At 39.2% G+C, this 144179-nt stretch overlaps 3 protein-coding genes across 7 annotated transcripts in view; 2 read left to right on the top strand and 1 right to left on the bottom strand.

Annotated features, from left to right (window-relative positions):
• APC4 (anaphase-promoting complex subunit 4) overlaps positions 1-1075 on the bottom strand; it is an 8155-nt gene extending 7080 nt beyond the window's left edge. Inside the window, exon 1 of the mRNA XM_067784558.1 lies at positions 801-1075. Coding sequence (XP_067640659.1) covers positions 801-912 — 112 coding nt within the window. The 5' untranslated portion in view covers positions 913-1075. The remainder of the gene's footprint in view (positions 1-800) is intronic.
• Positions 1076-4809: 3734 nt separating this feature from the next.
• On the top strand, positions 4810-5925 carry LOC137248928 (histone H3.3 type c-like). Its single transcript, XM_067779914.1, has 2 exons — positions 4810-4952; positions 5029-5925. The coding sequence occupies exon 2, from the start codon at positions 5066-5068 to the stop codon at positions 5819-5821; it is 756 nt and encodes a 251-aa protein (XP_067636015.1). The 5' UTR covers positions 4810-4952; positions 5029-5065; the 3' UTR covers positions 5822-5925.
• Positions 5926-17937: 12012 nt separating this feature from the next.
• LOC137250893 (CKLF-like MARVEL transmembrane domain-containing protein 4) lies at positions 17938-117444 on the top strand. Of its 5 annotated transcripts, none has more exons than XM_067784563.1 (4): positions 17938-18055; positions 23414-23619; positions 107940-108107; positions 116513-117444. In XM_067784563.1, the coding sequence occupies exons 2-4, from the start codon at positions 23482-23484 to the stop codon at positions 116711-116713; spliced, it is 507 nt and encodes a 168-aa protein (XP_067640664.1). In that variant the 5' UTR covers positions 17938-18055; positions 23414-23481; the 3' UTR covers positions 116714-117444. The 5 variants fall into 5 exon arrangements, with proteins under 5 accessions (XP_067640664.1, XP_067640661.1, XP_067640663.1 ...); XM_067784560.1 differs by having other exon boundaries at positions 17966-18156; positions 23208-23619; XM_067784562.1 differs by having other exon boundaries at positions 17966-18156.
• The last annotated feature ends 26735 nt before the right edge of the window (positions 117445-144179 follow it).

Consider the following 144179-nt stretch of genomic DNA (forward strand, 5'->3'; position numbering starts at 1 on the left):
ACCTACCCACTGGTGCAACGTATTCCACGGCCAAAATCGTAAGTAAATAACGGCAGTACCTAGATGCCGGAATGGTAAATATATCTTTCCGTTAGGGATTTGGGTAATATTTTACAGGACGGTGAGCCACCTAATTTGTAACAAAAATTATCAAAGGGGCTATCAAAAGAGCCGGTTTTACCTCCGTTTTAAGGTTCCGAAAGCGAAAAAGCAAACTTGATGTGTCGAAAGATATAAGCAAAGAATCGGTTAATTTTTAATATGGTTGTTGTACAAACAGACAATAGTGCAGAAAGGTGTTCTGCGCGGTTAAAATTTTGATCCCCAAATCGGTGTTGCACCCACCCAGGGCAATTTTTTAAAACGTGACCGAAATGACCAAAGCAGAAATGTGTTCTGCGCAGAACAACTATGAATCGATCCCCCTATTTCAGACTCCCTCTGGAGACTTTGTGGTTCTTTGTACATATCTTTTGACTGAAATAAAATTTTTAATTTCTAAAAACAAAGGTCGAAACGCGTCTTTTGATACCCCTTTGATATTTTTTATACAAGTTTTATGGTGCACCGTCTTGTAAAATGTTAGAGGGAATTAATATATGTACCAACTTTGTATGGGTTAAGTCAACAGCCCGTCGCTGGTTTTCTGAATCAATGTTACGCAGTGCTAGATATTACAATAGTGTTTTCTGAGATGTTCCCTCACTTGGCGGGGAGGTGTATATGACTTCAATAGTTGCTTGCTGTAACACCGTGTTTATGATAATCCAGTAGGAGCTACCTTTTCATTAAAAGCATACCTCGATCGGTACCATAGGCTATCAAATCCATCTTGTTACTCCATTCCATGAGCTCAACTGCGCCACCCACCATGCGGGAGCCCATTAGTTTCATTGAATTAGCTTGTGCCATGCTTACTGGAGTGTTAAATCACATTTAACCAACTATTTATACTTATTTACGATTATTTTATTTATATTAAGTTTTATCGCAATTTTGTTTTGTTTTTATTAATGCCCCAAAAAATACAAATTTGTATGTGCTGCCATATTTTTATATATATGTTTTTAAATAAGCAAATTTATGTTTACCCAGGGATGATTTTCAATAATGCTGCTCTAGTAAAATCTGTTTTCAGGCGGAAACTGTCTGAATATTAAGGACCAGTTAAGCCTCCTTAACCCTAACGCCAAAGTTGTAACCATACCCATATCCACAACATTCTACATTGTGATCGAAGGTAATAGTCTAGTTGAGGGTCGACTGCTAATACGCGTCCAAACATATCGAGAGATGTGTCAAACGACGCGTAATCAGTATTAATCATCCGAAGGCGGAAAATAAAATATTAACTCGTTCAAAATATATTAACGAAAAACCGAAAAATGACCCGCGGGTCCCGCGAACCGGGGGTGGGATCCAAAGTATTTTTGCGCAGAACACCTTTTTGCATATGCGGCCTTCGGCCGCGCTTATAACAATTACGCTGGGTGGGTCCAACACCGGTTTGGAGACCAAAACTATATCCGCGAAAAACACTTATGTCCGTATTATTGTTGTCGGGGTTAATACGCGTCTGTTGACACCTCACTCGATATTTTTGGTAGCGTATTAGCAGTCGACTCCTCAACTAGACTTTTACCCCATAAACAATAAGTCTCTTAGTATCCAAAAAAATATACATAATATACAAAAAGTTAATAAATTCACCAACTCAAATATTTTTAGGCATAAAACTTAAACTACTAAGTACAATTCACTATTACAATCACTTATTTCTATTGAATATGCAGTTGGAATGCCATATGATTCCGGTCAGCATATTTACTAACGTGACAACGGGACGAGTCTGGGAGCCACTCATTTATGGGAGGTTGGAAAGGACGCGTTTCCAATCCTCCAGTGGTCCCAGCTTAAGGCAAAAAATTTGGAACTTATAATTTTCAATTATATTTGTATTTTAAGCTGTCGAAATGTATTAGTCTCCGATCAACAAAGCTTTGGATGTTGAAAATTGGAAATAACATGTATCCAATCACCCTTCAACTTTGTTTAGTAAGGACGCTGTCGGAATGCATGAAGATTCCGATCAGCACAACTCAACATATAGTGGAGGTTGAAAAAGACGTGTTTTCAATCTCCCCTGCTCCAACTATTGTTTGGCCTTATTTTCGTTACACATCATATACATAATTTTATTGTTATATTAGCCGTGTTTTTTTTACAACCGTATACGTTTACGTTTGTGCGTAAAAAAACGCTTAAGATGGAGTCATTGGTGCCGTTTGTCGTATCGCTGTAGTCGTATCCCTAACGTAATCAGCTGTATATCCTTACGACGGTAAACCAAAACCCAATTGGTTGGCTACGATGCGATTACGACCTTACCGGCACCAATAATCGATTGCATTGATTCTCATAAGGTTGGTCGAATCAGCTGTTAAAAGGTTACCGATACGGTTACCGATAAAGCACCATTGTCTCCAGCTTTATCCTCGCTTAGATAATGCTTAGGAGACCCATCTAGTGGCAGTGGTTAAATAACTAGCTACAGAACAGGGTGTACCTAAAATCCGAGACACAAACATCTGGTGGCCATAGTTTATAACATATAGCTGAGTCAGTTGCGATGAATAGTGGACACGATTAGAATACATAGAATTAGTGTAGAGGGTGAAACATAGAAACATATTTCAGTTACATCTGAGTATAATGCGTATTGAAATTTAGTAGTACAAATTTTATGCGCAGCAATTTCAGATGTGTATTTAAAGTTTGACACTTAACAGTCCATATAAAGTTTAAGCGTAAACGTCTGTAGATGTAAAAAAAACACAGCTCTTAATGCTGTCGGAATGCGAGTGATTCCGATCAGCAACACTAAATATCGGCTGATAATACCGAATTCCAGCGAAATTAGATGTTGGAACTGTAAGGAGTTGCAGGTAGAGACTAATTTTCTTTCCTTTAGGGCCGGATGTATTGTATTTTGCTGCTTCCGATATTAGCATTCCCTTTTCGCGCTCCAGTATCGGATATATCATGTAAAAAATAAAAGGAGAAAGACTTTATCTTATTGGAAGGGTTTTACAATGCTCCAATAAACTATTTTTAAAAGTATTGAAGTTATTACTACTTTTTATATGATTAGGAAGTTCATTAAAATATTTCATGCCCTTGTAAAATATGTTTTGTTTGTCCACTTCTGTTTTGAAAAGAATAAATATAAGGCGCGATAACCTCCGAAGAGGTTTTAGACCGAGCTTCTCTTCTAATTTGCGTCGTATTCCTCTTGATTTTCCCTACAAATTGGCCGGACGGGACCTACACGTTTTGTGCCGACTCCGAACCGCATCTGCATGGCAGATGAGTTTTCACTGAGAGCTTTTCATGGCAGAAATACACTCGGAGCGTTTGCCAAACACTGCCGAGAGGCGACCCCGCTTAGAAAAACTTTCTTCTAATTGAAAAACCTTATTTCTAAAATTTTGATGTTGCTTTGCCCGGGGTGTGAACCCAGGGCATACGGTGTGGTAGGCGGAGCACGCTACCATCACACCACGGTGGCCGCCAAGTTTTGAAAAGAGGTAATCTAAAATTATTGTTTTCTTTGATTACGTATGAATGTTCATCATTTACATATATAAGCTTAATATACCGTGCTTCATATTAAATACAAATTTCATACTGTGGCAGAATATCAGCTGTTTTATGCTCAACCAATTTAGTGCTCGCGCCAAACGGTGACTCTAGCTAATGCGGGCACTTCACCCACCACTACATTCTACGTATCATGGATAGAAGCAATACCGAGCACCAGCGCCTACCACAGGGTGTTTAATTTCTACATATAGAAATTTAACATGCAAATGCAACAACAAATTGATGCATATGGATCACATTGGTTGTGTTTGTTTTTAACATCTATAGACGTTTACGCTTAAACTTTATATGGTCTGCTAAGCGTCAAACTTTAAATACACCTCTGAAATTGCTGAACATAAAATTAGTACTACTAAATTTCAATACGCATTATACTCAGATGTTACTGAAATATGTGTCTATGTTTCACCTCTTCACTAATTCTATGTATCATCTCTTAAAAGGGTGCGTGCCCACAATTCATCGCAACTGATTCAGCTATATGTTATACACTATGGCCATCAGAAGGTTATGTCTCCGGTTTTCGGTACACCCTGTGCTGTAGCTAGTTGTTTAACCACTGCCGCTAGATGGGTCTCCTAAGCATTATCTAAGCGAGGGTATGTGTTTTTTTATGCGCAAACGTAAACGTATACGCGTGTAAAAAACAACACGGCTATTGTTGTTGCATTTGAATGCTAAATCTCCATCCGTACCTCGATCACGCTTCATTGGAACGCGAGGAATGATTTGCATGTGGAGATCATGGCTCAGCTACATGGTTGCCTCATCTCTACAGCAACAACATACCTTTGTTCAGATTGTCAAAATCGGCGTGTTGTTAGACGAGAAACATAAAACTTAGTAGCTTTTGTGTGTAGTAAGAAAATGTTGTCAATGAGTTGGTTTCATTTCGAGTTTTCCATTTACTTCTGATAATCCCTACTCCAGTGAATTTAAAAAAAATAATCTGGATCACGCTTCATTGGAACGCGAGGCATGATTTGCATGTGGGGATCATGCCTCAGCTACATGGTTGGCTCATCTCTACAGCAACAACATACCTTTGTTCAGATTGTCAAAATCAGCGTGTTGTTAGACGAATGTAATGAAATGGAAACATAAATTTAGTAGCTTTTGTGTGTAGTAAGAAAATGGTATCAATGTGTTGGTTTCATTTTGAGTTTTCCATCTACTTCTGATAATCCCTACTCTAGTGTTTTTAAAAAAATAAAATCAGTTGATGAGATGAGCCAACCATATAGTTGAGCCATGGTGGGGATAATATGCAAATAACAAAAACAAATAGGGTAAAATAAACGCAAAAACAAATAAAAGTCCGTTAGATACCCATATTAAATTTAAAACTTTGTTTATTACAAATAGGGGAGATTTTACATTTTTAATAGCTCCATTAAATACGATGCGACCAACTAAAAAACCTCGAGCAAAAAAACTACAAAAACAAGTTCAATCAAAGCCAGTAGAAATAGAGCAGCCGCTACAACAAATACAGGATAAACAACCGCGAGGGAATTTAGGTGATACAGATACGAGTAGCTCAGCTGATCAGGAATTAGCCACAGATGATCATGGCTTTCACTCACCTCCACCCAATACTAGTGGCACTGATTATAATTTGGAGTTTACAGACACTGGCACAAGATATCTCGAACAAACATTAAAAGAAGATCAATGCTCAGCCACAGCTAATACAATTGCGCAAAAACAAAATGAAAAGAGAAATGATAACATGAAACCCAAGGAAGCAACAAACACAAAAATTCCGGTTCCTTCAAAGAGTGCATCAATACCAGTAGCAAACACAAATACCGCGAAAGCAATTGTAACAGCTGGAGCTAGTAAGAGAGTGATGCAAAAGCGGCAGGCCCAACGAGATCTTAAGTATTTTAAAAATTATAGAAAATTAGTAGCACGTGTGGATCATATGATACCTCGCGCAGCATTTGGTCGTCTAGTACGCGAAATAATGTTAGGTTTAGGTACAGATGTACAATATGTAACTGTAACTGCTTTGGAGGCTCTTCAAACGGCCACTGAGGCATATGTTCAAGGTCGTTTGGAAGATGCTAATCTGTTGGCCTTGCATGCACGTCGAAGAACTTTAATGGCGAAAGATATGGAGTTGATACATTTTCTAAGAACCAATCAAAGATAAGGTGATAAATAGATAAATTTATTGAACTATTTTTAATTGTATGTATTTTATAAAATGTTACTCTTAATTATTAATTAAAATTAAATAAAAAAAATAAAAATTAACTTGAAAATCTACTATGTATGTAGTTAAACATATAGCTTACGATTTCTCGAACATGTTCAGGAAGAGATTTCTCGCAAGTTTCGCCTTCTCGCGAGATTCTTGAATCTCGAATTACTCGTAAGGCTCGCGAGCCTCTCGACATTCAACTCAATCGATTCATTGGCTGTTTTATATAGAGCTTACGATTTCTTCTGGAGCACAAGCCAAAATGTCCGCAAAACCACAAGTAAAAAACCCCAAAATGTATAGAATATTGCCAATGCAGCGACTGGATTGAAAGTCGAGAAGATCGCGAGTATTACGAGATTCGAGAATCTCGCGAGCCTTACGAGAAATTCGGGATTCGAGAATCTCGCGAGAAGCCGTGTTCTTGATGTCTCGTTGAAAAATAAAATATTGCGAACAAAATTATATGTATAATAAATATGTTTTGAGTTAAAATCCAAGGGTATAAATACTGTCCAGGGATTAGGTAAGAATGTCGAGAAGTTCGCGAGATTTACGAGTACTTCGAGACACGCGAATCTCGCGAGAAGTCGAGTTCTCGATTTCTCGGGTCTCGAAAATCTCGCTTGTGTTCGAGAAGAAATCGTAAATATACTACTTGGAAATGGTAAATGTTCAATAAGAAATATTTTGTAATTTAAGTATCTGATTATCAAATATTAATACTGGTACGGCGGCCACCGCGGTGTGATGGTAGCGTGCTCCGCCTACCACACCGTATGTCCTGGGTTCACACCCCGTGCAAAGCAACATCAAAATTTTAGAAATAAGGTTTTTCAATTAGAAGAAAATTTTTCTAAGCGGGGTTGCTCCTCGGCAGTGTTTGGCAAGCGCTCCGGGTGTATTTCTGCCATGAAAAGCTCTCAGTGAAAACTCATCTGCCTTGTAGATGCCGTTCGGAGTCGGCATAAAACATGTGGGTCCCGTCCGGCCAATTTGTAGGCAAAATCAAGAGGAGCACGACGCAAATTGGAAGAGAAGCTCGGCCTTAGATCTCTTCGGAGGTTATCGCGCCTTACATTTATTATTTTTTTTATTTACTTGGTAATGAATACATCCTATTCAATTCCTGGATGCATGAAAAATATTTTAACACATTTTTCCACAATGCTTGTGCGACTCTTGGACCATAAAGGTTGATAGCCGCGACTTTCAAGCTTTTTCCCAGTGATCATTTAATTCTCGCTCAATATTATGTTTCCTAGAATTGTGCCGACTCTCAGGTTTAAGAAAATAAATTTCATGAAACATCTTAATTTGACAATCTTACGACCATCCCAGCGCGACCTATCGTGGTACTTAGAGTCTCTAAACACACTTTCAATCCATCCTAATGTGAAAGAAAGGGCATATACCTTTTTCACATTTCTCATAGGACCTTTTTGCTTATAAAGAGATGATGACCGGGAATTTACCGTTTTGTATGAAAAGTTAAAAAGTTTCGCAACGCAAATTAGAAGGGAGGCTCGGCCTAAATCTTCTGGGAGGTCATAGCGCCAAGTATTCATTTATTCTGAAAAATAACATGGCTAATATTTCAAAAAAAAAGGCAATATACAAGCTTGTAATATGGTGTAACGTCTTTCATATTTAACGATGAATAATGTTTTTTCTAACAAAAATTTAAAAATTTCTAAATAATTGAAAGTAATTGAAAAAAAAAGGTTTTGTGGAGTGTTATTGATGTTCTTGTTGTTGTAGCAGTGCTTCGCCCCATCCAATAGGTGCGACCAATCATAAATTGTCATCAATGCCCTCTAACGGGAGTCCGAGGAAACTTGCAGTTTCAACAGGGGTGGACCATAATGAAAGGGGTGTTAGAGGCGTTGGTTCCACATTACAATTAAAGAAATCGTTGGTGTCATGTGGGGACACATTGCAAGCGGGGCATACATTTTGTATGTTGGGGTTGATTCTAGATAGGTACGAGTTTAACCTGTTGCAGTATCCAGATCGAAGTTGAGCTAGAGTGACTCGCGTTTCCCTGGGGAGTGTGCGCTCCTCTTCCGCTAGTTTTGGGTACTGTTTTTTAAGTACTGGATTCACCGGGCAATTCCTGGCATAAAGGTTCGACGCTTGTTTGTGGAGTTCGCTGAGGACCTGCTTGTGTTTTTTGGCTTCATACGGCTGAGTTCTCAGGTGCCGCATTTCCTCATAATGCTTACGGAGATGACTCCTTGAGCCCCTGGGCGGTGTTGGCTCATCAACCAGATGCCTGTTGGGAGGCCAAGGTTTCTGGGTAACCCCATTTAATTTGTTGCTGGTTATTGATGTTGTTAGACGTTTGCCGGATATATATCCTGTCTGTTCTGGAACTAATAATATTTTATAAACGATTTGATCGGGGTCGGAAGTGCTTCAGCTGCTTAAGGTGTACTTAAATCAACAGCAACCCCGCGAGCGTGCAGGGCACGAAAATATAAGGTTAGGTTAGGTTGGGTGGTAGCTTCCCTGATAGAGGAAGCTCACTTGGACAACATGACGGTCCGTTGTGATACCACATATAATAAACTAAACTAACGGTGACGTAGATATAACTACTTAGAGAATCGTTGGGTAGCAACGATAAAGTTCCGAATGATCCCGATCTCAACCTTGGATAGCTCCTCGGGAGATCCAAGTGAGTCACGACCGAAATACTTTCGCCTAGTTCTGGCAAAAGCTGGGCAGTCAAGCATAAAGTGATTTGGTGATTCCACCTCATCATCCTCCATACAGCTGCAGCAGGATGGAGTTTCCAATATATTGAGACGTACCGCATGGATACCCATGGGACAGTGCCCTGTCAAAACCCCAATGACCATTGATAGGTGAGCCTTAGTGAACCCAATTATTTCAGCAGACCTCCTGCCATCCACTTTCGGCCAGAAAGATCTTGATATCCTACAAGACGTAGTGTCCGCCCAACGTTTGCTGAGCTGACTCGAGGCCCAGTTATGGAAGAGCAATCCACAGGTGGCTAGCGGAATCCCGAAATCCCTACAGCCATCTTCATCCGGTTCAGTTGTACCGATTCGGGCTAAGAGATCCGCTTGACAGTTACCCGGAATATCACTATGGCCCGGGACCCAGATAATCTTAATTGTAAAATAATTCGATGCAATCGCAAGTGTGGTCAGGCACTCCCAGACCACCCTCGATCGCACTGTAGTTGAGCTCAAGGCCTTTATAGCCGCTTGGCTATCAGAGTAGATGTTAAATTCCCTAACCGTAGTAGCGCTGGATAGCATTTCATCCACCGCATCCTTAATCGCAGCAACTTCCGCTTGGAATACACTGCAGTGATCAGCCAACTTAAACTTGCGGCTTACATTTAGCTCTTGACAAAAGACCCCCCCGCCAACCTTTCCGTCCAACTTCGACCCATCCGTGAACAAGTTAACCGGTCCCATGCCCCAGATAATTCCTCTTCTCCACTCCTCCCTCGGGGGAATGACTGGGGTGAAGGTTGTATAGGGAGCGGCCACCGGCATGCAATAGTCCGTCCTGTCCGGGATAAAGTCGAAACTAGTAAGAAGGCTAGAGTGTCCGAAATCAGAAAGCATATAACCCATATCACGAAGCCTGACCAACGACCGGGCCGCGGCTGCCTTTCCCGCAATATCTACTGGATGTATATTCAGCATGACATTCAGTGCCAAGGTAGGTGTTGTTCTCATAGCGCCACTGATACCGATAAGCGCCGTCCGTTGCACTGACACTAGCATTTTGGAGGTGCTCGCCGTGTCCAGTGCTTTCCACCAGACCAGCACCCCATATAGCAGAATCGGTTTGACCACCATCTCATAAAGCCAGTGTACTACTCCTGGCGAGAGCCCCCATCTCTTTCCGATAGCCCCCCTGCAGCAGTACAAGGCAACCGCGGCCTTCCTGGCCCTATCTTCCACATTGGGCCTCCAGGACAGCTTCTTGTCCAGAACAATTCCCAAATATTTAACCCTGTCAGTAAGTACCAACGGTACCCCTCCAATCGAAGGAGTTCTGAAGTCGGGTATCTTATATCTCCTTGTAAAAAGAACCAATTCTGTTTTTCCCGGGTTGACCGCCACTCCACATGATTCAGCCCACCTAGCCACAGTATCCAGGTATCCCTGCAGAACATCGCGCAGGGTGCCCAGAAATTTGCCCCTGACTAGGATAGCGAGGTCATCTGCATAGGCAACCACCCGACAGCCATTGGCTTCCAGCTCCACAAGAAGCTCGTTGACTACCACAACCCAGAGCAGAGGAGATAGGACACCTCCCTGTGGCGTGCCCCTGCACACCTTCCTCCTTATTATGGCTCCTCCCCACTCCGCTGCGACAATTCTGCCGCATAGAAGTTTGCTAATAAATTCAACCAGAGCCGCTTCGACTCCTAAGCCCACCAGAGCTCTTTCGATTGCCCCCGGTAGAACATTGTTAAAAGCCCCCTCGATGTCTAGAAAGGCACCCAGAGCATACTCTTTATGTTCTAGAGACCCCTCTATTTGCTTTACAATCGAATGGAGAGCCGTTTCCGTCGATCTGCCTTTGCAGTACGCATGCTGTGAAGCCGACAGTAACCCCCCAGGTATCCTTTCTCGTAGGTACAGGTCAATCAGCCGCTCAAACGTCTTAAGAAGAAACGACGAGAGACTGATTGGCCTGAAATCCTTAGGTGACACATGAGAGCCCCTGCCGGCCTTCGGAATGAAGATGACCCTAACCGTGTGCCACGACTTAGGGATATAGTTAAGCCTGAGGCAGTTAGTGTAGATGATGGCCAACCAGCGGCAGGAAATCCCTAAAGACCTTTGAAGTTGCGCAGGAATGATGCCATCCGGACCGGGTGACTTATAGGGCTTGAACGAATTTATAGCCCAGGATATTTGACTTTCCCGTAGTGGGATGGCAGGCATTTCTGCATGGCCAGCAACCGCCGACCACGCAAGCGAAGATCCCTGCGCAACTGGGACATCGGGAAAATGATTGTCCAGTAAAAGTCTCAGGGACTCCTCGCTACTCATCGACCAGTCCCCACCATCATCTCTCAGATACCCCCGAGGGACGGGATTCCTAGAGAGTATTTTTCTAAGCCTCGCGGATTCATTGCACCCCTCTACGTTTTCGCAGAAGCTTCGCCATGAATCTCGCTTGACTAACCTTATTTCATATTTATAAATCCCCAGACTCACCTTATAGAGCTCCCAGTCCGAGGGAGTTTACTCCTCCTGGCTCTATTAAAGAGCCGCCTACTGGACGCTCTTAGGTCGTCAAGGGAATCAGACCACCAGGGCGGCTTGCCCTTCCCCCTGTAAGTTTTCAGTGGGCAGGACTGTTGAAAGGCGCTATTGCCTGCCAAGGTGAAGTTTTCCACCAGACCGTCTATTTCAGATTCGGACAGGTCCGAACCAACGATAGGCGCCTCAGGCAATAGCTCTCCCAACTTCCTACAATATAAGTCCCAGTTGGTACTTTTAGGGTTCCTAAAAGATATTTTACCGGGACGTTCTTCATTCACCGAGAACTGAATATATCGGTGATCAGAGAAAGAGTGCTCGTTGAGAACCCTCCATCCAGATATCCGATCTTCCAGTTCTCTGATAACCAGGGTGAGGTCCAGGACCTCCTCCCTTACCGCAGTAATAAAAGTCGGGTCATTCCCCCTATTACATATACAAAGTCCCTCATCTACAATAAAAGTAAATAAAGACTCACCTCTGGTGTTCGTATCCGAGCTCCCCCATATGCTATGGTGTGCATTAGCATCGGCACCTATGATTACGCCAACCCCTCTCCGCCTTGCTTCAGCGGTGATTTCGCCCAGTATCACAGGCGGTGGTCCCGTTACGTCCCCATGGGGCATATACGCTGAGACCACCCACAATTCGTTACTGCCTCGCTCGAGGCAGACCGTGGTTACGTCAGCATTGCTGAAATTAGAGAGAATAAAAGCTTTAAATTCCTTTTTAATAAGCACATAGGATCTAGGCCTACCTGCCTCCCCATGCACCAAGGTGTTGAATTTTCCCGTCCTTAATCCAGAAATTTTTCCGCCGTTACTACTCAGCCACGGCTGCTGGACAAGGACAATATCCACTCCGCCTTTCTCAAGACAGAGCAACAAGTTTGCTGAAGCTGCCTTAGAATGCTGAAGATTGATTTGACGGATTTCCATCAACACCACTCTTCTTCTTCTGCACCCCATCCTTGGCGGCTTCGCCCTCGGAGACTAGGAGATCCTCCTCCTCCCCCAACAGACGACTTACACTGATGACGGATCCCGCCATCGATGATTCGCCCTCGGAGGCCAGGAGCTCCTCCTCGGCCCTATCAGCCAGACGACTAGCACTGATGACAGATCCCGCTATTGACGGGACGTCAACAGTGCTTTCGCTGTCCAAATTAGCGGAGTCAGCATCCACAACCATGGGTACTGGCTCCCCTGCGGACGCCTCCACCTCCCGAACAGTCTCTGTGGGAGAGGAACCATCTCCCCTGGAATCGGCGTGGTAGATTTTGAGAACCACACGCTCGAGGCCATAGGAGATAACCCCCCTCGTGTCAGAGAGAGGACCGGTGGACTCTGCGTTTAGCAGAATCAGCACTTGCCGACGTGGCCCAACAGCCTCCTCTACTCTGAGGACCCTCCAGTTATGCGTCGGAAGGTTCGGGTTGCAGTAACGCATTAATTCGAGTATTTTCTCCGGCTGAGATGGCCCGGCAGGCAACCACACCCGAGCCCTCGGTCGAAGGGGGAGATCCCTCCGTTCCACGGCCTCGAGTCTGGCCCCCCTCCAGACCTCCCCTACCAAAGAAATTATTTTCTTAAAGATACAGGCCGACCGCTCGTCAGCACAAGTAATCAGTCTAAAACCATGATACCACCCCGAGTATTCGAAGCATGGCCGCGTACCTGGGCTCTCCATAACAGCGGTCATATAGGCCGCTGATATGGCGCTGGCGACCCACGGCCACTCCTCTCGGGAGATGGCACCATCCTCCCTACTCCTATCCAGGACCCCGAGGGTGATGGAGCCTGCACGTTTAGCGATTTCGCTAAACGAAATTGCGTCCCCACCTCCTCGGGCCCTTTTTGTCGTTGAGGCATTCCGCTCATCCGACCTTTGCCGCTTCATAGCCCCCAAAACCCTGCTGCTCACCCGCATCGTTCGACACCGGTGTGTGGTCGTCGCAAGCTACGACGCTCCTGGCCCACTCCAGCGTCCGGGAATGCTTCTCAGACATCTGAGCTGCATCCCTTCCGCCGTAGCGCTCCAAGATCTTCTCAGCTAGGCGCCGATCACCCAGAGCTTTCCTACGCGGCGTCGATCGCCTACCTTTCCCGGCAGGCTTCGACCCCAGGGCTCCCGTTGGGAAAGCTCCTCGCGACAGGGCTTCCTTACTAGTACTGGGCTGGTCCGTCGCATTCGCCGGACCTCTGCCTTTCCCTGTCACAGCCCCAATGGGCCTGCATTGGGTGTCGGTTTCGACACCCCTCCACTACCCGAACTACCCGTACCTACGGGGTTTGAAACCAAACCCCTGCGCTGATCCGTCTGATCAGCCCTTTTGACCCGCCGGGAGCTTTCCCGGCTGGCGGCGACCTGCTTCGGAGCACTCTCCGCACCTGTCGCGTCCCTCGCACCATGACGACTTTCGCCGTCACTCCTACCCTCCTTTTTATTCGTCTTCGTGTCCATTCTAAGAAGTCCCCCCTCAAGGCCGCTATCCGGAGCCGATTGTGTAGTCGCCCTTCAACGGTCCCGTGGTTATCTATGCTGCGCAGGGAGGCCACGCGAGGGTTGACGCATTACCTTATGAGTAATGCGTTCAGAGCCAGACCGGACGCAAAGCGGGAAAATCTTCAACCGCACCTACACCACCAACTTAACGGCGACGGAGCCGGAACGTACCTTGAGGCCCGCCACGGTTTTAACGGGACGTGGGCAGGTGCAGCATTAGCCTACCAGCCATTTCGATAGGGTTTCACCCCGACCTACTAAGGTGGCAGAATACTGCACCTACCAGCCCAAAGTCATCAATTCCTATCCATAGTCAAAATCAAGTCCCTAACAATCCGGTTCGTCACCGTTGAGTACCGATCTTGACCCTTAACAGGGTCCTCCCTCCCCTGAGCTCGGCACAATGACTCAGGGGTGCGGGTTTTATCGAGTTGTCCTCTCTAGATCCGCCATTATCAGTAGAAGCAGGGGCACCTCGTGCAGGACGTGACAACCAATCACGTGTGACAATTCGTCACTATGGCCGGTCTAAGACTGATACCAGTCCCTGATCCAGAGCCTGGAACCACGTATGATATCCAAGCCAAGTATCTTAACCCCCAAAAAAAAAAAAAAAAAAAAAATATAAGGTGCTTAGCGGTTTTTCCTACAGCCCGCATTTTCTACATCTGCTGTTATTGCCACTGACGAGGCCTTATTTATAAACATGCGCCGCCAGAAGTGAGTGTCCCGTTAGTACGCCCATCATGACCGCAAAATATTCTCTCTTTAGAACAATTTTGTAAGTCTAATTTCGTTAGACTTGGACATGATGTTAGAAACCCTTTCACCTGGATTGTTCAAATAGAAATCATATTTCCAATTAATTTCTTCCAAGCGTATTCCGATGTCTACCGTAAATTCTTCGAGTGCTGCAACTTCGTCTGCCAACTCGTCTTCCTTTTCGTTACCTTTTATCCCCTTATGAGCGGGAATCCAAAATAGATGAAGTATATCCTTAATGACCGCCAGGCTATCAATATACGCCAAGTGGTTTCCTCCAGTATTTCTGCTGTTTTTGTCACGGCTACCTTTCCCCCTGGAACAAAACGCACACAATGATCTGACAGTAAACAGCTGAGCCTACGTTGTTTTTGTTGTTGTATTAACGATAAAGGCACTCCCCGAAGGCTTTGGGGAGTTTTATCGATTGATGGTCCTTTGCCGGATATAGATCCGGTACGTTCCGGTAACAAAGTACCATTAATGTACTAGCCTGCCCATCTCGGGAACGATTTATATGACCACATTAAATTTTCCCTCCCTCCATACCCCTCGTTCCATGAGGAGCTTTGGGGTCGCCACGTCTTCCGTTTATTTGAAACCATCGGTATACACGTGTTTTGTATGGGATTAAAGGGGTTGATAAGCGTAATACAAAGCTATGTATATAAATAGCTTCACAGATTCGTCAACTGAATTGTCAACCTCATTAATCCTGACGAGTGTCTGGCGAGCTCAAGTACCTCATGGAACAAGTGGTGGAGGTTGCGATAGTCTGGAAGGTTCAATGTGGCCATATTAATTCCTTCCCGACATGGTCGAACTAGTAAAGAAAGAAAGAAAAAATGAAAAAACCCGGTCATTTAAGTTATAGAAGAAATCAGGTTTAAGCAAAGACTACTTGCTGTATTCGATTTTACGTCAGAAGTATTTTCAACTCAATAAAAAGTGTTATAAGACTTATATCTGTAAGATGAAAAATAATATTATCCGCAATCCAAAATCGTTTTATGGTTTCGTAGACTCCAAACGCAACGTAATGGGGTTACCTTCAGTTATGAAATACAGAGAGTTTATATTCAACGATAATCAAGATAATGCAAATTTCTTTGCACAACTTTTCAAATCTAATTATTCCATAGATGGCTTTACTTCGTCACACAATTATCCCTATAAATTTCACTCTAACAACTTAACCACTACGCCAACTATCTCTCATGAAGATGTTTTATTTTACCTCAGGACCTTAAAGGAATCTTCCAAAAGCGGTCTTGATAGGATTCCCACATGCTTTAAAAAAAATTCGCAGCGTGGAAATAATCTTTTCTCATTCCTCTTCATAAGAGCGGGAGTAGGTCTCTCATTGAAAACTATCCGGGCATAGCTAAGATCTCCGCTATTCCAAAATTATTTGAAGCTATTGTTACCAGCCAGCTCACACTTCCGATCTCTACATCAATTGATAGTTGCCAACACGGATTTTGCAAGGGAAAATCCACAATTTTCAACTTGCTTGAATTCACAACTCATGTCTCAAAAGGGTTTCGGGAATACATGCACACGGACGTTGTATACACAGATTTTAGTAAAGCGCTTGACAAAGTATGTCACTCGCTACTTATTCATAAACTGAATATTCTGGGCTTTCAACCAGGTCTCACGCAATTGATATCGTCTTATCGTCTGGAGTTACTCAGGGCAGTCATCTTGCTCCAATTCTGTTCTTGTTGTTTATAAACGACATTTCTACAACAATCAAATTTTCGAAAATTTTGATGTACGCTGATGAAGTAAAATTTTTTTATCCTGTGTGTCAAGCGGAGAAAGGTCTCTTTTACAATCAGATCTGGACGCATTGCATCATCAACTATATGCCACTTTATCTTAAAAAATGCAAATATATATGCTTTTCTCGTAGATTACTTCACCCAGCTTCCTACCCTCTCAACAATTATAATCTTGAACAGGTATACAGTTGTATAGACCTTGGTGTTAATGTGGACAGTAAACTTAACTTCAACCTTCATATTACTGCAACTCTTAATAAGGCTAGAGGTGTTCTGGCGTTTTTAAATCGATGGTCTAAAGAATTTGGCGACCCGTACGTTACTAAAGGTCTTTATACAACATTAGTCTGGCCGATATTAGAATATGGTGCAATCATTTGGAACCCCAGCTACCAGGTTCATATTGATCGGCTAGAAATTGTCCAAAAACAATTCTTACTTTTCTCCTCAAGAGATTTCCATTGGGATTCTACATATAATCTGCCACCTTATACTAATCGCCTGAAACTTATTAATGTTCCCACTCTTGCTAGTCGTAGGGAATGCTTGGAATGATTAAATTACTAAATGGTTCCGTCTCTAGCTCAGAAATCTGTTGAGCGAAGTAAACTTGAATGTCCCTTCCCGGCCTTCAAGACATTTTAAACCTCTCTACCTAAAACATTGTAGAACAAATCTTGAATTAAATGAACCCTTCCGCTGTTTGTGTCAGAGTTACAACTCCCACTCTACCACATTTGATGTTTCGGACTCGCTTTTTTGAATTAAAAAATCTGTTCTTTCCTCTCTAAATAGTAACTAACTGTATTCACTAACATATTGATTCAATTTCTACTAATTCTATCCATTATATGTATGTATATTAATTACTAAAACGTCATTTATTTTACTTAGCTGTTGAGGTTACCTCTGTAGCTGAGCAGTTTTAGATTTCGACGGTTAACAAACCACTGCCGTACAACGACTCGGCATGAACAGGATTAGCCTGGTTTCCTTTGATCACTTGAGGGCAGTGCGCGTCACAACGTCCATTAAAAAAAAAAAAGATGCTTGTTAGCGTACTGGATCTAGTATATCCGGCAAAAGATCATCAACTTCGATAACAATCCCCCAAAATTTTTGGGGAGCGTCTTTATCGCTGCAACAACTACAAACACGTGTGCCACATATTTTGCAATTTTAACACCCATGTGCCACTTCTATTGAGGCTCCAAGACCTTCTTCGAAGCGACTGTGTAGTCTGTTCGCCCTATATTTAAGGACGCTATATTGCTATGGTCATACGGCCTGCACCCAAGCCAGCCTAACTAACCAATGATCCCCAACTCAACTGATAAATAATTTTGTCCCTTTTTCTTCTAAAAACTGGGTCGCCCTCGGCAGTACTTTAGCAAATATTTCTGCCACTAAAAGCTTTTCAGCGAAAAAGTATCTAACCTGTAGATGCCGTCGGAGTCTACATAAAATATTCAGATTATTCGGGGGTATATCTAACTAAAATCTGAATGAAGCCGAGCTAAGCTAGGTAATTTAGGTTCTGCTAAGTCATATATACAGAGATATGTGCCGTTACCGTAACTGGGTGTAATAACATCAATAGTAAACTAGGTGCAGTATTTCTCCTTACATCCCTCCCCGCCCAAACCGCTAGCAACAACCAGAGCGAAAAAGTTGTCTATCTCCCATTTATTTAGTGAGCGGGTTGTCCAAACTCATAGGTACAACCAAATAAGCCAATCAGTTGTAGTAACGCACTCAAACGGCTAAAATCGGTACGGAACGGTGAACTCAAATAGTTAACAGTATAAAATCTGTAATTTGGTAGAAGTGGAGAAAGAAGGAAATCGTGTTAAAAATTTAAGATCACTGTTAGTGAACAAATAAGAAATGCTTCCAACTTAGATCACAAACAAATTTAAAGAGAGAGAAGAGATAAAGACAATAAATTAAAAAATATATATATATTCATGTACGTATAAACATATGTACATATATAAGAGTTAACATGTAATGAGTGCATACTTACATTAGGGTGGTCAAAAATATATATTTAACAGTTTGCATCTTACGAAACGGACTCAAAAGTTTTGTTTTATTTATAAATAAATAAAAAAATATGTAATGATCTAATATTAATACAGAGATGGTCTCAATATCAAGCTCACAGAATCTTTATAGAAGGCTTCAAAGCGACTTTTGGGTAAGGTTCTGAGACGTATGATGAAGACAATGTTGATCAGCATGACTATAGTAAGTAGCTGGGTGAGCAGTTCATAACCCCAATCCAGGAAAGGGAATAAGGCATAACAGTCGCCGGCGTGATGGCTGTTACGCGCCTTTAGAACAATGTCAATGAACATTTCTAGTCTAGAAAGCAACTGATTGCCATCCAAACCTTACGAACAAGTTATTTGGGCCATTTCAAAAAAATGTAAACACTTTCAACAAAATTAGCAAATTCTTTTTAGAAATTTATTTCAGATTACCGAATAATTTGTTCGGAGAAACCGACGCATACGTGGAATATCACCCTATCTCGGGTGCAAGTTAGGAAACGCCTTCAGAATTTGTTTCAAAAACGTACTTTATTGAAACCAAATTTGACAAGGAATGACGGAAAATCGATCCAATAAGCTTTATCTCGGAATTTGTTCAGAAATGCTCTATCTCAGTTTGAAGAACGGCCAGAATTATTTTACAAAGTTTGCTGAAGAAGAGCGTTTTCGAAACTGCAGTCGAGATAGGTTGATATTTCACTCAGCAGCATAAAAAGTACACGATATACCAAAAAATGTTTCTTGATTTTCCGTTAATTTTGGATTAAAAAGAAACAATTTGGAATTATCTTTTAATTTGGTTGAATAAAAAAAAAATATATATATATAACTTCAAAATTTTTAATTTTCGATTTAGCTGTCTTCAGATCCAGTTGTGTGTTAAGAAAAAAAAGGTTTTGCTCCCTAAGATTTTTAGAAAGGATTCAAAACTCCAAGTAGGCAAATTCTCTTGAGCTTAACCAAATAGAGTCGGAACTAAAAATAAGACATACTTTATCTAAACGATGTTGGTTATGTTGAACTGGCCGGTCAATAAAGACCTCACTAAGACTGAGTGGTTTCATAGTGTTACCAGAATGTTTTGTACGACTAAACGAAGAGCCCCAATCAGGTGCCAGAGCTTATGGTATAGAATAACTCCGCCATTTTGGCAAATGCTAAAAGTTTTCTAGGACCTAGCTTAAAATCTGCTTCGAGATATGACAACCTTCTTGACCTTGACCTGGCGAGCGCAGGACACGAACACAGTAGTACGTGCTCAGTCGTTTCTTCCTGCAGATCGCACTAAAGAGGCCTAACTTATAAGAATGTGACCATAGAAAGCAGTGTCCAGTTGATATGTCCATCGTGAGCCATAAGTTTTCTCTCTTCAGAGATATGAGCCACTTTGTCCGTTTTATGTCTTGATGGATGATATGATATGATATCATTCAGCGAGTGCTGCACTTTTCTTTTTTTTTGAAGAAAATGTATACCAAAGAAGGAATGTGTTTTTTTTTTTTGAGTTGAGGTGTCCAGTTAGTATGCCCATTGTGAGCCATAAGTTTTATCTCTTCAGAGATATTAGCCACTTTGTCAGTTGTTGTTGTTGTTGTTGTTACAACTTTGTCAGTCTTATGTCTTGATGGATCATATGGATGGAACTCCAGTCGCCTTTCGATTTCTCCCAAACGGAATAGGACATATACCGTCCATTCAGCGAGTGCTGCACTCTTCTTTTTACCTTTATATTAAGTCGCTTTCATGTTTGTCACCTCATTTCCATACGAATTTTCAAGGAAAAGTCTTTTTCGGTAACTTCCCGTTAAGCTAGACACTTGATACTTAGAACATAGATCACATCTGAGAGACGTTACAATTCAAGTGAAAAAAATCCGCTAGGTGGCGCACGGATCGAGATATATAGAAAATTAATTTTAAAATGGAAATTTTGCGATCGACTTCTAACTAACTTCTCGGTAATCCAGAGACTTGAAACTTAGCACATAGTTTGCGAGTCGATGGCACTACAATTCGTAGAAAACAAAATGCCCCCAGGTGGCAGACGAATCGAAATAAACGAAAATCCCTGAAACCCCCTGAAAAAAACGCAGTGAATCTTGCAATCAATTTTTGAGTAACTTCTCGGTGAGCCAGAGACTTGAAATTTGGGCCGTGGGTCAAAACACGATGACAATGCAATATTTTATCAAAAAAATTCCGCTAGATGGCGCATGGATCGAGATATTAGGACAATTAATTTTAATTTGGGAATCTTTCAATCTATTTTTAACTAACTTCTCGGTTACCTAGAGACTTGTAACTTAGCACATGGTTCGAGACCCGGTGAAATACAATTAAAAAAAAACAAAGTTCCGCTAGGTGGCGTGCTAATTGAGATAACTACAAATCAGTGAAAAACGAGGGGAATCTTGCGATCGATTTTTGAGTAACTTGCCGGTGAGCCAGAGACTTGAAGTTTGGGCCGTGGGTCAAGACACGGTGACAATGCAATATTTTATCAAAAAAATTCCGCTAGGTGGCGCATGGATCGAGATATTAGGACAATTAATTTTAATTTGGGAATCTTTAAATCCATGTTTAACTAACTTCCCGGTTACCTAGAGACTTGTAACTTAGCACATAGTTCGAGACCCGGTGACAATACAATTTGTAGAAAACAAAGTTCCGCTAGGTGGCGTGCTAATTGAGATAACTTCAAATCCCTGAAAAACAAGGGATATCTTGCGATCGATTTTTGAGTAACTTGACGGTGAGCTAGACACTTGAAACTGGGGCCGTGGGTCAGAACCATGTGACCAATTCGCTAGGTGGCACGCGGATCGAGATAGTGAGAAAACAAATTTTAATTTGGGAATCTTTCAATCTATTTTTAACTAACTTCCTGGTTACCTAGAGACTTGAAACTTGGCACTTAGTTAGAGGCCTCGTGACAATATAACTTATAGAAAACAAAGTTCCGCTAGGTGGCGCACTAGTCAAGATAACTGCAAATCCTTTAAAAACGGGGGGAATCTTGCAATCGATTTTTGAGTAACTTCCCGGTAAGCTGGAGATATGAAACTTGGGCCGTAAGTCAGAACCCGGTGACAATGCAATATTTTATAAAAAAAATTCCGCTAGGTGGCGCATGGATCGAGATATTGAGAAAACTAGTTTTAAATTGGGAATCTTGCAATCGATTTTTAGCTTACTTCCTGGATATCTAGTGACTTGAAACCTGAAATTCAACTATATTTCAACTCGATGACAGTGCAATATTTGAGCAAAAAATTTGAGCTACTTAACGCACAAGTCGAACTAAGATTAGGCCATATCTTCATGGCTAACCTCCTGACCTCAATGCACGTCCTTGCATACTTTTAGGCGTACGCGACTTTCACCATGATTATTTTAGACTTTCGGGCGTATGCGAATTTCACCACGATTTTCAGCTGTGCAAATTAAGTAGCTGACAAACGAGGTGGAATTATCTTGTTATGATGCGAGGTGGAATTCTGAGTTTTGTTGCGAAAATTCCACTAATTCTCTAAAATCTTGCTATTTTGAACAAATAAATAAATATAAGAATTTTCACTTAGGAATTACTTAAATTACTAATCAAAGTTGCAATTGCCTTTTCCTAAAAAATTGAAAATAAAAAGATGATAACAAATTTTAAGGACTACCTTTATATAATGGACCAAAAAATAGAAGGCAATTTTTCCTTTAATACATAGTCTTGTTGAATTTTGACTAAAAAACTTTAACAATATCTCTTGTAAAAGAATATTGGGATTTAAAATTATAAAGGTAGAGTGCGTTTAAATTTTAAATAATCAATTAGTTAGTCCCAAGTACATGGTTTGCCTTAAATTGAAATATTGCGCTCCACCTTTTAGTTTTGAGTCCTCAAGTTCTTTCACAAGAGCTATTGTTAAAGTTTTTTAGTCAAAATTCAACAAGACTATGTCTGTTTTTTTTTTTATTTATTTATGTCTGTTTTAAAGGAAAAATTGCCTTCTATTTTTTGGTCCATTTATATAAAGGTAGTCCTTTAAATTTTTTATCATCTTTTTATTTATTTTTTTTTAATGTATACCGAAGAAGGCATGTTTTTTTTTTTTGAGTTGAGGTGTACAGTTAATATGCACATCTTGAGCCATAAGTTTTTCTCTCTTCAGAGATATGAGCCACTTTGTCAGTCTTACATATATATGTCTTGATGGATCATATGCAACTCCAGTCGCCTTTCGATTTCTCCCAAACGTATTAGGACATCTACCGTCCATTCAGCGAGTGCTGCGCTCTTTTTTTTGAAAAAATGTACATCAAAGAAGGAGTGTGTTTTTTTTTTGAGTTGATGAGTTGATACCTGACGCTGTCTTTTTTCAAGGGGTCGCCCTCGGCAGTGATTTGACAAGCACTTCGAGTGTATTTCGCGGTGAAAACTCATCTGCCTTACAGATGTCGTTCGGAGTCGGGATAAAACAGGTAGATCCTATCCCGCCAATTTGTAGGAAAAATTTATAGGGGCGCGACGCAACTTGGAAGAGAAGCTCGGCCAAAGATCTCTTCGGAGGTTATCGCGCCTTAAATTCACTTATTTATATGCATTTAGTAACTAGTTTTAAAAAGATATTTTGAGTGTAATTAAAAAAAAAATATGGGCCACCCTAGTATGCGTGCTATTATTTTCACCTTTGCTTGAAGTTCTTGAGAGTTGATTTTTGTGGCTATAAGTTGTTCGTGCTTTTATTTAAGTGAATATGATTCAGTTAAAAAGTGGCGTGTGTGAATATTTTATATTTTCTTGGATCAACAAGTTTTTCATTCTTAAACAAAATTCACTCTCTCTCCCTCTGTATTTCTCGTTTACTACAAACTGAATTTCATTGAGTAATACCAACTCGCAGTTGAGTAAAAAAACAATACAAACCGTTAGTTACAACGCAGTGCTGTTACTTTCAATACGTTTTTTCAGTGACACGCGCATTTCGTTCGATATAAAAAATAGAAGTGAAAAAAAAACCAAATTTCAAAGCATTTGAGGTGCACAAGTGCGAAAGTTTTTTGTAGTTGCCAGTCGGTGAACCTGAATCTGGCATAGTTATAAAAAAAAAATAAACAAAAAATTATTTGCATTTAATAAGAGATATTTGCCTTTCCGTTATTACATTATTTTTCTACCTAAAATCTATAGACTGCTAACACAGAATATTGTAAAAGTAAAAACAAAACATATATTAATATTGAAAATGGTGGAAACAGTAGTTACCGTTGAACGTAACACAACCTCCCAAACCACAGCGCCTGGCGGTGGTGGCCTAAGCGCCTTGAAAATCAATATTGGTTATTTTCAAACAGTGCCCGGCATTTTGAAACTCGTCCAATTTGTAAGTAATAACTTGAATACGTACATACTAACTACTCACATACATATATAGTAACTACCATTATTTTGTTTATTTATTTAACGGTTCAATATGTCAAGTTGTGTATTTATATTAGAAAGTGGCTTGAAGGAGTTGCTAAGCGCAATTCATAGTTTCCGCAACCCAATTTTCAACCTCACCCACGCAAGGCGAATCCTGTAACAAATATGCAAGTACAATACACATATATAGTAGGCGACGCTTTGGGGACCTCAAGTTGCTCATGTAACTCGTTCAATGGGGTCACATTAATCGTTCCCGAGATGGTAAGGCTAATACCTGAATGGTGCTTGTTACCGTACCGGATCTATATCCGGCAAAGGAACATTAACATCGATAACACTCCCCAAAATCTTTGGGGAGAGTTTTCATCGCTACAACAGCAACAACAACAACTCTTATGGTTGCAGTCAGTGACTCAATTAGTTTGTACAACGCAGATGTATTAGGTTTACCTGGTACATATTTTTGAAATTTGCGGGACATTTGAGCAATGAAAGTAGCTCTACACTTTTGAAGGTGATACCTTTCGAACAAATAGTTTTCTGACAGAATTAGCCTTTATTTATAACAAAAACTTTTAACTCATACACCAATCAATACTGTTGTGGTGGTAGCATGCTCTGTCAACCACACCGAAGGTCTGGGTTCAAATCCCAGACAAAGCAACATTAAAAATTTGGAAACAGCTTTTGTAAACGGGGGTCGTCCCTCGACAGTGATGTGGCAAACATTCTGAGTGTACTTCTTCTATGTAAATCTTAACAGTGAAAAGTCTGCCTAACAGATGTCATTTTTCTTAATCCTTTTATTCACTCCACTCGCCGTATTTTTCGCTTCATCTGTCTTTATCTTTATCTCACTCTATATCTTTCTCAGTCTCCTCCTTCCCTCTATTCTCTTCTCTCCAGTTCTTCTCATTCTTCTTCATCCCATATTGCCAGTCCCAGAGGGTGGTATGTATTTTGTTCCAGTCCCATCCCGAGTCCCAGTCCCACTCCGAGTCTCAGCCCCAGTCCTAGTCCTAATCCCAGTCCCAGTCCGCCTCTGGTCTACTTCCCGGAAAAAAATATCGTAAATACTAATATAGGCAAATTTATCCTGTTCCACCCTAGTCACCAATAGGTATGAAAACTACCCTGTACTAAAGCACTCATCAACAACTTCAATTTGATACTCATAATGTAAAAATATATCCTAGTGTTACCCTGATCCACGTTTTGGCCTATATATCGAGACCCTAGTCACAAATAGGTATGAAAACTACCCTGTACTAAAGCACTCATCAACAGCTTCAATTTGATACTCATAATGTAAAAACATATTCTAGTGTTACCCTGATCCACGTTTTGGCCTATATATCGAGACTAGTCACAAATAGGTATGAAAATTACCTGTACTAAAGCACTCGTCAACAGCTTTCATTTGTTATCCATTATCTATAAACACATTCTAGGGGTACCCGGGTCCCCGTTTTCGCCTATATATCGAGACCCTAGTCACCCAGGGATACGAAAAATACCCCGTGTGAAAGTACTCATAAACAGCCCATATACCCATATTGTACAAACACATCCCAGCATTACCCAGGTCCACGTTTTGATCTCAAGACCCTAGCCAGAACGGATAAAAAGTATTCTATGTCCGTCTCCTGGTTCTAAGCGACCTCCACCAATCTTCAGCCAAATCGGTTCATCCGTTCCTGAGTTATACTGTAACTAACACCACTTTCTTTTATTTATATACATAGATCACATTAGAAACTTCAAAAATAACAGTATTTCTCCACTATTTAATGGATTGTATTATACATATAAACCTTCCTCTTCAATCGCTCTATCTATTAAAATCCGTTGCGTAGTTTTAAAGGTTTAAGGATTCAAAGAGAAATAGGGACCGAAAAGAAGACTTTGTTTTATACTATGTAGTGATATAACAAGTACGATACTAATAAGCTATTCCCCTTATCTTTATCGTTTGACCTTTTCATTGTTTATTTATTGAGTTCGTAAATTAAAAAACAATAATTTAGAAATCATATTGGTTCTCTAAAGTATCCTGTTCTGTTCTCATGTTGCGTAGCAGATAATAATTTAATTAATTTTGATTTTGTGGAATTCTCGGAAGTATATTGTAAATTTAGTGAAAAATAACGGACGTCTCAGCAAATAGGAGATTGGCGATCTTGTGTCGCAAATAAAAGAATATGTTTTTATGCTGGTCCGGTGAGAACTGAACTGACCGCTTTGCATTTACTTTGCATTAAGTCACGTCATGATTTTCAGCGAATGGGGACGATGAAAAGCAAAAGCAATAAGTAAAGACAAAGCGCTCTCACCATCGTTTATTAAATTGTAACGGAGTGAATATTAAATGAGAAGTTAAACTAGTTCTTACAGTGGCCAAAGAAAATGAATTATAATTATAAAAAAATAAATTTTTTGTTGTGATGCTGGAAGCACCACAGAGACATTTAGAAACGCTAATATGTGTACTATTTAGAGTTCCATCAAACGCCATCTTCGGTTTGCCGGTTTACCTTAGTATTTCATTAGACAACTAGAAGACCCGGCAGACGTTGTGCTGCCCTAAATTTAGCCTATCTACATACATTTTAATAAGCTTTTTCTGTCTGACTCTGCCCTCCCCCTTTTCACTTTTTCCCAATCCTTTTATTCACTCCTCCCTCCGTCTTTTTCGCTCCATCTATCTTCATCTTCGTCTCATTCTATCTTTTTCCCAATCTCCTTCTCTCTTTTCTCTTCTCTCAATTCCTTCTCATTCTTCTGCATCCCTTATTCCCTGTCCTAGAGGGTCGTATGTATTTTATTCCAGTCCCAGTCCCAGTCCACTCCGAGTCTAAGTCCCAGTCCTTGTCCTAATGCCAGTCCCAGTCCGTCTCTGGATAACATATTACTCTGTACTAAAGCACTATCAACAGCTTTCATTTGATATCTATATTGTATAAACTCTGTCTAGGCATTCACTGGCCCACGTTTTGGTCTATATCTCGAGACAATAGTCACCCAGTGGTATGAAAATTACCCTATACTAAAGCACTCATCAACAGCTTTCATTTGTTATCCATATTCTATAAACACATTCTAGGGGTACTCGGTCCACGTTTCGGCCTATATCTCGAGACCCTGTACGTCGATCGCAACCAAACCTATGTAGTAACCACCGCGTGAGGTTTACGCAACTTGTGTGGAAGTTTGAACAAAATCGACAGACGCATCTCTTCAAACACCGGCGACCAACTAAAACACATTTTAGCCTTTCTTTTTATATATATAGATTTTTATTTTTTACACTTCACTATAATATTAAAACAAAATGCAGATTTTCGTTGCTTTTGAATTTCGGCTTAAAAACTGCACATGGAACAACTAAAGACTCTCCTGAATTAAAAAAAATGTCATAGTACCTCTAAATCGTGGGCCCCCTCACAAAGTGAGTGCCGGTGCGTATACGTAACATTTTATCATTACGTATAAACAAATAAAAAAATTTGCAATACAATAATATTGCGACTATAAACTGAGATATAACCTATCCTATCTCTCAAGTTAGATCAAACTACACACGGGGTGCAAAACAAAGTCACAATCGGTTCAGAAGTTTAGGAGTCCATTTGTGCCAAACATAAGATTACAAATTATATGGGGCGTTTAAAAATCATATGCGGTTCAACTTAATGTTAATATTAGCACGCATATTTTACAAAATTGTTGTGCATTCTTACGAACCTTTTTTTTTTAAATGCCCTAATATGTACATATGTATATGTGTACTATGTATCTGCAATATATTAGTATTTAGTATCTTATATATTATCTGTGAGCAAACAGATGTGTCCTTGTTTATTCATAAAATATTAACAATATCCAATATAAGTCACCATAAAAATCTATACAAACACATGTAAGCTCTTTTGTGAAGTCATTCTAAGCACCGTGGGCTAGTATCGGAAAAATGAGCTAACTTTGCCTTATTTTCCTTCTCTTTCTTCTGAAGATCCGCCTTGAAATCAAGCGGAAAATTCACTGAAAAACCATTTCAATTCAATCAATTATAATGTGGAACCTACGCCCCTAACACCAATCTCCCTATGGTCCGCTCCTGTTGAAAAAGCCAGTTTCCTTGGACTCCCGTTAGAGGACTTTGATGACAATTTGTGAGTGGTCGTGGCCATTGAATGGGGCGAATCACTGTTAAACACATCAACAACAACAACAACATTGGAATGGTATTTGCAACAAAAAATTTTCTACTCACATAAACATTTATCTGCGTTAGCCCTAGGGCACGCTTACACAGCCGAAAAATTGCACTCAGCTGATGAAATCGGCCGGGCTGGTACTAAAATTGCAAACGATTATCGTCCGGCAGCTGAAAAGATTTTAGTTTAAATTTTATGCTGTCATTTTCAAAAAAAAAACTTTTATAGTTTGAATTCTAAATCGAATTTGGTTTGGTCAACTGCGTACCTATGTAGTCCAGAAAAATTTAAAGTTTACATTAAAATTTTTAACCGTGTAATGCTACTTAGTCGCAGCAAAGGCAACGGTTTTTGACTTATATCGCCGCAGCTATTTGCTGTAACGGGAACTGTGATGGAAGAAGATTGAAAACTGGGATTTACGTTATAGTACTGAGTATCTATCACTCTTCATTCAGGAATAATATTCACTATCACTGTGAAACGATAACTACCAATCACGTTTATTTATAAGCATTGATTCCTTCATAGAGAAAGTTCTTTGCGGGTCCACATATTTAAAGGTGGCGTAACTGCGAATACGCTATACGAGGAGGTTTGCTTTGATGGCAGCAAGTATCTCGTCTTGTTCGGAATCACAGATGATCAAAATGTTTTTGACTCTTAATGCAGTCCACGCGGAATGCAGTAAAAGGCTTAGGCATACGGAAAGCTGAAGGCCTATCTTCAAAGCTTTTCTAGGGCATAATAGTAATGCAGAATGCAAATAAAACGAAATAGCCCATATTTTCTTTGGATTTGACGTTACTTCACAGCTTACAGTTTCCAAGACGTGCAGCTGAGGGTATTGAAATGCAACTCGATGGCTTATCTATTCAAATGACGTCTTTAACTTCTCACAAGAAAATTCCTCGATTTCTTTACGTTAGGGGCTATAAACTTCTTTTAGTTAATCAAGCTGATACGACTAGATTTGACGGAGTCGATAAATGATTTACCCGATGGTATCGCAGCATAGCGGATTCATATTCCAAAAAAGAATATCCAATTGTTTAGTATTATTCTAAACCTACTGGTAAAGTTTTGGCATTAATACTAAAGCAACAACAACCAAGTGGACAAAATGCATCATATAGAGAAAAGAGTCTTTCTAAGTAGCGGAGCAGTTTTAGATTTCACGCTTAACAAACCGCTGACTTTTAACGACTCGACACCAATTGCAAAAATACAACATTAAATTGAAGAGAGCGATCTCTAGAGAGATCTAAATAACTCTACGATTATTATTTTGGCCCTGCTTTTGTACATATGGGCCTCGAGTCAGCTAAAAAACACTGATCGGAAACTACCTCTTGCAGGCTAGTGAGATCCTTTTGGCCGGAAGTGGATAAAGAGCGGTCTGCTGAAATAACGGGTTCACCAAATCTCATCTTTCAGTGGTGATTGGAGTTTTGACAGGTTAATATCCACTGAGATTACATGCGGTGCGTGTCAACATACTGTAAAAGCACCTCTTCCTGCTGCTGCATGGAGCATGACGAATCATCAAGACACTTCATGCTATATTTTCCAGATTTTGATAGAACTTAGCGAAAGTGTTTCGGTATCGGGTTACTTGGATCTCCCTCCGAAGGACTTATTCAGGGTCGGTATTACGTCACCGTTATCTTGTGTAGTTTCACAACAGAGCTTCATGTTGTTCAAGTGAGCTTCCCTAGCCACTACCACTCAACATAATGAAAGAAATGAATAAAATTTTTCCCAAATTATTAAATAATGAAATAAATTTGGAAGGTCTTATGCAAAAAAAAAAAAAAAACGCCGTTTTAAAAGGTCTACAATAAAAATGTACACTGACAATTTAATAAATATCGATTCTTCAGGTCTGACTAACAAATTTGTATGTAAACGTGTGTAATTTCCTCGTTGATTGGAATCCTTCACATCAACAGTCGGCCAATTTACGTTGTTGAATAATTTATTTGAAGTGAAACAGTAAGTAGTATCTGATTACGTAAGAAAAAAAATTAGGTCAAAAGTGTCTATACTAAATTGTTTGTGTCGATACTTAGCAGTTTTTTCAACGTTTAAGGAGTTCTGATTCCTTGGAAAGGGTCCTTTAAAGCTCTGGTAGAAGTTCTGTATTCTCTTTGCATAAATATGTTAGAAAATAAAATAACTTTTAGAAAATCGGTATGATGTACTTGCATATATTCACAATTCCTTAAACCAACAGAAATGAGTCAAGGTGAAAGTTGAAAACCTTTTAACTTGATACTTAATCGTACGAATGCATTAGCTACAATTTTTATACTCAGTTGAGCAGAGCTCATAGAGTTATATTAAGTTTGATTGGATAACGGTTGGTTGTACATATATAAAGGAATCGAGATAGATATAGACTTCCATATATCAAAATAATCAGGATCGAAAAAAAAATTGATTGAGCCATGTCCGTCCTTCCGTCCGTCCGTTAACACGATAACTTGAGTAAATTTTGAGGTATCTTGATGAAATTTGGTATGTAGGTTTCTGAGCACTCATCTCAGATCGCTATTTAAAATGAACGATATCGGACTATAACCACGCCCACTTTAAAATTTCGAAAAACCGAAAAAGTGCGATAATTCATTACAAAAGACAGCTAAAGCGACGAAACTTGGTAGGTGAGTTGAACTTATGACGCAGAATAGAAAATTAGTAAAATTTTGGACAATGGGCGTGGCACCGCTCACTTTTAAAAGAAGGTAATTTAAAACTTTTGCAAGCTGTAATTTGGCAGTCGTTAAAGATATCATGATGAAATTTGGCAGAAACGTTACTCCTATTACTATATGTACGCTTAATAAAAATTAGCAAAATCGGAGAAGGACCACGCCCACTTTAAAAAAAAATTTTTTTTAAAGTCAAATTTTAACAAAAAATTTAATATCTTTACAGTATATAAGTAAATTATGTCAACATTCAACTCCAGTAATGATATGGTGCAACAAAATACAAAAATAACAGAAAATTTTAAAATGGGCGTGGCTCCGCCCTTTTTCATTTAATTTGCCTAGGATACTTTTAACGCCATAAGTCGAACAAAAATTAACCAATCCTTTTGAAATTTGGTAGGGGCATAGATTTTATGACATTAACTGTTTTCTGTGAAAACGGGCGAAATCGGTTGATGCCACGCCCAGTTTTTATACACAGTCGTCCGTCTGTCCTTCCGCATGGCCTTTAACACGATAACTTGAGCAAAAATCGACATATCTTTAATGAACTTAGTTCACGTGCTTAATTGAACTCACTTTATCTTGGTATGAAAAATGAACGAAATCCGACTATGACCACGCCCACTTGTTCGATATCGAAAATTACGAAAAATGAAAAAATGCCATAATTCTATACCAAATACAAAAAAAGGGATGAAACATGCTAAGGTAATTGGATTGTTTTATTGACGCGAAATATAACTTAAGAAAAAACTTTATAAAATGGTTGTGACACCTACCATATTAAGTAGAAGAAAATGAAAAAGTTCTGCAGGGCGAAATAAAAAACCCTTAAAATCTTGGCAGGTATTACATATATAAATATATTAGCGGTATCCAACAGATGATGTTCTGGGTCACCCTGGCCCACATTTTGGTCGATATCTGGAAAACGCCTTCACACCACTCCCTTTTAAAACTCTCATTAATACCTTTAATTTGATACCCATATCGTACAAACTCATTCTAGAGTCACCCCTGGTCCACCTTTATGGCGACATTTCGAAACGGCGTCCACCTATAGAACGAAGGCCCACTCCCTTTTAAAAATACTCATAACACCTTTCATTTGATACCCATATCGTACAAACATATTCTAAAGTCACCCCTGGTCCACCCTTATGGCGATATCTCGAAAAGGCGAACACCTATAGAACGAAGGCCCACTCCCTTTTAAAATACTCATTAACTCCTTTCGTTTGATACCCATATTGCACGAACGAATTCTAGAGTCACCCCTGGCCCACCTTTATGGCGATATCTCGAAACGGCGTCCACCTATGGAACTAAGGATTACTCGCTTTTAAAATACTCATTAATACCTTTCTTTTGATACCCATATTGTACAAACAAATTCTAGGGTCACCCCTGCTCAACCTTATGGCGATATCTCGAAACGGCGTCCACCTATGGAACTAAGGATTGCTCCATTTTAGAATACTCATTAACGCATTTCTTTTGATACCCATATTGTACAAACAAATTCTAGGGTCACCCCTGGTCCACCTTTATGGCGATATCTCGAAAATGCGACCATCTATACAACAACCACCACTCCCTTTTAAAACCCTCATTAATACTTTTAATTTGATACCCATATAGTACAAACATATTCTAGAGTCACCCCTGGTCCACCTTTATGGCGATATTTCGAAACGGCATCCACCTATAGAACTAAGGCCCATTCCCTTTTAAAATACTCATTAACACCATTCGTTTGATGCCCATATTGTACAAACAAATTCTAGGGTCACCCCTGGTCCACCTTTGTGGCGATATCTCGAAACGGCGTCCACCTATGGAACTAAGGATTACTCCCTTTTAAAATACTCATTAACACCTTTCATTTGATACCCATATCGTACAAACGCATTCTAGAGTCAACCCTGATCCACCTTTATGGCTATATCCCTAAATGGCGTCCACCTATAGAACTAAGGCCCAATCCCTCATAAAATACTCTTTAATGCCTTTCATTTGATACACATTCCAGGGTCTCTCGGTTCATTTTCCTACATGGTTATTTTCCCTTATGTTGTCACCATAGCTCTCAACTGAGTATGTAATGTTCGGTTACACCCGAACTTAACCTTCCTTACTTGTTTACCTTGATTGTGTACTGAAGAAACGTTAAAAATTTGATGAGATACACTTTTTAAACACTTTTTTAATATTTGTTGACAAAGTAAATACGTATGTATGTATATTAGACGGGGTCGATTTATTAACCGATATCGCGCCATTGATTTTTCGATAGGATTTGGGTTCAGGAAAAAAAAGTTCCACTACGCATACCCAAAAAAGTAAATTTCGAGCCTGCGAAAAAAAAATGGCGAAAGGGTAAATTTTTCGCCCAAAACACTCCCCAAAACCCAAAAAATATATAAAAAAAAAACTGTCAATAAACTGCACACCTTTATGCATGCAGATTGTTTGATATTAATGTTGTTGGTTAAAGTATAAAGGTTAATTAACTCTCGAGTTCAACACTCTGTGAAATATTCGGATTGCTAAGCAATCTTGCTGTATAACCAATAGTGATACAATTTAGTTTAATATATTTTAGCGTAAGTTGTACACAGAGATACGTTAGTACATAACTATAACATACATACGTTAATGCATATCAATATATGTACAGCTGCGGTCAAAATCTTAGTAGTAAACATACTCAAAAAGGAATGGGAATTGAAAAGTACCTGTAATCGCTTTCATAAAAAAGTCCCATTTCTCCCTCTTATAGCCCAAATAAATAACAAATCAAATCGTAGGACAATTTCAACTTTTATCTTATTTTAATCAGATAAAGAAATATATAGAAAAACTGCAGCGCATTTTGCGCGGTCAAAAACTTAGCAGTGTAACAAATTGCAAGTTAAATTTTGACATAACTTTTATATAATGATGGCGTTATTTCTTTTTTATATTGGGCGTTGACTAATATTTTAAATTGTATTTAGTTGCATGAAACTTTTTATAGCTTCTCATAGCTACGTATTCGAGGTTGCCTTGCGTTGGGCTACTTCCTCCTTCGCATCAACCCAAAAATTTTCAATGGGGTTTATATCTGGTGACTGTGGCGGCCATTCCATGACGTTGACCTAGCTTTCCTCATACCATCTTTTTGCTACTTTGCTCGTATATTTCGGGTTGCTGTCTTGCTGGAACGACCAAACAAGTGGCCTTTCGCCTCTGGCATATGACAGTATGATGCACTTGATTATATCAACTAGTCATAACCACGTTTTATGGTTTTTGTTGTATACTTCGGAAGGTATTCAGTATTAGGTGGCGTCTTACATATTGGCGTGATCCCTTTCCACCATACATGACAATCCTCGACCCCTCTGTTCTTTGACAAATCGAAGTCTTTTTATAAGCTTTTATTTAGTTTCACTTGGCTGTTGTCTGTAATCAAATCTTGCAAGTTAAATTTGCTACACTTCTCGGTGTCCGATTGAGCTGAAATTTTGCACGCATGTATAACTCCGATGACTATGCAATATTACTTTGCGAGAATTCGATAAATGAATCGATAACAGAGTTATCGGTAAAGATTTGTGCTCACCTTGGCATAAAAGCCTAAATCCTCAAGAACGCAGGTAACTTCGCTTTGTTTGTGTAATCAAGGAACGTAGGAACAGAGACAATATTAAGAATAGAGATGTTGCAGGAAAGAAAAATCGTGTGAAGCAAGCTTCACAAAATTCTAGTAGGTCACATTCACCACTTACCACAGCAGAATTTGCTAAACTACCACTGTCTGTATTTGTTATTTAACAATTATTTGTACACTTTTTATTCAGCTAATGTGTTCAGAATTTTAACTTTTACTCTCTAAAACTCCAATCAGTGTATTTGTGTGCTTATACTATGTTAAAAATTGTGTTAAAGTTTTTGGTGTGGTGGAAGTGACCTACTAGAATTTTGTTACGCTCCGTTGCTTTCCACCGAAGTTTGCGCTTGCAACATCTCTATTCTTAATATTGTCTCTGTATTTTTGGCGATGGAATTTTAGCTAAGGGAAAGATGGAATTTTATTTTAAAACAGAGCAGAGATCTGCAATTAGTAGTTGTAAACTGAACGCGACATAGGCAATAAATAAAATATGATTTTAAGTTAGTTAACACTGTTTGACACAATTTTATATGTGCTATCTGTCAAAAATGCTTCAACTAACTTAGTCACATTTTATTTCGATTATGATCATAATATAAATAAAATTAAAGAAAAAAAACTTTTTTAAAAATAAGCTTTTATTATTCGTTAATAAAATTAACTGAAAAGTAAAAAATAAATTGACTGCAAAGAAATATAATACTTTATAAGTTCATTGTAACCTCTAACGACAATTAGGCTTATTCGTCTGCGACAAAAAAATTCCATATTGTACATAATTATATATTTTTAACATTAAAACTTTACACCTAAATTATTAAATCTTACAGTATATATCACAGTCCTAATTGTTCTAATGAAAGCGTGTTAAATTTTGATGGTATAATTCAGAACATTTAGGACCTCCTTTTCTTGCTATCACAATGTAACACGCTTTTATTAGAACAATTAGGACTGTGATATAAACTGTAAGATTTAACGAGACCTCACAAAGACTGAATGTGTCCATAGTGCTTCAAAATCTACGTTTTTTAACGCAATGAAAAAAGAGGTTAAAAATTGAGTTTTGAGTAATGCTATTATTAGATGAGTTCTAATGAGCACATTTCGATGAGCGATACCGATAAATATTTAATAAGCAAATGCAATAACAACGTTGTGACATTGTTATTTATTTGGATCAATTCCGGACCCAAAGGCTGGCTCTATTGATTTCGTTTTTTGTGGTAGATTTTTGACAGTTAACCCTTTTTACTTGGTAGCACTTTTAGACATATTCAAGAGGGTATCCGATATTTTCTAACTTTTTCCACTCGACTCTTGATAAATTTTTACTTTAAGTCCGAAAGCATACTTTTAATGCTATAAAAAATATTATTACATCCATTTTAACGATGCTTGAAAAACGATATATATTTCCTAATATAAAAACTAAAGAACCAGAACAAAATATGCAATTGAAATTGTATATAACTCCCGACAGAAGCGAAATTTTTTAATATCAGGCTTGGACGATATTATAAGGTTCATTATTGGACTCACAATTTGTTTTGAATTTCAAATTGAAATCTTAGGGGGAGATTCAGAATAAAATGTTTTTGAAAAACAGCCTCCCTATATAGGTCCGCATGAGATGAGTGCTGCCAACCTTCTTAGAACTGATGCGAAGATCGCTTCAATGAGATTTGATCGTGATACAGAGCTCATTGGAACGCCGTTATTAATAAAATACGAGATTTTTCACTTTCCCCAAACTGAAATTGACTTCTGATTTTTTAGGTAAAAAAATTATCCGCAATGTTTATGAACAAAAACACATGAATTTTACTTAGGTTATCTGCCAAATTAAAGTTGAAAATGTGTGGTTTCTTTTCCTTTTAAGCATTGCAGATGAAGCGAGAAGCATACTTTAAGCCTTAAAGTTTAAGGGCAACAACATGGTTAACGGGCAGAACTTACTATGTGAATACTATTTCACAGCTCAAAAAGTGTATTAGGAGGAAATATACAGCATTGTGGATAAAACAAGTTGCAAATAGAATGGATCACCTGATTTTTAATTGACTATCGCCGTCTCATTCTGTATCTCTTTCTATCAACCGCTGAAGATAGCTGGCCCTATGCGCCGCCATATTGAACACCCTGTCAGAACGCTGCCAAAATGCTAAAAAGTGGCCATTTTGTACATCCTGTCAGGCAGTTGACGGATAAGATATCACACTTGTTTTATCCACAATGATATACAGTTTGTCAAGGCCAAATAATGGCAAATGAACTTCTTCCGTACATGGAATGTCAAAAAAGCCAATTTGTAAAAAAATGTATCTCGCAACTTTTGCTTCATTTTAGGGACTTTCTTTTACAACATTTTTTCACACAGTCTAATATAAAAACATACATACATATATATCCATGCATGAGTAATATGTATTCACATACATTTATTTTGATGAACGAAAAAAAGATTCAAAATTAGAAATCAGTCAAAAGAAAAATTGCATTAAAATTATGTGAGCACTTCTTTACGCAATTGTGAAAATATTCATTTACAAAGTTACTAATACAAAATATTTCTAGTAAATATTTGTTTGCATTTTGACCTTTTTATTTTAGCCATTTTCTTTTCAAGGAAGCATTTCTGTGAAACTCTCGAAAAATGCATATGATTTGGTTCATTGGCTCCAAATGGTTAGGACATGAATTGGTCTGCGACTACTTAAGCCATCAGTCCGGTTCAAATTTGTAACACTGCGATAAGAAATCGATAACTTTTCGATATCAAATCGATAACATTTTGTTAACAAATCGATAACTGTTCGATTAAAAATTTACAACCTTTTGATAACACATCGATCGCTATTAGATAAGTTATCGCAAATTTTTGGATGATAAATCGATAACTTTTCGATCACATATCGATAACTTTTTGACATTGTATCGATAACTTTGGGATAAATAGTGGAGGACTTTTCGCTGACATAACGATGACTTTTGGATCGATTATCATAATACAACTAAAATGTTTTGATAACAACCCGGTTACTCATCGATAAAAAAAGTCGGTAACTCAGTGCTAACCTTTTTTATCTATAGAAAATTTATAATATTTCGATAGTAAATCGATTACTCTTCCTCGTCGAATTTCTTCGAAGCCTCAAATTTGTAGGCCCCTTTTTGCGATCACAGGAAAATAACATAGTGGCAGAAAACGACAGACTACCGGCCAAGCCCGCTTAGTATCTAGCATACTGTGAGAAAGACTAAAGTCTAAAGTCCACTGATGCGACTTTATCAGTACAGCTTTAGAACTGAAAATCTATTATCGGCCAGATTTTTTTTACTTCAAAGCAGCTTTTGACGCCGCGAGAAGCAGTTGCTTATATGCTGTCTTGTCGGGGTTTAATTTTCCTGCCTTCCCAATTAAAATAGAGCAATACCGTCAGCTCTAAAAAATATAGTGAAATACTTCCCGAGCACTTCATCATCAAAGAGTCTTCGCACTAGGCGACTTGCTATCATTTCTTTCCTTTACCTGCTAGTGGATAAAATAGTAATATAAAGCAAGAAATCTAAACCATGATGGTACCTTCTATTATAAGATTGTGCTAACTATATGACAAGCCGAAGTATTTGCTGTCATGAAAATATGAATTTCCGCTTTTAACTCTTGACACTGATGAATATAACTTCGAAACAGTAAGGACTTTGCCTCTTTGGGAACCAGCATTAACGAGCGAAAATAGTTTCAGCCTAGAAATCCAGAGGAGAAAAACTCTTGCCACTTTGGATTGAGTAGGCAGTTGGAAAGAATAAACCACGAACAAATACACCGCTCTGTAAGGGAGACTTATCATATCATTTATACCTCATTCTGTTCAGTTCTGGTGCATGATTCGGGATCATGGACATTGTGGAGAGAACATGGTGTGACCATTAGACTATAGACTGCTCACAAGTGCAACTTTACAAGCAACGATCAAAATCATCTAGGCGGTTAAATGCAATGATAAGAACAACGAGCTAGTATCCGAGTGTATTGGACTCATATGCTTCCACTGAAAGCTCGTTTCATTTCGAAAATTCAGATCAGTCTTTCCTGATCCTGGAAAAGCTATTGGTGTTGGTTAAAACAGTATAGAAATTCCTTATTTTGATCTTAATATTGATTGAACAGATTGATATAAAAGCACGTTCTACTAGACAGCTGTCGCTAAAATCTGACATTTAAACATTGACAGATATGTCAGCTTATTGAAGTTGAAAACATTTCGAACATAAGCTATTATGCATACCACAGCATTTTGGATCAACCAAGAAAACGTTGCAATGACGATTTATTTCATTTTTATTTATTAGATTTCAGAATTGGATGCGATGCACACAGATTTTGTAGGTAGCGTATTACGTTCAATGACAAATCTTATGAGCAGTTGAGTGGGAGGATAAAAATGCATTCATTATACCAAATACAAACAATAATGCACACTAACATTGAGTAAATGAAATTCACGTTGTTGTTCACAAACTTAAGCTTTATTATGGCGAATGCTTTTGGGATGGTGTCATCTTACTTGAAATTTGATCACTGCATTTTAGTATGCGTTGGTTTAAAAATATACATATGTTAATGCATATAATAAATAAATGCTTATAAACAAAATCTAAGCTTGAAATTATGTAAATATGTATATAATTAGTAATTTCGTTCGTTAGGGTTTGATGATTTTTTTTTTGTTTGGCATAATAAACAAAAGTTATCAATTGCTCCCTGAAGATGGCGTATCTTATTTAAGAAAGACCGAAGTAGCTCCTACCCAGCCAAAAAAAAACTTATTTTCTATGTTTCTGGCAAGAACATGGATACTGCTGGTTAGGTGGTGAAAGCAGTATGCGCAAGTTCGCCGCCGCCGCGCCGATATTTTTGAGATTCGGCGGAGGCGTTGATCGTGGGCGTATATCTCTAATATATAAAATTCTTCTGTCACGGTTTTAGAGGCTTAACTCCTCCGAAACGGCTGAACCGATTGTCATGATATGGATATCAAATGAAAGCTGTTGATGAGTGCTATAGTACAGGATAATTTTCTTACAACTGGGAGGCCTCGAGATATAGCCCAAAACGTGGACTCGGATACACCTAGAATGTGTTTTTACATTATGGGTATCAAATTGAAGCTGTTGATGTGTGCTATAATACAGAGTAAGTTTTACACCGCTGAGTGACTAGGGTCTCGAGATATAGGCCAAAACATAGACCCGGATACCCCTAGAATGTGTGTGTATTATGGATATCAAATTAAAGCTGTTGCTGAGAGCTCTAAAGTTCATTGTGATATTCGATTTAGTCGCATCAACCTGGCAAAACTGATAAATATGCATGCGAAGCCGAAATAAAGACAAGAATTAATAATACCCACATACCTATTTACATACGTCCTATTCGATTTGCCTGAAATTTCGTATAAAAATTTGCCTATATTAGTATTTACAATGCTTTTTTCCGGGAAGTATACCAGAGACACACTGGGACTGGTATTAGGACTAGGACTGCGACTGAGACTGAGACTCGGAGTGGGACTGAGACTGAGACTCGGAATGGGACTGGAACAAAATTCATACCACCCTCTGGAACTGGCAATAACAGATGGAGAAGAAGGAGAAAAACTTGAGAGAAGAGAAAAGAGAGAAGGATACTGAGAAAGAGATAGAATGAGACGAAGATGGAGATGAAGCGAAAAAGACGGAGGGAGAAGTGAATAAAAAGATTAGGAAAAAGTGTAGAAGGGTAGGGCAGAGTTAGACGGAAAAATCTTATTAAAATATATGCATATAGGCCAAATTTAGGGCAGAACAACGTCTGCCGGGTCTGCTAGTATATATATGGGGTATTCCATCACATTTCGACCAATTTTGAACACGACCCCTTTAGAATTGGCTGAAAGTTTTTCTTCTTTTTCTAGCTTACGAAAGACGTTTTTCAGAATTTTTTAAAATTTTTTCATTCAACTCAAAAGAAGTTATGAATTTTTAAAAAAACACCGTTTTTGTTTTCAAAATGCTGTAACTTTTTCAAAAACTGACCGTTTGGAATCTTTTTTTTTTTAAAAATATGTTTTTAAATGTACTTTTCGGAAAAAATACAAAAGAATTTTCAAAGTTTTTTTTTTGTAATTTTTCAGTTTTTCGAGTTTTTTTTTTCTCATAAAAAACCAATCAATTCTGGGGATGACCCACTAATCCCGGAGTGGGCCGATAATATTTTTTTTTTTTATTTAATTGAAAAAAAAAACTTTAAAAATTTGTTTGTATTCTTTACAAAACGTACATTTAAAAACATATTTGTAAAAAAAAAGATCCCAAACGGTCAATTTTTGAAAAAGTTATAGCGTTTTGAAAAAAACACCGTTTTCCAACTCAAAATAAGTTATGAATTTTTTGAAAAAAAAAAAAACGGTGTTTTTTTCAAAAGGGTATAATTTTTCAAAAATTGACCGTTTGAGATGTTTTTTTTTTTTTTAAATATGTTTTTAAATGTACTTTTCGGAAAAAATACAAAAAAATTTTTAAAGTTTTTTTTGAAAAAGTTATAGCATTTTGAAAACAAAAACGGTGTTTTTTTTTTTAAATTCATAACTTTTTTTGAGTTGGATGAAAAAATTTGAAAAAATTTTAAAAAATTCTGAAAAACGTCTTTCGTAAGCTAGAAAAAGAAGAAAAAATGTCAGCCAATTCTAAAAGGGACGGGTTCAAAATTGGTCGAAATGGGATGGAATACCCCATATATATATAAATGTAAAATAAACAGCATCGTATATTCAACTTCAACATTTTCGGAATAGTTTGTGTTTAAAATATGCCTCAGTAGGATTAGAAAATGAATATATCTGAAATGAACTGTACAATTGAAACTCCTAGACACCTTTATTTGTTTAATTATTATAATGAATATATTGCAAACAAAAATCGTTCTACCTTAATGTTTATTTTTGTAAACGCAAGCAACTAAAGCACTGTGTGTCATAATTTGTTCTTAATGTGGCAATACAAACTAAATTTAAACATGAATGAGCTCATCCATTAGAAAATAAATTATTCATGTAAATACATCCATATGTATGTATATACAGATGTTTAGTATAGGCATGTATAAATGTAGTAAGTATAATATGTCTTAGATGATCACTACGATTAAAATAAAAAAATAAATGTAAGGCGCGATAACCTTCGAAGAGATTTTAGGCCGAACTTCTCTAACAATTTGCGTCGTGCTCCTCTTGATTTTCCCTACAAATTGGCCGGACGGGACCTACATATTGTATGCCGACTCCGAACGGCATCTGCAAGGGAGATGAGTTTTCACTGAGAGCTTTTCATGGCAGAAATACACTCGGAGCGCTAACCAAACACTGCCGAGGGGCGATCCCGCTTACAAAAAATTTCCTCTAATTGAACAACATTGTTTCTAAAATTTTGATGTTGCTTTGCCCGGGACGTGACCCAGAATCTTCGATGGGGTAAGCGGAGCACGCTACCATCACACCACGGCTGCATTAAAATACCTATACTTTAATAAAAAGGGCTAAGGTTGCACTAAATTGTAATCAAATCTTTGCCCTTAAAACTAAATTAAAAAGGGAATAAAAAATTTTTTTTTTAAAGTAGGGAAACTTAAACAAATCGAAGTAAAATACGCTGGTTAATTCAGTTTTTCGTGAAAAATATAATTAAAAAAAGGAAATTATTGATCCTTAAAGTGTATGCATTGTTAATAGAAATTTTTCGTTAATTTTTCTTCAAAAAATTCCCTTTAGTAAAGGCAACCTCTCTGCCGAATTTTGTTACGATAGGTTTAACGATTTTTGATTTATGATAAATAATATTTGTAAAATTGATTTTATCACAAGTGGGCGGTGCCACGCCCATTTTAAACAGTTTTTTCAAATTTTTACAAGAGTCTCAATATCAGTCCACACGTCAAATTTCAACATTCTACGTATATTATTTACTAAATAATCAGGTTTTTTGTGTTTTCCAAAATGTTATATATATAAAAAGTGGGCATGGTTATCATCCGATTTTGCTCATTTTCAATACCAATCTATTCTAAGTCCAGATAAGCTCATGTACCAAATTTTGTGAAGATATCTCAATATTTACTCATGTTATCGTGTTAACGGGCAGACGGAGGGACGGACGGACATGGCTCAATCAAATTTTTTTCGATACAGATGATTTTAATATATGGAAGCCTATATCTATCTCGATTTCTTCATACCTGTACAACCAACCGTTACCCAATCAAAGTTAATATACTCTGTGTGCAAAGCACTCTGAGTATAAAAATTATATTAACTAGTATTCATATTCAATTTGCCTTTACACTTCTTACAGTCTAAATAGAAACTGTCCCTTGTCTTACACCCACTGCTATGTTAGGTGTTGATTGTTTCGACTGGATATTGCATTTGTCATTCGAACAGGTTTTCCACAGAGCTGACAGATAAATACTTTTGTTGACTTTGTTATTGCTGCTACTTTGAGTAAAATTCGCCACGGCAGCGGAAGTAGCGTGGGTGTGAGGAAATTGACAGTCGGCAGCATACGGACAAGTGCAACTATAAGCAGTTGATGGTGTAAAAAATAGAAGATATGTTGATGCTGAGCACCTTCGGCCTAAATTAAATGTGAGATGACAATGCGAATCGTGGTGGTAGAGAAACAAATTTTAAAAATTTTAAGAGCCCTTGCTCTAAAGCTAATATTCTTTTTTACCTTCATATGCAGACATCTTCCCCCTTTTCATATAAAAAGTGATTTGAGAGAAAAATGAAGTTAGCAGCTTTAATCGCGGTGCCAACGATGTGTGTCTCTCTCTCTCTTCTCTCTTATTAGGGATAGTTTATCAATTATACTAGACCGACCATCTCAGGAACGATTTAATTTGGCCACGTTTAACGTCTAGGTTATCCAAGCCCATCCTTTTGGAAGGGACTTGAGGTCGACACTGCTAAATAAAAAAAAAAAATGGATTGAATAAGCCATCCCTTTACTCCAGGTGATATCGTGCCGTTAGCAAACTCGCCTGCCTTGCATAAATCGAAAGAGAAGCTAAGCCTAAATCTCATAGAAGATTTGTCGTGCGAAGTTATTTTTACTTTCGTATCGTCCGCCAATCCTGACGTGTTATTTCCTAAATCTTGTCGTAATTGGCGGCCGCTGTGCTGTGATGGTAGCGTGCTCCGCCTACCACGCCAAAGATCATGGACTTACGCCCCGGGCAAAGCAACATCAAAATTTAAGAAACAAGGTTTTTCAATTAGAAGAAAATTTTATTAAGAGGGGTCGCCCCTCGGCAGTGCTTGGTAAGCACTCCGAGTGTATTTCTATGATAGGCTCTCAGTGAAAACTCATCTGCCTTGCAGATGCCGTTCGAAGTCGGCATAAAACAAGTAGGTGCCCTCACGCCAATTTGTAGGAAAATTAAGAGGCACGGCGCAAATTGCAAGAGAAGCTCGGCCTAGATTCTCTTCGGAGGTTATCGCGCCTTACATTTATTTATTTATAGTCGTAATTTTATTGTTTGGTCTTAATACTTTGTGGGTTACCATACGTCGCCGAAGAATATACCTACATGACCTCTGAATTTCCTTGACTTTTATTTCTCTATTTCCCACAAACACACTTCCATGAGTTCGTTAAAAGTTGCCGTCGCGAATGTGTAAGCCCCACGTTGGGCGCAAATTTTTCGAAGGTTCAGAAAATTGGCCTAATAAGAGTCCATTTTCCATTTTTCAAGTATTGGAAATAAGATAATATTCAATACCATAAGATAGCCCTAAGAAAGCAGTAAGTGAACATCTTGGGACTTACAAAAGGGTGAATATACTGGTTCCGCTGGCAAAGCTGGTTCGTACATATATTCGGTACTTAAAACGGATTTTCCCTAAATCCCACTCTAACCCCTTATATTTAGAAAAGAACAAATAAAACGCAGACAAACAATCTATCTGAACCCAAAGACTGAAATCAGCTTTAAGAGCCAATTTTACGAAAGATATAAAAGTGGAAATATTTTTAAATTGATCGTTTATTTATTTTTATTTTGCGGAAACACTTTTTTGAATGTAGTTGAAGTTTGTCTTACTACCCCACATACCTAAAATAATATAATTTTTATGTAAATACAAAATTTTTGGCATCTACTTCTCTATTTAATTATTTGTGTCAGCTGAACGTCAAGCAGTCGCATGTGGGTGATCGCAAATTTTAGCATCCGATCAAATAGTGGCACAGACGGTGTAGATGTGTGCAAAAAATTGTGAGGAAGATCGCACAACTTAAGTTTGTTTATTTTTGTTAATATGCACGCCATAATCTATATATATAACAAGTAAGGAAGGTTAAGTTCGGGTGTAACCGAACATTACATACTCAGTTGAGAGCTATGGTGACAACATAAGGGAAAATAACCATGTAGGAAAATGAACCGAGGGAAACCCTGGAATGTGTTTGTATGACATGTGTATCAAATGAAAGGCATTAAAAAGTATTTTATGAGGGAGTGGGCCATAGTTCTATAGGTGGACGCCATTTAGGGATATAGCCATAAAGGTGGATCAGGGTTGACTCTAGAATGCGTTTGTACGATATGGGTATCAAATGAAAGGTATTAATGAGTATTTTAAAAGGGCGTGGACCTAAGTTCTATAGATGGACGCCTTTTCGAGATATCGCCGTAAAGATGGACCAGGGGTGACTCTAGAATGCGTTTGTACGATATGGGTATCAAACGAAAGGAGTTAATGAGTATTTTAAGAGGGAGTGGGCCTTAGTTCTATAGGTGGACGCCTTTTCGAGATATCGCCATAAAGATGGACCAGGTGTGACTCTAGAATGCGTTTGTACGATATGGGTATCAAATGAAAGGTGTTAATGAGTATTTTAAAAGGGAGTAATCCTTAGTTCCATAGGTGGTCGCCGTTTCGAGATATCGCCATAAAGGTGGGCCAGGGGTGACTCTAGAATTCGTTTGTGCAATATGGGTATCAAACGAAAGGAGTTAATGAGTATTTTAAGAGGGAGTGGGCCTTTCTGGATCAGGGGTGACTCTAGACTTTGTTTGTACGATATGGGTATCAAATGAAAGGTGTTAATGAGTATTTTTAAAAGGGAGTGGGCCTTCGTTCTATAGGTGTCGCCTTTTCGAAATATCGCTATAAAGGTGGACCAGGGGTGACTCTAGAATGAGTTTGTACGATATGGGTATCAAATTAAAGGTATTAATGAGAGTTTTAAAAGGGAGTGGTGGTAGTTGTATATGTGAAGGCGTTTTCCAGATATCGACCAAAATGTGGACCAGGGTGACCCAGAACATCATCTGTTGGATACCGCTAATTTATTTATATATGTAATACCTGCCAAGATTTTAAGGGTTTTTTATTTCGCCCTGCAGAACTTTTTCATTTTCTTCTACTTAATATGGTAGGTACCACAACCATTTTATAAAGTTTTTTCTAAAGTTATATTTCGCGTCAATAAAGCAATCCAATTACCTTACCATATTTCATCCCTTTTTTCGTATTTGGTATAGAATTATGGCATTTTTTTCATTTTTCGTAATTTTCGATATCGAAAAAGTGGGCGTGGTCATAGTCGGATTTCGTTCATTTTTCATGCCAAGATAAAGTGAGTTCAGATCAGTACGTGAACTGAGTTTAGTAAAGATATATCGATTTTTGCTCAAGTTATCGTGTTAACGGCCATGCGGAAGGACAGACGGACGACTATGTATAAAAACTGGGCGTGACATCGACCGATTTCGCCCATTTTCACAGAAAACAGTTAGCGCCATAAAATCTATGCACCTACCAAATTTCAAAAGGATTGGTTAATTTTTGTTCGAGTTATGGCGTTAAAAGTATCCTAGACAAATTAAATTAAAAAGGGCGGAGCCACGCCCATTTTTAAATTTTCTTTTATTTTTGTATTTTGTTGCACCATATCATTACTGGAGTTGAATCTTGACATAATTTACTTATATACTGTAAAGATATTAAATTTTTTGTTAAAATTTTACTTTAAAAAAAATTTTTTTTTAAAAATGGGCGTGGTCCTTCTCCGATTTTGCTAATTTTTATTAAGCGTACATATAGTAATAAGAGTAACGTTCCTGCCAAATTTCATCATGATATCTTCAACGACTGCTAAATTACAGCTTGCAAAAATTTTAAATTACCTTATTTTAAAAGTGGGCGGTGCCACGCCCATTGTCCAAGATTTTACTAATTTTCTATTTTTCGTCATAAGTTCAACTCATCTACCAAGTTTCGTCGCTTTATCGGTCTTTTGTAATGAATTATCGCACTTTTTCGGTTTTTCGAAATTTTCGATATCGAAAAAGTGGGCGTGGTTATAGTCCGATATCGTTCATTTTAAATAGCGATCTAAGATGAGTGCTCAGGAACCTACATACCAAATTTCATCAAGATACCTCAAAATTTACTCAAGTTATCGTGTTAACGGACGGACGGACGGACGGACGGACGGACGGACATGGCTCAATCAAATTTTTTTTCGATCCTGATTATTTTGATATATGGAAGTCTATATCTATCTCGATTCCTTTATATATGTACAACCATCCGTTATCCAATCAAACTTAATATACTCTGTGAGCTCTGCTCAACTGAGTATAAAAAGAAGTGTACATTTTGATTGTCACTCCATAACTCGAGAACAGATAGAAAGATTGCCATGAAATTTTTAGGAAAGATACAGGAAGGAGAGATGATGGTTAGTTGATTTTGAAATCCCAAATCATTTTAGCCATTCTTGAGTTATGATTTTTTTTTAGAAAAAATTCAATAGGTATATAAAATTCTTCTGCCACGGTGTTAGAGGCTTAACTCCTCCGAAACGGCTGAACCGATTCTCATCAAATTTTGTAAGCATATTGGGTAGGTCTGAGAATCGGCCAACGTCTACCTTTTTTTTCGCTACGAGCATAGGGTCTTGAGATCAAAACGTGGACCCGGGTACCCCTAGAATGTGTTTATACAATATGGATATCAAATTAAAGCTGTTAATGAGTGCTATAGTACAGGGTAATTTTCATACAACTGGGAGGCTAGGGTCTCGAGGTATAGCATAAAACGTGGACCCGGATACACCGAGAATGTGTTTTTACATTATGGGTATCAAATTGAAGCTGTTGATGTGCGCTATAATACAGAGTAAGTTTTACACCGCTGAGTGACTAGGGTCTCGAGATATAGGCCAAAACATGGACCCGGATACCCCTAGAATGTATGTGTATTATGGATATCAAATGAAAGCTATTGCTGAGAGCTCTAAAGTTCATTCTGATATTCGATTTAGTCGCATCAACCTGGCAAAACTGATAAATATGCATGCGAAGCCGAAATAAAGGCAAGAATTAATAATACCCACATAGCTATTCGATTTGCCTGACATTTCGTATATAAATTTGCCTATATTAATATTTACAATGCTTTTTTCCGGGAAGTATACCAGAGACGGACTGGGACTGGGATTAGGACTAGGACTGGGACTGAGACTGCGACTCGGAGTGGGAGTGGAACAAAATACATACCACCCTCTGGGACTGCCAATAAGAGATGAAGAAGAAGGAGAAAATCTTGAGAGAAGAGAAAAGAGAGAAGGAGACTGAGAAAGAGATAGAATGAGACGAAGATGGAGATGAAGCGAAAAAGACGGAGGGAGGAGCGAATAAAAAGATTGGGAAAAAGTGTAAAGGGGTAGGGCAGAGTTAGACGGAAAAAGCTTATTAAAATGTATGCAGATAGGCCAAATTTAGGGCAGAACAACGTCTGCCTGGTCTGCTAGTAATATACAAAAGATACTAAACGTTTTATTTTTACACTTTTATATTGCGATTATTATTTTTGCGCGCAATATTTTGACGTACGTATAAATTATAATTGTTTTTAATGAACATTTGTTAGTGTTATTAGGTCACATTATGAGTTTAATGGGTTAAATTTTGAGAGCAGAAGTGTGCAAAATATTTTAACAAAACAAATTTTTCTTAGCTTTTAGGGTTGCATTTATTTTTTTACTACTAATATTGGGTTTCGGAACTTTCAAGGCAAACGCATTTTACGGCATAGTTTTCGAGTACTTTCTGGGTGTTAGAGCTTTTGATAATGAATTTTTCAAGGTATTCAACATTTCTTACTTTTTTTCACAATACTAAACTGTGTAGCGGAGCTTAGCGGTCTATGGGATCGTAATTATTAGTTCATAAAATTAATTTTTTTTGTGAACTTGTTTAACTTATAGCTTGATTTTGGGCATGAAGCCTAGCGTGCTATGCACACAGAGTATATTAACTTTGGTAACAACGCGGTTGATCGTAAAGGTATAAACGAATCGAGATAAATATAGACTTCCACATATCGTCGCCCACTAACCAGAAGCATGAATGTGCAATTTTTCCGATTTTGTGTTATAGGCCTCCTTATATTACCCTTTAGATTCTCTAGGTTCTATTTAAATCTAGAGCTTCCTACGCACATGGAAACCCCAATAATTTGCAGTGCCATTTTCATGAATGTACAATTCAATCACACAAAGTTGAGCCAGAAAAATAAATTTGGCACATTGTATGACACATTCGTTGATATGGCTAAACAATTTTAACAATTTTTGAAAAAAAAAATAACAGCACATATTCGTATATTCGATCGTTCGGATATACGTACCTGGTATTCTTCAAAAAAAATTATACCGATGAAGAATTTTTAATAGGTTAATATCTTAAAAAAATAGTTCTTTAATTGAAGGCAAACCGGTTTATTCGTAGCCGTTGTCTCTTCCCGTATCAAAACTAAAATACTTGGAAAAATGGTGTGAAAAACTGGTCATTCTTTTTATAAAAATCTTGAGGCCAACCCCCATATTTCAGAAGATTCTGATTCTGATGAGAATAACGACTAGTTCTAAGTTTGCAATAATATCTTAAATAAAAACACATTCGATTATATGAAATTGAATTGCATGTATAGCTTTTTCATTTATATACATACTGTAACGAATTTACTGAAATTCCCCTTATTTGCAATCTTCTGCTAACGTTCGTATCGCTAAACTGTTGAATAAATAACTCCAATATTGAATAATGGAAAAATGGCCTTTATTAAAGTACTTCATAATAACACTTATACTTTGTAACTAGCTTGCTTAATAACCAAACTGACTGATAGCTTAAATGAAACTGATCTCTCGCCTCCACTGTTGTCGCCCTTTTATACTGTCCGACCTCCTCGTTGCATATTTCTAGGCTTTTCTAGTTCCAGAACTTACTAGTAAGTTATAAATTTCTCAGCTACAACTACAGATGTATAATTTTTATAGCTTCTCTCATACCCCATGCTGCTGTGTAGGCGACACTTCCACAATCACAATTGCATACCTTTAGGAGCATTTCAGATAAGATATCTGCATGTGCTTGTGCGTTGCTTCTCCGCCGCGTGCACGCGTATATGTACCCCTTAGTGCCGCCAACATTCGTAACAATACTTTCGATAAGTCAAAGCCGCGGATGTTTTCCCAAGTATTGTGATGCTCCGAATCCCAATCAGTCAACAGAATTGACCTAGCAGGTATTGGCTTGGCCCTAACATTATTTAAAAATCAACCTGCAGTGATTTTTTTTACGTGTTTTGAAGTTAACCATACCATAACCACTTGGACCAATTCTTATAGCGTATTTGGATTCAGCGCATCAAAATGTATAGAAAACATGAGTCGCATTACCTGATCCGACTACTTTTAATTTTTTTGTATAGCTGTGTTATCAAAAAATTAAATCAGTTTTTAAAATTTTTGTTGTGCCAGAAAAATGAATATGCTAAATCTCGGAAAATAGAAGGGATGCGAGCAGAGCAATTATCTCAGTTGAAAGAGCATAGTGTGAATATAATATATAGATACACTTTTACATTGGAAACTAATTCTTCTAATTTTGAGGGAGCAATAAACTTTGAAACTCGATTTCCCAACATTTTCATTTTGGCACATTCATGCTTCTGGCAAGCGGGCGACGATATCAAAATGCTCAGAATGAAAAAAGAAATTGATTTAGACATTCCCTTCCGTCCGTTCGCCCGTCTGTCCGTCCGTCTATCTGTGCACACGATAACTTGAGTAAATATTGAGATATCTTATTGAAATTTGGTAAATGGGGTTCTTCTACTCATCTCCGATCGCCCACTTTTTATATATATAACATTTTGGAAACCACAAAAATACTGATTATTGAGTAAATAATACAACTATAATATTGAAATTTGATGGTTGGACTGATACTGAGACTATAAATAAAAGTTTGAGACTTGTGAGAAAATCAATTTTACAAATATTATTAACCATAAATCAAAAACCCTTAAACCTATCATAACAAAATTCGACAGAGAGGTTGCCTTTACTATAAAGAATGCTTCGAAGAAAACGTAACAAAATTGGTTAAGAACCACGCCCACTTTTGATATAAAATTTTTTAAAAGGGTCGTGGATGGGTAAAATAAGCTATATCTTTGCAAAAATGAGCTTTATATCAATGGTGTCTCATTTCCCAAGTGAATTTATAACAGGAAATACCCAAAAATTAAAATTTTTGAAAATGGGCATGGCGCCGTCGCTTTTTTGATGAAGTAAATTTTTCTGTTTCGGGAGCATTGACTCCAAGAAAAATTAACGGATCGTAACAAGATTTGGTGCACATATTTTCCTTATAGCAAGCAATATTTTCAGTAAAAATGGATGGAATTGGCTAAAGACCACGCCGATTTTTATAAATAAAGGATGTTCAAAAGGGTCGTAGTCTAGAACAATAAGCTAGCACCTGGGCGACCAAGCTTTGCTCGGCAATCTGCGAGTATGCCGCATAACATACTTTGTTCTACATATCATCATTAATAAAACTCTACTTTTTTATAAGCTTTTATTTACTTTCACTTGGCTGTTGTCTGTAATCAAATCTTGCAAGTTAAATTTTATACACTTTCCGGTGTTCGATTGAGCTGAAATTTTGCACACATGTATATCTCCGATGACAATGCAATATTACTTTCGAGAATTCGATAAATTAATCGATAACAGAGTTATCGGCAAAGATTTGTATTTACAAGTGAATAAAAGCCTAAGTCCTCAAGAACGCAGGTAACTTCGCTTTGTTTGTGAATGCAACAAACGTAGAAGTTAGGCTGTTATTGCTAAATGTTGCATACTTTTTGTTGCATACTTTTCTGCGCACTTGATTTTGTTTTGCAGATTTTTGGCGATGGAACAGAGCAGAGATCTGCAATAAGTAGTTGTAAAATGAACGCAACATAGGCAAAGTCACAATAAAATATGATTTTAAGTTAGTTAACACTCGAATAGAAGACCTTGACTGTTCAAAGTTGACTTCGAATAAGCCTTGTAATGTTGATGCATTAAAAGAAATGGATAGGACGAGAAACGTTACAAATAACTAAGTAAAGGTTACATAAATAATTTAAAGAATATTTTACCCTGCTAAAAATTAAAAAAAATTCATATTTAAATAAAATTTAAGAAAAAGGCTTTTCTAAGAACAAGCTTCTATTACTTGTTAATAAAACGAACTCAAAAGTAAAAAATAAAATTTAAGAAAAAAAAATTTTTTTTAAAATAAGCTTTTCTTATTGGTTAATAAAATTAACTAAAAAGTAAAAAATAAATTTACTGTAAAGAAATATAATACTTTATAAGTTCATTGTAACCTTTTACGATAATTAGGCTTTGTCGACTGCGACAAAAAAATTCCATATTGTACATAATTATATATTTTTAATATTAAAACTTTACACCTAAATTATTAAATCTTACAGTTTATATCACAGTCCTTATTGTTCTAATAAAAGCATGTTACATTGTGATAGCAAGAAAAGGAGGTACTAAATATTCTTAATTATACCATCAAAATTTGTCACGAATGACAACTATCAGTTAGTTTAATTAAATGTCAACTTACTTCCCTAAGCGCTATCTGTTGGTAAGTAGTTAAATGGTTAGATGTCGTTTTCAAATTGAACATATGCCTCTAGTGTTCAACGGTAGCAAATTACCATGGTGAGATAACTTTTTGCTATGGTGAGAAATATTTCTAATAATAATCTGTGAGAAATTGCAATTATTCATTTCATATTTGCCAAAAATATGCATTTAAATATATTTTACTAGAATTTGCCGCGGTGCCTTGATTTTATTGGCGTGTGTGAAATTAAGAAAATTAAGTCGAATAAGGCAAGGTGCACACGAGGTTACGCGTCATAGACGCTGCAGGCGAAATTTGTACGCTTTGATGCCGAACACATGTATTTGAATGGAGAGCTGCATACAAGGCGCCAGCTGCATGAAAGCGACAAAGCATGAAAATTTCGTGTAGCTAAGCGTACAGCAATGTTGGTCGCTGAGCGTACGTACGCTTGAAAAAAAGGAAGAACAAGATGTTTGTTTACATTTTTTTATGCAAATTTGTGTAATTAGTTAAAAATGTTACTTTAGTTAATAAAAGTGCGTGAAAGGTACATTACCAAAGCGAAAAAGTGTATTAAACACCACAACAGCTTGGTTAGACATTGTTGAAGCGTTTAAAAGGTTAAAAAGTGTTGGAAACTAGAAATCACCCTTTTCTCTAGTCCGCGGTGGTTTAAAATTGCCTTTCATAATTTACAAAGGCACGGGGATGCAAACAACGTTTAATACCTATATTCCTTTGGATCGGGGACGGATATAGCTGAAGAAATTTAATTTTTTATTTTTTTCAATAATTGTTTGCTTTTTGTAGCGACGCTCCAAAGTAGCTTCGTGTGCAGATCTTGAGGTGTAGAGAAATTGTAGCTATATGAAATATCTTGTACGCGTCTATGACGCGTAGCCTCGTGTGCACCTTGCCTAATGTGTATGATTTTTTTACAAAGATTTTTAACTTTAATGTTCTCCTTTAAAGCTTTAATAGAATATGTGTAAGTAGAGTACTATATCGTCTAACTACCGCAACCCTAAATGGCAGCCCTACTCGAAAATATCCCTATTGTAATGCGGAGTGAAATACCTTCCGTTTGATACCCATATCGGCATATCTCATGCAATTTTTTTTTATTTAAAAACTGCAAATGGCAACCCTACTCTCAAAAATGTCCCTATTGTAAGGCGAAGTGAAATACCTTTCGTTTGGTACCCATATCGGCATTTCTCATGCGATTTTTTTTAATTTCAAATAGGTGGCAACCCTAAATGACACCCCTACTCAAAAATGTTCCTATTGTAATGGGGAGTGAAACACCTTTCGTGTGATACCTATATTGGCATATCTCACGCAATTTTTTTTTAATTTCGAATAGGTTGCAACCCTAAATGGCAACCCTACTCAAAATTGTCCCTATTGTAATGGGGGGTGAAATACCTTTCGTTTGATACCCATATCGGCATATCTCATGCAATTTTTTTTATTTAAAAACTGCAAATGGCAACCCTACTCTCAAAAATGTCCCTATTGTAAGGCGGAGTGAAATACCTTTCGTTTGGTACCCATATCGGCATATCTCATGCGATTTTTTTAAATTTCAAATAGGTGGCAACCCTAAATGACACCCCTACTCAAAAATGTCCCTATTGTAATGGGGAGTGAAACACCTTTCGTGTGATACCTATATTGGCATATCTCATGCAATTTTTTTTTAATTTCGAATAGGTGGCAACCCTAAATGGCAACCCTACTAAAAATGTCCCTATTGTAATGCGGAGTGAAATACCTTTCGTTTGATATCCATATCGGCATATCTAATGCAATTTTTTTTAATTTCGAAAAGGTGGCAACCCTAAATGGCGGAGTGAAATACCTTTCGTTTGCTACTCATATCGGCATATCGCATGCAATTTTTTTAATTTCGAATAGGTGGTAACCTTGTGAAACATTCTGAGTGGCAGCACCTAGGTAGAAAGTCTAAGAAGGTGATTCGTCATCTCTGTGCATATGGGCATATGCCAACCCTACTCAAAAATGTCCCTATTGTAATGCGAAGTGAAATACCTTTCGTTTGCTACTCATATCGGCATATCGCATGCAATTTTTTTAATTTCGAATAGGTGGTAACCTTGTGAAACATTCTGAGTGGCAGCACCTAGGTAGAAAGTCTAAGAAGGTGATTCGTCATCTCTGTGCCAAATTTCATTTAAATCGGTTGAGCCGTTCCCGAGATCGTCGGCTATACAAACATACAAGAATTGCTCGTTTAAAGTTATAAGATATCTTAGCGAAAAATAGTTTTATATCAATGATATTTCACTTAGTAAGTTTTATTGTAAAAAGAAATTGGGAGACATTTTTTTGTTTTAATGGGCAGTGCCACGCCCTTATCCTGATCAAGCATTACACAATATTTCTAGAGCCTCAAAATAAAATAAGTCCCTTGTAACAAAATTCGAAGAAGTAATTTATCTGAAATGAACGGTACAATTGAAACTCACGCTGAGTATATAATGTTCGGCTACACCCGAACTTAGACACCCTTACTTGAATTAAATAAAATTAACTAAGCTGCCTACAAAAAAAAAATAATAATTAGTCAGTAAAAGTCTTTGAGGAAAAAAATAAAATAAAAACAAGTAAGGAAGGCTAAGTTCGGGTGTAACCGAACATTACATACTCAGCTGAGAGCTTTGGAGACAAAATAAGGGAAAATCACCATTTAGCAAAATTAACCTAGGGTAACCCTGGAATGTGTTTGTATGACATGGGTTTCAAATGGAAGGTATTAAGGAGTATTTTAAAAGGGAATGGACCTTAGTGCTATAGGTGGACGCCTTTTCGACATATCGCCATAAAGGTGGACCAGGGGTGACTCTAGAATGTGTTTGTACGATATGGGTATCAAATGAAAGGTGTTAATGAGTATTTTAAAAGGGAGTGGCCCTTAGTTCTATAGGTGGACGCCTTTTCGAGATATCGCCATAAGGGTGGACAAGGGGTGACTCTAGAACGTGTTTGTACGATATGGGTATCAAATTAAAGGTATTAATGAGGGTTTTAAAAGGGAGTGGCCCTTAGTTGTATATGTGAAGGCGGTGTCGAGATATCGACCAAATTGTGGACCAGGGTGACCCAGAATATCATCTTTCGGGTACCGCTAATTTATTTATATATGTAATACCAGGAACAGTATTCCTGCCAAGATTCCAAGGGCATTTGATTTCGCCCTGCAGAACTTTTGTCATTTTCTTCTACTTAATATGGCAGGTGTCACACCCATTTTACAAAGTTTTTTCTAAAGTTATATTTTGCGTCAATAAACCAATCCAATTACCATGTTTCATCCCTTTTTTCTTATTTGGTATAGAATTATGGAATTTTTTTAATTTTTCGTAATATTCGAAATCGCAAAAGTGGGCGTGGTCATAGTCGGATTTCGGCCATTTTTTATACCAATACAAAGTGAGCTCAGATAAGTACGTGAACTAAGTTTAATTAAGATATATCGATTTTTGCTCAAGTTATCGTGTTAACGGCCGAGCGGAAGTACAGACGGTGGACTGTGTATAAAAACTGGGCGTGGCTTCAACCGATTTCTCCCATTTTCACAGAAAACAGTTAACGTCATAAAATCTATGCCCCTACCAAATTTCAAAAGGATTGGTAAATTTTTGTTCGATTTATGGCATTAAAAGTATCCTAGTCAAATTAAATGAAAAAGGGCGGAGCCACGCCCATTTTGAAATTTTATTTTAGTTTTGTATTTTGTTGCATCATCTCATTACTGGAGTTGAATGTTGATATAATTTACTTATATAATGTAAAGATATTACATTTTTTGTTAAAATTTGACTTTAAATAAAATTTGTTTTTTAAAGTGGGCGTGTTCGTAATCCAATTTTGCTAATTTTTCCTTAGCACATATATAGTAATGGGAGTAACGTTCCTGCCAAATTTCATCATGATATCTTAAACGACTGCCAAATTTCAGCTTGCAAAACTTTGAAATTACCTCCTTTTAAAAGTGGGCGGCGCCACGCCTATTGTCCAAAATTTTACTAATTTTCTATTCTGTGTCATAAGGTAAACCTACCTACTAAGCTTCATCGCTTTAGCCGTCTTTGGTAATGAATTATCGCACTTTTTCGGTTTTTCGAAATTTTCGATATCGAAAAATTGGGCGTGGTTATGGTCCGATTTCGTTCATTTTAAACAGCGATCTGAGATGGGTGCCCAGGAACCTACATACCAAATTTTATCAAGATACCTCAAAATTTACTCAAGTTATCGTGTTTACGGGCGGACGGACGGGCATGGCTAAATGAATTTCTTTTTTCGCCCAGATCATTTTGATATATAGAAGTCTATATCTATCTCGATTAGTTTATGCCATTACAGATTACCATTATGCGAACAAAGTTAATATACTCTATGAGCTCTGCTCAGCTGAGTATAACAAACAAATTTGTCATTTTGCATGTCAAATACATACTTATTTCTAAACGCATAAACAGTTTTTTGTGGGGGAGAAAGTTAATGCCAAGGGAATTTGTTGGAATGCAACCACCGATGCCATTTTAAAGAATTTCACTTCTTTTTGGTATCTTTTATTGCTTTGAAAAACGTATTATTTGAACGAACGTGTACATAATTTGCATTTTAATTGGTAGAGTCTCTTTATGGGTACCTACCCATATGTAAATATGTTTGTTTGGTCGAGGTTGCCACTTTTGTATGCAGTTACCGAAATTGGTAACCTTTGATTGCCAACATGGAAACATGGCAACTTTCCCGTTCAGAAAATGGGGCTCGATTTTAATATGGACTTTCCAGAAAATCATGGCAAGGCCAGTGACAGTTACTTAAAGCTTTCTACTGATGGCTCCTAGCAATGTTATCCATGTGTATAAAAAGCTGAGACCATATCAGTTTATTAGTCCTCTTTATATGTAAGGCGCAACAGCCTTCGAAGAGATTTTAGGCCGAAATTCTCTTCCAACTTGCGTTGTGCTCCGTTTAATTTTTCCTACAAATTGCGGGGACGGGACCTTCATATTTTATGCTGACTCCGAAAGGCATACGCAAGGTTGATGAGTTTTCACTGAGAAGCGTTTCACGCCAGAAATACACTCGGAGTGCTTCCTAAATCACTACCGAGGGACGATCCCGCATAGAAAAACTTTCTTTTAATTGAAAAAAGTTATTTCTAAAATTTTGATGTTTCTTTGCCTGGGGTGTGACCCCAAGATCTTCTCATATAAGGTTAGTAAAAAAGTTAAACTTTTGTCCTATGCTGCAAGTTTTTGCTGTTTTTCTTCATATCTTTTCATTTTCGATAGTAAAAGAAACTTAAGCCACTTCTGAAAAAAATGTTAAAATAACTCTTTTATAAAACCTAGGAAAGCAGCAAACGAGTTCTTAAGCAATTGCACTTTTTACGTTGTGATCATTCCTGGGCCCATCCCTTGAAGCTTGCTTGATAGGAGTTTTCAGTTTGGTCGTTAAAATAAATTTGTGGCAACACTACGGACTCATTCAGTCTATGTGAGGTCCTCATGGACCGGCCAGTTCAACATAACCTAACCTGGTGCAACAAAGGTTAGATTATGGGGTCGAAAACTATTGTAATACAGGGAATAGCTCCTTGCGGAGGGACAGTTTTCATTCACTTACTCCAGGAAGGTGTTCAACTAAATCCCGGCCGAAGAGACTGCCACTGCTGCGACTGCCGAAAAAAATGGTATACCTAAAATGGTCTCACTCTTATCTGCATGGCTTGTTTAAAGTGTGGCTTCACCAGGCAGATGTGTAGAGTAAATCCACTTTATACTCGTCATCGAAGAGATTTCTTCAAAATATTTGTGGCTTCTTGCTATTTTCGCGACTCACGGCCGGATTTAAGAGCACCTTCACTCCTTCAACATCTATTAATAGCCATGACCCTCGTGGCCCAGTTTTAACGACTAACACCAATGCTAGCCAGATAGCAATAGAAAATTGCTATTGTTGCTCGCATCAAAGGGCTACAATTTCCGAATATCGAACGCAAGCAATCCCGGCACCAGTCCCAGGCCCTACTTTTCCCCTTTATCCCGCACACGCATTTGTGTGAGACATGATCATAAGCCACTGGCCCCTAACATACGACGCACACGAAGTTATAAGACTGCGACATAGACTTCATGCCTTTGTTGACCTCCCTTACCTAGATGCTCTTGGTGTAGCCTCGCAGATCACTGACGGAAGTTTTTGTCGGCCATGTTGTCGAGCTTCGTAGCCTGCCAACACTCAACGAATCACCTGGGAACCGACTTGAAACGTCAAGGAATAACTATTCGGTCAGAGATGACGCCATCGACATCAAAAGCTCTCTGAGTGGATATCATTGCGTAACTCGCAGGTGAAAATTTAATAATCTGAGGCAACTCTCTTTTAAATTCTGCAGGTGGGCGCTATACTGCTTTATGCTGAAATTTTTACAATTTTGAAAAAATTTGCAAACGTCTGTATTCGAATCATTATATAAGGTTAAAATTTTCAACTCAAGCAGCTTTTAGAATAATCTACATAGAAAAAGAATATATTTTTTTCATGCAGATTTTTTTCATAGGGCAAATCTAGACAGATCTAGATACTTCGTCATTTTCTAATTAAAAAAATTGTTTTCTAAAGAATTTGCTGTTGTGTCTTTCTGGCCTTGAAGTCTTGCGAGCATGTTTTAAGGGAACTCAACTTTACCTGAAGTTTAAGCTTATTTAATAAAATTAAAGGAAAAAACTTTTTTAAAAATAAGCTTTTATTATTGGTTAATAAAATTAACTAAAAAGTAAACAATAAATTGACTCTAAAGAAATATAACACTTTATAAGTTCATTGTAAGCTTTAACGATAATAAGGCTTTTTCGTCTGCGAAAAAAGAATTCTATATTGTACATAATTATATATTTTTAATATTAAAACTTTACAACTAAATTATTAAACCTTACAGTTTATATCACAGTTCTAATTGTTCTAATAAAAAACGTGTTGAATTTTGATGGTAGAATTAAGAACATTTAGGATCTCCTTTTCTTGCTATCGCAATGTAACATGCTTTTATTAGAACAATTAGGACTGTGATATAAACTGTAAGGTTTAATAATTTAGGTGTAAAGTTTTAATGTTAAAAATATATAATTATGTACAATATAGAATTCTTTTGTCGCAGACGAAAAAGCCTAATTATCGTTAAAGCTTACAATGAACTTATAAAGTGTTATATTTCTTTAGAGTCAATTTATTGTTTACTTTTTAGTTAATTTTATTAACCAATAATAAAAGCTTATTTTTAAAAAAGTTTTTTTCTTTAATTTTATTTTTTACTTTTTAGTTCGTTTTATTAACAAGTAATAGAAGCTTGTCCTTAGAAAAGCCTTTTTCTTAAATTTAATTTAAATAGGAATTTTTTAAATTTTTAGTAGGGTAAAATATTGCTTAAATTAGTTACGTAATCTTTACTTAGTTATTTGTAACGTTTCTCATTCTATCCATTTCTTTTAATGCATCAACTTACTTTTTAGTTAATTTTATTAACCAATAATAAAAGCTAATTTTTTAAAAAGTTTTTTTTCTTTAATTTTATTTTTTTCTTTAATTTTATTATATCATAATCCGAATATATTGGGGCATATTCATAATCGAAATAAAATGTGGCTAAGTTAGTTGAAGCATTTTTGACAGAGAGCACATATAAAATTGTGTCAAACAGTGTTAAATAACTTAACTTTGCCTATGCCGCGTTCAGTTTACAACTATTTATTGCAGATCTCTTTCGCTTAGCTCAAATTCCATCGCCAAAAATCTGTAAAACAAAATCAAGTGCGCAGAAAAGTATGCAACACTTACCGATAACAGCCTAACGGCGTTAGCGTTCGTTGTATCACAGAATTTTTACACTTTGAAAATGACGGCTGTTGTTTGCAAGGTTGCATTCCTTTGAGTCTTCGTTTTCACCATCTGGATTAACAAAGTCATGAGCCTGGACATTCGTGCAATTTTAGTGATGTAAATTGCATGGCGCCAGCGCCAATGCGGTGCCAGCTCAATGGTAGCTCATTGACGAAATGACTCCAATCAAATTTTTGACGCTACTTAGTAGTGAGTGCGTAGTACATTTCACTTGCGCTATTGAGTGAAACGAATTTTGTGTGTCAGGCACGAGTTTGGTGTTATTGGCCCTACTGGCAATGATGACACTGAGCTGATGGCGGTAGCGCTGGTAGTTCAGCTTTTGAATCCGAGAAAGAATTGATGACCCGTGCAAATTATTATGGCTTTGGCCGTGTAAATTATTATGTTGTATTTGCACCAAATAAATGCTGCGGACATAACAACCAGAGTCATTTTTGAGTTGTATATTTTAAATTTAATGCACAATTAATATGGGTGTGTTTGAGCGGCCAAATAATAACAGTAGTATTGCTAAAGTGCTGCTAAGTTGATGGAATGTCGCTAATTTCCTAGCGATGATCAATAGATTGTCAATATTTCGTTCAACGGACACGCGAAATTGCCACATCTGCTCAAATTTTCCAAGTTTTTCCATTCTTGATTTAACTTAAGCTGTTATGCCAATATTTTTCAGCCAGCTTATTTCAAATAGGTCATTGTTCCAAAAGCAAAATAAATTACAGAAAAGATTACAGAGTTAAACAGCCTTAAAAATTCAGCTATGTTGGTTATACACAGAAATACAACAGAGGGTTGTGTCTCCGCTTTTCGCATGCGTTGAGATTCACCACGCGTGACACGCGTGATTCACCACGTCCAAATATCACAATCCATGAATAGGTACCGGCGGGTTTGTATGGGACTTAGGCTGTTATGCCAAAGTAAATACAAATCTATACCGATAACTGTGTTATCGATTAATTTATCGAATTCTAATAAAGTACTATTACATTGTCATCGGAGTTATACACGTGTGCAAAATTTCGGCTCAATCGGACACCGGGAAGTGTATCAAATTTAACTTGCAAGATTCCATTACAGACAACAAAAGTGAAACTAAATAAAAGCTTATAATAAAAAGTGAAACTATGCATTAAACGATCAAAGCAGCTTTGTAAACATTTGGTAATTTCTTCCCAGATTTTTGGGTCATTTTGTTTTTAAGCTTGTGGGAACCATGTCTATGGTACACAAACAAAAATACATATGCGACGAGAGGGCGACACTTTTTCGTGTGTCGCTCGACAAGGCGGAATAGATAGATAATATTTTTTTCCTAACTGTGGCTATTAATGTAGTCACTTAAACATACAAAAAGAAAAAAAACGGCCAAATAGCTGCTCACATTAGTTTGAATTGCATATAGTATGAGTTCGTCGACGTAATGCGGTGAAAGGGTTCATTCAATTTAGGAAGACCAATTACGACAAAGACGCATAACAAATAAACATAAAGTTTGCAATTACGAAGATTACAAAGAAATTTGAAAAAAATTATAATAAGTTGCATACAATGTAGTAGATACTGAAGAATAAAAGTCTAAATATTTTTATGGTAGCTATTCTTGTAACAGATGAAGAGAAAGTGTGAACTTTCAATTAGGTAAGAGTTTTGGGTTAGTTTGGGTAGATGAGTAGGACTTTACTTCGTTCAGAAATGGCTGGGTTTACAGTAGCCAGATCTGAATTGGACCAGTATGACATCATGTTGTGAAAGGCCAGCCCGCGTAGTAAAGAGATTTTGGGATTTATTCTTTGAAAAATTTCACTTGATCCACGCTCTCTATTGAAGCCTGTAAATAGGTACGAGTGAATAAAATAAAAATAAATAAATGTAAGGCGCGATAACCTCCGAAGAGATCTCAGGCCGAGCTTCTCTTCCATCTTGCGTCGTGCTCCTTTTGATTTTCCCTACAAATATCAGAACAGAATATAGAAATAGCAGAAAGACACCCGGAGCGCTTGCCAAACACTGCCGAGGGCGACCCCGCTTAGAAAAATTTTCTTCTAATTGTAAAACCTTATTTCTAAAATTTTGATGTTGCTTTGCTTGCCCGGGGTCTGAACCCAGGGCATACGGTGTGGTAGGCGGAGCACGCTACCATCACACCACGGTGCGAGTGAATAGACGTGGTAAAAATTAACTTAGGTTTATGGTGGTCTCGTCGTCTGTTGGTGTTCACCGGTAGCGTAAAATAGGAGGTTATCTCATCATCTCTTCTATTTTGGTATATCATAGCACACAGCAGATAAAACCCCTGATATGCTTTCGAGACGCCAATGAACATTTTTTGTTGTAACTGTATTTTAAACGGCCCAATCGATTCGTCCACGTCATCATACTAACGGAAGTTCTGAAAAAAGGGACCCGCCAGTTGTCTCGTGCGGAGAATGGGATCAGATGAATGGGTGACTGAAAAAACATTGTAAGCGCCAATCATAACTGTTCAGAAAAGCAAGGAAAAATCCTTTATAATAGAGTAGATGAAATAATTTTTATTGTATTTTTTTCCAGTTTATCATAAACTATGATATATGGTGGAAAATACTAAATACGCAGAATTGATATGAGCAATCTTCAAGCGATCACTGTAGAAATTGGTGTTTACAAGGTTTTTCGAGCCAAACATTCATATATACCATGTAGGGACGTCAGTATTTACTTAGCGATGCAAATTTCTGGTTCAGAACTGACCCTGAAGAAAAAAATTAGTACAAGTTCGATAGTTACCAGATTTTCTCAAGTTCGAAATAGACAATTTAAGGTATTTATATGTCTTGTTTAAGATATATTTCATAAATATTTTACCTACAAAAAACTGCTAAGAGCTTTAAGAAGCTTCGACTATAATACTACGTTTCCACCAAACCCAATCTCTGTGTTTACCAACTTGAAATTTTTGAATTGTCTATAAGACTATTGCTACTGAGGTTGCAACGCGTCTTTCCATAACTCGAACGTTTTTTTAGACATATTTTAGCAGCCGTACGAAAAAACGTAGTTTGAGTTTGGTGGAAACGTATTATTTGTATGCCTGTTTTCCCAACACTTTAAAGACATTCCCTTAAGTAAACTCCATAACACATAGGTAAGCGAATTGGCAGTAAAGGGGTTAAAAAAGTAGACAACTTATGGAAACGCCATATGAAAGCTTTTTAATATTGTATTTAAAGCTAAAATATTTAAAATTTTCTTCTGGATCAGAACTATCTCTAAAGGTACTTGATATTTCCAAAGCATATAATTGCGTTTAAAGCTAAAATATTTCAAATTTTCTTCTGGATCGGAACTATCTCTAAAGGTACTTGATATTTCCAAAGCAGATATTTATGGGGTGGTGATTAGGACTTACCGTAGAATGGGATAAAATCCTGATATATGCAACATGTAAAGTTTCGGTCTGGTTCCAAACTAATGAAATTGTATCAACAAAAGAACTACATGTAACTAGTTTGGAGAAATAGAAAAAGTACAAATAAACGGACTAGATTAATATAACGAGTTTTCACTAGTCGGGAACTATCGAAAAAGTGCCAATAAACCAGCAGTTTTAAAGTCGAATTTGTAACTACATAGTTCTAAACTAGAGAAAAGGCAATGCAGCGGGTACGATTTCCAACGCCTAGGTCATCGCCATGTTAAATTCGCCTATTGAAAATATGTAAAAGACATAGCATTAGAAGTGTACCAGCTTTGCACTAGACTTTCCCTTTTTTAAAGAAATTTTTTGTCGGCCAAATTCAGTGAATTTTTCCATAGACATATAGTGAGCGGCGGCCACCGTGGTGTGATGGTAGCGTGCTCCGCCTATCACACCGTATGCCCTGGGTTCAACTCCCGGGCAAACCAACATCAAAATTTTAGAAATAAGATTTTTCAATTAGAAGAAAATTTTTCTAAGCGGGGTCGCCCCTCGGCAGTGTCTGGCAAGCGCTCCGATTGTATTTCTGCCATGAAAAGCTCTCAGTGAAAACTCATCTGCCTTGCAGATGCCGTTCGGAGTCGGCATAAAACATGTAGGTCCCGTCCGGCCAATTTGTAGGGAAACATCAAGAGGAGCACGACGCAAATTGGAAGAGAAGCTCGGCCTTAGATCTCTTCGGAGGTTATCGCGCCTTACATTTATTTTTTTTTATATAGTGAGACAAAATATACTTTTCGTGTAGGTAAAGCTTAAATTGTAGGTCTGTAGGTCTCAATAAGTCCAAAATCTGGACTTAAAGGGAAAAAACACATTTTCGTTGATTCAATCAGATAACTTTAATTGTATGTATATCTTATGAACTTTGAACAGAATATTAGCAAATGTACTCAAATTTTGTCGCCTACATTTAGGTTTAAATAAGTAGACATATTAATGATTTATTTTGTTTAAATGTTCCAAAAGCTTTCGCATACTTATAAGCCAAATAGGAATCATGTCAGGGCTTTGACCTTGGCACAAGCAACATCAACATTTATACAAAGAACAATAAAAATAACATGTTTAGTTTTTTGTTATTTTTAATTGAAACTTTCACTTCTACTAGATTCTTTGAAGCGATTAAATTTTTTTCCACTTTTATTTACAGCATCGTTTGTTTAAGACAGCAGACACTTGTTTCGAAAGATGTGCTATCGCTCTCGGCGATTGGTTCACGACGTGTTTGTTTTTTATAATTTATGTGTTTTTATACTCAGCGTGCTTTGCACATAGAGTATATTAAATATGATTGGATAACGACTGGTTGTACAGGTATAAAGGAATCGAGATAGATATAGACTTCCATATATCAAAATCGTCAATGTCGAAAAAAAATTTGATTTAGCCATGTCCGTCCGTCTGTCCGTTAACACGATAACATGAATAAATATTGAGATATCTTTACCAAATTTTGTACACGAGCTTATCTGCACCCAGAATAGATTGGTATTGAAAATGAGCGAAATCGGATGATAACCATGCCCACTTTTTATATATATAACATTTTGGAAAACACAAAAAACCTGATTTAAAATGGGCGTGGCACCGTCCACTTGTGATAAAATCAAAATTCGGCAGAGAGGTTGCCTTTACTATAGGGAATGCTTTGAAGAAAAATTAACGAAATCGGTTAAGGACCACGCCCACTTTTATATCAAAATTTTTTAAAAGGGTCGTGGACGAATAAAATAAACCATATCCTTTGCAAAAAATAGCTCTATATCAATGTTATTTCATTTCCTAAGTGGATTTATAACAATAAATAGGAAAAACTTCAAATTAAAAAAAATGGGCGTGGGACCGCCTCTTTTATGACTAAGCAATTTTCTATGTTTCGGGAGCCATAACTCGAAGAAAAATTAACGGATCGTAATAAAGTTGGGTACACGAATTTTCTCTATAGTAGAAAACATTTCTAGTAAAAATTGGCGGGATCGGTTAAAGACCACGGCTCTTTAGATATAAAACAAGTTTAAAAGGGTCGTAGACTAGAATAATCAGATATAACTTTAGCAAAACATAGTTTTGAATCAATGATATTTCACTTATCAAGTTTTATTTTAAGAGGAAATGGGGAGACATTTTTTTTAAACGGGCGGTGCCACGTGTTATGCTGAAAAGTAATATATCTGAAATGAACAACACAATTCAAACTCACGCTGAGTATATAATGTTCGGTTACACCCGAACTTAGACACGTTTACTTGTTGTATTAGGTTCTTGGGAAGCAGCCAAAATTAGATGCGGCTTTAACCGTAAGAGACAGAAATACCAACAACGTTTTTTCACTTACTAGGTATTTATGTATAATTTTGGGCTTTTTCTATGTTTTCTTTCAGTGTTGCAAAGTAAATATAAAAACAAAATATTTGTATATATATGTAGGTAGAAAAAATAAAAACGAATCGTTACTAGTTGGAAATAAAATGAATGAAATAAAATAATTAAAAAAAATTTTAGTTAAACGGTTTTATTGAAAACAATACTTACATGAAGTAATTACAATATCAAAAGCTAGAAAATAATTAGGTACACTCAGGGAAAAAATCGTTCTAAAACGAACGAAACAAGTTCAAAATTAAGAACATTCGTTGACAAAAGTCTGCTAAGTACGTTTTTTCTTAACTCGTGACGGATGGGCTTGTTTTAAGAACAGTTTTTCCAAGCACACCGTTCGTATTTTATGACCACTTTGGTATTGATGTGTGAACCTTCAGTGCTCATTTCAAGCAATACTTGGGCTTGATTTAAGAATTTTCGTTCTCACGCTTCGAGAACGATTTGTGGTCGATTTAAAATTTTTCGGTCTCAATTCAAGAACGGTTTGTTCTTGATCTTTGTTGGAGGGGGTGGGGGATGGAGTGGGAAGGTGATTTTTCCAATTAGTACTCATTTATTTATTTTTATTAATAATAATTTTTTTGTAATTAATAAAAAATATTAATAACAAAAAAGCTATTATTAAAGACCAAAAGATGAAAAAACGCATAATATGCATTTTTTCATGTCTTTCTCTTATGGAGAAATTGTTCATTTTATTGATGCAATCTGAATATATACTTAAAACATTTCATAACAAGTTTGAGAATTAGCTGTACATATATGAGTGGAACTGAACGAAAAAAAAGAGTTAAAAAATAGAATATAAAAAAATTGTTTTAAAAAACTTCAGAGTTTGGCGGTGATCGAACTCGAGCCACACGATTACAACCGCAACATCGTAGCCGCTGAGCCATTACAACTGCTCAATAGATTGTGCCAAATGTTGTATTTAACATTTTAGTGCACACGAATTATACCGTTTCTTTTTTCTTGAACTTAATTTAAGAACATTGTTCTTAATTTAAGAACATTGTTCTCATTACTAGAACATTTGTTCATATTTTAAGACCAGCCGTTCTGTTTTCAAGAAAATGGTTGTCAGTTCAAGAACAAGGTTGTTGTTTTGAGAACAGGTCGTTCGTTTTTCAAGAACAAAAAAGTAAGAACATGAAAAGCTTGAAATGAGTCCGGTGGTGCTGGATTTTAGAACGGCGTTTTTCTCTGAGTGTAGGTCCTAGGTACTAGTCATCACACTCCTTCTCAATCTAGGGCGTTGATCAGAAATTAAATAAAAGAGTTGGGCGCGTGAAATTTCTAAAAATGTGAGGCGTAGCATAACCTGATTAAGGTTCAGTTGGTCTTACTTATGACTATAGAGAGAAATTTGAAGTGTCCAACGCTTTTATTTAATTGTCTGATCAACGCTTTTAGTATTGTAATTACTTCATGTAAGTATTGTTTACTTAAACCGTTTAACTAAAATTTTTTTAATTATTTTATTTTCAAGGTTTTAGTCCTTATTTAATTGCCTATTATTTCTCATTATATTTAGCTCACTTAGTGATTCATTTACACACCGACTCTTTCCTGACAATTTGTTACAATCTAAGTCCACAATACATAATCCTTCCAAAGACTTTACTCGACTCTGCGCCACGCATACTTGTCCCTCCTCCAACTCCAAAATATTTTGATGTCACTTCTGCCAGACTGTATGTAATATTTGTTCCAAATATGAGCCAAATCGGACATCATAGGTCGCTTTCTATTCATGTATGTGTTATGTGTTCCAAATGAGCCAAATCGGATCACAAATACGGTTTTTGCGAAAATCTCGTTCCTTGCGCCAGCTAACGGCGATTTTTTCATAGGTCGCTTTCTATTCTTGTATGTATTACGTGTTCCAAATACGAGCCAAATCGGACCACAAATACGATTTTTGTGAATATCTCGATTCTTGCGCCACCAAACGGCGATTTTTTTCATAGGTCGCTTTCTATTCTTGTATGTATTACGTGTTCCAAATATGAGCCAAATCGGACCACAAATACGATTTTTGTGAATATCTCAATCCTTGCGCCACCTAGCGGCGTTTTTTTTCATAGGTCGCTTTCTATTCTTGTGTGTATTATGTGGTCCAAATATGAGCCAAATCAGACCGCAAATACGATTTTTGTGAATATCTCGATCCTTGCGCCACCTAGCGGCGCTTTTTTTCTTATTATTGCATTGTCGTCGGGTTCTGAACTATATTCCAAGTTTCAAGCTTGTAGCTTATCGGGAAGTTGCTTAAATTTCAATTACAAAATTCGTGCCAGCCAGCCAACCAACCAACCAGCCAGCCTGTCAAGTCAAGCTAAATAAAACCGTTTAATAACAAGTAAGGAAGGCTAAGTTCGGGTGTAACCGAACATCACATACTCAGTTGAGAGCTATGGAGACAAAATAAGGGAAAATAACCATGTAGGAAAATGAACCTAGGGTAGCCCTGGAATGAGTTTGTATGACATGTGTATCAAATGGAAGGTATTAAAGAGTATTTTAAGAGGGCGTGGGTATCAAATGAAAGGTGTTAATGAGTATTTTAAAAGGGAGTGGGCCTTAGTTCTATAGGTGGACACCTTTTCGAGATATCGCCATAAAGGTTGACCAGGGGTGACTCTATAATGTGTTTGTACGATATGGGTATCAAATTAAAGGTATTAATGAGGGTTTTAAAAGGGAGTGGTGGTAGTTGTATATGTGAAGGCGTTTTCGAGATATCGCCCAAAATGTGGACCAGGGTGACCCAGAACATCATCTGTCGGGTACCGCTAATCTAATATATATTATAAATGGGAAAGTTTGGATGTTTGTATGTTTGTATGTTTGTCCAGACCTTTGTCTTTGTGACTCAATCACGCAAGAACGGCTCGACCGATTTGGATGAAATTTTTCACACATATAGCCAATAGTCTAGAAGGATCTAATAGCTATATTTTTTGAAAAGGAGGAGGTCCCCGCCCCCTAGGAACAGTTATAATTTAATTATTGTGTTTTTTCGTCTTTGTGACTGAATCACGCCAGAACGGCTACATGGATTTTGATGAAATTTGGGACACAGACAATAGTCTACTAGCGAAATTTTTTCCGAACATGGAAAGGGGGGTCGGGTTCCCACGACCCCTTCGAACAATTACTTTTTAATAATTTTTACACATTATAACTTTACGTACTCAATGGGTCAAATAAATAGAGGGCTTACAAAGTGAGCAGTGACACCCTCCGTTCCCCTCCCCCCTTTATCTCCCCCTCTGGTGTAAAATCTATAAATTGTTATAACTGAATATAAATTTCCTCCTAAATCAATAGTTTTTGGTATCTGGCACATACAGATCGAGATCTAAACAAACGAGCAGCGGTACTTCTCCTCCCGCCATCCGCCTTCCTCCAATTGTTTTTATTAGCACGCTTTTATTAGCTTTACCTGTATGTTTCTATGTAACTCTTCATTCACTCCAACGCACCTGCTGCCTTATTAAAATGTTTCTACAATTAGCTTCGCCTTATTTGTAATCCCGTTGGGGTCATATTGAGACCCTTCCGGGAACATTTTTGGATGGTTTTCGGGATCCCTCCGGGATCCCACCGGGGTCATTTCGGGACTTTTTCGGTACTATTTCGGGATCATTTCTGTATCGTTTTCGGGATCCGTCCGGCATCCCGTCGGGGTATTTTAGGGATCATTTGTGTACCTTTGAGAGATAAATTCTTTATGGTTTCCGGGATCATTACGGGACTTTTTCGGGGTCATTTTGGGTCCCTTCCGCCATAATTTCTAGATGGTTTTCGGGATCCGGGATTTCGGGACTTTTTAGGGATCATTAGGGGTCCCTTCTGGCATCATTTCTGGATGGTTTTCGGGATCCGTCCGGGATCATCTCGGGACTATTAGGGGATCAATTGAAGACCTTTCCGGCATCATTTCTGCATAGTTTCCGGGATCCGTCGGGGATCATTTCGGGACTATTAGGGGATTATTTGAAGACCTTTCCGGCATCATTTCGGGACTATTAAGGGGATTATTTGAAGACCTTTCCGGCATCATTTCGGGATAGTTTCCGGGATCCGTCCGGGATCCCATCGGGGTAATTTCGGGACTTTTTCTCGACTAATACGGGATCATTTGGGCCACCCTTTCGGCATCATTTCTGGATGGTTTTCGGGATCCGTCCGGGATCCCGTCAAGGTCATTTCGGGACTTTTTCTCGACTAATACGGGAATATTTGAGGACCCTTTCGGCATCATTTCTGGATGGTTTTCGGGATCCGTCCAGGATCATTTCGGGACTATTTGGGGATCATTTGAAGACCTTTCCGGCATCATTTCTGCATATTTTCCGGGATCCGTCGGGGATATCGACGGGGTCATTTCGGTACTATTTCGGGATCATTTCTGCATAGTTTCCGGAGTTCGACCGATTTCGGGACTTTTTCGGGATCATTTGGGGTCCCTTCCGGCATCATTTCTGGATGGTTTTCGGGATTCGTCCGGGACTCGTCGGGGTCATTTTAGGACTTTTTCGGGATCATTTGGGGTACCTTCCGGCATCATTTCTAGATGGTTTTCGGGATCCCGTCGGGGTCATTTCGGGACTTTTCGGGATCATTTGGGGTATTTTTCGGCATCATTTCTAGATGATTTTCGGGATCCGTCCGGGATCCCATCGGGGTGATTTCGGGATTTTTTCTCGACTAATTCGTGATCATTTGGAGACCCTTTCGGCATCATTTCTGTATGGTTTTCGGGATCCGTTCGGAATCTCAGCAGGATAATTTCGGGAGTATTTCGGGATCATTTGGACACCATTTAGGGGTCATTTCGTGACTTTTTCTGCAATATTACGGGATCATATGGGGACCCTCTCGGCATCAATTCTGGATGCGTTTCGGGACACACACATCCCTTTTTAAATTATGAGCTTTTATGGCCATGGATTTGCTGCAAATTATTCCAAATTAAAATTCGGTATGTTTTATCTATTTTTGAGTGTTTTAAATGAATCCTGTAAGGAACTATTATAACTATAATTGCACTTTTTGTAATATTTTAACCAACTAAATACCCGAAAAAGCAACACTATTTTCATTTAAAAAATTCTCTTTGGTTTTAGCTAATTGTATTTTCACTCCTTTGTTCTATGAGTAGTAATTATTTCACTCCTCTCATATCAGTTGATTTAATTTAAAAGCAAAATGTATTTTTTTTTTTAATTCGAAAAAACTGTATTGTACTATTCATGAAAGCGTGCCTTTCAGCTTATCTTCTGATTTAGTTCGTTTTTTTTTTTTTACTAAATTACAAAAATAAAATACATTAGACAACAATAATTTATAAACAGATAACTTGATAAGCAGGCTAACGTGAATAGCACATATATTTTATTTTCTCCTTGCGGACGGGGCCGCGGGTAAAGGCTAGTTTATTTATATATGTAATATCACGAACGGTATTCCTGCCAAGATTCAACGCCCATGATTTCGCCCTGCAGAACTTTTTCATTTACTTTTACTTAATATGGTAGGTGTCACACCCATTTTACAAATTCTTTTTCTAAAGTTATATTTTGCGTCAATAAACCAATCCAATTACCATGTTTCATCCTTTTTTTCGTATTTGGTATAGAATTATGGCATTTTTTTAATTTTTCGTAACTTTCGATATCGAAAAAGTGGGCGTGGTTATAGTCGGATTTCGTCCATTTTTTACACCAATACAAAGTGACTCAGGAAAGTACGAGAACTGAGTTTAGTAAAGATATATCGATTTTTGCTCAAGTATTAACCGCCGAGCGGAAGGACAGACGGACGACTGTGTATAAAACTGGGCGTGGCTTCAACCTATTTCTCCCTTTTTCACAGAAAACAGTTATCGTCCTAGAATCTAAGCCCCAACAAAATTTCACAAGGACTGGTAAATTTTTGTTCGACTTATGGCATTAAAAGTATCCTAGACAAATTAAATGAAAAAGGGCGGAGCCACGCCCATTTTGAAATTTTCTTTTATTTTTGTATTTTGTTTCACCATATCATTACTGGAGTTGAATGTTGACATAATTTACTTTTATACTGTAAAGATGTTGAATTTTTTGTTAAAATTTGACTTTAAAAAAAAATTTTTTTAAAGTGGGCTTGGTCGTTCTCCGATTTTGCAATTCTCACCATTTTTATACTCAGTTGAGCAGAGCTCACAGAGTATATTAACTTTGATTGGATAACGGTTGGTTGTACAGGTATAAAGGAATGGAGATAGATATAGACTTCCATATATCAAAATCATTAGGATCGAAAAAAAAATTTGATTGAGCCATGTCCGTCAGTCTGTCCGTCCGTCCGTCTGTCCGTTAACACGATAACTTGAGTAAATTTTGAGGTATCTTGATGAAATTTGGTATATAGGTTCCTGGGCACTCATCTCAGATCGCTATTTAAAATCAACGAAATCGGACTATAACCACGCACACTTTTTCGATATCGAAAATTTCGAAAAACCGACAAATGCGATAATTCATCACCAAAGACGTATAAAGCGATGAAACTTGGTAGGGTAGTTGACCTTATGACGCAGAAGAGAAAATTGGTAAAAAATTGGACAATGGGCGTGGCTCTGCCCACTTTTAAAAGCAGGTAATTTAAAAGTTTTGCAATCTGTAATTTGGCAGTCGTTGAAGATATCATGATGAAATTTGGCAGGAACGTTACTACTGTTACTATATATGTGCCAAATAAAAAGTAGCAAAATTGGAATGAAGAACACGCCCACTTTTAAAAAAAGATTTTTTAAAAGTCAAATTTTAACAAAAAATTTAATATCTTTACTGTATATAAGTAAATTATGTCAACATTCAACTCCAGTAATGATATGGTGAAACAAAATACAAAAATAAAAGAAAATTTCAAAATGGGCGTGGCTCCGCCCTTTTTCATTTAATTTGTCTAGGATACTTTTAATGCCATAAGTCGAACAAAAATTTACAAATCCTTCTGAAATTTGGCAGGTGCATGGATTCCATGACGATAACTATTTTCTGTGAAAATGGGCGAAATCGGTTGAAGCCACGCCCAGTTTTTATACACAGTCGACCGTCTGTCCTTCAGCTCGGCCGTTAACATGATAACTTGAGCAAAAACTAATATATCTTTACTAAACTTAGTCCACGTACTTATCGGAAATCACTTTATCTTGGTATAAAAAAATGGCCGAAATCCGACTATAACCACGCCCACTTTTTCGACAGCGAAAATTACGAAAAATGAAAAAAATGCCACAATTCTATACCAAATACGAGAAAAGGGATGGAACATGGTAATTGGATTGGTTTATTGACGCAAAATATAACTTTAGAAAAAGAATTTGTAAAATGGGTGTGACACCTACCATATTAAGTAAAAGTAAATGAAAAAGTTCTGCAGGGCAAAATCAAAATCCCTTGGAATCTTTGCAGGAATACTATTCGTGGTACTACATATATAAATAAATTAGCGGTACCCGACGGATGATGTTCTGGGTCACCCTGGTCCATATTTTGGTCGATATCTCGCAAACGCCTTCACATATACAACTAAGGGCCACTCCCTTTTAAAGCCCTAATTAGTGCCTTTAATTTGTAACCCATATCATACAAACACATTATAGAGTCAGCCCTGGCCCACCTTTATGGCGTTATCCCGAAAAGACGTCCATCTTTAGATCTAAGGCCCACTTCCTTTTAAAATACTCATTAACGCCTTTCATTTGATACCCATATCGTACAAGCACATTCTAGAGTCACCCCTGGTCCACCGATATCTCGAAACGGCATCCACCTATGGAACTAAGGATCACTCATTAGCACCTTTCATTTGATACCTATATCGTACAAACAAATTCTAGAGTCAGCCCTGGTCCCCCTTTATGGCGATATTCCTAAATGGCGTCCACCTATAGAACTAAGCCCACGTCCTTTTAAAATACTCATTAGCACCTTTAATTTGATACCCATATCGTAAAAACACATTCTAGAGTCACCCCTGGTCCATTTTTATGGCGATATATCGCAAAGAACTATGACCCACTCCCTTCTAAAATACTCTTTAATACCTTCCATTTGATACCCGTGTCATACAAACACATTCCAGGGTTACTCTAGGTTCATTTTCCTACATGGTGATTTTCCCTTATTCCTTATTTCTCTTAGCTGAGTATGTAATGTTCGATTACACCCGAACTTAGCATTCCTTACTTGTTCATTCTTGAACTATTTGTTGATTCCATGGCGGAACGATACAAGGTGGCAGCATGGTGACATACCTAAAAACATAAAAAAAATTCATGTACTTTGTTTTTGTAAATTTGATGGACAAATGTCAAAATCGTACTGCGCCGGAAGTTGATGTATAAAATCAAATAAAAAAAGTTTATAATCAGCTGTCCCATGCTGCCACCTTGTATCGTTCCGCCATGGTTGATTCACAACTGTCATTTCCCATACATCATAAAAATTGAGTGAGGCATTTTGATTATAATTTATTTAACAAAAAGATTAAGTGGGTTTACATCACAATGAAAAAAAAACGAATAATAACAAGAGTTACTCGAGACACATTTCCCATCAGGAGATTATGCAGAAGAGTGGAGGGAGTAGCACTAGGGTTGGTGAAAAATACGAAATGTTAATCTATATATATATAAATGAATTGCTGTTCGTTAGTCTCGCTAAAACTCGAGAACGGCTGAACGGATTTATCTTATCTTGGTCTTGAATTATTCGTGGAGGTCTAGGGAAGGTTTAGAAGGTGAGAAAAATTCGAATACTTGCCGGGAAAATACTCAAAACAGCATCTAATATATAAAATTCTTCTGTCACGGTGTTAGGGGCTTAACTCCTCCGAAACGGCTGAACCGATTCTCATGAAATTTTGTGAGTATATTGGGTAGGTCTGAGAATCGGCCAACGTCTACCTTTTTGCCCGCTATGTGCCTAGGGTCTTGAGATCAAAACGTGGACCCGGGTACCCCTAGAATGTGTTTATACAATATGGATATAAAATGAAAGCTGTTGATGAGTGCTATAGTACAGGATAATTTTCATACCCCTGGGTGACTAGGGTCTCGAGATATGGACCAAAACGTGGACCCGGGTACCACTAGAATGTGTTTATACAGTAAGGATATCAAATGAAAGCTGTTGATGAGTGCTATTGTACAGGATAATTTTCATACAACTGGGAGGCTAGGGTCTCGAGATATAGCCCAAAACGTGGACCCGGGTACCCCTAGAATGTGTTTATACATTATGGATATAAATCGAAAGCTGTTCATGAGTGCTATAGTACAGGATAATTTTCATACCCCTGGGTGACTAGGGTCTCGAGATATGGACCAAAACGTGGACCCGGGTACCACTAGAATGTGTTTATACAGTAAGGATATCAAATGAAAGCTGTTGATGAGTGCTATTGTACAGGATAATTTTCATACAACTGGGAGGCTAGGGTCTCGAGATATAGCCTAAAACGTGGACCCGGGTACCCCTAGAATGTGTTTATACAATATGGATATCAAATGAAAACTGTTGATGAGTGCTATAGTGCAGGATAATTTTCATACAACTGGGAGGCTAGGGTCTCGAGATATAGCCCAAAACGTGGACCCGGTTACACATAAAATGTGTTTTTACATTACGGGTATCAAATTGAAGCTGTTGATGTGTGCTATAATACAGAGTAAGTTATACACCATAGAGTGACTAGGGTCTCGAGATATAGGCCAAAACATGGACCCGGATACCCCTAGAATGTTTGTGTATTATGGATATCAAATGAAAGCTGTTGCTGAGAGCTCTAAAGTTTATTGTGATATTCGATTTAGTCGCGTCAACCTGGCAAAACTGATAAATATGCATGCGAAGCCGAAATAAAGACAAGAATTAATAATACCCAGATACCTATTTACATGCGTCCTATTCGATTTGCCTGAAATTTCGTATATAAATTTGCCTATATTAGTATTTACGATGCATTTTTCCGGGAAGTTTACCAGAGACGGACTGGGACTGGGATTAGGACTAGGACTGGGATTGAGACTGAGACTTGGAATGGGACTGGAACAAAATACATACCACCCTCTGGGACTGGCAATAAGAGATGAAGAAGAAGGAGAAAAACTTGAGAGAAGAGAAAAGAGAGAAGGAGACTGAGAAAGAGATAGAATGAGACGAAGATGGAGATGAAGCGAAAAAGATGGAGAGAGGAGTGAGTAAAAAGATTAGGAAAAAGTGTAGAGGGGTAGGGCAGAGTTAGACGGAAAAAGCTTATTAAAATGTATGCAGATAGGCCAAATTTAGGGCAGAACAACGTCTGCCGGGTCTGCTAGTGGGTAATAAAAACTCTTTTCAAATTTAAATCTACAGGTCCAGAGTCATGTATATGTATAAAACTCAAATTATGTATATAATATACTATACTATACTATATAATATACTATACTACTATACTATATATGTATGTACGGTATGTATGTATGTAGCTATAGATCGGGTTGTGTCCTAAATGGATCGACTGATTACAACCAAGTTTGGAACATCACTATAGACCTTCCAAGGATGGCCATAGGCTAAAAATGCTTTCCATATATAAGGGGAGTGGCACCTTCCATACAAATCGAATTTGCGATACTGGAAGTATTACTGCTAGAATATTCGGAAGGAGTTATGTGAGGACGTGGCAGAAGTGGGCGCGGCACCTCCCTTACAAATAGAATATGCATATTTCTAGACGTAGTAATGGTAGAGTAATGAAAATGGATATGTAGCTATATAACGTTAAACCCTACCGCATCCAGTTTAAAAGCAGTAATTATCATAAAAATTATTGTTCTGGCTTTCAGCTCGAATCGAACCTTCTGTCCTTCATCAATAGGCCGATAAAACAAAACCAATAGTCAAAAAGCCAAGAATACATGGAAATTTCAAAAAGTAATTGACAATAAACAAAAATCCAACATTATCAGCGATTTGGAACAGATGGCGCAACGCTGATTAAATATAGTTCGTAAAGAGGAATAGAAGTAGCAATTTATCAGTCAAACAACCCACCGCTGTGTAGCTCAATGATAAGCGCAGTGTGCCTAAAAGCCCCGTCACCTAAACAGTTTTTCATATAGATGCGTTTAACACAATCTTATGCATTATGAGTAGATTGCACGCATTTGTATGGAGAATGGCAGATCGAGCGACACTAGCGCCATCTGACATGAAAAAGTAGCCATCTTCCAACTTATTTCGCAAGCAAAGAATAAGAAGAACGATTTGACATTTGCTTTGGCTAAGGGTGCTCTCATACTTTGCAATTGAAATTATTTCTCCCACTAGGTTGGTAAATTTTCTAACATTTTTCACAGTTGAAAACTGCAATTTAACAAATGAATAGTACACAAAATATGTTAGCAAGTATATTTTTTATATAGTGAGAATACTTATAACAGTGATTCGCAAAATTTTTTACGTGAATGGGCAAGGCGAAATAAACTTCAATCTAACTTCATTGTGTTTTGGCCATAAAGCGTACTGATGATGAAGGCTTAGCAACCATCGAAATGGATTCATCTGCGCAGCTATGCCAGGTTGTCTGAAACATGTTTTAACTTCTATTCCAAAATAATAAAAAAAAAAAACAAAAAAAAAGTAATAATTACCATAAAAAATATTGTTTTGGCCTTGAGCTCTAATCGAACCTTGAATCCTTTATCAATAGATAAAAAAAAAACAATTGTTATGATTTCTAAAAAAAAAAAAAATAATAATAAATTCGTTTTCATAAGGCTCGAATACAAGAAATTTTTTTGCTTTAAATTATAAAAAAAAAATATAATAATAGTTTGTGCAAATTCAATTTGCGATTGAAGGGGTCATTGTGTGTTGTCATACTTCAGCTAATTATGCCGGAGATAACTTTTCTGCAACACCGCAATGACCACTTTACTAATCTTTGATATATAGCAGGATCGGTATGGAAAGATGTAACGATCGCGATTTAGATTTGCTGCTTAAATTATCCTCTCACATGAAGAAAGTCGTCTTCCCTCAAACCTTTGGCTTTGTTTCGAATGGCTCGGTAAGTTACCTCCCAATCCCTTTGCTATCTGCCAATGAGAACTATTCCCCTTCATAAATTAAAAACGCTCTATACTTCGCTTCACGGTGATGTTTTTGCAGAAATTTTTCCTGATTTTGCGACCCTTGCATTTTCTGGTAGAACTATTGGGAACTATTCCTACCATAAAGATATAAAGATCATCTCAATAATGTGGTTCGGCTTCGCGTTTATTTCTTCTAACTCGGCATTTCGCTTTTCAGGCACTACAGACGCCAAACATGAATCTAAGGTCCTTATTTACGTTGACCGTATCTTCTGTCCGGGCAAAGGTGCAGATGCATGTTAGGTGGTAGAATTTCGCGTCAGTTATGGCAAAGCAGGGATAGCTGGTATGGTTTGCCACGAAACGGCCAGAATAACTTAGGCAGTTAAGGAGAAAGCGAATTGATTACATTTTTCACTAACTGAAGAATGCGATTGATAATGTATCGAGCGGTACATATCGCAATCCGTTTGGGAGGAGGAGTTTCATAAGATCCATGAAGCAGTAAAGAAGTGGACAAAAGCGCGGGCTACAAAGTTTCTAAGATTATGTGCAAATCCTACGACATTATACTGACAAAGTTGCTTATATATCTAAATAAAGAAGACTCACATACTAACTGGCATATAAAGTGGACACTGCCTTCTGGTATCACATGCTTATGAGTTAGGCCTGCTCGTCTGTGACAGCAAGGCAGAAGTTCTAGAGCAAGTTCTGTGTGCTTGACCTACGCTCACAATATCAAGGCTCCGTCTACAAGGGACAGTAAAGTTATCAGATCTCGAGGCCGCAATTAGGAGGAATCTTACAAAATTTCTTGTCTTTGCCAACCTAACTTAAGTTTTGGAAGATGAGGCGAACATTTACATATATTTTTCCATGATACGCTCTAATGTACTTTATATGCTTGCATTTACATATTTACCTTCCTAATAATAAGCCTGCCTTTTCAGTAACAGTTTGTTTTTGAACGTAGGTACCCGATTTCCAATTTCAAGCTCAATTCGTTTTATTACAGAGAAGGGCATGCTATTTAAAGCAGTCGTTCGACTTTGAAAATTTATTGCTCTGCATACAACTCTTTATTTAATTCACTGTCACGATCGCTTCGTGGGCTAACTAACTGTTCGCATATGTGAAAACGTAAATTAAAGTAAATATGTAAGTAGTGTGCTTAAATCGATCAATCGATGGTAGATACAAGAATTTATTAGTGCGACGTTATGAATACGAATGGTGGGCACATTTGTATAAACTATTTCTATATTAGAATGTTTCGGGGCAGTACTGTTCCTCAAGTTATATGTTAGTTTAACCTGAAATGATTCTATGTTTGTGTATAATCCTACCATAGCTCCACTGATCGCTCGGATAATTTTATCCAATAATTTCAGAGTAAGCAACTCATACCATAAACGGTTGAAGGTGGCGTCCCAAAAATTTGTTTTTGATGGAGTTGGTATGGACTACCCTGGTGAGAAAATTTCTACTTCAAATTCAGTGCATTCCGAGCCATTGTCAGTTCGCCATCTATCACTTTTACATGCGTTCAACTGGTAACATGGCGATGTACTAGGCGATGGAAATTTTCCCTGTTGCAGCACCTTTTCAGTAGTTCCGAACAAGATAAAAATTTCCAATTTAGAATTAGTTCTTTATAGGCATTTTTTCGATAGTTCCGAACTAGTGAAAAATTTAAAGCTAAGATCTTGTTCTTTTTTTGCTACAACTCGTTGGCTCCGAACCGGACCGAAATCTATAGTTCCTAACTGGTGGGAAATGTGACGAAAAACGGCAAACTCATAGTCGAAGCTTTGTAAAGCTGGCAGCAGTTTTTTTAGCGGCCTATTTCTCAAGTATATGTTAAATATGAAATGTAAAATCCAAACTGCTGATTTCATAACTTTAGAAAATCTAGCTACCAACGAACTAGTACTTATTTAGTACTATGGGTCTAGTTCCTAAACCAGAAACTTGCATCGCTAGTTACTGACTTCCCTTCAGAATAATAATACGTACAAAAATGCATTTTCATAGACTTGTTTACTATATGTTGTTCATTTTTCATGAATCAATTCTACCTTCTACGAAATTAAGAACCTCCTTTGATCAGTGAAATAAATGGCTACTGGTCTAGGCAACTATTACAATTCTTACTAAAGGGTGGCCATTCGAGCGTAATTGTTAATTTGAGTTTGTATGGCATGGGAGCAATTTTAAAGCTTTGTCACGCCTGCATACGCTCTGCGCGAGGTTGGATTGCTTTGTACAGACTGCTTGAGCTTCGTGGATTAATGAAATGTCACAACCTCCTTGGTATTTATTTTTTATATGCCGTTGTGTGCAACTTGGTTCATGTAACGGTAGACTATAGTAATAAATAGATAGTGCACACTTCAATATACTACTTAACCGTTTCACTGCCACTAGACTAGAAGACTATGCATCACAGTTGAAATTGTAAAAATTCCAGAAAACGTACCTTATTTGAATAAGCAAGCGGTCCATGGGTTCTTATAATTATTTTCCTTTCACAATCAGCTGTTTAAGGTTAGTTCGATGAGCCTATACACTTTTACAGTTTTATTTGACAACTATTGTTGGACAATGCTATGGTAGCCACAAAAAGGGGTCATGTCATCCCACTGGTGGTCAAAAAATTTGACAACAGTCATTTTTTTTAATATATGATACCAATGGGCTAATACAAATCAAGGGCTTATAAGAGAACCAGTGGGATATATTATTCCAGGATACAGTTTTTTCTAACGACATTAGATTTTTTCAAAGTGTTTTTTGCCAAGCCAGCGACTGACGCGTCTTGTTGGACGGCCTTAACCATTTAAACGGTTATACGCCAATAAAGTAAAGTGAGTAAGTTTTTTGACAAGTTGGATACTAAAATATTTGCCTAATATGTAGCAGACCGCTACTTGCAGCAAGGTTAAGTGTTCAGAATTAAAAACGGTATCTATTGAGCCTACGTTTATTACTCAAGCGAAATATACATTGATTAATATATGGGCGCAACCGGATGATAACCATGCCATATCCACTTTTTATGTATAGCACGTTTCGAAAAATAAATAAATTAATTTCTTAATTGGTCCTTAAGACTTTCGAACTTATATCTTTTAATAGTTACGTCAACTTCAAATTGCTAGAGCGCCAAGGCCTTCGGGGAGTGTCCTTATCGCTACAACAACAACAACAACAAGAGAGATGGTTAGGGAATGGAAGTGAGAAAGGGAAGAGGCGACAATGTTTTTTATTACTTATTTTCATAGAGAATAATATCCGCCGGATTTAGGATTTAAATAAAATTGGTGGATAGATTGGAACTTATAATTCATAGATTTCGATATCGAGACGAAATTTCTCGCGAGTAACGGTTTCTCGCGAATTTCTCCGATCTCGAAATACTTGTAAGGTTAGCGAGCTTCTCGATATCATTATATAGAGATTATGATATCAGGGCTGATTACATTCAACACGGCGTCTAAAGACCACAACTACAATAAAGCAAAGCTTGACGACAACCGTAGCCAAGCATTGGCTTCCTGATTACTTTGAAAGCAGAAGCCACCAATATAAATTACTGCAAACAGTAGCGAAAAATTAAAAAAAAACCCCAAAAGAATGATCTTAGCTTTTATTATCTGTTATTTACTTCTATTTAAGTTTTTATTAACAAAATAAAAAGGACGCCACTCACTGTCGCTTCCCAATCGTGATTGATTGTCGTGCTGCTCTGACTCGCCGAAAATAAAGACACTCATAAGAACATGAGTAAAAATAATATGACAGATGTGGCGGCTACACCGCCATCGTGAATGTAATCAGCCCTATCTTCTCTCTAGCATAAGAGAGAGAATTTCGAGAAGAAATCGTAAGCTCTACATTACATGTAAACCGCCGATGCAGCGAGTAAATTGAATTTCGATAAGACAAGTTATCGATTTGTTCGAGACGAAATTGTTGGGCCTTGTAAAGATGTTAACTTTTAACCTGAATTAAAAAAAAATCATAAAATCTCCCTTAAAGCCCCGTCATATAAGCAGTTTTTCATATATTTAGATGCGTTTAACGCAATCTTATGCATGAAGAGTAGATTGCACTTATTTTAATGGAGAGCGACACTGGCACTGCCTGACATGAAAAAGTAGCCAACTTACAACTTTTAGTGCAAGCAAAGCATAAGAAGAAGAACTCGATATTTGCTTAGGCTAAGGGTGCTTTCTCACTTTGCAGGTGAAACTATTTTTCCAACTTTTTTGGTACTTTTCTAACATTTTTCACAGTTAAAAACTGCAATTTAACAAATGAATAGGACAGTTAGAAACATGTTAGCAAGTATTTTTCTTCTATAGCGAGAATGTTTATAACGGTGCTTCGCGAAATTTTGTATGTGAATGGGCAAGGCGAAATCAACTTTAATTGTCAAGTCTGTAGTTCCTTTATATTTACAAATTCAACATTTTGCGTGATTGTGGCGATGTTGCCGGCATGCATAAGATTGCGTTGAACGCATCTATATGAAAAAGTTGACTGTGGCTCGGCCTTTACAAATTATTTTTATATGCATGTTTTCATATGAACAGTTTTCAATAGAAATTCCTATCTTTATAAAGTATATGTATGCATGTGACCTGGAACTATCAAACGACCCTATTGTGCGAAAATCCAGTTTTTCTTTTTTTGAGTGATTCTTATAGGAAATTTAACCGCAGTTTGCTATCTTTCTTAGTTGTTCTACTAATCGAATTTAAAGTACAAGTGAAAAGCATTAACCGCGTTTTTCTCGAAAACTTGTTTTCGCACAATAGGGTCGTTTGACGATTCCAGGTCACATATGTAAATGTACGCATCGGTAAAGTTATGGTTTAGTTTTGGGAACAAAAGCTTGATTCCATTGTATGAATGTATATGTATAAGATCGTTTCAAAATATTATTTGTCTGCTGTTTTCATAAAAATATGTGCGATACCCCTTAGCCGATTCCAGTCAGGACGAAAATTTATTTATGATATAATCTACCATAATATTATCGATTTTGGGCATTAGAAAACAAAATATTTAATTTTCATCTTTTTTATCTTTTTGTATTATTTATTTATTTAAAAGGATCACCCTAATGTACACACAAATATTCTAAACATTTTTGGCCCTGAAATTAAGTTTATTCTAATCTAAAGATAAACTTCTTTTGTTTGTACAAATTTTATTAGGAAAACCTTAACGTATTTAAAATTGGCTGATAGGTAATTTTTTACCAACGTTCGCTGGAAAACACGACATACCAAAGATAAATATTTACTTAATAAAAGATATGATAAATAAAAAAAAAAAACTCGAAATTCGATACCAGCTGATTTGTTTATGAAAGTTTAGGTATGACATATGGGTTGTTGAGCTAGGATTATTGACAATTTTTTTTGCTAAATTAACTTGAATACTATTTACTACCATATCGAAAATGTTTGGTAACAATTAGGCCTGATTACATTCACGATGGTGGCTACGAAGCGATCTTAAGATAAATAAATGTAAGGCGCGATAACCTTCGAAGAGATCTAAGACCGAGCTTCTCTTTCAATTTGCGTCGTGCTCCTCTTGATTTTCCCTAAAAATTGGCCGGCGGGACCTACATATTTTATGCCGACTCCGAACGGCATCTGCAAGGCAGATGAGTTTTCACTGAGAGCTTTTCATGGCAGAAATACACTCGGAGCGCTTGCCAAACACTGCCGAGGGGCGACCCCGCTTAGGAAAATTTTCTTCTAATTGAAAACCCTTATTTCTAAAATTTTGATGTTGCTTTGCCCGGGGTGCGAACCCAGGGCATACCGTGTGGCAGGCGGAGCACGCTACCATCACACCATGGTGGCCGCCAAAGCGACATCTGTCAAATTATTTTTACACATGTATAGTGGAAAGGGTTTGTAAAAACTTAATATGGCCTTAGCGTATATTTTTTTGGGTAGTCACTTTCATGATTTACCTTTGTTTCATTTGACCATTATCTAAGTATGCGATATGGATATTTGTACATACATGCACTATTCGTTAACTTTTAATTTAATTGCATATTTCACTACGGGAATCAAAATATGACGTTGAATTTTTTATCGCATTCTAAATAATGCTTGCCGTTAAACAAATTATAGTTTCCATATGCACATTTATATATGGGGTATTCCATCCCATTTCGACGAGTTTTGAACCCGACCCCTTTAGAATTGGCTAAAAGTTTTTCTTCTTTTTCTAGCTTACGAAAGACGTTTTTCAGAATTTTTTCAAATTTTTTCATCCAACTCAAAAAAAAGTTATGAATTTAAAAAAAAACACCGTTTTTGTTTTCAAAATGCTATAACTTTTCAAAAATTGACCGTTTGGGATCTTTTTTTTTTTTTTAAATTGTTTTTAAATGTACTTTTCGGAAAAAATACAAAACAAATTTTAAAGTTTTTTTTTTTAATTTTTCAGTTTTTCGAGATTTTTCGAATTTCGCCATTTTTTTTTTCTCATAAAAAACTTCAATCAATTCTGCAATCATCCCCACTAATCCCGGAGTGGGCCGATTTTTTTTTATAATTTTTTTTATTTAATTGAAAAAAAAATTTCAAAAATAAAAATTTTTTTTGTATCAATTTTATTTATATAACAAAAAAATGTAAGAAAATGATTTTTAAGTATTCTTTTCTTTATACATAAATTTGCATATGTATCTGTATTAAGGGCCCATTACTGATACTTAGCATAGACTTGACTTGACTTGAGAACTGTCACTTACAGTTCTGTTAAATGAACATTGCATGTTACTGATTACTCAAAACTTAGCAACATTTAACTTGACTTAGAAGTCTGTTGAATTTTGATTTTCTATGTAAGTTCTAAGTGACGTTTACATTTTGAGATGCCATTTGTTTGTTTCCATTTCATTTTGACATTTTATCATACAAATTGACATTTATTGATTATATGCCAGATTGTATGCGCTAAGTGGAGTATAATCGTGGCTAAGTTGCCAAGTTTACGCCAAGTCAAGTCAAGTCTATGCTAAGTATCAGTAATGGGCCCTATAGAGTAGTCCTTAAATATTAGGTTATCGATTTTTTTAGCATCATGCCTTTCGAAGTGTAATAAAATGAAATAAGACAAAATTTAAAAATTTTTTATCTGGGCACGTATCGTGTGTTACGATTCGTATCGAAAGCAAGTTTTCACTCAAACATTAAATCAAAATAGCTCTGAAATCCTGAGTCCGATAACGCCTTTTTTCAACTACAGACTTTGTATACTAATTGGTTTTATAATTTATCATAACTTGTATAAATATTTTTGTAGTTTCATATTTATTAATTGAGTGAAGAATGGATTCCGATAAGAATCGTTGCACGCGACACCGGCCCTGTTTTATCCAAAAGTTGGTTTTCCAATATTAAAAAGTGATTTCCGCTTCCTTTTTTCACTCTCTCTTTCATTCTCTTCTACTTAATCTTCCTTTTTTTCTTATTTCATTTATATCTCTCCCACTTCCAGCTCCTATATTCTCTACCTCTCACCACAATTTCGGCATATATTTAACTTTTATACCAAATATTGAATATTTGCTTCACCTGACGTACGGAATCCGATCTTTATGTATGAAGTCAACATATTTCGTATTAATTTTTATGTAACTTGCATAAAAGTCTGCCTAAACAATAATTTTTAAACAAATCGCACCATACATAGTATTCAATAAAATAGGTCAGGTCCTAGTCTACTGTCGGGAGAGAAATATTTCTTATATAATAAGCTAGTAAAGGGGTACCTATCGAATCTCAAGCAAGTCGCACCACTAATTCGATTTTTTTAAATAAGCAGGTTACCTGTTATTTTCCGGAAAGAAAAGTTTCTTTAAAAAAGTTAGTCAAGGAAGTGCCCCATTACGAAACTTTAAGGAAGTCATACGAAAAAAAAAAATTCGTCCGCCCCTGGTCCACCTCCCAGAAAATTAAGAAGGAAAACTAACCAAATTGTGACCTAACAGAATTCTCCACTTTTAATTACCCAGAATACACACGAAAAATTTCATTATAATCCTTCCAGTCGTATATAAACTGATGTAAAATGACTAACAAGGAACTAAAAGCCACATTTGTGCATGCGTAATGAATTGACGGACTTCGATCCAATTTTGAAGGGGATGGAACTGTATCGTATATTTGGGACCATTTTGGGATAAGTTCTGTACTGTTTCGTGAACATTTTGGAATGACTTCTGTAACAGTTTGATGCATTTTTGCGGAAAATTTTAGGATTACTTCGGGACTATTTTCGGAGTTATATCGAGATTATTTTAGGACTAATTTGGAACAATTTCAGGAGCATTTCTGGACTATTTTCAGATCACTTCCAGACTTTCTTGAAGCTATTTTACGACTGCTATAGATTCGCCTTGCCGTTATTTTGCGAATCATTTCGAGGCGATCATTACAACAAGAAAAAAAACAACAACAACTATTTCGGGACCAATTTAAAACAATTTCGGAATTAATTCAGGATTATTTTTTGTATCATTTCTGCACAACTTTTTGAAAATTTCGATAGAACTTCTGGATAGGGAAATTACCTCAAATATTACCAAAGTTATCTAAAAGTTGTTTTAAAATGATGCCAACAATTTTCCGGAAAAGTCTTGAAATGATCCTGAAGTTTTCCTAAAATTATAAATAAAATAAGCCTGAAGAAATTCAGTAACAGTCCTAAAATGGTTTCAAAGTAGTCCCACAATCATTCACTTGTTCCGAAGTGATACCTAAAGTAATCCTGAAATTGTTTCAAATTGGTCCTTAAATAGTACTTTCCATGATTCAAAAGTTATCCTGAAAAGATAGTCCCGAAGTGTTCCTGAAGTCATTGCAAAATTTTCACGAAACAGTGCGGAAGTAGTTACAAAATGGTCCGAGAATATGCGATGCAATTCTATTTCGGTAATCATGGACAAAGGTGGCACTTAACTCCATTTAGGATGTTTGAGCTATGAGCCTATGGGTATAGTCAAATCTGCAGATCACTTTCTTATTTTGTGTGACAGTTTAATTTTATTTATTCTAAAATGAATTGTTTTGAAATATTCTGAAATAATTTGAAAGATTTCGGTCCACCCTGATTATGGTCAGATTTGTAAGAAAAGCCCCATGCATAACATTTTTTTTGTTTAGTTTTAATAATAGGCTGATTCACTACCTCTTTTGTTATCTTATTATAAATAATATTAGTAAGTCATTAAGGAAGATTAGTCTAATGCATGGAGCGTTCGGTAATAGGCATAATTGATTTTGTAGTGATAATTTTCATTTATTGTTACTCATTACTCTTTGAAGATAACAATAACAATTTCTGATTAAAAAAAAAGTACCTTCACCTGACACATTTGTCAGATTTATTTATATTAATATTTTTTGTTAACTCTATGTAAACCTATCAATTTTTGCGATGTATTGCATTTCGGGATTTACGCGATCGGAAAGTTCAGTCCAGTGATCGCGAGATCATTATCCCTCTTTACAAGTTATGCCAGCTGCAAGTATTAATTTTGTTAATAACTGAACAATAACTTTTCAAATTAAACCCATTCATAGTTTTGGGAATTTAATGAGAATTTATGACACTTTTTAACAAAAGAATTTTTATATATTTTTTTGTTAAACGTTGTGTGTTTTTCTTTGCACCAGATTTATTTTTGGAATTCATATTTTTTGTCCATACCATTTGGCCTAGAAACGACATCACTTGTTCGACAGCTGCCTTGTTTTCTGCGGTAAGTTTGTTGTTGTGGTTGTTTAAACATTTTCGATTGTTAAACCTACACACAACAACGGTAGAAATAAAAAAAAGTAGGCAAATACCAATTATCATTCGATTACAATATATTCTATAACTACATGCGTTAGGGTGGTTTAATAGTCGAAATAATTATTTTTTTAGTATTAAGCTTCTAAATGGTAATAACACGGTCAGCAATATTATATGATACAGATGCTTTATTTATTTATTTATTTTCGAAAAGTCAAAAACAACAGCGGTTCTTACAAAACAGAGTAAGATAAGGAAAATAGATTTCGAAAAAGAAAAATCAAGCACAATTGAATTAGAGATCTCATTGAACTCGCGCAGAGCACGCGATATAGGAGCATGTCTCGCACAGTTGGTAGACGTAAGTTTAATATAAAATGGATAATAAAAACCTAGAGACCTAGCTGGTATAAGAAAGTTGATAGAGCTCAGCAAGCATTGGCAGTCAATGTCACCATTAATCTAATATATATTATAAATGGGAAAGTTTGGATGTTAAGATGTTTGGATGTTTAGATGTTTGGATGTTTGGATGTTTGGATGTTTGGATGTTTGGATGTTTGTCCAGACGTTTGTCTTTGTGACTCAATAACGCAAGAACGGCTGGACCGATTTGGATGAAATTTTGCACACATATAGCCAATAGTCTAGAAGGATCTACTAGCTATATATTTTTCAAAAGGGGCGTGGTCCCGCCCCCTAGGAACAGTTATAATTTAATTATTATATTTTTTCGTCTTTGCGACTGAATCACGCCAGAATGGCTACACGGATTTTGATGAAATTTGGGACACAGACAGTAGTCTACTAGCGAAATTTTTTTCGAACATGGAAAGAGGGGTGGGGGTCCCACGACCCTTCGAGAAATTATTTTTCACAATTTTTACACATTATAACTTTACGTATACTGGCCTTCACCAATATCACAGACTCAAGGGGTCAAATAAGTCGAGGGCTTACAAAGTAAGCAGTGACACCCTCCGCCCGCCCCCCTTTATCTCCCCCTCTGGTGTAAAATCCATAAATTGTTATAACTCAATCTAAATTTTCTCCTAAATCAATAGTTTTTGGTATCTGGTACATACAGAACGAGATCTAGACAATTTTGGAGGAACGATCAGTGGTCCTCGCCTCTACTCCCGCCATCCGCCCTCCATCAATTGTTTTTATTAGCACGCTTTTATTAACTTTACCTGTATGTTTCTATCTAACTTTTTATTCGCTCCAATGCGCCTGCTGCCTTATTAACATGGCTTTATAATTAGCTTCACCTTATTTGTAATTCCGTAAGGGTCATATCGAGGCCCTTCCGGGATCATTTCTGGATGGTTTTCGGGATCGGTCCGGGATTACGCCGGGGTAATTTCGGGACTTTTTCGGGACTATTTCGGGATCATTTTGGGACCCTTCCGGGATCATTTCTGTATAGTTTACGGGATCCGTCCGGGATCCCGTCGGGGTTATTTTGGAACATTTTCGGGACTATTCCGGAATCATTTCGGGACTATTTCGCGATCATTTGGGGACCCTTCCGGCATCATTTCTGGATGGTTTTCGGGGTCCGTGCGGGATCTCGTCGGGGTCATATGGGGACTTTTTCGGGATCATTTGAGGGCTCTTCCGGCATCATTTCTGGATGGTTTTCGGGATCCGTCCGGGATATCGTCGGGGTCATTTGGGGACTTTTTCGGGATCATTTGGGGGCTCTTCCGGCATCATTTCTGGATGGTTTTCGGGATCCGTCCGGGATCTCGTCGGGGTAATTTGGGGACTTTTTCGCGACTAATACGGGATCATTTGGGAACCCTTTCGGCATCATTTCTGGATGGTTTTCGGGATCCGTCCGGGATCCCGTCGGGGTCATTTCGGGACTTTTTCGCGACTAATACGGGATCATTTGGGAACCCTTTCGGCATCATTTCTGGATGGTTTTCGGGATCCGTCCGGGATCCCGTCGGGGTCATTTCGGGACTTTTTCGCGACTAATACGGGATCATTTGGCAACCCTTTCGGCATCATTTCTGGATGGTTTTCGGGATCCGTCCGGGATCCCATTAGGGTAATTTCGGGACTATTAGGGGATCATTTGGGAACCTTTCCGGCATCATTTCTGGATAATTTTCGGGATCCGTCCGGGATGCCGACGAGGTCATTTCGGGACTATTTCGGGATCATTTGGGATACCTACCGGCATCATTTCTGGATGGTTTTTGGGATTCGTCCGGGATCCCGTCGAGGTCCTTTCGGGACTTTTTTTCTACTAATACGGGATCATTTGCGGACCCTTTCGGCATCATTTCTGGATAGTTGTCGGGATCCCGGCACGGTCATTTTGGGACTATTAGGGGATCATTTGAGGACCTTTCCGGCATCATTTCTGTATTGTTTTCGGAATCCTTTCGGGATCCCGTCAGGGTCATTTTGGGACTTTTTTGGGGCCAATACGGGATCATTTGGGGATCCTCTAGGGGTCGTTTCGTGACTTTTTCTGTTTTATTTCGGGATCATTTGGGGACCCTTCCGGCATAATTTCTTGATGGTTTGCCGGATCCATCAGGGTCATTTCGGGACCATTTTGGGATCATTTGGGGACCCTTCCGAGATCATTTCTGGATCCGTCCGGGATGCCGTAGGAGCCATTTCGGGATTTTTTGTTACTTTTCCGGGATAGTTTTTGGACCCTTCCGGGATCATTTCTGGATCTGTGCGGGATCCCATCTGGGTCATTTCCGAACTATTTCGGGATCATTTTGGGATCCTTCCGGAATCATTTCTGTATGGTTTTTGCGATCCGTCGTTGATTCCCTCGGAGCCATTTCGGAACCTTTTCTGGAGTATGTCGGGGTCATTTGGGGACTTTTTCGGGATCATTTGGGGCTCTTCCGGCATCATTTCTGGATGGTTTTCGGGATCCGTGCGGGATCTCCTCGGGGTCATTTGGGGACTTTTTCGGGATCATTTGGGGGCTCTTCTGGCATCATTTCTGGATGGTTTTCGGGATCCGTCCGGCATATCGTCGGGGTCATTTGGGGACTTTTTCGGGATCATTTGGGGGCTCTTCCGGCATCATTTCTGGATGGTTTTCGGGATCTGTCCGGGATCCCATCAGGGTAATTTCGGGACTATTAGGTGATCATTTGAGGACCTTTTCGGCATCACTTCTGGATGGTTTTCGGTATCCGCTCAGGATCCCGTCGGAATTATTGCGGGACTTTTCGGGATCATTTGGTGTCCCTTCCGGCATCATTTCTGGCTGGTTTTTGGGATTCGTCCGGCATCCCGTCGGGTTCATTTCGGGACTTTTTCTCGACTAATACGGGATCATTTGCGGGCCCTTTCGGCATCATTTATAGATAGTTGTCGGGATCCGTTCGGGATCCCGTCAGGGTCTTTTCGGAACTATTAGGTGATCATTTGAGGACATTTCCGGCATCATTTCTGGATAGTTTTCGGGATACTTTCGGGGTCCAGTCAGGGTCATTTCGGGACTTTTTCGGGATCATTTAGAGATGGCTTTCAGGAGTCGTCCGGGAACCCGTCAGGGTAATTTCTGAACTTTTCCGAGACTATTTCGGGATAATTTTGGGACCTTCCCAAGATCATTTCTGGATAGATTTTGGGATCACTGCGGGATGCCGTCAGGGTCATTTTGGTATTAGGTGATCATTTGAGGACCTTTCCGGCATCACTTCTGGATGGTTATCGGTATCCGATCAGGATCCCCTCGGAATCATTGCGGGACTTTTTCGGGATCATTTGGGGTCCCTCCCAAGATTATTTCTGGATGGATTTCGGGATCTGTCCGGGATCCCGTCAGGGTCATTTAGGGGTGCGTTCGAGATCCCGTCAGGGTCATTTCGGGACTTCTTCGGGAATATATCGGGATTATTTCTGGATGGTTTATGGGATCCGTCCATGACCCCTTAAGGGTCATTTCGGGACTATGAGGTGATCATTTGGGGACCTTTCCGGTGTCACTTCTGGATGATTTTCGGTATCCGTTCGGGATCCCGTCGGAATCAATGCGGGACTTTTACGGAATCATTTGGGATTCCTTCCGGCATCATTTCTGGATGGTTTTCGGGATTTGTCCGGGATCCCGTCGGGGTTATTTCGGGACCTTTTCGGGGCTAATACGGGATCATTTGGGGATCCTCTAGGGGTCGTTTCGTGACTTTTTCTGTATTATTTCGGGATCATTTTGGGACCCTTTCGGCATAATTTCTTGATGGTTCGCTGGATCCATCAGGGTCATTTCGGGACCATTTTGGGATCATTTGGGGACCCTTCCGAGATCATTTCTGGATCCGTCCGGGATGCCGTAGGAGCCATTTCGGGATTTTTTGTTACTTTTCCGGGATAGTTTTTGCACCCTTCCGGGATCATTTCTGGATCTGTGCGGGATCCCATCTGGGTCAATTCCGGACTATTTCGGGATCATTTTGGAATCCTTCCGGAATCATTTCTGTATGGTTTTCGCGATCCATCGTGGATCCCCTCGGAGCCATTTCGGAACTTTTTCTGGAGTTAGTCGGGATAATTTAGGGACCCTTCCTGGATATTTTCTGGATGGTTTCTGAGATCCGTCCGGGAGCCCGTCAGTGTAATTTCGGAACTTTTTCGGGACTATTTCGGGATCAATTTGGTACCCTTCAGGCATCATTTCTGTGTGGTTATCTGGATAAGTCTCGAATCGTGTCGTTGTCATTTCGGGTTTTTTTGGGACTACTTCGGGAACTTTTGGAAACACTTCCGGGGCGTTTCTGGATGGTTTTCGGGATCCGTCCGCGATAGCGCCGGGGTCATTTCGTGGCTTTTTCTGGATAATTTCGTTATCATTTTGGGATCCTATCAGGTTATCAGCTCATAAAGTTCTTTTTTTTTACTCAATTACAAAAATAAAATGCATTAGACAGAAAAAAAATTTTAAACAGATAACTTTATAAGCAGGATAACGTGAATAGCCCACATATTTCATTTTCTCCTTGCGGACGGGGCCGCGGGTAAAGGCTAGTAATTCCATAAATCAGAGAAAAAGAAAGCGTCGTCCTTCTAATTGCTAGGAATTGTAAATTAATAAGAAGCAGGCGGGAGGTATAGGAAGGGATTGGGTCGGAGAATGGTAGAGATCTAAGACGAAATTTGTACTCGTTCAATTCTGTCAATTGCAAACTTATGGTACGGCCTCCAAATAAAGGCCGCATTTTCAAGTTTGGAGCGTACGAAGGATGAGTAAAGCGATTTCAGGGTATATGGATCTGACAAATTTATGCTATTATACCTTAGGAAATCGAGAGAGGCATAGGTACTAGAGATAATGTAATTAATATGGTTATTGAACGAGAACGAGGAGTCGAAGATGACCCCAAGGTCCTTGATCTCGAATAGGGATTGAAGAGGAGCACCTGCGATACTATATGCGGTTGGTAAGGCATTGTGGATTTTTGCGAACGTCATATGATAGCTCTAGTTAAGGCAAAGAAATAGATGCGAGTCTCAGCACCAGAGTGCTAATCTTTTTATGCCTTCTTGTAGACACTGTGCATCTTCAGAAGTTTTAATTGTTGAAAAGACTTTTAGGTCATCGGCATAGAGCAAGAACTCTGACGAGGGCAAACATTTGCCAATATCATTAATAAACAAAATGAAGAGAAGAGGACCTAGGATACTCCCTTGGGGTACGCCAGAGATGGCAGTAAAAAACTTCGAGGATACACCTTCGATTGATACCTTACATCATCTATTCGACAGGTAGGAACACAACCAATTGAGGAACGTGGAGTGAAAACCAAGCGAAGCTAACTTTCGTAACAACAAATTGTGAGATACCTTGTCGAATGCCTTGGAGAAATCCGTGTAGACACAATCCACTTGATGGCTAGATTAGAACGCATCCAACCAATATTCACTGAACACTGCTAAATTGGTGACTGTAGAGCGACCAACAACAAAAAAATTATTAAATAAATTATAAAATTAAAAAATTGCTTCAAATAAATGTTTTCATACATTTGAAAAAGCAATATGGGCAATCCCCGATTATTAAATCATAAAAACCGTGCTGATTTGGCAGAATACAGTGTTTTACTGCGAAATACATGTTTTCTTTTACAATCCCTTTGTAGAGTTTAGATGTGTCTTACAGCGGTCAGAGCTCAGATAGCCCTATAAAGAATCGAAAATTTTAAAATATTGCTTTTTTTTTTGAAAGAAAGGAGTGGGCAGATAAGCGAATTGAAGAGTAAACAACAACACAAAATAAGCAAGTTGAGTTGCAGAAGCGGTTTGAGATGAACTTAAGCTGAACGCTTGAGTAACAGTCGACCAAAAAAGGGCACTATTGTGACCAAGCCAATGAAACATACGAATATGCATATAAACGAAAATAACAAGGTGGCGGCAGAGTGTCATATACATGAATTCCATGTGTTTTGTTGTTATAATTCTCTGGTTTAGTATAAAAAACGTACTGAGCTCAGAAAGTGAAATGTCAAAGCAACTAAAATATGTACCAATTAGCTGATTTCCTTCCATCACCTGCATGGTTCCGCCATGTGAAACTGTTTACCTAGTGGAAGTGTTTGTTTTTAAGCTCGCTTGCTTCGAAATGCAGTTACTATAATAATGATGTAGATGGAAGGTCGATAAAATTATTCTTATTTCACAAGCTTCACTTTACATCTGAACACAACCGAATTTCGAATAAAGCTTTTCAAAGTAAACAATTTTGAATAACGGTATTCTTAAAACTAATTAATACTAGAACTTCTCTTTTAAAACTAAATTTAGAGAGCTTTGTACTATTAAGAATAGCTCCTGTGTGCATGCTTCTAATACCTGCCAATATTGTCGAATATATATTTTGGTCGCGATTGGATACGGTTAAGGAAGACCAGTCCGTTATCGTTTTAAATTTTTTTAGGATCACCCTATTGTACAAAAATATATTTGAAATTCTGTATATAATATGTATTTCCATACATACGTAGGTAGAAGCAACTTAGAGAAAAGTGCGGTAGCCTTTTCCCGCTATACAACAGGTTTTACGACACAAAGCTAATGTACGTAGGTTTTTTGTTCTTGTTGGTGGAGGTTAATTAACAACAACTTGTTAGTAAAGTTGAAATATTTCATTCAAATATACGCAAAGGCGTAGGCACAGTATCACAAAGTGTTGTAAGGAGGGTGAACTTGACGTTTTGCTTAGTTCTTTGTTAAGTTTGCATCGACATATTTTACTCCCGGATTTATGGGGAAAACATGGCACGTGTATCTCACCATACTGTTCATAAAATATTGTTGTGGAGCCAATTATCAACAATGCCTACTTAGTCTAATGCTCGCCGACTACTCAAAAAACAGCAACCACAAAATTAAGCAAACTGCATTGAATGGTTTGAGTTGGCATAACAGGCGCGATAAGAACGTCCGCCGCATTTAGTGACTTATTCCCTTTATTATGATACAGAAAGAGGTTACATTTGGTCAGTGGCGGATCTAGGGGACCTATGGGGGCTAAAGCCTCCCCTCCGTTCGAACTAAGTCATTACGTGCAAGGTTGAGGTATCATACGTGCGAGTTACGTGCATTTTGCACCTAACGGAATACTGAGGACACACGGTATGGTTTTAAATTGTTTATGCCAAAAATTGTCTACTGTGAACATTTTTACCGAATGCATCTCGCATTTTTTACAGAAATTGAATTAAACTCACTTTCTTATTGTTAGGAAGCTCTGAAAGTTGAAATAAATGGCATAGAGGGCTCTACTCGTTAAAAACTTAACAGCATATTGTCAGCCTCGTCCTTACTTGTTATAATTCTATTTATATTTTTTAATAATAAAAATACGTTACGTAAGCAGTATTTACTTTGTTCCGCCAAATATAAGAAAAAACTTAACGCCGGCACTTATGGCTCGTCTTGTCATCGAAACGACTTTCATCACTTTCATCACTTTCTTCATTTTCGAAGTTTTCTGCTGTTGCTGGCACTTGCTTTTTTATTAGATATCTGATAAAAAAATTCTTTAGTGGCGTTTTATGCAAAATATTTCCTTACCTTTTAATTTCTACGTTGTGTAAGTGATAACACTTGATAATCGATTAATGTTTTATTATCAGCTGATTACCAAGCTGCCACATCATCATAACGAAAAAAATAAAATAAAATTTCTATGTCATTTGATACACACATTACAAATTTCACAATCCGAGTTGCCCAAATAGATTTGGAGCCAAAAAAGGGCAAACATTTTAAAGAGGGCAAAAAAAAAAGGGCTAGGGGCTAAACCCGAATTACAGAGCTACAATTTATTACCCTTTCCTGGACTACATGATTTCTTCATTGACGTCAAGGTTCAAAGGTGAGTTTTTGAAAATACTGCCTATGGAGGGACTGATTCCAGCATACTCTGCAGGAGTAACGATTGAAGATTGCTGCTAAAGTTTATAACGTAGATCTCACCAGTCACAATGAGACAGTGCTGCAAAATGAGATTTTATTGTGGCATAACATGGCAAAAGTGATCCATTCAAGAGTGCTCAAACAGCTACTGATGCCCTGAAAATCATTAAATCAGCACACTTTTCTTCATTTTTTCCAAACGTGACAACACTGTTGCAAATATTTGCGACTATCCCCGTGACATCAGCGACCGCAGAGCGTTCTTTTTCTGTTCTAAAGCGCTTGAAGACTTATTTGAGAGTCAATATGTCTGAAAACCGACTGACTGGTCTGGCACTAGGAAACGTCCACAAAGAAATAGAAACGGACATTGAAGAAATAACCGATCTTTTCTGTAAATCGAAGCCCCGACGACTCGAATCTTTGGATTGGTCGATAGAAGATTGAACCAGCAATAAGTGGGTTTAAAAGAAAGGTTTTTATGACTATTTTCATATGGTTGTTATATCATTATCTCGAGTGTGCTGAATAAAAGAAGAACTTCATTTCAGAAAATATTGCTTGTACTTTATTAGTAAGTTATTAAATTTTTTTAATTTTGAAAGTCATCGTTTTGTCATGTCATTTTATATTCTGTATACATTTTTTTAACACATCATGGAAAATAAAAACAAAATTTGAAAATGAAAAAATTTCAAGCCCTACCATCTACCAAAGTTAGTTAAATCTATCTGCTCCTTCCCTCCTGGCTACGCCCTTATGTAGACATTTAGCACAGTAAAAAAAGTTCTCCATATTTTTGCTTCTAAGAATACGAAGTATGTACGTTGGGGTGGGTGGATTTGTATGGGCGAAAGTTAACCGATATCGCGCCATCGATTTTTCCATAGGATTTGGGCTCAGGAAAACAAGTTCCACTACGCATACTTTTCACTTTTTTCGACTTTGATTTTTAAGGTTTTTTCATGACCTACTAAAAAAAATTTCATATGGATACCCTGTCCGACCCAAAAATGCCCGTTAAACACGTTGGCGATAACAGTTTTTGAAAATATATATATATATATATATTTTTAAATCAAATGAAAATTTTGTTAGTAGATCATGAAAAAACCCTTAAAAATCAAACTCGAAAAAAGTAAAAAAAAAAAGGACGTGTGGCACTCGGGGACTGCCGCGGTAAAGCTATTGCATATTATCAACTTATGCAATTATAATATTTATTCAACATTTTGTTTTCTTTGATATTAATTCAAGTTTTGTCTTTGATATTAATTCAAGTTAACCTTTTTAAGCGTGGTGACCGATAAGAAAACAAATTTTTTACTTTTATTGAATAAATGAGAAGTTAATATTTAACTTTCACTTTAACTTTAACTTTCGCTTTAACTTTAACATTCACTTTAACTTTAACTTTAACGTTAACTTTAACTTTAACGTTAACTTTAACTTTAACTTTAGCTTTAACTTTCACTTTAACTTTAACATTCACTTTAACTTTAACTTTAACATTCACTTTAACTTTAACTTTAACTTTAACTTTAACTGTAACTTTAACTTTAAATTTAACTTCAACTTTAACTTTAACCTTAACTTTAACTTTAACTTTGACTTTAACTTTAACTTTAACCTTAACTTTAACTTTAACTTTGACTTTAACTTTAACTTTCACTTTAACTTTAACTTTAACTTTAACTTTAACTTAACTTTAACTTTAACTGTAACTTTAACTTTAAATTTAACTTTAACTTTAACTTTAACTTTAACCTTCACTTTAACTTTCACTTTCACTTTAACTTTAACTTTAACTTTATTTTTAACTTTAACTTTCGCTTTAACTTAAAATTCACTTTAACTTTAACTTTAACTTAACTTTAACTTTAACCCTAACTTTAACTTTAACTTTAGCTTTAACTTTAACTTTAACTTTCACTTTCACTTTAACTTTAACTTTATTTTTAACTTTAACTTTCGCTTTAACTTTAACATTCACTTTAACTTTAACTTTAACTTCAACTTGATAAGCGATAGCACAATGGCTACTTCGTGAAAATCAACGACAGCTCTTTTAGTTTGATTTCGATGGTCGTACGGTGAGGAAGTGTCGCACGCGCGCTTAAAACAGAGTACCAAAGAGCGCATGTGACACGTGTTTACCGTTCAAGCATTGAAATCAAACTAAATAAATAATTGATTTTGCTTTCGTGCTCGCTACGCGTTCGTGTTTACTAACACATTCTCAATTTGGTAACCGTGTAAATGTAGTGGTGCCCACCGCTGTTTATGATAGAGATCCAATTTTATGTATTTGGCCTGTTGCTAACACCGAACCTTTACGAACATTTTCGGATCTTTTTTGAAAAATATCCGTTACGGTTTTTTTTGATTTAGTCGCCAAGCCCGCTATAAAATCTATGCAATAGCTTAAAAATCGCAGGTACGAAATTTATTTTTTTTGGAACTTTTTCCTGAGCCCAAATCCTATCGAAAAATCGATGGCGTGATATCGGTTAATACATCGACCCAGTCTAATGTACGCACCTAGAAAATTTGTTAAAATGCAAAGAAAAAAAAGATTAATACTGACACACATTAAGTTAACTAACAAGAGTTCTGTAAAGTGAAGACTATAAATGAGTGATTTCGACAAAGTTTTTACCAACGAAAAATAGTCTACGGCCATATGTTAAGGTTATTATCAAATGAAATGCTCACAACCTTAAATTTCAAATGGTTGAATGTCATCGATATTGATATTATGATCATTCTGCTCCTTTTCCTATATTTTGGTCCCATTCTAGTGAAAAATAGTATATAAACCTGGCATAATGAGGTCCTCTCTAAGACACAAAGAATTTAAAGCCTTATTCTGTTTGGCGAACGAGACGCTGAACAGGTATCGTTTGGCGATATCCTCTGCTAATGGTACTCTAAAGCTTACGTTGTCGTTTATCCTCTAGCTTTACGTTATTCGTCAATTGCACGAAAGCAATTGTCAAATTTGTTTTCGCCTTTTGTTTCTGACACTTTGTTTTCGCGAATGCCAAAATAACGCGAGAGTCGTTTTGTCCATCGTAATGCTAATCGTGCTACAAATAAGCGAACGACGCACTATGGCGCCTCTGCCCGAAAGTCTTGGCAAAAATAAAAAATTTCATGAAAGCGTTCCATAAACGTAATAATAGAGAATTTTCCAGGGATTACGAACATGTAACTCTTCTTAAACAGAAAGTGATATTTTAGGAGGTAGAGCCGCTCAAAGTTGATTAATTTTTAACACTTAGAAAAATTTGTGGTTTTGTTCTTTTTTATTGTATTAAAAATTGTTTTGTCTCTAAGTAAAACGGCCTGCTACTGCTTTATTGTATTATAACGAAAGGATATTTAATTCTGGGTTGAAGAAAAACATAAAATTTGTTTCTTTTTATAAAAGTTGTCAGATCTACCTGTTTTTCGAAAATTCTATTTTTAGGACCTTTTTCGAAATTTGATGGAAAATAAAAAAAAGGAAAAAGGTCTCCGTGAAATATACAGTAGGTATTTGCTCAATATTCAGTTACCTGAATTCATAAGGTCTACCTGGGCCAGCTGCGATTTCACTTTTTACATAAAATAAAGTGAAGCAACCTTGAGTATAAATACGCGCTTGAGCAGGCATAGTTAAGAAGGAGGTGAATTTAGTACGGTCACTTTTGTTGTTGAAATTTGTCACATTTCCATAATTTGATATATAAAGCAATGTTCAATACAACGCCCAAACTCAGTCGTTTTTTGGAGTCTATAGAATAGATTTTTTTTTTTTTATAGAATAAAGTATTCTGTTTATTTAAATAAACATAAATATCGCTCACATATTTTTTTAGTAAGATATACTCGATGGCAAATTTTAATATGTCTCTAGAAAACAGCAAACTATTTGAGGTGTTCAAAGCTTCAAAGACAAAAGCGGAGTTCGTTGATGCTATTATGACAGAGTTACCAAATGAAGCATGCAACAAAGAAGACGAAGACTTGAAATAAAAAATTGGCTTCCTCTACATTCCAATACAAAGAAATTGGCAAGCAGTCGGTCGTTCTACTTCAAGGTTTATAAGTAAGCATGAAAGCTGGCTAGACGGGAATGTTATTACCATAAAGCATGATTTTCTTCTAACAATTGTCGATGGAAAAGTTTTAAACTTACTAACAAACACATCATTTACATTGCAATGTCCAATCTGTAAGAAGAGTTAAAAAGACTTTGAAAATCTTGATGATTCAATTATTGACGAACTAAATTATGAGTATGGAATATCTCCTTTGCATGCGAGGATAAGGTGCATGGAATTCGTTTTGAAACTGACTTATACACTACCACAACAAGGAGAAGTTTTCGATGACAATGCAACATCTAAGGAAAAACAAACCATTAGAAAAAAAAAAATAATTCAAGATGCATTCTATAAAGAGCTTGGCCTGAGAGTTCACTGCCCAAAGTATGGATACGGCAACACAAATGATGGAAACTCCTCAAGAAGATTTTTTGAACACGATGAAATGCCTGCTCGCATTACTGGAGCCGATAAAATATTGTCAAACGATTGGGAGTAATTTTAAATTTTTTAGATTGCCAAGAAAAAGTTAATGGACCTAAATTTGGAGAATATGCATCGAAAAATGCAGAGTTGCTGCTTTAAAAGTATGCTGAGGAAAAGCTCACACCAACGGTACATAAATTTTGGCCCATGGAAAAGATGTAATAGAATACCAGTGCTTACCATTAGGGAAATTGCCTGAAGAAGCTCAAGAATCTAATAACAAGGACTACAAAAGATATAGAAGTGCGAACGCTTGCAAAATCTCACGAGTTAGACAAAACGAGGACCTTTTCAACATGTTGGCCATCTCTTTTGATCCAGTCATATCATTCATGAGGCATGTAAAAGATCTTACAGACACCTATAGCTCAGAAATGGTTTCCTTGTTAGATAAATTTTCAAGTGACGAAGATCACGTTAAGATTAAATAAATGATCCACTTTTTCTATCACAACAAAAAAATTATTTAGTACTTAGTTTTGTTATTTTATTGAAAAAAAAATGAAATCAATAAATACAAAACTTTTAATCATAAATGGGTAGAGCCACACACCTTCATACAACTCATATGTTTATCTGATTTCATGTTCAAATACATCTTCATAAAAAAAAAAATTTCAATGTTTGTCCTTCAGTTTTTAACAAAAAATTTTTTTTTTGTATTTTTCTACAATTTTTCAAATTTGACGAATTACTGTGAAGCATCCTGTTACTTTGGCACCCTGTATTTTAAATTGTCCAAAGTCCAAATAATTAGCTCGCAGTTGCAGTATTAATCTTTAAAATATCTTCATTAGTTCAAAAGTTATGATTTTTACAAAGAAAAAACTCAAAGGGCGCCATCGTTCGACGATCGTTTTGTTAATGTCAAATTAACTGCTGTGTGTGGCTATTGTATTTTTCCTGAAACGATAAGAAGGCCAAAAAGAATCTTCCCTATCGAACATTTTTCCTAATTCTAAAAATATTCTATCCAATTAGTTTCTTTCACAATACATTTAATATTATAACTCTAAAAGTTTACAGTCCTGTCATAATTGTGCCAATAGTTTTGGTTGAACAGTGCTTCCCGCAAGCGGAGAATTAAAATATATAGCGACATGATTGGCATTGATTTTCAAAGTTATTACGTATCGAATAAGTGACTTCGGCTACGTAAAATGCTGGCCAGGGTATAAAGTTCGCATATGTATGGCATATCGTCGTGTAAAAATGAAAGTTCGGAAATAAAAGTTAAATCCGGACTTTTATTTTTTAAGGCCAAAATAAAGGTCCGGCTTGATAACAAAGAAACGACTTATCCGAATTAAATTTTTTTTTTTTATTTCCGGACTTTTATTTTTAAAAGTCCGAGTTTAATTAGTTCTATCGGACTCAAAAATTAAAATACAGATTTTACTTTTATATTTGGACTTTTATGGAAAAAGTTCGAAATATAAAAAGGATGCATGATTCGCCATGATATTGCTATAGGGATACCTGAGAACTGAAACAATTTCACCTAGGACAATTTTTTGATCCGGACTTTTTCGACTTCGAAAAAATAATAATTATTATTTTCCCTCCCTGATCAAATAAACTTTATGGTAAATTTAAATAGTTCTTTGACTGCTAAGTGAATTTTTATATTTATAGCGGGTATATACTCCAAGCCCATGATATTCAGAGTTCCTATCCAATCGAACTTTTATTGGTCCCCACTTATGCACATTGTGCGGATGCGAAAAAAGCTCGCTACAGAACGTTCAAAACGTTACCATTCAATATTTTAGGTTTTCGCGTTTAAAATTTTCATGCCAAAGATGCAAACATAGAGACAAATCGAGTGGGTCAGTTAATTTCATGTGGCGCTTTTTAACACTTGTTGCAACATTTTGTATATTCACTGCAATTATTGTTTTTGTAATTGCACACTTATCTTAATGCCGTTTGTTCCACTTTATTGTTTACCCACGAGTGTTTTATTTCGTTTTCATTAATTTGGTTTAGTTTGTTTAACTTGGTTTTGGCTAAACGAAATCCACAACCTGTTGAGGCTCGTGAATAACTTGTGGTCGGTTCACACCTGTTGTTGTATTGTGCTTGAAATTCGATTGAGGGCGTGCTAAATTTACTATCAACCGTTGTTTTGTTTTTATGTTTTTTTATTGTGTAAATAAATTAATAGCAAGTGTTAACATTTTAAACGCTAATTTGGTTTTTTATCTTCTTATTATTTTTTGTTTTGTTCTTGTCCATATCTCACGGCACGTCTGAACTGAGTTTCAGCGAAAGAATATCATTTTCTCTGAAAAACTTATACAACTTTGCAGGTATGAGTTGTTGTTGTCGTTGTAGCGATAACGACACGCCCCGAAGATTTTGGGGAGTGTTATCGATGTTGGTCCTTTGCCGGTTATGAATCCGTTACGTTCGAGCAATAAGCGCCATAAAGGTACAAGGCCGACCGTATCGGGAACGATTGGATATGAATGATCACATTGAACCTTCTGGGCTATTCGCTCACACCCACTAGTTCCATGTGGAACTTGTGGGCGCCAGAGCTTCGGCTGTGATAGAAGCAGGACACGGGTAAGTGATGTTGACAATGGGGTTGGAGAAGCTGTAAATTACGCTGGCAGCCCCTTGAATCATTTGTGTAATTTAGTCGCTTTTTACGACAGGCATACCTGCCGCGGGTACATTCTAAGCCCCCTAACCCGCTGGTATGTAGAAATGAGTAAAATATGATTATCTGAACTATTGGCGAAATTGTCCTAATGCGGTCAAGCCCAAAAAATGATTAATATATTATGTCCCAAATTTCTATGAGATATCTCAAAACTTGCGAACCTAGTTTACGTTCAAGCTAAAAAGCAGACGACGCTCATAGCTAAATCGTGTCAGTTCCCCATTCTAAGCACCACACATATTAAATATATCAATTCATGCCCATGGAACTAAAGTGGATCATCCAGTTGACTGTTGGATGGACCCGGACAAGAAATAACGAAGAAATATTGCTAAATTTTGGTAGTTAGAGCTAGGCTAGTTTGAGTGGTGCGATAAGATAAGTGCGGATAAATAGGGGAGAAAGATTGCTGTTATAGGGTCACGATTCTTACGTGAATTGGAGAGATATCGTGGCGTGAAAAAGGAAGATATGCCTAATTAGAGATTAAAAACGTGATGCAGAACGCCGCGAGCCGCTTCATGCTGATGGTTGAAAGGAATAATGTTCGAAAATTCTACCAAAAACTATAGAATAGCAATATCTCGGCTAAAGAAATGCAAGGCGCTGGCCAACGACGGACTACCCGCCGATCTGATCAAAAACGCAGATGAAGAGTGGGTATAGATATGTAACAGCTCCTTTGAAAAATGTGGTCGAACGAGCGCACCCCCCTGATTGGAATTCATCTGTCCAATTCACAAGGATGGTGAGCCCGAAATTTGCATTAATTGCCGCGGATTCAGCCTGCATAATATCGCGTATAAGGGTATAGTTCGCAAGTTCCCCCTTGGGACAAAATATATGCGTGGAATTTCCCATAAATATCCTCTTTATCTGGTATCTAGATAATTTTTATCAAAAAGAAGTTCGGTGGGGGTAGGGTGATTTCTATGACTGCTGGTACACATTGTTTTCGGCATTTTAGATTAGATTAGATTAGATTTATTCATTTTCTTTCAATAACTTTTTTACATATGTGTATAAAATAGGAACTTAAATTAATACAATTAGTAATAAATGAAAGAAAAGTAAGGCACTCAGTAAAATGGTATGCAATTTTAGTGTTGGATGCCGTCACAAATTAAGATTAATGAATATGTGCGATATGTGTGGGGTGAAGGTAGAGATAAGCCATAATTTCAATGAGTTAAATAATGAAATTAATAAAACATTAACAATAACAATTTTGGTTTCAGTTCACTAAGTGATAGGGTTCAGCAAATTTTTGATGTCGTCGTGTGAAAGCTCTAATAAAAATGATTTAACATTTTTTAAAAACTCTCGCAAATTCCTAATGACACGCATAGTCGCAGGTATCTTATTGAAGACTTTACAAGAAACGATAGTATGGAAGTTATTAAAATGAGTAGTACGAGAAGTGGGAACAACAACAAGTCCGAGTGAGTTTTGCCTCAAATTATAGTTATCGGAGGCAAGGCTGTGTAGATACCCACAGCAAATAAAAAATATTTTTAAGGTTTTATAATAGAACATGTGCTTTACCCGAAGAATTTTCAACTCCTTGAATAGTTCCATGCTGTGGTGAAAACGGTTAAAGTTGCATATCTTCCTAATGAAACATTTTTGAGTAATAAGAAGTTGCTGGATATTAATGTGAGAAGCACCCTCTCAACAGCATATGCCATATTGAAGCCTTGAGTGATGACTTTAGCCCAAAGTGTGAGGGCTTTTCCCCCACCACTTTGTATCTCAAGCCCTGGGGACACATCTTAGACAATATAGCCAGCCAACCATACAGCTTCGGATACCAAGGGGGCTTAAAAGAGTTACGGGACCATGCAAGTTGACTTTATCCAAGGGGGAAATCCCTGGAAGTGAAGCAGATAGCGCATTTTAGGACAATTTTCACCATCTCTAATGAACTTCAAATTATCTGGAAGATAGCAATCCTTGAGATAGATAACTTCATTTGGCTAACATAGGCTGACCAACTCCCAATTACATCTATAATGTTTTGTAGAACAAATCCATTATGAACTCCTACAATTGAAGAACGTTTTTATTCCTCAAATGCCATACCTACAGGTCAAATAAGGCTGACAGAAAGAATGACTGTACACTGAAAGAAATGGCGCTAGTAAAATCAACAAATCGGTTCTGTTGTTCTTGACTTAACGGATATTCGGTGAAATTGATCGAAGTATGGTTAATTCGACCGAGTTCTTTGTCAAGCGAGCAAGTTCGTTTAGTAATTTCAATAGAAGAGCAATTGTCGCTCTTAAGTTAACAAATTCTGTAAAATTGAGAGATTCCTAATCAATCTAGCTAATTTTTTTGTTAACACAACTGATCTCACTAGTCATTTCAACAGCGATCAACAGTCAATACATGAGCAAATTTCAAAGAGAATTTTACGCTCACTGCGCTCTCTACTTTGTACTTATGTATACTGTGTACTATATGTATGCACATATTTACGCATGTATATGGCGGCCGCCGTGGTGTGATGATAGCGTGCTCCGCCTACCACACCGAAGACCCTGGGTTCACACCCCGGGCAAAGCAACATACAAATTTTAGAAATGAGGTTTTTCAATTAGAAGAAAATTTTCCTAAGCGGGGTCAACCCTCGTCACTGTTCGGCAATGACTCTGAGTGTATTTCTGCCATGAAAAGATCTCAGTGAAAACTCATCTGCCTTACAAATAACGCAACATAGGTACTTTCGTACAAAGCTTTCGCAACAAATTTTTTTGTTTATTTGACTACTAAAGCGGTCAATTACGAATCAACGATTTGTGCGCAGTTGATTCAACGTCTTGTTACGATGGATAAAAATTGACAGAAATTTCGGTTGAATTGACCCGTATTTCGGTTGATTTTACCAGTCTTTTTTTTTCAGTGTAACGAATGGCCAGAGAATAGAAAAGAGGTTTATTTAATTTATATTAAATAAGTTGAATCGCCATGAATTGTCCATGTGTGTTTTAGACCAATTTTTTGTTAATGTGTCCATATAAAATCAGACTATGTGGATATTAATATTCTTTTAAAAAACTTAGTGAATAGAGAAAACATGAGCAGCCAGAAACATTTTAAAATATGTAAATAATGAAATTTACCAGTCGTTTAGAAAAATGTTCGAAAAACACTATTAAGCAAATAATTTAAGTAAGTAATCGAACAGCGATTTAGCAGGCGATGCAGTCTGTTTACTATTAAGAACGTTTTTTCAAACACTCACCACTTGTGTGAATTCACAATGAACAAATCGCAAAAATCTATTGTGAACACACGCATTTTTTTCCTTGATCTTCAATGACAGTCGAAACTTCAGTTAAACAGAAGAAAAAACAAGGCCCGATAACCTTCGAAGGATTTAAGGCCGAGCTTCTTTCCCAATTTGCGTCGTGCTCTTTTTAAATTTTATAAAAATTGGCGGGATGAGGCCTAATGTTTTGTGCCGACTCCAAACGGCACCTGCATGAAAAAACAAGAATTTCCATAACTTCTAGATAACTGATCAACTGAAGATAGCGAAAATGGCCGCTAGTGGTAAACCAAAAATTTTACGAAAAATATCTGTACACTCTATGGGAAAAACATGATATGCTGCCGCAAGATGGTATTTGGCAAATCCCAGTTTGAATTTTGTAAGCAAATTTCGCAATGAACGTGAAAAAATGAACAGCTGTCTATAACAAAAGTAATAATTTTGCAGTGATATATTTTGCAAACTTAAAATCGTTACGGTCTCTGCTATATACAATATGTAAAAGTTAATTCTAAAATTTTACGATTCCTATAGTAATTCTTTACAAATAAAGAATTGATTCATAATAAACTCAACGGTATAGTAAGTTTATCTACATATTTCCACATACGTACCTTTTGCATTCATAATCTTATCTTATCATAAGTCAGGTGTTAAACAATTGAACTTTTTAAGCGGGCGTAACAACACTTGAGCTCTTCATATAAATCATATGCAGGCAAATCTCTGTGATGTCGTTAACATTAGGTGGCCTTACTCCTCATACAAAAAACAAAAATTGATCAAGTTTCAGACTTTACTTCTTGGACGGATATGTAAAACTCATTTGACCCACTACTATTTTTAGTCGTTTATTGTTAAAAAATTGTTTAAATAATAATTTTTTGCTTTGTACTTTTCATATAATTTTACTTTTTGTCGCTCCTTATCTCGTTTTAGGTGCTCGGCCTTATTTGTATGATCTGTGCTTCACCCGCTTACATCGCAGCTACGTCCTTCTTTCTGTTCGTGGTTGTTATCTCATTCATTGCGACAATTTTGTGGATTTTCGCTTACTTTTTGGGTATACGCGAAGCTTTGAATGTAGCGGTGAATTGGATATTTACGGTAAGCTTAAAGAAACCCTAAATGTGCAAGAACATATCACACACCTGGATCAAAACAGCGATCAACTAAAAAAAAAAACGCAACGTTCAGAAAATGCATGAACTAATTAATGGCCCGACAACAAAGAAAGGAAGTGTCAAAATTGTATCTTTGCACAAAAAAAAAACATTTTTTCCTACCCCTGATATTTGACAGGGACGGGTCCTGAGGACCCCAGGTTAGATTACGTTGAACTGTCCGTCAATAAAGACCTCACATAGACTGACACATAGTGTTAACATAATTTATATGACGACCAAACGGAAGAACTGCAATCAGGTGCATTAGAATCTTACTTGATAAATTGATGTTTCTTTCTTTCGCCCGGCACAACTACATTGAAATTGCTAATAAAGGGCCAAAAAAGGTTTCGGGTTGGAGGCCAACAGCCAACAGCTTAAAAAATAAATAAATGTAAAGCGCGATAACCTCCGAAGAGATCTAAGGCCGAGCTTCTCTTCCAATTTGCGTCGTGCTCCTCTTGATTTTTCCCTACAAATTGGCCGGACGGGACCTACATGTTTTATGCCGACTCCGAACGGCATCTGCAAGGCAGATGAGTTTTCACTGAGAGCTTTTCATGGCAGAAATACAATCGGAGCGCTTGCCAGACACTGCCGAGGGGCGACCCCGCTTAGAAAAATTTTCTTCTAATTGAAAAATCTTATTTCTAAAATTTTGATGTTGCTTTGCCCGGGAGTTGAACCCAGGGCATACGGTGTGATAGGCGGAGCACGCTACCATCACACCACGGTGGCCAGTCCAACAGCTTGGTGTCACTATAACGGGGCTCCCTCCTGAGGAAACTTGACGAATGAGTTATTAGATCAGGGTCCTTATGATCGTGTTTGGATATAAAAGAAAGCCGCTTCATTCTCAAACTGAACAAATCTGCAGAGAGAGCACTTGCGTACGTCGTTACAAGCCACTGTGATATTGCTTCCCTATTCAGAAGATTGATCAGAAAGAAAAGGCGACTCAGCACTTTCTTCGCTGACGTCGAGGACTCCAGCAAGATTGCTTAGAGCTATTTTTTCGCAGAAAAGATTTAAATGGTAAAAATGAGTGTAGAGTGCCGAGGGTCGATCCCGTTTAAAAACTTTATAAGGTATTTTTGAACTTGTCCAGTGATTCGAAGCTAGTAGCCATACATTAAATGCGGATAAAGAGCGGAAAATGGAAAATAGAAATAAAAATAACAGCCAAATTTTATTTTGTTTTGACAGTTGTTGATTTGCTATTTAAAATTAAAAAAAAAAAAAACAACAATTTTTGATGTTGCGTATTTGTCATGATATGCTACACAAGTTAGCAATGCAATGATGCTAGACCATTTTCCTGAACTCCCATACAAAATATGCAGAAAATAATTTAAAACGAAAAAAAAGTTGTTCAGGATCCGTAGCTTTCATTTGCAATAGCGAAGTTTCCAACACCAAATACACAAAATTCTGAACTCCCTACAGTAGGGAGTATAGAGTACTTTTCGTAATTTCTGCCCCATTTTAACAGATAGAAGCTTCGAATTTCAAACAATGCTTACATATGTATATTAAAAAAAATATTGTCTAAAAAAATCGTAGAGATCGGTCATATATACAGTGTACTCTCTCTTAAACGGACACCTAAGAGACTGCCAAATTTCTCCGCTTATGAGAAGAGTATTATTGATGAATGTTTAAACAGTTTTATTTCCAAAACAAGAATATTAATACATACAAATAAGACTGAGTTAGGAGGTTCATAAAGCTTTGTTCATAAATTAAAGAATAAAGTTTTGTGTACAAAATATTCACAATAATTGTACGGAAAGTTATGTTGTGACTTCTTTTGAACCTTTCCAGCCAGCCGGATGATGCACTAAAATCGTCGTAAATGAGTCTCACTGCAATTTCTTTAGCTTTGCTCCTTATAAGTGTGCCGGAAAGAGGAATGCTGTTGTTTCGAGCCTTCACAAACCATTCGTAGCACAATTTATCAATATTAAGGCCTTTGAGCTTCAGCAGACTCCTTTTTCTCTCCGGGTTGACGTCAGTGTCCCACAAACTTAAAATTTGATCTTTGTTTTTGATAATGCTGGCAGCTTGCGTTTTGCTGATCTTACATTTCTTTGCCAACTCTCGTAGACTTAGTTTTTCTTTCTTATGAATTTCAATGACATTAATTTTGTCTTTAATACTCAACACTACTTTAGGCATTGCGATTCACGCACGTATACACACAAGAAGATAATAACTACGTGTGTGCAATAGGTACATACATTTTTATGTTTTTTACTGTATTGAAAACAGGTTCTTCGTATTTAGGGGATTCCCCTACATCCATGCACGCATTAGTGAATAAGCGACAGCTGTACGTATATGGTAAAGAGTAAATGAAAAAAGTGTTGTTAGCTGTCCGGTTATGGGAAATTAAAAAGGCCTTTGGGCAAAGATTTTAAAAATTATAAGATGGTACATTGTAGACTTGTAAAACTTTGTGGAATTTGTAGAAAGGCTGCGCGAGGAATTTATCATACTTTTTGCTATGCTATCCGCCTCAACATACATAGCTGATTTTTTAAGGCTGTTTAACTCTGTAAACTTTGCTGTAATTTATTTTGCTTTTGGAAAAATGACCTATTTGAAATAAGCTGGCTGAAAAATATTGGCATAACAGCTTAAGTTAAATCAACAATGGAAAATCTTGGAAAATTTGAGCAGATGTGGCAATTTGGCGCGTTCTTTGAACGAAATATTGACAATCTATTGACCATCACTAGGAAATTAGCGACATCAACTAAGCAGCACTTTAGCAATACTACTGTTATTATTTGGCTGTTCAAACACACCCATATTAATTGTGCATTAAATCTAAAATATAAAACCCAAAAATGACTCGGGTTGTTATGTCCGCAGCATTTATTTGGTTCAAATACACAACCAATAATAGCCAAAGCCATAATAATTTACACGGGTCATCAATTCTTTCTCTGATTCAAAAGCTGAACTACCAGCGCTACCGTCATCAGCTCAGTGTCATCATTGCCAGCAGCGCCATAACACCAAACTCGTACCTGACACACAAAAATCGCAATAGCGCAAGTGAAATGTACTACGCACTCACTACTGAGCAGCGTCAAAAATTCGCTTGGAGTCATTGCGTCAATGAGCTACCATTGAGCTGGCACTGCATTGGCGCTGGCTCCATGCAATTTACATCACTAAAATTGCGCGAATGCCCAGGCTCATGACTTTTTTAATCCAGATAGTGAAAACGAAGCAGGAGCAAAACGTATGGTGTATTCCTGGTGTAGCCGCCCACTTTGTGGAGAATGAACGACTCTACAATGCTCCCTCTTATTAATCTACTCTATTTGCTTTGGGGTAAAAAGCAAGTGTCCGCGCCCTGTTATGGGAGGGTTGTCCGCTCAAAAGGGAAAAACTTAAAAAATGCTTAAGGATCTTTTGGTACTGAAAAAATTGTCCGTTTATGAGAGGTGTCCGCTTAAGAGAGGTGCCCGTTAGGAGAGAGTACACTGTACAACTTATATCACATGTTTGCAACGCATCAACAAAAATAGTGTTTACGGTTTTTGAGGTTGCGTATTTCCCATGACGTAGCAAATGCAAAGCCGTATATAATTTTTTGGAGAATGCAATGCTAAATATCTATTGCTTTTGGAATGCAATTCACAAAGCATGTTTTTTGATCCAAATTGTGTGGTATATTTACAGGCGCACATCAACAGAGCCTAGTTACATTGGATTTTTAGCAGCGCTTTATTTAACAATGCCTCCGCTGCTCACTACTACTTACTTACTTAATTTAATAGGCGCTTAACCGTTTAAACTTTTAAAAGCGAAAATTTTTTATGTATTCATTATGCATGAAGTTGCTCAAGATAGGCTTGAAGTGTGCTTCAATTTGATGGTATAGGATAGGATAGGATAGGTTAGGTGGTAGCTGCCCTGATAAGGATAGCTCACTTGGACAACACGAAGGTCCGTTGTGATACCACATACACCAAAAATAACGGTGACCTAGATCCAGCTACTTAGAGAATCGTTGGGTAGCAACGATAAAGCTCCGAATGATACCGATCTCAACTTTGGATATATCCTCGGGAGATCCAAGTGAGTCGCGACCGAAGTACTTTCGCCTAATTCTGGCAAAAGCTGGACAATCAAGCATAAAGTGATTTGGTGATTCCACCTCATCATCCTCCATACAGCTGCAGCAGGATGGAGTTTCCAGTATATTGAGACGTACCGCATGGATACCCATGGGACAGTGCCCTGTCAAAACCCCAATGACCATTGATAGGTGAGCCTTAGTGAACCCAATTATTTCAGCAGACCTCCTGCCATCCACTTTCGGCCAGAAAGATCTTGCTACCCTGCAAGACGTGGTATCCGCCCAACGTTTGCTGAGCTGATTCGAGGCCCAGCTATGGAGGAGCAATCCACAGGTGGCCAGCGGGATCCCGAAGTCCCTACAGCCATCTTCATCCGGTTCAGTTGTACCGATGCGGGCTAAGAGATCCGCTTGACAGTTACCCGGGATATCACTATGGCCCGGGACCCAGATAATCTTAATTGTAAAATAATTCGATGCAATCGCAAGCTAGGTCAGGCACTCCCAGACCACCCTCGATCGCACTGTAGTTGAGCTCAAGGCCTTGATAGCCGATTGGCTATCAGAGTAAATGTTAAATTCCCTAACCGTGGTAGCACTGGATAGCATTCCATCCACCGCATCCTTAATCGCAGCAATTTCCGCTTGGAATACACTGCAGTGATCAGCCAACTTAAACTTGCGGCTTAAATTTAGCTCTTGACAAAAGACCCCCCCACCAACCTTTCCATCCAGCTTTGACCCATCCGTGAACAAGTTAACCGGTCCCATGCCCCAGATAATTCCTCTTCCCCAATCCTCTCTCTCTGGAATAACTGGGGTGAAGGTTGTATAGGGAGCTGTTATCGGCATACAGTAGTCCGTTCTGTCCGGGATGAAGTCGAAACTGGTAAGAAGGCTAGAGTGTCCGCGGTCAGAAAGTCTATATCCCATATCACGAAGCCTGACCAACGACCTTGCCGCGGCCGCCTTTCCCGCAATATCTACTGGGTATATGTTCAGCATGACGTTCAGTGCCAAGGTAGGCGTTGTTCTGAGAGCGCCACTGATACCGATCAGCGCCGTCCGTTGCACTGACACTAACATTTTGGAGGTGCTCGCCGTGTCCAGTGCTTTCCACCAGACCAGCACCCCATATAGCAGAATCGGTTTGACCACCATCTCATAAAGCCAGTGTACTATTCTTGGCGAGAGTCCCCATCTCTTTCCGATAGCTCCTCTGTAGCAGTACAAGGCAATGGCGGCCTTCCTGGCCCGATCTTCCACATTGGGTCTCCAGGACAGTTTCTTGTCCAAAACAATCCCCAAATATTTAACCCTATCAGAAAGTACCAACGGTACCCCTCCAATCGAGGGAGTTCTGAAATCGGGCACCTTATATCTTCTTGTGAAAAGGACCAATTCCGTTTTTCCCGGGTTGACCGCCAATCCACATGATTCAGCCCACCTAGCCACAGTATCCAGGTAGCCCTGAAGAACTTCGCGCAGGGCGCCCAGAAATTTGCCTCTGACTAGGATAGCGAGGTCATCTGCATAGGCAACCACCCGACAACCATTGGCTTCCAGCTCCACAAGAAGCTCGTTGACTACCACAACCCAGAGGAGAGGAGATAGGACACCCCCCTGTGGCGTGCCCCTGCACACCTTCCTCTTAATTATGGCCCCTCCCCACTCCGCTGCGACAATTCTGCCGCATAGAAGTTTGCTAATAAATTCAACCAGAGCCGCCTCGACTCCTAAACCCACCAGAGCTCTTTCGATTGACCCCGGTAAGACATTGTTAAAAGCTCACTCGATGTCTAGAAAGGCACCCAGAGCATACTCTTTGTGTTCTAGGGACCCCTCTATTTGCTTTACAATCGAATGGAGAGCCGTTTCCGTCGATCTGCCCTTGCAGTACGCATGTTGTGAAGCCGACAGTAACCCCCGAGGTATCCTTTCCCGTAGGTACAGGTCAATCAATCGCTCAAACGTCTTAAGAAGAAACGACGAGAGACTGATTGGCCTGAAATCCTTAGGTGATACATGAGAGTTTCTGCCGGCCTTCGGAATGAAAATAACCCTAACCGTGTGCCAAGACTTCGGGATATAGTTAAGCCTGAGGCAGTTAGTATATATGATGGCCAACCAGCGGCAGGAAATCCCCAAAGACATTTGAAGCTGCGCAGGAATGATTCCATCCGGGCCCGGAGACTTATAGGGCTTGAACGACCCTATAGCCCAGGTTATCTGACTTTCCCGTATTGGAATGGCAGGCACTTCTGCATGGCCAACGACCGCCGACCATGCAGGCGAAGATCCCTGCGCAACTGGGACATCGGGAAAATGATTGTCCAGTAAAAGCCTTAGGGACTCCTCGCTACTCATCGACCAGTCCCCACCATCATCTCTCAGATACCCCAGAGGAGCGGGGTTCCTAGAGAGTATTTTTCTAAATCTCGCGGATTCATTGCAGCCTTCTACGTTTTCGCAGAAGCTTCGCCATGCATCTCGCTTGGCTATCCTTATTTCATATTTATAAATCCCCAGACTCACCTTATAGAGCTCCCAGTCCGAGGGTAATTTACTCCTCCTGGCTCTGTTGAAGAGCCGCCGACTGGACGCTCTTAGGTCGTCAAGAGAATCCGACCACCAGGGCGGCTTGCCTTTCCCCCTGTAAGTTTTCAATGGGCAGGACAGCTGAAAGGCGCTATTGCTTGCCGAGGTGAAGTTTTCCACCAGAACGTCTATCTCAGATTCGGACAGGCGCGAACTAATGATAGGCACCGCAGGCAGTAGCTCTCCCAGCTTCCTACAATACAAGTCCCAGTTAGTACTTTTAGGGTTCCTAAAAGATATTTTACCGGGACGTTCTTCGTTCACTGAGAACTGAATATATCGGTGATCAGAGAAGGAGTGCTCGTTGAGAACCCTCCATCCAGATATCCGACCTTCCAGTTCTCTACTAACCAGGGTGAGGTCCAGGACCTCCTCCCTTAACGCAGTAATAAAAGTCGGGTCATTCCCCCTATTACATATACAAAGTCCCTCATCTACAATAAAAGTAAATAAAGACTCACCTCTAGTGTTGGTATCCGAGCTTCCCCAAATGCTATGATGGGCATTTGCATCGGCACCGATGATCACGCCAACACCTCTCCGCCTTGCTTCAGCGGTGATTTCACCCAGTATCGCAGGTGGTGGTCCCACTACGTCCCCGTGGGGCATGTACGCTGAGACCACCCACATTTCATTACTTCCTCGCTCGAGGCAGACCGTGGTTACGTCAGCATTGCTGAAATTAGAGAGAATAAAAGCTTTAATCTCTTTTTTAACAAGCACACAGGATCTAGGCCTACTTGCCTCCCCATGCACCAAGGTGTTGAATTTTCCAGTCCTTAATCCAGAAATCTTACTGCCGTTACTACTCAGCCACGGCTCCTGGACAAGGACTATATCCACTCCGCCTTTTTCAAGGCAGAGCAACAAATTTGCGGAAGCCGCCTTAGAGTGCTGAAGATTGATTTGACGGATTTCCATCAAAAGCGCTCTTCTTCCGCACCCCATCCTTGGCGGATTCGTATTAGTATTGTCCATTCTAAAAAAGTCCCCCCTCAAGGCCGCTATCCGGAGCCGATTGTGTAGTCGCCCTTTAACGATCTCGTGGTTATCTATGCTACGCAGGGAGGCCACGCGAGGGTTGACGCATTACCTTATGAGTAATGCGTTCAGAGCCAGACCGGACGCGAAGCGGGAAAATCTTCAACCGCACCTACACCACCAACTTAACGGCGACGGAGCCGGAACGTACCTTGAGGCCCGCCACGGTTTTAACGGGACGTGGGCAGGTGCAGCATTAGCCTACCAGCCATTTTGGTAGGGTTTCACCCCGACCTACTAAAGTGGCAGAATACCGCACCTACCAGCCCAATGTCATCAAGTCAAAATGTGATGTGAAATCAAAGTCCTAAAACAGTCCAGTTCGTCACCGTTGTGTACCGATCTTGACTCTCCCTCCCCAGAGCTCGGCACAATGACTCAAGGGGTGCGGGTTTTATCGAGTTGTCCTCTCTAGATCCGCTATTATCAGTAGAAGCAGGGGCACCTCGTGCAGGACGTGATAACTAATCACGCGTGACATTCGTCACTATGGCCGGTCTAAGACTGATATCAGTGATGCCCCCAGATGGTATAGGAATGCCAGACGAATCTTTTCTGATTGGAACTTTTTATTTAAGGTATTTATAATTTTTTATGTTTTCTCATTTCAGGAATTAATTAACACTGCGTTATGCACGGTTTTGTATTTTATTGCATTTGTTGTGCAATTGGCTAAGTGGTCGAGTTATCCACATACATACTCCTATGGATCGAATATAGCGGCCGGTGTCTTTGGTGTATTCAATTTCTTGGCCTATGCTGCTGGAACATATTTCCTGTATTTGGCACACAAGAGCGGTTCCAATTATTAGTAAAGCCAGGAGACAAATGAAGAAACTAAAATTAAACTAAAAGAAAAAACTAGAAGCAAAAACTAGCTCACCTCAAAGTTATATATGTAACGTACCACCAAAAAGCACGGAACAAAAAAAAAAAAGCATACAAAAAATTATTTGCAATACGACAACAGAAAAAAGTTATCATTAAATGGAGTTCAATGCATCAATTAGTCAAAAATAAGTTAATTATACTTATTAAAAAAATTATGATAATGGAATTGATAGTTTTAAATGTTTTTTATTGTTATATTTACTTAAAAGCAAGAAGAAAAATCCAGTGAAATTTTCAGCTTAGTCGTTGAGAACACATATACATTTATAAATATGCAAAATCAAATCAATATTTTCTTGTTTTTTTTTTTTATTATTATAATTTATTAACTGTACTGCCGTGAACAAGTTTTCTTCTCTGTTTTAATCAACATATTCTTGTTGAAACTTTCCAATATAATTTTTATAAATATAGTATATGAAATATTTTTTACTATTAATAGATTGTTATCTTTTCTACTTTTTTAATTGCAGACAGATTGAGTATATCTGAAAGCTTTTTATTGCATATTGCTATATAAAATTTCATTATTTTTTTTATTCGCATGTTTTATTATAAACAACTGCACAATAGACGTTAACAAATATAAATTCAAAGAAATATTTCTTGAAGGCAAAGAAAAATAAAAGGGGCTTATAACATGTATTTTGTAAACTTTATTTAATTTTTTAAATTTAATGTTAACAAAATAAATAAATGTTGAATTTTTTACAACGAATCCTGCGCAAAGACAATTTTTAAAGGGCTTTTAAGCAAAATAGAGAATCCATCAAGCTTACATAACGAGACAATCTTTATATATTTGAATCGTAATCTTAGAGCAATTGTGCACCCGAGAGCTTGGTAGAGCTTCGGAAAATTATTCGGCATTCACCCACATGTCGTGTGAGGCAATGACAAAGATTCAGAAAAGTAAGCAATCAGTTTTAGCTTGTACTTCAAGCAGTAAACATCTCCTGCGTGAGTGCTATGCTCAAAAATTTTCCATGTTAACACATACAACTCCAAACAAGTAAGGAAGGTGGACGCCTTTTCAAGATATCGCCATAGAGGTGGACCAGGGGTGACTCTATAATATGTTTGTCCGATATGGGTATCAAATTAATGGTATTAATGAGGGTTTTAAAAGGGAGTGACCCTTAGTTGTATATGTGAAGGCGCTTTCGAGTTATCGTCCAAAATATGAACCAGGGTGACCCAGAACATCATCTGTCGCTAATTTATTTATATACATATTGTTAGAAATTTACTTGCAAATCATCTTATTTGCAACCTTCTGCTAAGTTCGAATCACTAAACTGTTGAATAAATAACTTCAATATTGAATAATGGAAAAACGGCCTTTATTAAAGTACTTCACAATAAATAATACTGCTATTGCTCACCAGATAGCGTCTTAATCAAAACTGCTTCTAGGCACCTCTATCTGTCGCTGCCTTTTATACTCTTTGATTTCCTCGTTCGCATCTTCTAGGCGGTTCCATTTCCAGAATCTACTAGTTTTCCATCAGCTATCAAATTTCTCAGCTGTAACTACAATTGCACGATTTTATAGCTTCTCTCATTGCATACTTTCGGGAGTATCTCAGATATATGCATTTGGTTGTGCGTTGCTTCTCAGCTGCGTATACGTACATATGTGTAGACATTATGATTGATTCGTTTATGTAGATACATAATGATTGATTTATGGATGTGCATACAAGGCGCTGCTTAGCATCGGCTTAGAGATGGCAGTACCCCTTAGTGTTGCTAATATTCATAACACTGCCCTCCACCTAAGTCTGATCGTCCCGATCAGACAAATCTCTCGATCTAACTGCTGCTAGTCTCTCCAAATGAACCACCCTTCTATTTCGTGGTTTCCCAATTATTTGTATGCGGTAGATGACATCACTGATCCTCTTCACAACTCTGTACGGGCCTTCCCCACTGCACCGATATTTTGATGGAACACAATTCCGCCGGTGAGGATTGTATAGCAGTACCAAATCTCCCTCCCGGAAACCTTCCGAATTATTTTCCTTGTCGTACCTGTGTTTCATCTTACTACTCATTATCCTGGATCGTTCCCTCGCACTCTGTTGTTTGGCCAATGAACTACTTCGTAGAGCTTGCGCTTGACGGATTGGCTTCGCATAATCAGTATCGTTCCCACGTTTCACAACAGTAGTGCGCCCCGGCTTGAAACTACCCTCGCATTTTTTCTGGGAAATTCGTTCCTTCGTTTTTGTGCGTCCATTATGGTTTGCCAATGCCAGTGTTTCTCTCGCAGGTACTTTTAATTTCGCTTTATTTGGCCCATTCGATCCATCAACTTTTATCTTTGACTTTCGTGGTCTTTGTCGAGTCTTCCCCACCAGTACCCGATTACTGCTGAACCCTTTCTCCAAACTAAAGTTAAGTGGTATATCCTGGTTCTTGTAGCGCATAATCTTTCTCCGCATATCGATCCTGATATCATGGTCAACTAAGAAGTCCACTCCCAATATGACTTCATCAACAATCTCCGCAACAATGAATTTGTGTAGAACCATGACCTTTCCAATTAATACCTCACATATCACTTCTCCTTGGACTTGGTTATACTTGCCAGTGACCATACCCAACCTTGCTCCAGGTAACGGTTTTACTCTCCTGTTGACCGAGTCAGATCGGATTAAGGAATGAGATGCGCCCGTATCTACAGTCAGTACACGCCCCTTGCCATCCACATTCCCTCTGACGGTAAGGCTGCTCGATTTACTACCAATTTGCGACACAGATATTACAGGACATTCAATTGCTGGAGCTAGTTCTCGATCTCTACATCTTACTCGCTCTTGCTCATACCCTTCAGCTTTGTTATTAAGACCACTCATGCTGTTGAAACCACTAGGATCAAGATCGCAATGACGTGCAATGTGATCGGGCTTTCCGCATTTGAAGCATTTAATAACTTTTTCACTCCGCTTTTGCGATCCTTTCAGCGCCTCCAATACTGCGTCTACCACTCTGGGCTTTCTACTTCCACACGGCATGCTTTGAAAACTGGATTACACAGAAGCGACGCTGTTTCCTGAATCAGAGCATGTGATACCGTTTCTGCGAATGTTGGCTTTGGGTTTGCGTATGTGGCTCGCTTCGTTTCTACGTCCCGTATGCCATTTATAAAACTCTGGATGTTTACCCTCTCGGTATACTCTACGGGTGCGTCCGCATTTGCCAAATGAGCCAACCTTTCAACATCCGAAGCAAACTCTTGCAAAGTCTCATTAGCTTTTTGGTAACGGTTTTGCAATTCCATTTGATATATCTGTTTCCTGTCCACTTCCGTACCATCGTCCTACAGCGGCCATCAATGCGTCATAACTGTTCCGTTCGTACTCTGGAATAGTCTGTAAGATTTCGGCAGCTGGTCCTTTCAATGCTACGAAGAGTGCAGCAACTTTATCTTCAGCATTCCAGTTGTTCACTGTTGCGGTCTTCTCAAAAGAACCGTCAAAAGATGGAGTTTTTAGCTTCGTATTGCTTGCTGAAACAACTGGGCGATTTAGTTGCAGCTCCTGTATATGACCTCGCAATGTTTCAATCTCGGCATCGATTTTGTTCTCAACTTGCAAAATTTTTGTGTCTTGCTCTCCATCTTCGAAGAAATGCGTCCTCCTTGCTCTTCCAGTTGTGCAGAGATCTGCGCTGATATTTGTGCCGACATTTCGGATATTCGTGCCTCTTGTGCTTCAATATCCGATGTTATACGGTTCTCCTGCGATTCCAGTTGAGATGCTATACGTGTCCCCTGTGATTCCATCTGTGATGACATATACGTTTTCTGTTCTTCCAGTTGAGTTTCCATCTTAGATGTAATCTGTGTCGACATTTCTGACATACGTGTTTCTTGTGCTTCAATCTTCGATGTTATTTCTGACGAAATTTCTGACATTTGCGACGACATTGATGTTACTGTCGATGTTTGTGCAGATGTTGCAGGCAAAATCATGTTCAAGTCTGTGCTCGTAACTGTCTGCGATGTTTCGTTTTTCTCTTCAATTTTGGTTGTTGTCTCGTCCCCATCAGGATAAAAGACATACTCATCCACATCAATTCTTTGCGACTCCATTACCTCTCGTAGCCGTGCTTGAAGTTCGATCTTATTGCCGGTTGTATTCAATCCGCGGTTCCCCAACTCATTTTTCAGTTGCTGGATCCTCAATTCAATCAACTTTGCCATGTCCAAGTTGTATTCCCAATCTTCGGAATTTATTCAACAATTCCTCTTCTGACACCAATTGTAACGAATTGACTTGCAAATCCTCTTATTTGCAACGTTCTGCTAAGTTCGAATCACTAAACTCTTGAATAAATAACTCCAATATTGAATAATGGAAAAATGGCCTTTATTAAAGTACTTCACAATAAATAATACTGCTATTGCTCGCCAGATAGCGTCTTAATCAAAACTGCTTCTAGGCACCTCTATCTGTCGCTGCCTTTTATAATCTTGGATTTCCTCGTTCGCATCTTCTAGGCGCTTCCATTTCCAGAATCTACTAGTTGACCATCAGCTATCAAATTTCTCGGTTATAACTACAATTGCATGATTTTATAGCTTCTGTCATTGCATACTTTCGGGAGTATCTCAGATATATGCATGTGGTTGTGCGTTGCTTTTCAGCTGCGTATACGTGATTCGTTTATGTAGATACATAATGATTGATTTATGGATGTGCATACAAGGTGCTGCTTAGCATCGGCTTAGAGATGGCAGTACCCCTTAGTGTTGTTAATATTCGTAACATATATAACACCACGAAGAGTATTCCTGCCATGATTCCAAGGGCTTTTGATTTCGCCCTGCAGGACTTTTTCATTTTCTTCTACTTAATATGGTAGGTGTCACACCCATTTTACAAAGCTTTTTCTAAAGTTATATTTTGCGTCAAAAACCAATCCAATCACCATGTTTCATTCCTTTTTTCGTATTCGGTATAGAATTATGACATTTTTTTTTTAATTTTTCGAAATTTTCGATATCGAAAAAGTGGGCGTGGTCATAGTCGGATTTCACCCATTTTTAATACCAAGATAAAGTGAGTTCAGATACGTCCGTGAACAACGTTTAGTAAAGATATAACGATTTTTGCTCAAGTTATCGTGTTAACGGCCGAGCGGAAGGACAGATGGTCGACTGTGTATAAAAAGTGGGCCTGGCTTCAACCGATTTCGCCCATTTTCACAGAAAACAGTTATCGTCATAGAAGCTATGCCTTTACCAAATTTCACAAGGATTGGTAAATTTTTGTTCCACTTATGGCATTAAAAGATTTAGCTAATTTTTATTTAGAACACATACATAAGTAATAGGAGTAACGTTTCTGCCAAATTTCATCATAATATCTTCAACAAATGCCAAATTACATCTCGCAAGGCTTTTGAATTACCTTCTTTTAAAAGTGGGCGGTGCCACGCCCATTGTCCCAAATTTTACTAATTTTCTATTCTGCGTCACAAGATGCACCCAGCTACCAAGTTTCATTGCCCTAACCGTCTTTGGTAATGAATTATCGCACTTTTTCGGTTTTTCGAAATTTTCGATATAGAAAAATTGTGCGTGGTTATAATCCGATTTCGTTGATTTTAAATAGCGATCTGAGATGAGTGCCCAGGAACTTACATACCAAATTTCATTAAGATACCTCAAAATTTACTCAAGTTATCGTGATTACGGACGGACGGACGGATGGACGGACATGGCTAAACGAATTTCTTTTTTAGCCCAGATCATTTTGATATATAGAAGCCTATATCTATGTATCTTGATTAGTTTATGCCGTTACGGGGTGCCGGTTTGCGAACAAAATTAATATACTCTGTGAGCACTGCTCAGCTGAGTATAAAAAGTTGCGTTTGTATTCGGAGCTCTGTTGACGCTGTGCCCGAAATAAAAGAGAAACGACAAAAAATAAGAGTAAACAAGATGGCCGACGGACAGAATTGGGGTTGAATAAAATACTTCCTAGGCTTAAGTCATACGTATACGCTTAGCGTAACTACCCAACAAAAAGTGTACTCGTAAAGTATCGGGAAATTTTGTGACCACTCCATTCCGTATCGTACGTATTTATGTGATTGCCCATACTGCTCACACATATAGGACAAATGTACACAAACTATGGAGCTTTACTGTTCGTAAAACTTGTTTGGAGACAAGGTGGGTTTTTTTGTTGTTTATAAGGTCTGCGATACACAGTGTTGGCTTGGAAATAAACAGGTTTTACAAGCTGCCAGATCACTACAGTGTTTTTCAGACGGATGTCGAAGCTGTGACCCGATGTAGAGAAATGCTGGACGAAAATAGCGGCAAATATAATACGTCCTAGAAAGCGTTTTGTGTTTGCCATGGGAACGGAACTATTTTATAATATAAATGTTGGTTTCGATTGCATTTTAAGGCTTGCTTGACGAAAAAATTTCTGGGCACATTCAGTCTATGTAACGTCCTATCGCACCGGTCAGTTTATCTTACTAACCGCAGATCAGATTTTAACAATGCACCAAATGTAAATATTATGTCACCCTTTGGCAGCATTGGTAAAAAGCTGTCGTTACTATTAGAGAATATAGGTGACACCTCCTCATTGTGTGATTTTCTCAAACTGATGCTGAAGAAGATAGCCCGAACATAAGCTTGCAATTTTTGTTGTTGTAGCGATAAGCACACTCCCCGAAGGCCCTGGGGAGTGCTATCGATGTTGATGGTCCTTTGTCGGATGCAGATCCGGTACGTTCCGGTACAAGCTCCGGACCGATTCGGTATGACCACATGCGACCTTCTAGGCCATTCCGCCCTCCCACCCCTAGATCCATGAGGAGTTCGGGGTCGCCAGAGCCTCGGCTGTTAATGACACAGGATTCACCACGGATAGGTGAAGTTGACAATTGAGTTGGAGAATCTATATTTTGCACTGGCAACACCTTGAACGGGTTGCGCTACACAACCCCTTGTATATATTTGGTATTTTAGTCGCCTCCTACGACAGGCTTCCCAAGGCAGTCGGTTCTATGTACCGGAGCGACTCGGGATTTTTCCCGACCAATGACTGTCATTTCCGTGTAACCACTGCTACAACAACAACAACAACAGGCGTACCTACCGCGGGTATATTTTAACCCCCTAACCCGCTGGCGGTTGCAATTGATGACGTACGCTGATGGTAATGGTTAAGCAGTTGTGGACAAAGTTGTCTCTTTCTTTGATTGAATAAAGATATAAAAAAAAAAAAAAATGTGGGTAGTGAATAATTACAGGATGGATTACTTGCTGCCATCGAACAAAAAGTCAGCTAACTTTGTCATTGGAAGCAGAGGTACTATGACTGCTACTGGTTCTCTCATTGACTAACCAGTTCCAGACAAACACATCCTGTAACATGTTAAGGAATCACGGAAATTTACAGACGCGGATGGAAGAGCAGGGGAAGTTGCGGCAGCAGAGTCGATGATTGATTATAGCACTTTGATGGCAGCAACCTAGCGTTTATGTACATGAGAATAAATGTACGGAAACGGAAATACACGATTTGTTTTAACTTGCACTTTTGACGAGTAGGTGGCGCCATACAAACAAATGGGTTTGTGGCTTTGCTTGAACCAAAATACAGTATGTTGATAGAATAGTGTTGCAGCAGCATGTTCATCAGTAAGTTTATAAGCATTGGAAACACATCTTTTTTAATTTGTACCTTGTACTTTATACCGATGTGCAGGCCCAACACTTTTTCTGCTTCCACGAGTGGCTGCCATCAAGAATATATACATATTTGATTGCTCGAATTATGTTCTTCACCATTTATGGGGACGGTTACGGTAAGTAGTTTAAAGAGCTTAATATTTTTACGAAATAACAGGACTTTTCTTTACAATATCATTAATTCTAAATCGTATTCCAAGTCAGTATTGTAGTTGTTGGTGTTAACATTTATCAAAAGTCAAGTGTCATTTAATGATTATTATGTTAATGAGAGACATTTACGCTCACTAAAGGATTTTGGCTATTTTGAAGTTTTGTCAGTCATTCCTGCTTCGGGTTAGCTGACGCCAATTGGGAATAACTAGAGCCAACTTGTTTATATCATTAAGCTTAATTCGTGAAATCACGGGTAGAATCATAAATATTCAGGGGAGTTTTTCTTTCAAATATTTCAGAGATCATTCAATCTTCTATCAGCTACAATGTCGTTACATTTATAGAGCATGATTTTTATTCATCTAGAAAGCAATTTACTGCAGGTTAAAAAATGCAATTGGAAGTCAGTTAGATATATGGGCTATTCGCGTTAGCCTGCTTATTATCTGTTTAAAATTTTGTTTTCTGTCTAAAGCATTTTATTTTTGTAATTGAGTAAAAAAAAGGACTAAATGAGCTGATAACCTGATAGGATCCCAAATGATCCCGAAATTATCCAGAAAAAGCTACGAAATGACGCCAACGCTATCGCGGACGGATCCCGAAAACCATCCAGAAATGCCCCGAAAGGGTCTCCAAAAGTTCCCCGAATAGTCCCAAAAAAACCCGAAATGAGAGCGACACGATTCTAGACGTATCCAGAGAACCACACAGAAATGATCCATGAAGGTGTTCCAAAATGATCCCGAAAAGGTTCCGAAATGACTCTGACGGGCTCCCGGGTGGATCTCAAAAACCATCCAGAAAATATCCAGGAAGGGTCCCTAAATTATCCCGACTAACTCCAGAAAAAGTTCCGAAATGGCTCCGAGGGGATCCACGATGGATCGCGAAAACCATACAGAAATGATTCCGGAAGGATTCCAAAATGATCCTGAAATAGTCCGGAATTGATCCAGATGGGATCCCGCACAGATCGAGAAATGATCCCGGAAGGGTGCAAAAACTATCCCGGAAAAGTAACAAAAAATCCCGAAATGGCTCCTACGGCATCCCGGACGGATCCATAAATGGTCTCGGAAGGGTCCCCAAATGATCCCAAAATGGTCCCGAAATGACCCTGATGGATCCGGCAAACCATCAAGAAATTATGCCGAAAGGGTCCCAAAATGATCCCAAAATAATACAGAACAACTCACGTAACGACCCCTAGAGGATCCCCAAATGATCCCGTATTAGCCCCGAAAAGGTCCCGAAATAACCCCGACGGGATCCCGGACAAATCCCGAAAACCATCCAGAAATGATGCCGGAAGGAATCCCAAATGATTCCGTAAAAGTCCCGCATTGATTCCGACGGGATCCCGAAGGGATACCGAAAATCATCCAGAAGTGATGCCGGAAAGGTCCTCAAATGATCACCTAATAGTCCCGAAATGACCCTTAAGGGGTCATGGACGGATCCCATAAACCATCCAGAAATGATCCCGATATAGTCCCGAAGAAGTCCCGAAATGACCCTGACGGGATCTCGAACGCACCCCTAAATGACCCTGACGGGATCCCGGACAGATCCCGAAATCCACCCAGAAATGATCTTGGGAGGGACCCCAAATGATCCCGAAAAAGTCCCGCAATGATTCCGAGGGGATCCTGATCGGATACCGAAAACCATCCAGAAGTGATGCCGGAAGGGTCCTCAAATGATCACCTAATAGCAAAATGACCCTGACGGCATCCCGGACTGATCCCAAAATCCATCCAGAAATGATCTTGGGAAGGTCCCAAAATTATCCCGAAATAGTCTCGGAAAAGTTCAGAAATTACCCTGACCGGTTCCCGGACGAATCCTGAAAGCCATCTCTAAATGATCCCGAAAAAGTCCCGAAATGACCCTGACTGGACCCCGAAAGGATCCCGAAAACTATCCAGAAATGATGCCGGAAATGTCCTGAAATGATCACGTAATAGTGCCGAAAAGACCCTGACGGGATCCCGAACGGATCCCGACAACTATCTAGAAATGATGCCGAAAGGGCCCGCAAATGATCCCGTATCAGTCGAGAAAAAGTCCCGAAATGAACCCGACGGGATGCCGGACGAATCCCAAAAACCATCCAGAAATGATGCCGGAAGGGACACCAAATGATCCCGAAAAAGTCCCGCAATAATTCCGACGGGATCCTGAGCGGATACCGAAAACCATCCAGAAGTGATGCCGAAAAGGTCCTCAAATGATCACTTAATAGTCCCAAAATGACCCTGACGGCATCCCGGACAGATCCCGAAATCCATCCAGAAATAATCTTGGGAGGGTCCCAAAATTATCCCGAAATAGTCTAGGAAAAGTCCAGAAATTACCCTGACGGAACCCGGACGAATCCTGAAAACCAATCTTAAATGATGCCGAAAAAGTCCCGAAATGACCCTGATGGGACCCGGAAAGGATCCCGAAAACTAACCAGAAATGATGCCGGAAAGGTCCTCAAATAATCTCCCAATAGTTCCGAAAAGACCCTGATGGGATCCTGAACGAATCCCGACAACTATCCAGAAATGATACCGAAATGGCCCGCAAATGATCCCGTATTAGTCGAGAAAAAGTCCCGAAATGACCCCGACGGGATGCCGGACGAATCCCAAAAACCATCCAGAAATGATGTCGGAAGGGACCCCAATGATCCCGAAAAAGTCCCGCAATTATTCCGACGGGAATCTGAACGGATACCGAAAACCATCCAGAAGTGATGCCGGAGCAATCCTCAAATGCTCACCTAATAGTCCCAAAATGACCCTGAGGGCATCCCGGACAAATCCCGAAATCCATCCAGAAATGATCTTGGGAAGGTCCCAAAATAGTCTCGGAAAAGTCCAGAAATTACCCTGACGGGTTCCCGGACGAATCCTGAAAGCCATCCTTAAATGATCCCGAAAAAGCCCCGAAATGACCCTGACGGGATCCCGAAAGGATTCCAAAAACTATCCAGAAATGATGCCGGAAAGGTCCTCAAATGATCCCCTAATAGTTCCGAAATGACCGTGACGGGATCCCGAACGGATCCTGACAACTATCCAGAAATTATGCCGAAAGGGTTCGCAAATGATCCCGTATTAGTAGAGAAAAAGTCCCGAAATGACCCCGACGGGATCCCGGATGAATCCCAAAAACCATCCAGAAATGATGCCGGTAGGTATCCCAAATAATCCCGAAATAATCCCGAAATGACCTCGTCGGCATCCCGGACGGATACCGAAAATTATCCAGAAATGATGCCGGAAAGGTCCACAAATGATCCCCTAATAGTCCCGAAATTACCCTGATGGGATCCCGGACGGATCCCGAAAACCATCCAGAAATGATGCCGGAAGAGCCCCCAACTGATCCCGAAAAGGTCCCCAAATGACCCCGACGATATCCCGGACGGATCCCGAAAACCATCCAGAAATGATGCTGGAAGAGCCCCCAAATGATCCCGAAAAAGTCCCCAAATGACCCCGACATACTCCAGAAAAGGTTCCGAAATGGCTCCGAGGGAATCAACGACGGATCGCGAAAACCATACAGAAATGATTCCGGAAGGATCCCAAAATGATCCCGAAATAGTCCGGAAATGACCCAGATGGGATCCCGCACAGATCCAGAAATGATCCCGGAAGGGTCCAAAAACTATCCCGGAAAAGTAACAAAAAATCCCGAAATGGCTCCTACGGCATCCCGGACGGATCCAGAAATTATCTCGGAAGGGTCCCCAAATGATCCCAAAATGGTCCCGAAATGACCCTGATGGATCCGGTAAACCATCAAGAAATTATGCCGGAAGGGTCCCCAAATGATCCCGAAATAAAACAGAAAAAGTCACGAAACGACCCCTAGAGGATCCCCAAATGATCCCGTATTAGGCCCGAAAAAGTCCCAAAATGTGCCTGACGGGATCCCTAAAGGATTCCGAAAACAATACAGAAATGATGCCGGAAAGGTCCTCAAATGATCCCCTAATAGTCCCGAAATGAATGTGACGGGATCCCGACAACTATCCAGAAATGATGCCGAAAGGGTCCGTAAATGATCCCGTATTAGTCGAAAAAAAGTCCCGAAAGGACCACGACGGGATCCCGGACGAATCCCAAAAACCATCCAGAAATGATGCCGGTAGGTATCCCAAATGATCCCGAAATGACCTCGTCGGCATCCCGGACGGATCCCGAAAATTATCCAGAAATGATGCCGGAAAGGTTCCCAAATGATCCCCTAATAGTCCCGAAATTACCCTAATGGGATCCCGGACGGATCCCGAAAACCATCCAGAAATGATGCCGAAAAAGTTCCCAAATGATCCCGTATTAGTCGCGAAAAAGTCTCGAAATGACCCCGACGGGATCCCGGACGGATCCCGAAAACCATCCAGAAATGATGCCGGATGAGCCCCAAAATGATCCCGAAAAAGTCCCCAAATGACCCCGACGAGATCCCGGACGGATCCCGAAAACCATCCAGAAATGATGCCGGAAGAGCCCCCAAATGATCCCGAAAAAGTCCCCAAATGACCCCGACGATATCCCGGACGGATCCCGAAAACCATCCAGAAATGATGCCGGAAGAGCCCCCAAATGATCCCGAAAAAGTCCCCAAATGACCCCGACATACTCCAGAAAAGGTTCCGAAATGGCTCCGAGGGAATCAACGACGGATCGCGAAAACCATACAGAAATGATTCCGAAAGGATCCCAAAATGATCCCGAAATAGTCCGGAAATGACCCAGATGGGATCCCGCACAGATCCAGAAATGATCCCGGAAGGGTCCAAAAACTATCCCGGAAAAGTAACAAAAAATCCCGAAATGGCTCCTACGGCATCCCGGACGGATCCAGAAATTATCTCGGAAGGGTCCCCAAATGATCCCAAAATGGTCCCGAAATGACCCTGATGGATCCGGCAAACCATCAAGAAATTATGCCGGAAGGGTCCCCAAATGATCCCGAAATAAAACAGAAAAAGTCACGAAACGACCCCTAGAGGATCCCCAAATGATCCCGTATTAGGCCCGAAAAAGTCCCAAAATGACCCTGACGGGATCCCTAAAGGATTCCGAAAACAATACAGAAATGATGCCGGAAAGGTCCTCAAATGATCCCCTAATAGTCCCGAAATGACTGTGACGGGATCCCGACAACTATCCAGAAATGATGCCGAAAGGGTCCGCAAATGATCCCGTATTAGTCGAAAAAAAGTCCCGAAAGGACCACGACGGGATCCCGGACGAATCCCAAAAACCATCCAGAAATGATGCCGGTAGGTATCCCAAATGATCCCGAAATAGTCCCGAAATAACCTCGTCGGCATCCCGGACGGATCCCGAAAATTATCCAGAAATGATGCCGGAAAGGTTCCCAAATGATCCCCTAATAGTCCCGAAATTACCCTAATGGGATCCCGGACGGATCCCGAAAACCATCCAGAAATGATGCCGAAAGGGTTCCCAAATGATCCCGTATTAGTCGCGAAAAAGTCCCGAAATGACCCCGACGGGATCCCGGACGGATCCCGAAAACCATCCAGAAATGATGCCGAGAGGATTCCCAAATGATCCCGTATTAGTCGCGAAAAAGTCACGAAATGACCCCGACGGGATCCCGGACGGATCCCGAAAACCATCCAGAAATGATGCCGGATGAGCCCCAAAATGATCCCGAAAAAGTCCCCAAATGACCCCGACGAGATCCCGGACGGATCCCGAAAACCATCCAGAAATGATGCCGGAAGAGCCCCCAAATGAACCCGAAAAAGTCCCCAAATGACCCCGACGATATCCCGGACGGATCCCGAAAACCATCCAGAAATGATGCCGGAAGAGCCCCCAAATGATCCCGAAAAAGTCCCCATATGACCCCGACGAGATCCCGCACGGATCCCGAAAACCATCCAGAAATGATGCCGGAAGGGTCCCCAAATGATCGCGAAATAGTCCCGAAATGATTCCGGAGTAGTCCCGAAAATGTTCCAAAATAACCCCGACGGGATCCCGGACGGATCCCGTAAACTATACAGAAATGATCCCGGAAGGGTCCCAAAATGATCCCGAAATAGTCCCGAAAAAGTCACGAAATTACCCCGGCGTAATCCCGGACCGATCCCGAAAACCATCCAGAAATGATCCCGGAAGGGTCTCGATATGACCCTTACGGGATTACAAATAAGGTGAAGCTAATTATAAAACCATGTTAATAAGGCAGCAGGCACATTGGAGCGAATGAGTTAGATAGAAACATACAGGTAAAGCTAATAAAAGCGTGCTAATAAAAACAATTGATGGAGGGCGGATGGCGGGAGTAGAGGAGAGGACCACTGATCGTTCCTCCAAAATTGTCTAGATCTCGTTCTGTATGTACCAGATACCAAAAACTATTGATTTAGGAGAAAATTTAGATTGAGTTATAACAATTTATGGATTTTACACCATAGGGGGGTGATAAAGGGAGGCGGGCGGAGGGTGTCACTGCTTACTTTGTAAGCCCTCGACTTATTTGACCCCTTGAGTCTGTGATATTGGTGAAGGCCAGTATACGTAAAGCTATAATGTGTAAAAATTATGAAAAATAATTTCTCGAAGGGGTCATGGGACCCCCACCCCTCTTTCCATGTTCGAAAAAAATTTCGCTAGTAGACTACTGTCTGTGTCCCAAATTTCATCAAAATCCGTGTAGCCATTCTGGCGTGATTCAGTCGCAAAGACGAAAAAATATAATAATTAAATTATAACTGTTCCTAGGGGGCGGGGACCACGCCCCTTTTGAAAAATATATAGCTAGTAGATCCTTCTAGACTATTGGCTATATGTGTGCAAAATTTCATCCAAATCGGTCCAGCCGTTCTTGCGTTATTGAGTCACAAAGACAAACGTCTGGACAAACATCCAAACATCCAAACATCCAAACATCCAAACATCCAAACATCCAAACATCTTAACACCCAAACTTTCCCATTTATAATATATACTAGCCTTTACGCGCGGCCCCGTCCGCAAGGAGAAAATAAAATATATGTGCTATTCACGTTAGCCTGCTTATCAAGTTGTCTGTTTAAAAATTTTTTCTGTCAATGTATTTTATTTTTTAATACAGTAAAAAAAAGAACTAACTGAGCTGATGGGCACGCTTACATGAATAGTACAATACACTTTTTTCGAATTAAAAAAAATACATTTTGTTTCTAAGTTAAATTAATTGATATGACAGGGGTGAAAGAATTACTACTCATAGAACAAAGGAGTGAAACTACAATTAGCTAAAACCAAAAAGAAGTTTTTAAATGAAAGCAGTGTTGCTTTTTCGGGTATTTAGTTGGTTAAAATATTACATACATTTTAATTATAGTTGTAATAGTTCGTTACAGGATTCCTTTAAAAATAGAACGAAAAAGCTGTGATATATTAAAGATAAAACATACCGAATTTTAATTACGAATAATTTGCCGTAAATCCACGGCCATGTGTGCTGAATTACCGGTTTCGAAGAGACCTAAACTGATCCCGGAAGTGTCCCTAAATGACACCAAATAGTCACGAAATGATGCCGACGGGATCCTGGACAAATCTCGAAAACTATCCAGAAATGATGCAGGAAGGGTCCCAAAATAATCCCGAAGTAGTCACGAAAAGTCCCGAAATGACCCTGACGGGATTCCGGACGGATCCCGAAAACCATCCAGATTTGATTCCTGAACGGTCCGCAAATGATCCCGATATAGTCCGAAAAAGTCCCGAAAAAACTCTGACGGGATCCCGGACAAATCCCGAAAATCGCCCAGAAATTATCCCGGAGGAGTCCCAAAATGATTCCGAAATTCACGAAAAAGGCCCGAAATGACCCTGACGGGATCCCGAAAACCATCCAGAAATGACTCTGGAGGGATCCCCAAATGATCCCGGAAAAGTCCACAAACCATCCAGAATTGATCTCTGAAGGTTCCGCAAATGATCCCAAAATAGTCCCGAAAGTCACGAAAAACTCAGACCCATCTCGAAAATCATGAAGAAATTATCCTGGAAGGGTCCCAAAATTACCCCGAAATAACTCTGACGGGATCCCGGACAGATCCCGAAAATCATCCAGAACTGAGCTCTGAAACGTCCCCAAATAATCCAGAAATAGTCCGGAAAAAGTCCCGAAAAAACTCCGTCGGGATCCCGGACAGATCCCGAAAATCACCCAGAAATTATGCCGGAGGGGTCCCAAAATGATTCCGAAATAGTCCCGAAAAAGTCCCGAAATGACCTTGAGGGGATCCCAGACCGATACCGAAAACCATCCAGAATTGATCTCTAAAGGGTCCGCAATTTATCCCAGATAAAGTCGCGAAAAAACTACGAAGGGATCCCGAACAGATCCCGAAAATCATAGAGAAATTATCCCGGAAGGGTCCCAAAATGATCCCGAAATAGTCCCGAAAAGGCGCGAAATAACCCTGACGGGATCCCGGACGGATCCCGAAAACCACCTAGAAATGATCTTTAAGGGCAACTGATCCCGAAATAGTCGTGAAAAAGTTCCGAAATTACCCCGACGGGATCCCGAAAACCATCCAGAAATTATCCCTGAAGGATCGCCAAATGATCCAAGAACAGTCTCGAAACTCCCTGACATTTTCCCGAAAAAGTAAAAAAATAAACCCGACGGGATCTCGGACGGATCCCGAAAACGATCCAGAAATGATGCCGGAAGGGACCCCAAATGATCCCGAAAAATTCCCGAAATTCCCCAGATGGGATCCCGGATGGATCCCGGACCATCCAGAAATGATGCCGGTTGGTACCCCAAAATGATCCCGAAATAGGCCAGAAATGACCCCGTCGGGATCCCGGACGGATCCCCAAAAGTATACAGAAATGATGCTGGAAGGTGAAATGATCCCCTTAAAGAAAGATGAAAAATGAAATGATCCCCTTATAGTTCCGAAATGATCCTGACGGGATTCCCGACGGATCCCGGAAACTATCCAGAAATGATGCCGGAAAGGTTCCCAAGTTATCACAAAATAGTCCCGAAATTACCCTGACGGTATCCCGGACGGATCACGAAAACCATCCGGAAATGATGGCGAAAGGGTCCCCAAATGATCCCGCATTACTCGCGGGTTCCGAAATGACCCTGACGGGATCCCCGAAGGATCCCGGAAACTATCCAGAAATGATGCCGGAAAGGTTCCCAAGTTATCCCAAATAGTCCCGAAATTACCCTGACGGTATCCCGGACGGATACCGAAAACCATCTAGAAAAGTGGCCGGAAGATACCCCAAATGATCCCGAAAAAGTCCTGAAATGATCCAGACGGGATCCCGGACGAATCCCGAAAACTATCCATCTAGGTACCCCAAATGATCCCGAAATAGTCCCGAAATGACCCCGCCGGGATCACGGGCGGATCCCGAAAAAGTCCTGAAATGACCCCGACGGGATCCCGTACGGATCCCGAAAATCATCCAGAAATTATGAAGGTAGGTACCCAAATGATCCCGAAATAGTCCCGAAATGATCCCGACGGGATCTCGGACGGATCCCGAAAACCAACCAGAAATGATGCCGGTAGGTACCCCAAATAGTCCCGATATGACCCCGTCGGGATCCCGCACGGATCCCTAAAACTATCCAGAAATGATGCCGGAAAGGTCCCCAAATAACCCCCTAATAGTCCTGAAATTACGCCGACGGAATCCCGGACGGATCCGGAAACCATCCAGAAATGATGCCGGAGGAGACCCCAAATGATCCCACTAAAGTCCCAAAATGACCCCGACAGGGTCCCGGACGGATCCCGTAAACCATCCAGAAATGATGCCGGAAGAGACCCCAAATGATCCCGAAAAAGTCCTGAAATGATCCAGACGGGATCCCGGACGAATCCCGAAAACTATCCATCTAGGTACCCCAAATGATCCCGAAATAGTCCCGAAATGACCCCGCCGGGATCACGGGCGGATCCCGAAAAAGTCCTGAAATGACCCCGACGGGATCCCGTACGGATCCCGAAAATCATCCAGAAATTATGAAGGTAGGTACCCAAATGATCCCGAAATAGTCCCGAAATGATCCCGACGGGATCTCGGACGGATCCCGAAAACCAACCAGAAATGATGCCGGTAGGTACCCCAAATAGTCCCGATATGACCCCGTCGGGATCCCGAACGGATCCCTAAAACTATCCAGAAATGATGCCGAAAGGGTCCCCAAATGATCCTGTATTAGTCGAGAAAAAGTTCCGAAATGACTCCGACGGGATCCCGGATGGATCCCGAAAACCATCTAGAAATGATGCCGGAGGAGACCCCAAATGATCCCGCTAAAGTCCCAAAATGACCCCGACAGGGTCCCGGACGGATCCCGTAAACCATCCAGAAATGATGCCGGAAGAGACCCCAAATGATCTCGCAAAAGTCCCAAAATGACCCCGACAGGATCCCGGACGGATCTCGTAAACCATCCAGAAATGTAGCCGGAAGAGACCCCAAATGATCCCGCAAAAGTCCCAAAGTGACCCCGACAGGATCCCGGACGGATCGCGAAAACCATCCAGAAATGATGCCGGAGGAGACCCCAAATGATCCCGCTAAAGTCCCAAAATGACCCCGACAGGGTCCCGGACGGATCCCGTAAACCATCCAGAAATGATGCCGGAAGAGACCCCAAATGATCTCGCAAAAGTCCCAAAATGACCCCGACAGGATCCCGGACGGATCTCGTAAACCATCCAGAAATGTAGCCGGAAGAGACCCCAAATGATCCCGCAAAAGTCCCAAAGTGACCCCGACAGGTTCCCGGACGGATCCCGAAAACCATCCAGAAATGATGCCGGGAGAGACCCCAAATTATCCCGCAAAAGTCCCAAAATGACCCCGACAGGATCCCGGACGGATCCCGTAAACCATCCAGAAATGATGCCGGAAGAGAACCCAAATGATCCCGCAAAAGGCCCAAAATGACCCCGACAGGATCCCGGACGGATCCCGTAAACCATCCAGAAATGATGCCGGAAGAGACCCCAAATGAACCCGCAAAAGTCCCAAAATGACCCCGACAGGATCCCGGACGGATCCCGAAAACCATACAGAAATGATGCCGGAAGAGACCCCAAATGATCCCGCAAAAGTCTCAAAATGACCCCGACAGGATCCCGGACGGATCCTGTAAACCATCCAGAAATGATGCCGGAAGAGACCCCAAATGATCCCGCAAAAGTCCCAAAATGACCCCACAGGATCCCGGACGGATCCCGAAAACCATCCAGAAATGATGCCGGAAGAGACCCCAAATGATCCCGCAAAAGTCCCAAAATGACCCCGATAGGATCCCAGACGGATCCCGAAAACCATCCAGAAATGATGCCGGAATGGACCCCAAATGGTCCCGAAATGACACCGACGGGATCCCGGACGGATACCGAAAACCATTCAGAAATGATGCCGGCAGGTACCCCAAATTATACCGAAATAGTCCCGAAATGACCCTGACGGGATCGCGGACGGATTCCGAAAACCATCCAGAAATGATGCCGATAAGGTCCCCAAATGATCCTGTATTAGTCGAGAAAAAATTCCGAAATGACTCCGACGGGATCCCGGACGGATCCCGAAAACCATCTAGAATTGATACCGGAAGGTACCCCAAATGATGCTGAAATAGTCCCGAAATGACATCGACGGGATCCCGGACGGATCCCGAAAACCATCCAGAAATGATGCCGGAGGAGACCCCAAATGATCCCGCTAAAGACCCAAAATGACCCCGACAGGGTCCCGGACGGATCCCGTAAACCATCCAGAAATGATGCCGGAAGAGACCCCAAATGATCCCGCAAAAGTCCCAAAATGACCCCGACAGGATCCCGGACGGATCCCGTAAACCATCCAGAAATGATGTCGGAAGAGACCCCAAATGATCCCGCAAAAGTCCCAAAATGACCCCGACAGGATCCCGGACGGATCCCGAAAACCATCCAGAAATGATGCCGGTAGAGACCCCAAATGATCCCGCAAAAGTCCCAAAATGACCCCGACAGGATCCCGGACGGATCCCGTAAACCATCCAGAAATGATGCCGGAGGAGACCCCAAATGATCCCGCTAAAGTCCCAAAATGACCCCGACAGGGTCCCGGACGGATCCCGTAAACCATCCAGAAATGATGCCGGAAGAGACCCCAAATGATCCCGCAAAAGTCCCAAAATGACCCCGACAGGATCCCGGACGGATCCCGTAAACCATCCAGAAATGATGCCGGAAGAGACCCCAAATGATCCCGCAAAAATCCCAAAATGACCCCGACAGGATCCCGGACGGATCCCGTAAACCATCCAGAAATGATGCCGGAGAAGACCCCAAATGATCCCGCAAAAGTCTCAAAATGACCCCGACAGGATCCTGGACGGATCCCGAAAACCATCCAGAAATGATGCTGGAAGAGACCCCAAATGATCCCGCAAAAGTCCCAAAATGACCCCGACAGGATCCCGGACAGATCCCGTAAACCATCCAGAAATGATGCCGGAGGAGACCCCAAATGATCCCGCTAAAGTCCCAAAATTACCCCGACAGGGTCCCGGACGGAGCCCGTAAACCATCCAGAAATGATGCCGGAAGAGACCCCAAATGATCCCGCAAAAGACCCAAAATGACCCCGACAGGATCCCGGACGGATCCCGTAAACCATCCAGAAATGATGCCGGAAGAGACCCCAAATGATCCCGCAAAAGTCCCAAAATTACGCCGACGGGATCCCGGACGGATCCCATAAACCATCCAGAAATGATGCCGGAAGAGACCCCAAATGATCCCGCAAAAGTCCCAAAATGACCCCGACAGGATCCCGGACGGGTCCCGTAAACCATCCAGAAATGATGCCGGAAGAGACCCCAAATGATCCCGCAAAAGTCCCAAAATGACCCCGACAGGATCCCGGACGGATCCCGTAAACCATCCAGAAATGATGCCGGAAGAGACCGCAAATGATCCCGCAAAAGTCCCAAAATGACGCCGACGGGATCCCGGACGGATCCCGTAAAACATCCAGAAATGATGCCGGAAGAGACCCCAAATGATCCCGCAAAAGTCCCAAAATGACGCCGACGGGATCCCGGACGGATCCCTAAAACCATCCAGGAATGATTACGGAAAGGACCCAAACTGACCCCGAAAAAGTCCCGTAATGATCCCGGAAACCATCAAGAATTTATCTCTCGAAGGTACGCAAATGATCCCGAAAGTACCCCGACGGGATCCCGGACGGATCCCGAAAACCATCCAGAAATGATGCCGGAAGGGTCCCCAAATGAACGCGAAATAGTCCCGAAATGATTCCGGAATAGTCCCGAAAATGTCCCAAAATAACCCCGACGGGATCCCGGACGGATCCCGAAAACTATACAGAAATGATCCCGGAAGGGTCCCAAAATGATCCCGGAAGGGTCCCAAAATGATCCCGAAATAGTCCCGAAAAAGTCCCGAAATTACCCCGGCGTAATCCCGGACCGATCCCGAAAACCATCCAGAAATGATCCCGGAGGGTCTCGATATGACCCTTACGGGATTACAAATAAGGTGAAGCTAATTATAAAACCATGTTAATAAGGCAGCAGGCGCATTGAAGCGAATAAAAAGTTACATAGAAACATACAGGTAAAGCTAATAAAAGCGTGCTAATAAAAACAATTGATGGAGGGCGGATGGCGGGAGTAGAGGAGAGGACCACTGATCGTTCCTCCAAAATTGTCTAGATCTCGTTCTGTATGTACCAGATACCAAAAACTATTGATTTAGGAGAAAATTTATATTGAGTTATAACAATTTATAGATTTTACACCAGAGGGGGAGAAAAGGGGGGTGGGCGGGCGGAGGGTATCACTGCTTACTTTGTAAGCCCTCGACTTATTTGACCCCTTGAGTCTGTGATATTGGTGAAGGCCAGTATACGTAAAGTTATAATGTGTAAAAATTATTGAAAAATAATTTCTCGAAGTGGTCGTGGGACCCCCACCCCTCTTTCCATGTTCGAAAAAAATTTCGCTAGTAGACTACTGTCTGTGTCCCAAATTTCATCAAAATCCGTGTAGCCATTCTGGCGTGATTCAGTCGCAAAGACGAAAAAATATAATAATTAAATTATAACTGTTCCTAGGAGGCGGGGACCACGCCCCTTTTCAAAAATATATAGTTAGTAGATCCTTCTAGACTATTGGATATATTTGTACAAAATTTCATCCACATCGGTCCAGCCGTTCTTGCGTGATTGAGTCACAAAGACAAACGTCTGGACAAACATCCAAACATCCAAACATCCAAACATCCAAACATCTTCACATCCAAACTTTCCCATTTATAATATACTAGCCTTTACCCGCGGCCCCGTCCGCAAGGAGAAAATGAAATATGTGGGCTATTCACGTTAGCCTGCTTATAAAGTTATCTGTTTAAATTTTTTTCTGTCTAATGCATTTTATTTTTGTAATTGAGTAAAAAAAAAGAACTTTATGAGCTGATAACCTGATAGGATCCCAAAATGATAACGAAATTATCCAGAAAAAGCCACGAAATGACCCCGACGCTATCGCGGACGGATCCCGAAAACCATCCAGAAAACGCCCCGGAAGTGTTTCCAAAAGTTCCCGAAGTAGTCCCAAAAAAACCCGAAATGACAACGACACGATTCTACACTTATCCAGATAACCACACAGAAATGATGCCTGAAGGGTACCAAATTGATCCCGAAATAGTCCCGAAAAAGTTCCGAAATTACCCTGACGGGCTCCCGGACGATCTCAGAAACCATCCAGAAAATATCCAGGAAGGTTCCCTAAATTATCCCGACTAACTCCAGAAAAAGTTCCGAAATGGCTCCGAGGGGATCCACGATGGATCGCGAAAACCATACAGAAATGATTGCGGAAGGATTCCAAAATGATCCCGAAATAGTCCGGAATTGACCCAGATGGGATCCCGCACAGATCCAGAAATGATCCCGGAAGGGTGCAAAAACTATCCCGGAAAAGTAACAAAAAATCCCGAAATGGCTCCTACGGCATCCCGGACGGATCCAGAAATGATCTCGGAAGGGTCCCCAAATGATCCCAAAATGGTCCCGAAATGACCCTGATGGATCCGGCAAACCATCAAGAAATTATGCCGAAAGGGTCCACAAATTATCCCGAAATAATACAGAAAAAGTCACGAAACGACCCCTAGAGGATACCCAAATGATCCCGTATTAGCCCCGAAAAGGTCCCGAAATAACCCCGACGGGATCCCGGACAAATCCCGAAAACCATCCAGAAATGATGCCGGAAGGAAGAAATGATTCCGTAAAAGTCCCGCATTGATTCCGACGGGATCCCGAACGGATACCGAAAATCATCCAGAAGTGATGCCGGAAAGGTCCTCAAATGATCACCTAATAGTCCCGAAATTACCCTTAAGGGGTAATGGACGGATCCCATAAACCATCCAGAAATGATCCCGATATATTCCCGAAGAAGTCCCGAAATGACCCTGACGGGATCTCGAACGCACCCCTAAATGACCCTGACGGGATCCCGGACAGATCCCGAAATCCATCCAGAAATGATCTTGGGAGGGACTCCAAATGATCCCGAAAAAGTCCCGCAATGATTCCGAGGGGATCCTGATCGGATACCGATAACCATCCAGAAGTGATGCCGGAAAGGTCCTCAAATGATCACCTAATACCAAAATGACCCTGACGGCATCCCGGACTGATCCCAAAATCCATCCAGAAATGATCTTGGGAAGGTCCCAAAATTATCCCGAAATAGTCTCGGAAAAGTTCAGAAATTACCCTGACGGGTTCCCGGACGAATCCTGAAAGCCATCTCTAAATGATCCCAAAAAAGTCCCGAAATGACCCTGACTGGACCCCGAAAGGATCCCGAAAACTATCCAGAAATGATGCCGGAAATGTCCTCAAATGATCACCTAATAGTTCCGAAAAGACCCTGACGGGATCCCGAACGGATCCCGACAACTATCTAGAAATGATGCCGAAAGGGCCCGCAAATGATCCCGTATTAGTCGAGAAAAAGTCCCGAAATGAACCCGACGGGATGCCGGACGAATCCCAAAAACCAGCCAGAAATGATGCCGGAAGGGACACCAAATGATCCCGAAAAAGTCCCGCAATAATTCCGACGGGATCCTGAGCGGATACCGAAAACCATCCAGAAGTGATGCCGAAAAGGTCCTCAAATGATCACCTAATAGTCCCAAAATGACCCTGACGGCATCCCGGACAGATCCCAAAATCCATCCAGAAATGATCTTGGGAGGGTCCCAAAATTATCCCGAAATAGTCTGGGAAAAGTCCAGAAATTACCCTGACGGGTTCCCGGACGAATCCTGAAAGCCATCCTTAAATGATCCCGAAAAAGCCCCGAAATGACCCTGACGGGATCCCGAAAGGATTCCAAAAACTATCCAGAAATGATGCCGGAAAGGTCCTCAAATGATCCCCTAATAGTTCCGAAATGACCGTGACGGGATCCCGAACGGATCCCGACAACTATCCAGAAATTATGCCGAAAGGGTCCGCAAATGATCCCGTATTAGTCGAGAAAAAGTCCCGAAATGACCCCGACGGGATCCCGGACGAATCCCAAAAACCATCCAGAAATGATGCCGGTAGGTATCCCAAATGATCCCGAAATAATCCCGAAATGACCTCCTCGGCATCCCGGACGGATACCGAAAATTATCCAGTAATGATGCCGGAAAGGTCCACAAATGATCTCCCAATAGTTCCGAAAAGACGCTGACGGGATCCCAAACGGATCCCGACAACTATCCAGAAATGATACCGAAAGGGCCCGCAAATGATCCCGTATTAGTCGAGAAAAAGGCCCGAAATGACCCCGACGGGATGCCGGACGAATCCCAAAAACCATCCAGAAATGATTTTGGAAGGGACCCCAATGATCCCGAAAAAGTCCCGCAATTATTCCGACGGGAATCTGAACGGATACCGAAAACCATCCAGAAGTGATGCCGGAACGGTCCTGAAATGCTCACCTAATAGTCCCAAAATGACCCTGAGGGCATCCCGGACAAATCCCGAAATCCATCCAGAAATGATCTTGGGAAGGTCCCAAAATGATCCCGAAATAGTCTCGGAAAAGTCCAGAAATTACCCTGACGGGTTCCCGGACGAATCCTGAAAGCCATCCTTAAATGATCCCGAAAAAGCCCCGAAATGACCGTGACGGGATCCCGAACGGATCCCGACAACTATCCAGAAATTATGCCGAAAGGGTCCAATCCAAAACCAATCTTAAATGATGCCGAAAAAGTCCCGAAATGACCCTGATGGGACCCGGAAAGGATCCCGAAAACTAACCAGAAATGATGCCGGAAAGGTCCTCAAATGATCTCCCAATAGTTCCGAAAAGACCCTGACGGGATCCCGAACGGATCCCGACAACTATCCAGAAATGATACCGAAAGGGCCCGCAAATGATCCCGTATTAGTCGAGAAAAAGTCCCGAAATGACCCCGACGGGATGCCGGACGAATCCCAAAAACCATCCAGAAATGATTTTGGAAGGGACCCCAATGATCCCGAAAAAGTCCCGCAATTATTCCGACGGGAATCTGAACGGATACCGAAAACCATCCAGAAGTGATGCCGGAACGGTCCTCAAATGCTCACCTAATAGTCCCAAAATGACCCTGAGGGCATCCCGGACAAATCCCGAAATCCATCCAGAAATGATCTTGGGAAGGTCCCAAAATGATCCCGAAATAGTCTCGGAAAAAAAGTCCAGAAATTACCCTGACGGGTTCCCGGACGAATCCTGAATGCCATCGTTAAATGATCCCGAAAAAGCCCCGAAATGACCCTGACGGGATCCCGAAAGGATTCCAAAAACTATCCAGAAATGATGCCGGAAAGGTCCTCAAATGATCCCCTAATAGTTCCGAAATGACCGTGACGGGATCCCGAACGGATCCCGACAACTATCCAGAAATTATGCCGAAAGGGTCCGCAAATGATCCCGTATTAGTCGAGAAAAAGTCCCGCAATGACCCCGACGGGATTCCGGACGAATCCCAAAAACCGTCCAGAAATGATGCCGGTAGGTATCCCAAATGATCCCGAAATAATCCCGAAATGACCTCGTCGGCATCCCGGACGGATACCGAAAATTATCCAGTAATGATGCCGGAAAGGTCCACAAATGATCCCCTAATAGTCCCGAAATTACCCTGATGGGATCCCGGACGGATCCCGAAAACCATCCAGAAATGATGCCGGAAGAGCCCCCAAATGATCCCGAAAAAGTCCCCAAATGACCCCGACGAGATCCCGCACGGATCCCGAAAACCATCCAGAAATGATGCCGGAAGAGCCCCAAATGATCCCGAAAAAGTCCCCAAATGACCCCGACATACTCCAGAAAAGGTTCCGAAATGGCTCCGAGGGAATCAACGACGGATCGCGAAAACCATACAGAAATGATTCCGGAAGGATCCCAAAATGATCCCGAAATAGTCCGGAAATGACCCAGATGGGATCCCGCACAGATCCAGAAATGATCCCGGAAGGGTCCAAAAACTATCCCGGAAAAGTAACAAAAAATTCCGAAATGGCTCCTACGGCATCCCGGACGGATCCAGAAATGATCTCGGAAGGGTCCCCAAATGATCCCAAAATGGTCCCGAAATGACCCTGATGGATCCGGCAAACCATCAAGAAATTATGCCGGAAGGGTCCCCAAATGATCCCGAAATAAAACAGAAAAAGTCACGAAACGACCCCTAGATCCCGTATTAGCCCCAAAAAAGTCCCAAAATGACCCTGACGGGATCCCGAAAGGATTCCGAAAACAATACAGAAATGATGCCGAAAAGGTCCTCAAATGATCCCCTAATAGTCCCGAAATGACCGTGACGGGATCCCGACAACTATCCAGAAATGATGCCGAAAGGGTCCGCAAATGATCCCGTATTAGTCGAAAAAAAGTCCCGAAAGGACCACGACGGGATCCCGGACGAATCCCAAAAACCATCCAGAAATGATGCCGGTAGGTATCCCAAATGATCCCGAAATAGTCCCGAAATGACCTCGTCGGCATCCCGGACGGATCCCGAAAATTATCCAGAAATGATGCCGGAAAGGTTCCCAAATGATCCCCTAATAGTCCCGAAATTACCCTAATGGGATCCCGGACAGATCCCGAAAACCATCCAGAAATGATGCCGAAAGGGTTCCCAAATGATCCCGTATTAGTCGCGAAAAAGTCCCGAAATGACCCCGACAGGATCCCGGACGGATCCCGAAAACCATTCAGAAATGATGCCGAAAGGGTTCCCAAATGATCCCGTATTAGTCGCGAAAAAGTCCCGAAATGACCCCGACGGGATCCCGGACGGATCCCGAAAACCATCCAGAAATGATGCCGGATGAGCCCCAAAATGATCCCGAAAAAGTCCCCAAATGACCCCGACGAGA

Source organism: Eurosta solidaginis, chromosome 4, assembly GCF_040869045.1.
Source record: "Eurosta solidaginis isolate ZX-2024a chromosome 4, ASM4086904v1, whole genome shotgun sequence".
In the NCBI taxonomy this organism is placed as follows: Eukaryota; Metazoa; Arthropoda; class Insecta; order Diptera; family Tephritidae; genus Eurosta; species Eurosta solidaginis.

Coding starts and splice junctions, on each gene's coding strand:
- LOC137248928 (XM_067779914.1), top strand. CDS start 5,066: ATGCGACCAACTAAAAAACCTCGAGCAAAAAAACTACAAAAACAAGTT.
- LOC137250893 (XM_067784563.1), top strand. CDS start 23,482: ATGGTGGAAACAGTAGTTACCGTTGAACGTAACACAACCTCCCAAACC. Junction 23,620..107,939: donor TTTTGAAACTCGTCCAATTT/GTAAGTAATAAC, acceptor ATCTCGTTTTAG/GTGCTCGGCCTTATTTGTAT. Junction 108,108..116,512: donor CGGTGAATTGGATATTTACG/GTAAGCTTAAAG, acceptor TTCTCATTTCAG/GAATTAATTAACACTGCGTT.